Source organism: Stegostoma tigrinum, chromosome 25, assembly GCF_030684315.1.
Source record: "Stegostoma tigrinum isolate sSteTig4 chromosome 25, sSteTig4.hap1, whole genome shotgun sequence".
In the NCBI taxonomy this organism is placed as follows: domain Eukaryota; kingdom Metazoa; phylum Chordata; class Chondrichthyes; order Orectolobiformes; family Stegostomatidae; genus Stegostoma; species Stegostoma tigrinum.
The window spans coordinates 16,380,464-16,524,642 of record NC_081378.1 but is presented as its reverse complement, the minus strand read 5'-3'; the positions used below and the strand labels follow the sequence as shown (position 1 = coordinate 16,524,642).

At 41.2% G+C, this 144,179-nt stretch overlaps 4 protein-coding genes across 17 annotated transcripts in view; 3 read left to right on the top strand and 1 right to left on the bottom strand.

Moving 5' to 3' along the window:
• The window catches only part of tmem209 (transmembrane protein 209), a 22,316-nt gene extending 1,410 nt beyond the window's left edge, over nucleotides 1–20,906 (top strand). For 4 of the 6 annotated variants that reach the window (XM_048554269.2, XM_048554270.2, XM_059654514.1 and 1 more), the window contains 12 exons: nucleotides 855–986; nucleotides 1,610–1,851; nucleotides 4,261–4,465; nucleotides 7,611–7,789; nucleotides 9,023–9,094; nucleotides 10,298–10,394; nucleotides 11,217–11,342; nucleotides 12,489–12,586; nucleotides 14,431–14,545; nucleotides 15,123–15,220; nucleotides 16,539–16,612; nucleotides 18,271–20,906. In XM_048554269.2, coding sequence (XP_048410226.1) covers nucleotides 855–986; nucleotides 1,610–1,851; nucleotides 4,261–4,465; nucleotides 7,611–7,789; nucleotides 9,023–9,094; nucleotides 10,298–10,394; nucleotides 11,217–11,342; nucleotides 12,489–12,586; nucleotides 14,431–14,545; nucleotides 15,123–15,220; nucleotides 16,539–16,612; nucleotides 18,271–18,325 — 1,493 coding nt within the window. In that variant the 3' untranslated portion in view covers nucleotides 18,326–20,906. Of the gene's footprint in view, nucleotides 1–854; nucleotides 987–1,609; nucleotides 1,852–4,260; nucleotides 4,466–7,610; nucleotides 7,790–9,022; nucleotides 9,095–10,297; nucleotides 10,395–11,216; nucleotides 11,343–12,488; nucleotides 12,587–14,430; nucleotides 14,546–15,122; nucleotides 15,305–16,538; nucleotides 16,613–18,270 lie in introns of those variants that run through there. The other 2 variants (XM_059654513.1, XR_007249794.2) reach the window with 2 other exon arrangements.
• A 3,120-nt stretch (nucleotides 20,907–24,026) lies between these two features.
• cax1 (cation/H+ exchanger protein 1) lies at nucleotides 24,027–79,564 on the top strand. 6 transcript variants are annotated; one of them, XM_059654512.1, is made up of 21 exons: nucleotides 25,765–25,880; nucleotides 33,671–33,953; nucleotides 42,225–42,359; nucleotides 43,211–43,341; nucleotides 43,817–43,925; nucleotides 45,373–45,489; nucleotides 48,519–48,580; nucleotides 50,322–50,489; nucleotides 51,854–52,039; nucleotides 53,478–53,580; nucleotides 54,520–54,661; nucleotides 62,596–62,779; nucleotides 63,171–63,270; nucleotides 64,721–64,839; nucleotides 68,790–68,821; nucleotides 69,176–69,288; nucleotides 71,258–71,406; nucleotides 72,454–72,548; nucleotides 74,173–74,251; nucleotides 75,507–75,615; nucleotides 77,275–79,564. In XM_059654512.1, the coding sequence occupies exons 3-21, from the start codon at nucleotides 42,317–42,319 to the stop codon at nucleotides 77,346–77,348; spliced, it is 2,115 nt and encodes a 704-aa protein (XP_059510495.1). In that variant the 5' UTR covers nucleotides 25,765–25,880; nucleotides 33,671–33,953; nucleotides 42,225–42,316; the 3' UTR covers nucleotides 77,349–79,564. The 6 variants fall into 6 exon arrangements, with proteins under 6 accessions (XP_048410341.1, XP_048410340.1, XP_048410339.1 ...); XM_048554387.2 differs by lacking the exon at nucleotides 42,225–42,359; XM_048554384.2 differs by lacking the exons at nucleotides 25,765–25,880; nucleotides 33,671–33,953; nucleotides 42,225–42,359 and adding an exon at nucleotides 24,027–24,095.
• Nucleotides 79,565–85,647: 6,083 nt separating this feature from the next.
• klhdc10 (kelch domain containing 10) lies at nucleotides 85,648–116,463 on the bottom strand. 4 transcript variants are annotated; one of them, XM_048553825.2, is made up of 10 exons: nucleotides 116,278–116,463; nucleotides 101,563–101,655; nucleotides 98,201–98,422; nucleotides 96,961–97,115; nucleotides 93,747–93,895; nucleotides 92,541–92,625; nucleotides 91,689–91,755; nucleotides 88,778–88,825; nucleotides 86,944–87,083; nucleotides 85,648–86,391 (listed from the first exon to the last, which is right to left on the bottom strand). In XM_048553825.2, exons 1-10 carry the CDS (start codon nucleotides 116,306–116,308, stop codon nucleotides 86,182–86,184), a joined length of 1,200 nt encoding a protein of 399 aa, XP_048409782.1. In that variant the 5' UTR covers nucleotides 116,309–116,463; the 3' UTR covers nucleotides 85,648–86,181. The 4 variants fall into 4 exon arrangements, with proteins under 4 accessions (XP_048409782.1, XP_048409781.1, XP_048409784.1 ...); XM_048553824.2 differs by lacking the exon at nucleotides 116,278–116,463 and adding an exon at nucleotides 115,120–115,395; XM_048553827.2 differs by lacking the exon at nucleotides 101,563–101,655.
• zc3hc1 (zinc finger, C3HC-type containing 1) lies at nucleotides 115,598–139,657 on the top strand. Its single transcript, XM_059654511.1, is given in 12 exon segments — nucleotides 115,598–116,227; nucleotides 117,427–117,475; nucleotides 117,478–117,613; nucleotides 118,605–118,719; nucleotides 119,927–120,077; nucleotides 121,120–121,203; nucleotides 121,660–121,787; nucleotides 122,799–122,956; nucleotides 127,947–128,190; nucleotides 134,917–135,123; nucleotides 137,789–138,013; nucleotides 139,303–139,657. Coding segments are annotated over 12 exon segments (1,572 nt in total). The 5' UTR covers nucleotides 115,598–116,221; the 3' UTR covers nucleotides 139,372–139,657.
• Nucleotides 139,658–144,179: the final 4,522 nt, after the last annotated feature.

The following is a 144,179-nucleotide window of genomic DNA, read 5'->3' as shown; positions in this document are numbered from 1 at the left end:
TAGTTTTCAGAGAAAAATATCTGTAACAAATTTGAATGCAGAAGGAGGCTATGTGGCCCATTGTTTCTGTGCTGAATCTGATCAATGTGGCATTTAGTGCAGAGGGAGGCCATTTGGTGCAGGGAATGGTACCTTTGGTAAAGCTGTGCATATATTCTTATTCCCCACGATATTTAATTTTCCAGCAATTGTTTACTTCCCTCTTAAAGAGGTATTCTGAATTTTGGTTCCCCAATTATATACATGCGGATGTTCCATGTCCTTACTGCTGTGTTCATATCAACAAGTATCATCTGGTCAGAGGCTCACAAGTAAAAGTATTGCCTGTTTTCCCTTCTGAGCAGTATTTCTGCTGAAAGCAGCCAATTCCACACTGCATTGGAACTCCATTTTTGAATTTTTAAAAATGTACTTATGGGGCATTGCTGGCTGGCATTTATTGCCTACCCCTAGTTGCCCTTGTGGTTTATTAGGCCATTTCAGAGAGCAGTTCAAAATCAACCACGTTGCTGTAGGTCTGGAGTCACATGTAGGCCAGACCAGGTGATGATGGCAGGTTTCCTTTCCTGAAGCACATCAGTGAACCATCAGTCAGCAATTTCATGCTTGTCAGTAGATTCTTAATCACAATTCTATTTTATTAAATTCAAATTCCAGTATTTACCATGGCAGGATTTAAATCTGGCTGCCGAGAATATTAGCTGATTTTCTGAATTAATAGTCTAGCGATAAGTAATTGTATTTGTACTCTAGTTTTGAAAAGCTGCAGCATGAATCCCATGCATACACAACCTGGATTTAGTTTAGCCTCTTCTGTACATCTTGTGACTTCCCAATTTTTCTCTTTGATCCAGAGCTTGTGCTGGTCACCTTGTTTTGCCTGAATGCTTTATTTGATTTCTGGTGTTACTTCAGGAGTGCTGTGGTCCCAGCTAACCTTGTGATGACCCCACAGCAGCAAACCCTGCTGGGAATGATGAACCCAGGTAGGTTGGGATGCAGCTTCAGTGCGTGATTGGGGGAGAGAGAACCTGCAGTGATAGCTAGATGTCTCAAAGCACTTTGCTGTTTAAGCAAGGCAGCTGACCAAAATGGGATCTGTGTCTAGTCCTTCAGTAAACATTCTGCATTTTGGGTAGAGACCTGCAGTGCTAATTTTGGGGTGGGAGAGAGGGGGTTGGTGTTCGTCATCTTCCACGCACCCTGTACCCCTCAAGCTTTTTTTCCTCTGTACTCCTATTTGAGTCTCTTTAAGCTCATTGTTTAATCCAGTAGAAGCAGATTAGATGTGAGGATGTTGTTTCAAAGGAGGGGTAATGGGCTGAGGGCTGAGCTGATCCTCTGGCACCATCCAAATGAGCCTGCACCATGTCATCTCCCTTGCTTTTCTGCTTTTATTTCCAGCATGCTGTCAGCTGGACAAAACTATACACAACACTTGCAGTGCAACCTCATACCAAATTAAAAGTCGTCTCTGTTCTTTTATATTCTTTGTTCCACGTATTGAAGTCAAGCAGTGAAGGAATGTTAATGAAGCAAAAATGGGAGGTGAGCTGGGGCATGATGCTCAAGTAATTAACCTGTTGAAGTTGCCTCTTTCTCTCCTCAGCAATACTGACGGCACCACAGCAGAAGCCGGCTACCCCATCCACGCCCAAGAGCTCCTCACCAGGCACCGGACAGGGACAGAGTGTACTGTCTTATAGCCCTCAACGCCCACTTGGCTCCTGCCCTAAGTACAGCCCTGGCTGTATAACGGGTTTTAGCCCAAGTGGGCAGACACCTTCCCCACCAGGCAGCGGATCCTTCCCATCCTCAGTGATGTACTCAACTAGCAGCAGCTTCAATACGGTACATTTGATAGGGGTGTGGAATCTAACTATGGGCTGCAATATTAATCTTTAATTGCAATCTTCTAAGTCACTATCATTGGATTGTTACTGTTGGGGGGGAAACAGAAGCCAAACAACAAGCAGCAAATTCCTGCACTTAATATTGTGGTGATAATCAGATGACTTATTTTTGTCTCCAAAGGAGCAGATATTGATCAGGACTTTGGGAGAGCTTCCTGCTCCTCCTCTTGCAGTACTTTAGCATCTTTTATTTATCAAAGAGGGTGTAGGATTAACATTTTGTTTGAAGTTCTTGAGTGGTAATTTGAACAAGACTTCAGAATTGGAGGTAAGCATGCTGCCTTGTGAGCTGTGGTCCACAGTGAGGAGATTTTGTCTTGATGCAACCGAACTACCCTGCTCAATCCCATGTGATTTCACATTATCTGACCCAGTGAGCAGCCAGTCCCACCCAAAAGAGAGATGGAAATGAACGTGCTTTTTAAATCCCTGGTGTTTGACTATGCATGAGGTACAGTAACTGTAATAGAGTCTGTGAAAATTCTTTCCATTTTTTGGTTGTGTTGGCAGTATTCTGATAGCAGGTGAACATGATGCCCTTCTACCCTGACCTTTACTGCCATCTGTTCTCTTTAGTAATTTGCCCACTCTTTGTTTTTCCTGGTATTCCAATTCTATTAATGCTGCCATCTGCTGCTAAGTTTCCAGGTTCCCAGCATTTTCAAAGGGAGTCAGCCCTGGCTAGAATAGCCTGTATTGTCTTTGAGTTTATATCCTCAAATATCAAGAGGGTCCTAGATTTTGGAATGGGCTGATCTCCTCCAATGTGGTCTCCACATTGATGTGATCACAGAGTCTGAGTTAATGAAGAAGCATGTAACCGGGACTCCAGCTCCTGTTTGTGATCTCTTGGCCCTATCTTAAATCGGCAGATGGATTTGCTCGTGATTGTCCCATTTGAAAGTCAGACACACATTGAAGCATAAGCTGGTAATAACTGTGAAAGAGTCAGGTAATTGAGTTTAGTCTCTCAAGTCAAGCTCCTTTACTGCAGATCTGTTTCAAGTTAAATAGTATCAAGAACCACGAAATCTATCATGGGATTCCACTCAGTGAAAGTTAGCCTTGTATATTTGTCATGACTGAATTAATTTATCTGCCTATCGCAGGACAGTGTATTGGAGGGATTTTTTTTGTTGTTGTTTTGCTTTCAAATTTTGCACTGATACGACCCCTGGCAGTTTCTTGTTTATAAAGTAAAAGTGGAAAAGAGTATTTCTAATCAAAATTACTAAGAAGATTGTGACAGTTTAGATATTTTTATTTTACTTTATTTTGAAGACAGCCCAGTGTTTTTCTAGCCCTGTATAGAATCATATAGTGCAGAAGAAGCCCTTTGTGCCATCTGGTCTGTACCACCAAAGCTGCACTAAATCTACACTAATCCCACCTTCTGAGGCCAGGGCAGAAGACTTTACCTTCTGAAATTCACCTTAATATTATGGCCCCTTGTTGCTGACTCTTTGACTAAGGGAAACAACTAGTTTTGTTTCTGTGGTTCTGTGCGAAACAGGTCATTTTAATAAATGGAAATTGTTTTGAGAGGCGCAAGCGAGGGACCATGGATCTCCACTGAGCTGCACAGGTTGAAAAGAGTATGACAGGGCGAGCAGGATGGCCTTGCATTTATGTAGCACCTTGATTGTCTGTAAATCACTTTGGGATTCCGCACAATCACTGTTGTAACAGAGATTGGTAACTTGAAGGCTGTTGGAAATCTTGAATATTTGCTCCCACAAACAGCAATCTGATAATATATTAAGGGACAAATATTTGCCCCTAACTTTAGTCCCTGGTCTGTCTGTCTGTCTTTTGTGTAAGCATTTCATCAGAGAATTCGCCAGGCAGTTTATCTAGCCATTTAGTTTAACTCGTATGTTCACTTCGGAATTATTTGAACTTGCCTTTCAAAATGACTTTCAGACCTTTGTGAAAACAAACAAGTCACATTCACAAAATTGAAAACTAAAATCTATTTTACCTCTGCTTTAAAATCCAAATTGTCATATCATAAACTTTCATCAAAATGTCACCAAGAACGGAATGAGCAAAACAAACTTCTACAGGGATAAATCTTAATATGCTCAAAAGATGCAAAGATGGGCTTTTGAAAACTTAATTGTTGGATATAGGTAACGTTTTTCAGCTTTGAAATCTAAGGAAAGAATATTCAAGTAGTGCTGGTTCTTGGTTTGACATGCTCTGGATGTAAGTGGGTCAGTGGTTGTCATCAATAGGATGAAAAGTGCAAAGGACCACTGTTTAAGACAAAGATAGAGCTAGAGACAGTGGGATTTTGTTAGTTGACCTCGTGGAAACTTTAACCTTTCCTGTTTTCCCCCCACAGGGATCTCCCTTCAGTCCTGTTCAGAATACGTCTTTGTACAGTAACAACGTTGGGAATGCAGAGAGCTCCAGCCTGAGAGCTCGATATCGTTCTGCTCCTTCTGTGTACAGTGCACCTCTCATGCGAGATGAGTGCCTGACTGATATGAAATCTCTGGAGAACTTTCTTCGCTCTGAAGAGGAGAAACATGGTCGCAGTCAGCTGGGTTAGTTGAGGCTTAATCTGTTCTTAAAATTCCATATTGTGATGTAATTTAATCACACCAAACAGGGAGGGATTCAGATGAACAACCTCATGTTTACAGTTATGTCACTATTATAAGTCATTCTACTTTCACATTGATCAGTTAATAGGGCCTGTGTTCATGTTTGGCATCTGGAGCTTTGTTTTGTCAAAATTACTTTTTCACATTGGGTCTGCAGGGGAGTCCAATGATCCAATTAGTGTCTAATAATGGGATTCATGGTCATCATTGTCAATTGTTGGAAAAACCCATTTGGTTCACTAATGTCCTTTAGGGAAGGAAACTGCCATCCTCATCTGGTGTGGCCTATATGTGACTCCAGACCCACATCAGTGTGGTTAACTCTCAACTGCCCTCTGGACAATTAGGGATGGGCAATATATGATGCCTGATCAGTGATGCCCTTGTCCTGTGAATGAATAATAAAAATTTTGGAGTGGTCTCTTCTGTTCCCTGACCCTCCCTTCACTGTTGAGAGGAAGGTGTGGCAAGCTGGAAGTAAGTGGAAAGACTCATCAAAGTCTTTGTATCTTTTTAAAGTTATTTTAAAGCTGCTTAACTTCTGAATATTAGAATTTAGCAATGTGAAGTGTTTCACTTTGTTTAATTTTTTCCAGATGTCAAAGTTCTGTGACTTAAGTACAGCTTTTCCATCACTTGTAATGAGAAAATCGAATTCATTTGACATTGTTTAATTTAAAGTTCCACTTTTCAGAAATGTAGCCACAAGATTGAAAGAAATTATTGTCTTGAGTTCACTGGGTTAGTTTGAGTTTTGTAATTGTTGATATCTCTGGATTAGCAGGGCATAAGGACGTCATCTCTAAATAGTTGCTTAGTGATCTCTATTGCGGTGTATGGGCATTAGGTGAGCAAAAAAAGTTCAGGGAATCAAGAAAACCAAGGGGAGAAAGCTCTTCAGGAAAGGGAGTATAGATTTTTTTTTTAAAAAGGCAGTATCAGATGAAACGTAATTTCATGAGTGTGCTAATTCAGAATCTCGCATGTGCATAATTACTGATCTGCTACGTTATCACTGAATTCAGTGCGTACTCAAAGGCTGCACTGCGCATGTGTTGAAAAGAAGCATGCTGTTGAAATGGGATTGAGAGATGAGGGCTGGAGAGGAAAGGTGGGGTGAAAGAAAGTGGGGATGCAAAGGCAGAGTGGGGAGGAGCTGCCCCCTCTTCAACCACATTACTTCTATACAAACTAGTAACAGAAGTAGGCCATTGTTCTGCCATTCTCTATAATCCATGCCTGGTCTGATAGTAGCCTCAACTCGACATAACCGTTGACTCCTTTTTTTTAATCCAGAATCTACCTACCCCTGCCTTAACATTATTCAGTTACCTGCTGTCTGGGGAAATGAGTTCCAAAGATGCACGCCTCTGAGAAAATCTTCCTCATTTCAGCATTAAATGGGAGACTCCTGATTTTTTTTTTCTCTGCCTGCATTCCTGAATCCTTGGACTGGTTTGATTTCAGGGGTGCTCAGCTGGCTACCTTCATGCTTAATCTATGATCTATAAGATGGAGGGTGGGCAGGTACTGGAATTGGCAGTGTGTTAAGTACATTTAAATAATTAAGGGCCAATTGAGCTTGTTTACAGGTCATTCATTAAAAGTTCACCTCACCCTGATAATATTAGAAGGCAAAGTGTAGAGCTGAATGAAAACGGCAGGCCAAGCAGCATCTTAGGAGCACTAAAGCTGACGTTTCAGACCCAGAGCCTTTGTGTTTAAAGTATGGATGACACGTACATTTAGATTGGAGTAGGCTGCCTGTTTTAAACACCTGTGTGAATAAAGGTGAAAAGGATAAATCATCTGGTTCAGGGAGTGCCCCATCTATGGGCAGTAGGACCCTTCCTGCACTAAAGCCTCAGCGCCTGCTTTCCTGGGACAGCCATACTGCTGTTTAGACATCTTCCTACTCTTGATGCTCATTACCAGAGCTTTAGAGCTGCAGATTTAATCAGATTGACCAACAGCTCCTCAAAATGGGACTTCCTGCTGAGTGGTAATTTAATAGTGACAGTAGGCAATTTATCCCACCAGTAGCATGGTTGGCTGTTGGGTGGGCTTCTCAATCAGCTTCCTGCTGATTTTCCTTCCAGTGTGGGTGAGCTGTGTGCCCTGCAATCCCACAAGCAGAAATGTCATTTTGGCACTCTTTTTGTCAAATCCCTCATAAAATCATGTTTCAGATATGTTCTAATCAACCTGTTCAGATGTTATTACCTACTTTTGGAGCAAGTGGGACTTGAACCCAGGTCTCCTACCTCAGAGGTAGGGACACTATCATAGCACCACAGGAGCCCTGTGATCATCTTTCATTTCTTTTCTACACCCCATTGTCTCCAGTAGAGTTGGCCCAACCTTTTCTTATCAAATAAACCACCTTTTAATCCTGGGTGTCAGTGGAATGAACCTTCTGAGCTGCCTCTAACACATTTACACTCTTCCTTAAATACAAGGACTAAAACTGTACACTGTGCTCCAGATTGGCCTGTCCAAAATTCTGTACACCTGTACTGAAGCATGCCTTTGTTTGTATTTCATTCCTCGCAATAAAGCACAACATTCAATATGATTTGAATGTCAATTTTGCAATTAAATAATGTTGTTTTTCAGTTCTTCTGCAAAGCGATCAAGTTCACGTTTTCCCGCATGGTACTCAGTCTGCTAAGTTTTTGCACAGTGACTTAGCTTATGTAAGCACTTTCGTAGATTCTTTACGTCATCTTCTCAATTTGCCTCATACCCATCTTTGGAATGTCAGTGCTTCAATGATATATCATGGAGCATTCCCCCGTCATTCAGTAAAGTGAGAGAAAAGGAAGAACAGAGACTTATTTGAACTGGTCAACTTCGAAATGAGGCGGAACTCTGAACTTTATAAAGTTCTTTGAATTCAATATTATAATTTAAGGTTATAACATTTTCAGAAGTTGGCCTAGGCTGTGAAAGTGCAGCTGTACCTCCGCTCAAACTGGTCTGGGGTCAAATGGTCAAAGATTGAGTATGTTGGGAAATTGGATGATTTGAGCTTCCAACTCTCCATGTGTTTTAATATACTTGCACTTATTTCATGCATACACAGGAACACCAGAATGTACATCCAGTAGCAGCAGTCCCACCTCCTTTTGGAACTACAGCCGAACCACAGGTGACTATGCACAGTCACTACGCAAGTTCCAGTACCAGCTCGCCAGCCGTTCACAGGCCCCATCTGCCCACAAGGATGACACTGATCTGGGCTCCAAATTACTTGCAGAAGAGGTGTGCCTTAATTTCTAGATGTTTGCATTTAACTTTAGTCTGGCCAGATGGCAGGTCCTTATCAATAACCTTGCCATTATTCAGGAATGAATGATCTTTTTTCAGTATTGGGCTTTACTTTTTTGGCTGTAACTGATGTTGGCTTTTGTGCCAACTGTTCTGCGCTTGCAGCATGTGGTTAGTATCTCAGTGCCCTATGTTGTAAAATGTTAACTGGGGTATTTAATCAATTCAGTCACACGCATTCAGCATGCTATAAGCCTGATGTGCTTAGTCTGATTTTAGGTCAGTTATGTGGTGTGCTTCCAGAAGTGGCATTCTGTGCTGTATTCTCAGCCTTTCGACAGTAGTGATTTCTGCTTTTATGTTACATAGAAACTACAGTGAGCAGACAGGCCACGGGGCCCAACAATCCTTGTGGAGCCTTTAGGAAGAATGCTTAGAAAAGTTTTTCACCCAAGGTTCCAATTCAACTTAAATTGAAATTGACTGAAATTTAACAAGAGGGACAGTTTTCCCTTCTGTAAATAATGAGTTCGCAAATCTACTTTGCTTTTCTCTGACCAACATTCCACTGCGTAAAGGTTCATTTAAAGATCTTTGCGCTCTTTCACATTCTTTGATTTCCGTTCACGTAAAAAATGAATACACAACCCTCCTACTGACTTAATGTGTAAATGGTGGCAAGCTATCTATGGAGTAGGATATGTGCCTCAACATCTTTGACCTGTTTTAGCTCCATTTCCCTTGATACACTTGTCCACTTTTTAAAAAAAAAATCCTCCTCAGCCTTGTTCAGAATGGGAAAGAGGGTAGGCAGAAGAACGGAAGAGCACTGAGCAGAATAATCTGCCAAACGTGGGGTTTGTAACTCACCATCCAATGGATGGCTGTACAGGTGGCGGGGGGTACCCTGGTTTAGAACCCCAATTGGTGACTTTTGTCATAGGTTAAATAGGAAACAGTCTGGTGCATTTGTACCCCTGATTGCTACCCGGCAGCCCCTGTGTGAGAGTGTCATTGCTTGGGTGCTTCATGTGAATGGGGCTTGGCTGCAATGACGCTACTTTCCCCTAGTGCCTTAAAATCTGTGGCTTTGGTCAAGATTGCTTTTTAGTTCTGTACGCTACTACCACTCAACCAGGTTCAATTGTGGAGACGAAGAAGGAGTTGGAATTTGTTCTGAGGAGTGGAATTGACCATAACTTGAATGTTGTTCCTGTACCTTTATAGGTGTGGATAAGGCTGAATATGAATCGGCAGCAGTTGGACCTCCTTGATTCCTGGACAGCCAACCTGAGGAATGTAAGTGACTAGTCAAGGCGGTTTGTGATTTGCTCATTGGAAGTAATGGTCCTAGTTAGGCCTTGGCTGCCATGGATTCAAGTCAAAGGATCTAATTTGGCCAATTTTCCCTGTCTGTCTCAGCAGCTACTGTGTCCCCAACACCATGTTGAGCTGCTTCATAAAGGACTCTAGTTTGAGTGCAGTTAAATGAGTTGTTTTTTGGAGGGGTAAAGGTTCATCCCCTAACTTATAATAGTCTCCAGTGCTTATGCGTGTTGATGAGATTACTTGCTATGTATAGGTCAGTATCTTATCTGAAATGTTTAGAAATCTAAGTGAATCGCAGGCAGAATCTTTATGCTTAATTATGATGACAGCAAATGGTCAGTGTTGTTTACCCAGTGTCTATGAAAAGTGTAGGTGGTGATGGTAACTGGATCTTCAATATATGTGGAGTGTAGTCCTGACTCTTACCTCTTCAGTTAAAGGCACATCTTCTGCTTTCTGTTGTTAAGAGCAGATGGAGAAATAGGAACGTCCCAAGTTGAGTACTTTGACAATGTCTGTGAGCAGGATGTGATTCTGATGTAGGGAAGAATGTAGGACTGAGGAAGCTGTGGCCTGTCCCATGTTTATTTCAATATGCACTTCTGATTTCTGTTCCTCTAGAATACTCTTCAATTAATACACCCAAAAGCCTAATTTTTGCAGACTTTCCTTATTAACTTGGTAATATTTAGATGTTAATAAATATTTAAATGTAGACAGATTGACTTCCAGAAGTATTTTCAGGAGTACATTGATTCTAGCTAGAGTCACAGGTCTGGATATGTTTGGTATATTTGATGTGGAACTTTATTTAGCTGAATCCTGCACTCTGAATTATCAGTAGTAGTTCCTGGTGATGAAAGTTGGCTTTTTGTGTAACTGAGTATGGTGACAGGTGGAGGCCAATTTGTACGAGATGTGGGAGAGTTTATTCTGCTAGTTTGTTGCCATTGGATATTTGAGCCTCTTTCATCCTATTTCCCTGCTTTTGCTGTATATTCTGTTTATGTATATGTATATTCTGTTACCCATATGTGTATGTCATTTAAACTTTGGTGTTTTGGGTCAGATTGCTCCACATTTGATTAACACTGCAGAAATATTTTCATGACTCGCTTTTATTTGACGTAACTCAAGACTGATTGTGCTGTCTTGTATCTTCTGTCTATATAGTGGATCAATGAAACGATTTTGAATCGTTTGGTCAGTGAGATTGATGGTGTGAACATGCAACTAAGAAGATTGGGATGTCCAGAGCTGCAAGTAGGAGGTAAGCATGTTTAAGGATTTAACTACCTGATGATTTACTATCTTTAAGTGGCAAATAGTTGAATCATACAACTTGAGATCCCATGATCCTTTTCTGGTCTATTCTGAGATTGCTATGTTGGCCAGGATGGTCAGAGGGCTATGAGAACTGTCTTCAGTGACCTGTGGGGTTTGAGGAAACATGAACCTTTTGACTAGATTACTCCATGTATTTGCCAGATATGTTACTACATAGATGCCTCCATGCAGCATTACTTTTCTTTGATTATGATGGAGTGAAATAAAATGTCTGTGCTGGGGGATTTTGTTTTGGTGTTTTATCAGTACTACTTTTTCTTTCTTAATTCCCTATGTAGCAATTAAAATCAATGTTAGGACTAAAGACAGAAATTGCAGAGTTTTCCCATCAGGTCTGGCAGAATCTGTGGAAGATAAGGTAGAGTTAATCTTTCAGAAGAGGGGTTGCTGGACCTGAAACGTTAACTCTAACTCTACCTTTTCTTTGACAGATGCTGTGAGACCTGCAGAGCTTTTCCAGCAATTTTTGATTTAATTTCAGATTTCCAGCATCTGCAGTTCCTTGTGTTTTTTTGGCTGTTACGATTATAGGCAGAAAATGCCTTGCTGCTCCCTGACACACATGTAGTGTGTTGTCTGTCTATGCTCCCTGACATCCTCTATGTAGGAATTCCAGGTATGTGCTGTATCTCCTTGCTGTCAGGTTTTAGGCACTGGCACAGGAGCTTCTGGGTTTGAGAATTTTAAGTTGTATCCTAAGTAAACTCCTAATGGTTGACTAGATTATCATTTTCTCTTTCCTCAGAGACTAGCATCAGCAGTCTAAGGCAAGCAGCTCTGGTCAGAGCTCCCCAGATTCCAACTTTAAATATAGTTGTTCAGTACTTGGACATCACTTCAAACCAAGAATACCTAGTGGAGAGGATCAAAGGTGAGGATTTCCCTTTCAACTGTTTTACTCAGTTCCGTTACAGAATTGTCATCATGCAAAAGGAGGCCAGTTGTGTCTGCAGCATCTCCAGTGAGAATTATGACTTAGTGCCATTTGCTCGACTTTCCTCTATACCTTCGTCTTGATGTATATAATCATCCAGTACTGTATGAAATGTGTCGATTGGCTCAGCCCAGTGCTGCCACCAACTGCCGTCTTCATCCTAACCCACCTGCAACCGCAAACAAAACCTTTGTCATCCTCTGCTACCCAGTCCATGTGTGAACAGTTATGTTCTCTGATCACATTGGATACGTTTGCATATCATTCTAACTATATGCTGTCTTGGCCATCTTATGTGTAGCACTTGTTTTTGTCTACTCTATCCATGTCCCCATAATTGAGAGCTTCCATCAAATCGCTTGGCTGCCTTATCTCGAAGTGGAACAGTCTTAACCCCTCTAAGCCAACCCCAGCTGAAATTTCTTACCCCGGAACTATTTTTGTAAATCACTTCTGCACTCTTATGTATTCTCTACATAGTGCTTTGCCTCCTAGAACAGGACAGCGTTTCACATTTGGTCTTGCCAGTCATTTGTAACTTTTTTTTCTCCCGTTCTGTGTCCCTATTAATAAAGTCCCAGGATACGATGTACTTTATTAACTGCTGTCCACCTGTCCTGTCACCTTTAAATGATCTTTGTACGTATGCATTCAAGTCCCTCTGCTCTGCACCTATTTGAGTATTATAATCTGTATTTCATGTTATTATCAAAATGCATCCCTTCACAGTTCATTGAATTTCATTTGCCACCCAGCTACCCAGTCCCCAGACTTTGGAGGTCTAAAATGTTATCTTCACTGTTTACAATGCTTCCAAGTTTCATATCTACAAACTTTGAAATTACCCCCTGCTCATGTAGATCTAAATCATTAATGTATGTCAGGAAAGTTAAGCATTCCAATATTGACCCCTGAGGAAACTATTCCTTGGTCCTAAAAACATTCTGTCGCAGATGATTGGCGAAATGTTGTGAACGACAGGGAGTTTGAAATGACAGAAGCATCTCTAGCCATGCTACTTTCTTCATTAGTCATCTGTATTGAAGCTCAAGATCCCTATTTAACTGACTTGGTTTATTGCAGAACTTGCACATGGTGGTTGTATGAGCTCTTTCCGTTGGAATGGGGGAGGAGAGTACAAGTCTAGAAAATGGGACACAGACCTTCCCACTGATTCTGCGGTGAGTACCAAAACAAGAAGGGGGCTAGGATTTTCTTGTACATATTTGATATCTTTAGTACTGAGTTTCCCTATGTAGGTTTGTTAGTTAGCAGAACTGAGCAACTAGTGGGTGCATAAGCAAGAACTGTTACCTTTTTTGTTTGTTTTCTTTTCTCTGATGCTTAGTAAGGACTGCTCCTCTGGTGGCTGATTTAGGAAACTCACTATTTTATTGGAATTAGGAGGGCTTAGGGTTTGTAGTTGAGCTGATGGCATCTTTTAAATTACATCATCCTATTCAATGAACTATCTACTTAATGTGTGTGTGATAAGATACAAAAGTAGCAACATCTTGCATTCATAAGGCACCTTTAGTGTCTTGAGATTAGGAGGAGGACCTCTAAGGATGGATTTTCAGAATGTTTGTTTAAAAGGGAGGCAAGAGAAAATGAAGTGAAGAAACTTAGAACAGAAATTTCAAGTGAATTCGCTTGAGTTGCCAGTGATTGAGTGAAGTGATGAACAGGAGATAAGGAACAAATGGTGTGGTACGAGGTATAAAACTGGAGGAATTTGCAAGTAAAGCTGTTGATGCTTTTTTACAATGAGGTTCACTGTGCATGTTTTTCCTCCAGTTAAAATCTCACGTGGAGCCTATAGACTAGTTGTGCTGAATGGTCTGTTATCTGCTGTGTTTACTCTAAGTAGATTTCAAACTGCCATTGCTGCACAGTGGAGAGGACATGTTTCAGTTGCCACACTAAATTTTTCATATGCAAACAGATTTTTATTTCTGGGTTTAAAAAAAAAACAGGGAGCTCAGCTGAACTTGTGATACAAGACGCTCAGTCCTCAATCTCTCGCTGCTTCGTTGTCTAAACATATCTGAAGTCCAACAGAGGAACACTCAGCAGAGAACCTGCTTGGGCTATCCCCTCCGGTCCCTAGCACCGTCACAACTGGTCTCAGATATATAGATATACATGGATCTATAGTATCTCTCTAGTTTTTAACCGAACTGACCCTCGGAATGTTTGCTGCTGGGAGCATCCAGTGTTTCTCTCTTCTGGGGCTGTCAGAAGTGTGTCTCATGTGCGCTCGTCTCACACTGCAGCCAAATTTCACAGGAAGAAACGGTTTTAGTTTCACCAGCAATTTCCGATCTACCAGAATCACTGGAGTCAGAGAAGCCCAGTTTGTCCCCTAAAAGCGGAGATGATTGAGGGGTGGATTTTGCTTGCAAAATCATCCCAGATCTTGATGGAAGTTTTTTTTTTTAAAAAGGCTGTTTTCTGCATTATAGCTAGTGGACACAAGTTTAATATAATTGAAGGGGAGAAATCGTTGGGTGAGTGGGAATTTACTTTAATGAGTTGCTTTGATCAAGAGTGCACTGTCTGAAAGGAAATTTCATGCAGATTTATTAGAACCCCATAAACGTTATTTTGATAAATACTTGGAGGAATAATTTGCAAAACTGGGGAGAGAGCAGGGCAAGTGTGACAACGCAGGCATTCTTTTGAAGAAGCGCTGAAGCTCTGTTTGTAATTCTGACTGTCACAAGCACTTCCATTGGGGTTCTCTGGGCAGTAATTGGTTGCCACCCCGATTGATCTCTCCTTCTTGAATCAGGAGTTGACTTTCTCTGAACAGACCTGACTGAAAACCAAAAACCACCATCGTGTCTGTGGCTCCTCTTTTCACTGGAAATCTGAATTTATTAGAGGCAATCTTGTGTTATCTGGAGTGTCAACTTTACTATATCTGCATACAGTATGCTGCAGTCTAACTTGCACTTGTTTTCTATGCTGCATAGGGACAGTGGTGCAGCCCTTTCTCTCATTTGTTGATTTCTTCTTTCAGATTATAATGCATATGTTCTGCACTTACCTTGACTCCAGGCTGCCTCCACATCCCAAGTACCCTGATGGGAAAACTTTCACCTCCCAACATTTCATTCAGACTCCAGATAAACCAGGTACTTGCCTGCAGCTGATTTCTAGATTCTAGCAGCACTGCTAATTGAACTTCTGGGTAATAATTTTCATGTTTCCAGCTGTACTTTGCATGGCATTGTGTAGAACAGCAAAGAACTAGGCTGTTTGACAACAACATGCTGATATAATATACAGCTGGTTTATCTGTGTTTAAGTTAATAAATGTGATAGTGTGATCCCACAAGTGACAATAAGTGGAATGGTGAGTCGATTTGTTTTTGAGGGACGAATGTAAGTCAAGACATCAGGAAAAATTACTTTGATTAGCACAAATGAATCTGAATGTGTAGAAGAGATTCTGCTTCAAAGTTATGTGAAAGATGATGCCCCAAACAACCAATGTATTGCTTCCTCAGTATTGCAGCAGATGTCAACCTGATTTAGATGTTCAGACCCTGCAATGGGCCTTAACCTCAGGCACGTGCTTTTATCCCACCTTAAGCTCTGTGTAGTTAATTATTAACAATAATTTTCCCATTGTAGCTTGTGTTGTAAAAAGAAACAGCTAGCTGTACACTTGTGGCTAATTATTTTTCCGGTTGCAAATTCTCTTTGCAGATGTCACAAATGAGCATTTGTTCTGTATACATCAAAGCAACATCAATCCTCCTCACTACCAGCTGATCTACCACGGGCAGGTGTATAATTTGCCAAAGGTACCCAAAAGATTGCCTCCTGAATTGAAAAAACAACTTTACTGCTCTTGAACCCTGTCTGGGGATGCAACAAAGGAAACAAAGGTTTACATGTGTATATAGTGGCTTTCCCATCCTCCTTGTGTCGTCACCACTTCCCAATCGTGGATTTTTTTGAACTTGATAAAGCCATAGCTTTGTGTTTGTAAAGGAGGATAACACCCAGGCAGCAGTCTGATGAATGATTGGCTAATGCTGATGTGACCACCGGGAGAACTTTCTGTTCCTCTTAGCGCCACACAGACAGACTAGCCTGTTAGCAGAGTTCCCTGAGGAAGGTACAGAAGTATCAGCGTGTTTTACAAACTCCAGTCTGCTGTTACTAGACTTAAGCCTTCGTTACTTTGGTATCATGCCACTCCTGAACTGCAAACCTCCAAAGTGGATCCTTAGTTTGGTTCAGCATTGTTGGAGGAGTGAAACTGCCGTTCCTAAAGATTAAAGAGTCTTGTGTTTATACAGCACCTCTTGTGACCTTTTGGACATTCCTAAGCACTTTGTAATCACTAAAGTCATTTTAAAGTGTTGTAACAGTGGGGATGGTGATATATTAGTAACCTCACTGTACCAGTAATCCGGGGGTCCATGCTAGTGCTTTGGCACACATGTTCAAATTTCATTTGTGGCTGTTGGTGGAATCTGAATTCAGCTCATAAATTTGGAATTGAACACAAGTCTCAGTATTGGTGACAATGAAACTGTGTGTCTCTTTGCCTTTTTATTATTTAATTTCTTACTTTACAAAAATATTATTTCATTGAAAGTGGATGTCAGTGGCAAGGCTAATACTTGTTGCCCCTCCCTAATTGCTCTTTAACAGAGTGGCTGGCTAGGCTATATGTCACAAAAACCTCAACAGGTTCACTTGCGACTCTTTTGGGAAGGAAATCTGGCATCCTTGCCTCATCTGGCCTACATGTGACACTAGATCCATAGCAATGTGGTTAATTCTTAACTGCTTCTGAAATAATCTAGTGAGATATTCAGCGAAATACAAATCGGCGATGCTGGCCTTGAGTAATGCCCAGATCCTGTGAAATAATAATTTTGTAAGGTAGGAAATGTGGGTAGCAAGATTCCACAAATAGCGATGTGACAATGGCCACACAATTGTGTGTGTTGGGGGATAATTATTGGTCAGGACTTAAGGTAAAATTTCCTGTTCCTCTTGCAAATGTCCCAAGATCCATCTGTGGGTACAGTTGAAATATGTTTAATTTAAAACATATTCTATTTTAAATTTATATGTTCCAACTTGGAATGATTTTTCATTTTGCAGGACAGGAGCAACATGTTTCACACCATTCTGATGTTTTTATACATAATTAAAACAAAGGAGTCAGGAATGTTGGGGTATGTGGCAATTTCAGAATTCTCTAACTCTCTCTTCTGTTTGATCTCTCCTTAAATCGTTTAGTAATTTGGTGGATAATTGAGTTTTGAAACTGCTTTATTTTGTTGCATTTGAAAAGATGACCATTTGCAATGTATCAAAAAATAAAAATCTCCACCCCAACCTTGATTTTTCAAATGACGAGTGAAAGTTCTGACTGCCCACTGAAAGTGAGAAATGAAGACATGCCAAGCTCTCATATAAACATTGACTTAGAAGCTAGAACTTCAGTATGATCATGGCTGTATCAAAATGCCATATTCACACCTTCTCACCATACCCCTTGATGCCTTTAAAATCTAAAATTTAAACTATCTCTTGACTATACTCAGTGCCCTCCTAAATCTGATCCCAGCTGCCAGCAATTCTGTGAACAAAGACACGGAAAATGTGTGTGGCAGAGATCCTTGGATCAGTGCAAAATTTACTTTCCAGTTCCCTTCACCCACTCCAAAATGTGAGATATTTGCGCACAGAATGGTGACAGTCTGGCAATTTCTACATAGCCTAGTGAACTTTGATACTGTATTCATTCAAAGTATTTTTAAATTTCATGATTTTTACTTTTCTCAATACCTCAATGTATGTGAACTATATGTCTGAGACTTTGTCCCCTGAATTTTTTCTTCATTTCTCCCTCCTGTTTTCTTCCTCCTCCTCCTCCCACAGGCAGTCTGACTTTGTTCAGAGTTTGGAATAATATTATAAGTAAAATGGTTAAATTGAGGGCAGGTAGCCTAAACTTTTCAGGTGAGCTGAACAGTGACCGTAGATGAATGGAAGGCAGCATTGTAGCTAAACTGCTCTATGCTGACAATAATACACAGGGACTTGCCAGTCTCGGTGGTAATTCGTTATGAGTCAGGATTGTATCCCCTTCCCAGCCAAACTGTTTGCAGCACTCTGTGCACAGCTGCCTAGCTCAGATCAGTTAATGTAACACAGAAGATGCTCAAGGATTTCTTAGACTGTGTGGAATTTGATACAAAAAAGGAGCATTTACCCAGTTAGCCACCAGGTGGCATTCAGGGATGGTTAATTTGATTGGTATATCTTGCCACAGAGTGCATCTGTTCAGATAGTCATTAGTTGGAAGAATAAACAAAGTCCCCTCTCTTCTAATTGAAATGGAAGTTGATCTAGTTGTATGACCTAGCAGCTGGGAAGAACTGTAACAAAGGGTCTGGCATTCGCTTGTGTCCTTTATGCTCTGTCACCAAAAATTTCTCAACCTTTTCAGACACATCAGTCAATATGTGCATGACAAGCTCATGCCATCCACAAATTAGATGTGACCAGATCATTTTGCATTTGGTAACTGTATGGTTATGGGCGGAGTGCCAAATAGGACAACAGGACCACCTACAGGATACTATCTCTGAACACATTACTTTCTCAATTCTCTGTTGGGCTAACGTTATGCATTCCTTCATAAGGGCAACCTGTTCTGGAGTTGATTAGGGTAATGTATCCTGGAATCAATTCTTTGCCCAGGCACTGGAAAAGAATATTTTTTTAAAAATGCCCCAGCCTGAAAAATTGCTTATAAATTGTCCTTTTTGAACATATTGTGCATTAGTATGAACAATGTCTATTTAAAATTTTTTTTCTTTTACAGGAGAGTGAACCTGGGTTTGTCTGGAGTGAATGTTCTTTGGATTTTTGGAGAGTAAGGAACATTGCCAGGAGATATAACTGCAAATATTTGATTTTGTACAGAAATTGAACAGATTCAGGATTTTGGTCCCTCGTTTCACTCCTACAACCCCGCACACCACCATCTCTCTCTTTTTTGATCTTTCTTATACTGACAACTGGCAGAAATGCATGGTCCTGGACCAGAAACTTTGAAGCCAACATTACATTTTGCCCTGTGACTCTGCTGAGGATGTGTGCTCACTGCATATCTGTTTGGCTGCCATGCAGCTGCTTCAATACTGAATTAATTTTAATTTTTCAAAACTAAAGTGTTTATCTTTTCTAATATTTTGATGGAAAAGACTCCTTTTTATAGTAACCAGTGGAAGTGTGTAATTTTCATATTCTTCAAAGCCTTATGTGAAGTAGCAAAATAGTGCTGCATTCGTTATGAAAGAAAACCATCAACTCCTGTCAGCTTTGGTATTTCTGTTTGGGCAAAGGGCCTGTCATATAGAGCATCTGAGGGTAGGAGTGACAGAACTTGTGTTTTCTCTACTGCTCTATAAATGCACAGATGCATAAAACAGCTGGACTAATGGTGCCACTGCCCTGGGTCATGTCACTAATCTTATGTTTTTAGATTAATGATGTTAACACAAACCATGCTGAAACTCTTTTATTCAGATTTTTACACACTGAACAGCCTGGTTACAAGTACTGTAGGAATCATTTGAGATGATGGGACAATTTGTCAAGATGTTTCCACTTATAAATGCCTAAGAATGAAAAATAAGTGAAAACAAGAGGCTGATCAGGTTTACTAGAGTGCTGATGAGAAAAGGTAAACAGTTAATGCAAACTCAGCTCTGTAATCATTTCAAACTGTTGTGATGAATGTAATCTACTGTACTGTAAGGGTCCTATGAATTTAATGTGGGCTGCGTCTGTCTACTCCCAGTAGGTCTGAATTGCCAGTGCAGAACTTGTCCTCTCCACTTCAACGTTGTTGGTTTTGTGAGGAGTGGTTCGTCTGGTGTTGCTGAAGACTTCCTGTCAATCCCCAAAATGAAAGGTAGTTTACTCTGAAAGAAGTCTTCAAAGTGCTAGACCCACACCTCAGAATTGTGCTCTTTCCCTGCACGCTTTCTCATCCTTTGGTGATGAATGTACAACTTTGTAATACTACAGAGCAAGTTCAAATAATTCTGCATTATGATCTTCAATCAGTTCTTAGATTAAGCCATCAAAACCAGGATCACCAGTATGTTGCTGTATTTAAAGAAAGTTTGTGCCCTTCCCTCCTCTCCATGTTGAGCAGCACTTCCCTGATTAGTTGAAACATTGGAATGGCTCATAAAAGCAAAATAGTGTGGATGGTGGAGATTTGAAATAAAAGCAAACTACTGAAGAAATCTGCAAGTCCGGCATCTATGAGGAGAGAACGCGGTAAAATTTTGAATCCAATGTCTCAATGGAAAGAGGGTGGAATAGGATAGTTTTTACTGTTCTCCCAGGGACAGGAGGAATGAGTGGCAAAAATAGGAAATGCATGGGAAAAATAGTTCTGGGGTGACAGTGGACACTACAGAGATTGTGACTAAGGAGCGAATGGACCTTTTTTATATTTATCCTTGTCATGCCTGGTCTAGAAGATTCTGATGGGGCACTCAACATTACTGTGTATCTAATGGTGAAGTTGTTAAGTGTGGCTGAATAACATAATATTAGATTTGATACTGATAGCATTTGTCTTGAAGAGACTGCTGTCTTTCTTTCTTTTTCTAAAAGATGCGAAAGTGGAATTGAAATACAGGATCCATTGATTTTGGGGCACTACAGATACTGACTTTGGAATTTTATAATGTAATGGAACTATTCTGATTTCTCCCTATACTTGTAATTATTGCACTGATTTGCAATAATTTGCAGATATTCATAAGACATAGGAGTGGAAGTAAGGCCATTCGGCCCATCAAGTCCACTCTGCCATTTAAATCATGGCTCATGGGCATCTCAATTCCACTTCCCTACACTCTCCCTGTAGCCCTCGATTCCTTGTGAGATCAAGAATTTGTCAATTTCTGCCTTGAAGGCATCTAATGTCCCAGCCTCCACTGCACTCTGTGGCAATGAATTCCACAAGAAATGTTGTCTCATTTCCATTTTAAATTTACCCCCTGTAATTATAAGGCTGTGCCCGTGGGTCCTAGTCTCCCTGCCTATCGGAAACATATGTCTGTCCTCCTCTGTCTTCTCCTTCTGCATTTAATTGAGGCCTGCCCCAAACTGTGCGTGGCAAAGGACTGTGTCTTCAAATAGCAGACTGCTGTTGGAGTGGAAGAATGGAGAAGCTTCACCTCATTCACTATGGAGTGCTGCATTTAGAACACTACATTCCAGAAGCAGAATATTCTCATTCGACTCTGCCTAATCTTTGGTAAATACACTGACAGCAATTCAGCTCATGAACTTACCATGTAATAATAGATCTTGAAACAATCCTGTCATAGCTGTTACAATCAATCAGCACCCACTCAATCTTTTTCATCTCACTGTTCAGTTCATCAGGGCAAGAGTCAGATCCAATAAAGTGGAGAATGCACAATTTTAAAATATTGTCTTCATGTTTTGGCATCATTCACATCATTTTATGTTTAGGCATTGATTGTTCCAGTATTTAAGAGTAAAATGTTAATGTATTTGATTCACTGAAACCAATACTGAAATGGTGTGAAAAGTCTGAGAATTACTTGATTTTGATGAGAAACAGCGTGGGCCATAAGGTGGACTTCCTATTTTCAGGGAATCTTTTGCACATCTGTCTGAGCAACCAGTAAACGACCCTTATTCTTTTGCACTCTAAATACTATAATTATCAGCCTGTGTGACCATGTTCCAGGTTGTCGTAGGGCTTGGATGTACTACAAGCCATGGGCTGGGAACTGGGAGCGCCAGCAATACAACCAAAGTGGTACTTTTTCCCCAGGGAAAAAAAAGACGTATGGGACCTAACCTTGAACCGATGAATCTACTAGAATGGGGGTTGGAAAAAATCTGTGCTGTGAGAAATCATTAAAAGATTGAATGCTGATGACCAGTAAATTTCCTCTGTTCAAGAAGGGAAATAGGGATAATCCAGGAAACTATAGTTTGGCAAGTCTCCTGTTGGTGGTTGGAAAGAATTCTTAAGATTTATGTACATTTGGGACAGTCAACATGGCTTTGTGTGGGGAAGATCATGCCTTACTAAGTTGATTGAATTTTTTTGATGAGGTGACAAAGGTGTCCGATGAGGGCAGAGCAGCGGATGTTTTCGACGTAGATTTTAGTAGGACTTTTGACAAGGTCCATTCTGGTAGGCTAATTCAGAAGATTAAGATGAATGGGATACGCTGACTTGGCTGCTTGGCCTAAGAATTGCCTTCCGTGGGCAAGCCAGAGGGTAGTAGTGAAAGGGTGTTTTTTCTGGCTGAAGGTCTGTGACTCATGGCATTCTGCAGGGATCTGTATTAGGACCTTTGCTGTTCGTGATATATGGAATGAAAATGGAGATGGATGGATTAGTAAGTTTGCTGACGATACAAAGGTTGGAGTTTGGAGAGTGTAGAAGGATGGCAAAGGATACAACAGGCTACAGATCAGTTTCAGATATGGCAAAAAATGACAGATGGAGTTTAATCTGGCTAAGTATGAGGTGCTGCATTTTGGGAGATCAAATATTAAGGAAGGGTATACAGTTAATGATTGGACCCTGGACAGCATTGATGTGCAGAGAGATCTTGGGGTTCAAGTCTATAGTCCTTTGAAAGTTGGTTAGGGGAGTAAAGAAGGTGTATGCCATGTTTGCGTTTATTAGTCAGGGAATTGAGTATGAGAGTCAGGATCCCATGTTGTAGGTTTATGAGACTTTGGTTAGGCCTTACTTGGAGTTTGCATTCAATTCTGGTTGCCACATTACAAAAAGGATGCAGAGACTTTGGAGAGAGTGCAGAAGAGGTTTACCAGGATGCTGTCTGGATTAGAGGGTATGAGCTATCAGGAGAGGCTAGCAACACACGGGCTGTTTTCTGGAGTGGTAGAGGTTGAGGGGAGAATTGATAAAGTCTATCAAATTATGAGATGCAGAGACTGGGTTGATGGTACCAATCTTTTCCACAGAGTTGAAACGTCTATACAAGGGGTCATAAAGTGAGAGGGGGCAATTTTTTTATGCAGAGCGTGGTAGGAGTCTGGAATGCACTGCCAAGGATGGTTGTATGGGCAGGTATGTTAGAGATGTTTGTGGGATTTTTAGATAAGCACATGCATATGAAATGGAGGGATATGGGCAGGGAGAAAGGTTGGGTTTAATTTTTTTTGTCATGTTCAGTACAACACCATGGCCCAAAGAGCTCATTTCTGTGCAGTACTATTCTGTGTTCTAAAAGTGCATGAGCAGAGTGCTACTTAAAGCTGAAGTTGTCATTATCTTACCAAACTGTAGGTCTGCTCTCTTATTAGAGAGAGAGATAATTGGTGGCTGTTAGCCTCGGTCAGTGCAGGAAGTGAACCTATTGCTACTGGCATGAGGGCAGTACGGTGTCCTGCAGCAGCAGGGACCCAGATTCAATTCCATCTTTGGTGACTGTAAGGAGGTTGCACGTTCTCTATTTCTGTATGAATTTCCTCTGGATCCTCCGGTTTCCTCCCCAAGGTTAGGTGGATTGGCCAAGCTGAATTGCTGATAGTGTCCAGGGATGTGTAGGGTAGGTAGGTTAGCCATGGGAAGTATGGGGTTATGGGAATAGGGTGGCAGGGGGTTGGATTGAGGTGGGATTCTTTCTGGAGAGTTGGTATGGATTTGTGGACTGAATGGCCTGCTTCCACACTGTTGGGATTCTATGAGCACTCTGCATCGCAAACCAGCCATTCAGCCAAGCCAACCAGTTTTCAGGATAATTTTACTGTAAAATGTGGAGAACAAATAAAGTGTCAGGAGGCAAAAAGTATAGTTGAAAAGGAAAATCTTTTGAGGATGTTTCTGAAGGGGTAAATACCTCGGGAGGCAGAGATCCTCATGAGAATTTTGAGACAGGGCTGGCTGAATAGTGGATTGAGAGGGTGAGCTATGACTAGGAAGTTGAGAGACTAGGAAAGATGGCCCTGAACTTTAGAAGTATAGACAACCCAGAAGTTGATATTCTATGGGTTATTATTTGGATACAATTAAAATATTTAAAAATATTTGGTATCAATTTTGCCCCCTCTGATGGTGACTTGCTACAATCTAGAATGAACAACCTGAGAAGCATACAATAAGGCAGATTTTAATGATAATGTAAACATTTGCTCCAATGAAACTTAGAGCCAACTTATAGAATGTGCAGTCATGGAAGAATGCTGAAAACACAGGTTAATTTCGGTATGTGTATATAGTTGAAGGATGCTGAAACCGCAATCAGTGCAAAATTAAGTTGTATTGATGGACCTACGTTCTTCTGCTGCCAGCTTGTTGGATGAACAAATGGTGTATTCATTTCAACGATAACAATATCAGTTTGCATAATGAAAAATAACATTTTTACAAAGGTTTTATATAAATAAAATATTTATGATCTAATTATAATTTATTTTGTCTTAAAAACACTAAGGAAAAAGCGGTGTAGCGCTGTGAGAATACGTAAATGTGATAGGCTACTTGCTCACTGACGTTACTACTGGAATACGGCCGATGAATCTCTTGGCACTGGATTTTTGGCAAAAGGAAAACAAGAGATATGTGCCACGTAAATCACAAGCTTTATGCTGACAGCTTTCTACGAGGTTAGACACTGGCATGAGTTCATTGATGGCAAACCCTAGACTAACCGGAACTAACAAAGAGGAATTGGATACATGATAACAAAGTGTGAAGGTGGATGAACACAGTAGGCCAAGCAGCATCTCAGGAGCACAAAAGCTGACGTTTCGGACCTGGACCCTTCAAAGGAATAATTTTGTAAGGTTGTGGTCGATGATCAAGGAAGTGGAACCAATTGAATAGACCTTTCAAACAGCACGCACGATTGACCGAATAGTCCCTTTTTAAATTGTATGATTATGCAGTGCCTTGCGTGGGCAGTCTATTATAAGTGAAGACATAGGAATTTACAGTCAATAAATCACTAGAAAGAATCTGGATATTTAGGATTTTTACGAAACCTTTGTGTAGTCATTCTTTTCCGCTTACATGCAGTTTGGAATCATATCATTTACCCTCCCGAACCTGATCCAGCTGTTGTGAATTTCCATCACGTTTCTGTTTTAATTTATGATTTGCAGTTTTCCAAACTTGTTCTTTCGGTGATTGCAACAAAAAATTGCCCAATTAGTCTTGTTTAAAAACCGAAAGAACTGCGGATCCTGTAAATCAGCAACGAAAACAGGAGTTGCTGGAAAAGCTCAGCAGGTCTGGCGACATCTGTGAAGACAAAACAAATCAGAGTTAACGTTTCGGTTCCGGTGACCATTCCTCAGAACCGTATTTTAATCGTTTTTCTCCAGGCGTTTTAACAAATTTGACGCACGACAAAAAGGAACTCCCAAATGGGAATCAAACCACCTGCAACTGGGCTGAGATAATAAAATGTGAGGCTGGATGAACACAGCAGGCCCAGCAGCATCTCAGGAGCACAGCTTTTGTGCTCCTGACATGCTGCTGGGCCTGCTGTGTTCATCCAGCCTCACATTTTATTATCTTGGATTCTCCAGCATCTGCAGTTCCCATTATCACTGATACAACCGTAGGTATGTTGCAGCGCTGTAGAGGGGGCCATTCGGCCCATCGTATCCACGGGCCGACCCAAAGAAACCCAAATGCCCCTTCCTGTTCCGTCTTCTGCACACACCCTGCTTCTCCCCAAAGCTTCTGTTAAATAAATTGTTTGACTCACGATTAAGTGTTATTTGGTATTATTTTACCTACAACATATACCATCCTGCCTTAGCTGCTATCAGTTCTGAGGAAGGATCGTACAAAATGTTTTCAGCACTTAAGATGCAGATACAGCCCAGTGCTCCTGACATGCTGCTGGGTCTGCTGTGTTCATCCAGCCTCACATTTTATTATCTACGGTTGTAGTCTTTTTGACTCGCTCCGGAACAGGAGGAAGGAGGTGGAGGGACTACAACTCCCAGAAAACACCGCGGTGAACTGCAGCACCCTGAAGATTGTTTCAGAAATGGTAGGAACCGCAGATGCTGGAGAATCTGAGATAACAAGGTGTAGAGCTGGCTGAACACATCAGGCCAAGCAGCATCAGAGAAGCAGGAAGTCTGACATTTCGGGCCTAGACCCTTCTTCAGAAACGCTGCTTGGCGAACTGTATTCATCCAGCTCTTGCAACCTTGTTATCTCAGCTCCCAGAAGATACTGCGCCGAGGCGTCGGTGGTAGCACATGCGCGGTGCTTATAAAAGTGGGGGGGAGGGGCGGTGTGTGATCAGCAGGTGCTGGTGTCGGTTTCTCTTCTTTGGGACCCGCTGCAGGTCGTTATCCATCCAGCCATGTCGGAGATCGAGCAAGAGCCGGAGCTGGTCTTTCGGAGACGAAGCACCCAGGACGCATTGAGTAAGGAGCCGCGTTTAACCATCGTGTCGCCAGCTTAACTCGGTCCCTTCAGGTGGCTGCTGCCTATGTTTTGTCTGGGCGCTGACAGCTGCTCCTCACCCTCCCCATCGAAACCTGCCGGCTTCCCAGGCTGCTGTCAGAACGGCTTGTCTGTAGCTGTTTCAAAATAGTTTATCACCTCTTAATTCAGTCCTTTGGGAGCCTCTGAGATTTTAATTTTACCCGGAAAAGTGCCGTGACAAATATTTTAAAGGGAGCTGCTCGGGTGTTTGAGAGTGAGCAGCTTTTTGGCCAAAAGAAATGGGCATGTGGTTGCAAGCGGTTCTGCTGTTTTCAAAGAGCGAGCACAAGCAGAAATTGTCATCTTCTGTGCTGGAAGTTTCTGTAATTCTGTGACTGAAGTTCTTTAATAATCTGCAAACCGAAAGGACACCGTTACAGTTTTATTTTCAAAAGACAGAAGGAATAGGGTGGGCAAGATTAAAGTTGTTGTGATGTGGGGTGAACTGTCTGAAAGGATGAAAGAAACAGATTAAATAACGGCTTTCAAAGAGGAACTGGATAACTACTCAGTTTTTTTCGGGCAATTGTGCAAAGGCACACGTAGAATTAATCGGATGTCTGTCAAGTAGTTTTTCTGGTTGTATAATACAATAATAAGATCACATTGTAATTTAGTATCATATCATATCAGTGTCAGTTTGCATCCTTACACTAACTATGTTCAATACTTGTTCTTGATACAACTGTGACTGAGCTCATTATATAAAACTTAATATTTGAGATGCTACATGTAGCTTTATGAAGCAGGTTTGAATCGTTTTACTTTAAAGGTGCTACTGAAATTTAGATTTGTTTTTACTTCAGCCATATCCTCTAGTAAAGCTTGGTAGGTTTGATTGTTCTGAATTTCTAAAGAACTTGCCATATTGGATTTGAAAGATCAATTGTCTCTTTTTTTAAACCTTCGGCGTGCTGCCAGACCTGACTTTCCTGTGCATACGAGAGTAAACTATTCAGCCATTCAGTTAGATTATGGCTGATCTGACTCCATATATCTACCATTGGCCTAAATCTCTTAATGTACTTTGCTTAACTAAAATTTATCTATCTCCAGTTTAAACTGAACAGCTGATCCATCCATTCACTGCTGATTCCATTAAAATCCTGAGTGTGGAAACAACAGGCAAATAGGCCCAACAAATCCACACCAACTCTCTGAACAGCATCCTACCTAGACACTGCCCCCACCTACCCCATCCCTGTTACGCTGCATTTCCCATGGCTAATTCACCTAACCTACATACCGCTTAGTCACTGTGGGAATTTAGCATGGCCAGTCCACATAATCCACCCATTTTTGGACAATGGGAGAGAACCCATACAGATATGAGGAATGTGCAAATTCCACAATCACATGAGACTGGAAAGAACATGGGTCTCTGGTCCTATGAAGTAATGGTTCCAACCACTGAGCTGCTGTGCTGCACCTGTTTGTGGGAGAGTTCCAAACAGCTACCACCTTTGTTTTTGGAATTGTTTCTAACATCTTTCCTAAATGATCTGGCCCTAATTTTCAGATTATGCCCCCTGTTCTAAAATCCTCAAGTGGAAGTAGTGCATCTTCAGCTACCCTGTTGTCTTCTCTTCATATCTTGAAGACTTTGTAGGCTTATTTTATATCATTGCTTCTCAAACTTAACCCCTGAAATCCAGGTATCATTGTTGTAAGCCTGCACTGTCCCTTCCCCCTGGCTAATGTATCCTTCGTAGAGTGGGTGTCCATATTTGTTCATAATACTCCAAGTGGGGTCTAACTAGAATTCTGTATAACTTCTGCATCCTTGTACCCCAGTCTCTGGATATAAAGGCAGCATTACATTGACTTTCTTGATCACTTTCTCCACCTCTTTGACATTTTAAAGATAAGTGGACTTGAACCCCTTAATTTCTTTGGCCATCCACTATTTAACTTAATATCTAGAAAGTTTCTTGATCAATCTTTTTTCAGTCCAGAATGAATAATCTCATAATTACGTTGAACTTGATCTGCACTCTTTTTAGTCCATTCATTTCATCTGTCAATATCCTTTCATTTTAGTTTTATGCTATTGTCTTCACTATCTACAATGCTACCTAACTTTTGTCATTAGCAAGTTTTTGGTATGTGACTTTCATCTAAGTTGTTAATAATTCAGGGCCTAACAAAAGATTCATGTGCGATACCCAAGTTACATCCTGCCTACTTGAGTACCTACCCATTATCCCTACCTCCTGTCACCTGCCGCTTGGCCAATTTCCCAGCCTTTTCAGTAATTTGCCCTCAATTCTGTGGGTTTCTACCTCCAGAGTCTCACATGTCAGACATTATCAAATGACTTCTGGAAGGCCGTATAAACAACATCCATAGACGTTCCTATGTCACCTTTTCAAAAAAAGTTCAATAAAGCTTGTCAAGCATGACCTACCTGTTTACTACCTAGCATGTTGCTTTTATTTCAGACCCCCATCTATTGTGTTTTGCTTTTATTGAGGCGGCATGGTGGCTCTGTGGTTAGCACTGCTGTCTCAGCACTAGGGACCCAGATTCGATTCTACCCGTGGGTGACCATGTGGAGTTTGCACATTCTCCTTGTATCTGTGTGGGTTTCCTCCAGGTGCTCTGGTTTTCTCCTATAGTCCACAGATCTGCGGGTTGAGCAATTTGGCATGGCCAGTCCATATAGGTGTCCAGGTTAGGTGGATTGGTCATTGGGAATGCAGGGTTACAGGGATTGCGTGGGGTTGGTCTGGGTGGGATGCTCTTTAGAGAGTTGTTGAGGATTTAATGGGCTAAGTTCCACATACCCTAGGCATGCTGTGATTTGAGCTGTACTGCTTTGTTCACTTTAATTTAATATTTGGAAATAGAATTTTTTTATAAGCATAGCAGTTTCAGGGTGATTTTCAGTTGTTTTCAGTGCAGATCTATACCGTTTGATTCAATCTGTAATAAACAAAATGCTCATTCTTGGCTGTTTCTAGTTTCTCGGACTACCAGCATTTTGCCTTGTGCTATATATCTTGTTTCAACCGTGCATGTAGAATTCTTAAACTTGCATTGTGTGAATGGGATACCGTGCAAAGACAAATGAATCATGCACACTTTGTTCTGCTGTAATCTTACTGCTGTAATGTTATACTTTGAACCCTCCTTGCATATTAGCTAATATTCCTACTTTGTAGGCTGCATGTTTTGTAGGGCAGAAAGTTGCCTCCACTCCTTTTATCAGTTCTTGGTCCACCAACTCTTCAAATTTTAAAGGTTGCGTGGTGGCTCAGTGGTTAGTACTGCTGCTTCACAGCACCAGAGACCTGGGTTCAATTCCACTCTCGGGCGACTGTCTGTGTGGAGTTTGCACGTTTTCCCTGTGTCTGCGTGGGTTTCCTCCAGATGCTGTGGTTTGCTTCCATAGTCCAGAGATGTACAGGGTAGGTGGATTGGCCACTGTAAACTGCCCATAGTGCCTAGGGATGTTTGTTTAAGTGGGTTAGACATGGAAAATGAGGGGTCTGGGTGGGATGCTCTTCAGAGGGTTGGTGTGGACTTGTTGGGCTGAATGGCCTGTTTCCACACTGTCTGGATTCTGATATATTCAAATGCCTACTTTGCCTTGGGTCTCTGACTGCAGCCTCCTATCAGTGCTAATTGGCCTCTTGTGTATCTCTTAGTGCCTTCACCCCTCTTCGTTACCAGGCCTTCAGTTGCCTGGATCTGGAGTGCTGGAACCCCGTCCCTTTAAGCCCCTGTACCACCATTGTCTCGGTTCCTTTTGTTCCTCAGCTGACTTCTTCATTGGGGTTTCAGTCGCCTGACCTTTTTTCGTTAGCTTTGTGCAGTGCTTCATTAAAGATGTTTTGTGGAAGGAAAGGTTCAGTTGGTAGTTTGCTTATCTTGGAAATAAAGGGACAGTGTTGCTGCTTCTGAATAAACTTTGATTAGATCATGCAACTTGGAGGTGACACTTTTGCTTATAAATTGTTTTTGTGAATGGGAACAAGCAGTGAGATGTTTGTAGTTTTAGAGAGGTATTTGCCTTTAAATATAATCTTTTGTGCTTATTGAAATCTTTTTTGATCAACATAAAATAGCGTAGGTAAATTTTAGAATGAGAACTAAACACAGGAAACCATTCAGCCTGTCTGTAACCATAACGATTATAATGAACTGCCTAATAAGTACCTGATTTGAAACTAAAATTTGTATGAGGAAGTATATATTTAAGACAAAATTAATCAAAGAACATGTCTATGGCATAGTGAAAGGGTTTCAGAAACTCAGTAATTTGGGTGGTAGAGTTTGAGGACCTAATATATCAAATGAAAAGCAAAGACAGAGATTCTATTTTAGATAAATGACTTGCAGACAGATTTTCACAAGCCTGTGGAATAAGAAAGGAGGAGTCCTGAAAGTGGGATAACTCCTTCAGTGATAGGAAGAAAAGTAAATGATTTGTGTGGAGCACCACTAATTCTGGTAAAATAGTTCAAGTTTTCTTCTGTCTTGTACAGGAGTGCGTGTGGTGTGGGGAAAGTTGGAATGTCTGAAATTGCAAATTCTGTTCCTGACTTTGATTTAGATGGAACTGGCTCACTGAGGAGGGTTGTTAGATTTTTTTTTAGGCCAATTTCTTTATTTTATTTCTGAATATTGTAAATGATACTTGACAAAACTTTGAAGGTAAATACGCCTTGCGCAACACACAACAAATATACACTTTTAATTCAAAATTCTTTCAAATTGATATTTTTGTGATAATTCCATACTCCCAAATTATTTGCACTCATTTTTAATCAGATTTATTGGGAGTTGATTCTGCATTTCACATCGTATTTGATTATGCAACAGCATTTTCAAATTTGAATGGAAACTCTCCTCTGGGAGGACTTGGTGGCCTCATTTGGAAAGTGGGACTGCCTTCCTGAAGGGAAACAGTGATTTGAGATATGGATTTTTTTCTTATTTTCCAATAACACGTTCACAGGTGAACAGCTAGGGAATCTTAATACAATAACCTTGCTTTTGAATGGCACCCTCTTGCAATCTCTGTCCCATGTACTTCACAGTTAATGCTGTTCTTTTGAAATGTTGCCATAGTTACACTGTAGGAAACATGGGAACCAGTTTGCATGCATAACAAGCTCCAACCTACAGTGTTATAATAATCAGAATCTACACTGATTATTGAGGATCAGTGTTGGACTGGCATGAGGGCTAACTCAATTTGTTCAATTTTATTGCCGTCTAGAAAGATGGTACTTCTGACAGTGCGACATGGGAATGTCAGACTGAATTTTGTGCTAGAGTGCCTGGAGACAGATTTGAGTTCAGTTCTGACTGAGGCAAGAACACTAACAACTGAGCTTTGTTGCTGATCATTATGGCCAACATTTCACTTGTGTTGGTGTTAGAGAACTTTTGAGTCAGCAGCTGGGTATCTGTAAAATACTTCTCTGTTCATGAACTAGTGAGCTACAGTCACGTCATCCTTATTCCTGAATCCTGCGGATAGGATTTTAATGGAGGTTTTATATTCGTGTGAGCCACGTAATTTTAGGATTCTGTTAAGAATGACAAAAGCACTGAGTTTGTGAGGAGTAAAGAGAAATCTGTTTATGCAGCTTTCATGGGAGAGGAAATGGTAACTAAAGGAGGAGAGAAATTTCCAAGGCCTCCACCAGCAGTATGCTGTGAGGACCAAATCTCTCCTAATACTTTTGTCACACAGTAAAAGCAGCATGTCTGTGTTTAAGCCTGTTGCTGCCCAGAGTTATTCCATGTCTTAGTAATAGAACTGCACTGTACAGAAGATGTCCTTTGTTTACATTGCCAAACGTATGCTACTTACACAAGTTACATTTCTATGCATTCGGTCCATATCTGGCCCAAGTGCTTTTTTTTATTTTAAGAAGCTGTGAGGCGTCCCAGCACTGATTTCTATGGTACTCCACTGTACACAGGGCACCAGTAACACACAGCCTAGTACTAGCCTCTGTCTCCTGTGGCTAAGCTAATCTTGGATCCATGTTGCCAAATGACCCTGGATCCCAAGAGCTTACACTTTTTTTTTTGTTTCCCATTTGGGACCTTGTAAAAGGCTTTGCTAAAATCCATACTATGTCAGCTGCAGTACCCTCAACAGCACCCATGGTCACCTCCTTAAAAATTCAACCAGATTTAAGACCATAAGATATAGGAGTGGAAGTAAGGCCATTCGGCCCATTGAGTCCACTCCGACATTTAAATCATGGCTGATGGGCATTTCAACTCCACTTCCCTGTACTCTTCCCCATGGCCCTTGATTCCTTGTGAAATGAAGAATTTATCGATCTCTGCCTTGAAGGCATCTAATGTCTCAGCTTCCACTGCACTCCGTGGCAATGAATTCCACAGGCCCACCACTCTCTGGCTGAAGAAATGTCTCCTCATTTCTCTTTTAAATTTACCCCCTCGAATTTTAAGGCTGTGCCCATGGGTCCTAATCTCCCCGTCTAATGGAAACAACTTCCCAGTGTCCACCCCTTTTAAGTCATACATTAGCGAGTTTTGAGAAGATTTGTAGCTCAGGTTGAGGTTCTGGATGTGAGTTTGCTCGCTGAGCTGGAAGGTTAGTTTTCAGACGTTTCGTCACCATTCTAGGTAACATCATCAGTGAGCCTCCAACAAAGCGCTGGTGTTATGTCCCGCTTTCTATTTATCTGGTTAGGTTTCCTTGGGTTGGTGATGTCATTTAAGAACAGGAAATGACATCACCAACCCAAGGAAACCTAACCAGATAAATAGAAAGCGGGACATAACACCAGCGCTTCGTCGGAGGCTCACTGATGTTACCTAGAATGGTGACAAAACGTCTGAAAACTAACCTTCTAGCTCAGCGAGCAAACTCGCATCCAAGTCATACATTATCTTGTAAGTTTCTATTAGATCTCCCCTCAACCTTCTAAACTCCAATGAATGCAATCCCAGGATCCTTAGCCGTTCATCCTACATTAAACCTACCGTTCCAGTGATCATCCATGTGAATCTCCGCCGGACACGCTCCAGGGCCAGTATGTCCTTCCTGAAGTGTGGGGCCCAAAATTGGACAGTACTCTAAATGAGGCTTAACTAGAGCCTTATAAAGTCTCAGAAGCACATCACTGCTTTTATATTCCAACCCTCTTGAGATAAATGACAACATTACATTCGTTTTCTTAATCACAGACTCTGCCTGCAAGTTAACTTTTAGAGAATTCTGGACCAATGCTCCCAGAGCCCCTTGTACTTCTGCTTTATGAATTTTCTCGCTGTTTTGTTAGGCATGAGCTCCTTCTGACAAACCATGCTGACTCTCCCTGATCAAACCTAGCCTGTCTAATAGATTAATTTTCTCCAATAGCTTCCCTATCACTGCTAGACTCACTGGTCTGTAGTTCTGATTTATCTCTACTACTGTCTTGGAAAGTAGAACTACACTAGCTGTCCTCCAGTCCTCAGTCATCTCCCCTGTGACCATAGTTTGTTTAAAAATGTGAGTTGGGGCTCCTGTAATTTTTCCTCCTCTCTTCTCCCCCTCCCCGGGATATAAATCATCTGGACAGTGAATACATTCACTCTTTAATTCACTGAAACCTCCAGTACCTTCTTGCCACTTACAGTCCCTTGTCTTGAATTCTCTACTAGGATTCTTCCCTCGAGTGAAAAAAGGTCTTTATCTCTTTTCTTCCAAAAAAAGTGCTGAAGTAGGAATGTCTATTTTATGCCTTCCTAGGGAGAAGACACTGGGCCCAAAGACTAAGCAAAAGTTGCTGCACTACCTTCTGAACATATTAGTGACCTGCTAGATCCTTTTGGCTGAGCTGGTTGAAGGAGCGAATACTGAACCACGTGGCCTATGGTTGGTGTCTTGACTATGGAAGAAGAGCTGATCTTTAACTGTTACACAATTGAGGAAATGGAACTGATCTACAGGGTTACCAGTTGAGGCTGGAACTGCGAATATAGATTAAATTTGAATATTGGATGAATTGAGAACATTAATAGATGTTTGGAAGGTGATTACAGCAATAACCTATTTGATTTACTATTCTTTTTGAAGAAAACTGCTACCTTTATCCAGTTGGTGCATTGTGTAATTCTCACTTTGTTTGCATAAATTAAATTTTAAAAAATTAAAATTTGCATTGTAACTGCCTTTGAAGTGACTGAGCAACCTCCCTTCATTAAACTACTAAGAATAGTAAGATATTCTGAGAGTGCACTCTTCACCATGTGGACTAGGAATTTTTTTTCGGTGACTGGCCTCCATTGTTTCTTTGCTAACAACCTCTGCATGTATGCAGTTTTGTCATACTTGCTGTTTAAAAACCCTAGCATGGTTTGTATTAGCTACTGGCAGCCTTATCAATTGGAATAGTCCTTGAGAAAGGAATGACATTTGGTGTTTCTGCAGCAACAGAGACTGAGCTGGGAAGGCAAATATGAGACAGCTGAAGGGATTAGTCACTATCACATGACATTCCAACTGTTTTGAAATCCTTGACTAAGGGAAATACATTAACCACAATTTGAAGTTGATCCTTCAGCTAAACTTGTTTTAAATGTCAGTTGGTATAAACTTAATTTTTTTTTTAGTCTTTTCAAAACCCTGAATTTCAGTAACCAGGGGAATGAATAAATTCAATGGCACCCACTTTTGGTTTTTTTTGTCCTTTTTTAAAAACACCTAAACTGCAGTTGGGTGGTGGAAAATCAAGAGCTTGCAGTGGATTGTTGGTGATTGCCGACTGAGATGCTGTAATATTTAATCAATCTGTGGACATGCTTTGACACCCTGGCCCAGAGGTAGGGACACTGCCATGACTCCACAAGATCCCGTTGGGAAATGTTATGCAGTTGATTATGTAAATGAACAAGAATCGTGTTAATAAGTGAGTGTGTGTCGAACTCCCAGATGAAGATTAAACTGCTGAGGATGTTTCACGTCTCTTCCTTCCTTTGCAGATTTTTCCCTAGTGCTAGAGGACAGATGTTACTTTAATTACTATTGATACTCTGAAAACTCAACTTGCTTAAGTCACTATTCCTTTTTGTTTTATTTCATCCCCTTAAAGTGAACAGCCTGAAATGATCTGTATTACGATTTTGTTGAGTTGGTGATATGGAACAGGTTTGCTGTTGGTGGACACTAGCATTTTTTTTGTGAGATGCAGTAAACTGATATGTTGTACACAAAATTGGCTGGCTGTAAGTTTGGAAACTGGCATCACTATAAAACTGGTTCTCCCCCAAAGGCAAATTCATTAAAGAGCACCTTGAATTGTTTGACCCTAGATGTTGAAACTGTAGTAAATCCTCTGAATCAGCAAAATCACAAATCATGAACTCTACTATCTATGCTTTTTTTAAAAAAAAAGCAAAAACAAAATTCAACATCTGTGGGCACAACTCGAATGTCTGATTTTTAACCTTTTTAACCTACTTTTTTTAAACTCTGTGGCAAGTTTTATAATTCAAGGGAGCTCTTGGGAACAGAACCCTTGTGGATATGGAGGAATGAGCGTATACAGGTTTTGGACAGCAAGTGTTGTGCCTTTTGGGTACTGATTGTCCCTGTACTTTGTACTGATGATATTGAAAAACAATTTAGCAACTTTCAGGTACTTTCTGTGGAAGTTAATAATCATCAGTTGAGAGCATCTACACTGCCTTAACTTACATTTGGGGTAGGGATTTCTAGAATATTGACCCAGCTACAGTGAAGGGACAATACAATAGCCCTATATCGGCTTGACTGTAGTATGGGGAGGTTGTGTTCCCCTGTATCTGCTTTACTTGTCTCTCTAGGGATTGGAATTTGCAGATTTGGAAGGTGTTGTTGAAGGAACCTTGACAGTTGCTGAGCTGCCCCACACAATCCAATGTATGTTTAATGGTAGAGGAATTGAATGTTTGTTATTAACTGACAGCTGAAGCAGGTTACTTCCTCCTGGATGGTGTTGACTTTCACTTGAAGCTGCATTTGACTGTGCAAGTGGGGAGTTTTCTTCTAGCATGATTTGAAACTAGCTTGGGGATCTTGGGGTGAATTGCTGCAGAATTTCCACTGTGACCCACTTGTGGACTCAGTACTTCTGTGGCTGCACTAGTTGAATTTCTGGTTAATTGTAATCCCTAAGCCTAGATGTTCTGGTCTTTTGAAGCATTTGGGCAAAGGATTGCATCATTACCTGAGGAGTTGCAGTTTAAAACTGTATGCTACAAGCATTCTGACTTCTGACCTCTTTTATGATGGAAGGAAAGGCTTTAAAGCAGCTGAAGATGATTAAGCCAAGGACACTACAGTGAGTAACTCTGCAATGGTGTCTTGAGAATGAGATGCCCTGTCTTCCAATAACCATGACATAATTCCTCTTGCGTGAAGCATGATTCAAACGAGCAGAGCATTTCCCTCTGATCTTCAATGACTGCAGTTCTACTAGGCTCCATGATGCTGCACTAACTGCTGGTGATATTATTCCACCTCTGAATTCAGGTGTCTGTTTTGACATCTGGAATTAGTAGTGACACTAGGTTTCAGTTCTACAGCTAGGATGTAGTTAAGGTCCACTGCAACCAGTATGCTCAGCTGTCTCTTGCCTGTTGGTATCAGGAAAGAATACTATTTTACAGGGGTTAGAGGAGTGCCAAGAATCATTCAGCTCTGAAAACCACCTAAATATCCAATTAAACTTTTTACAGCCAGGCTTCCAGTCACCAAACAAGTTGAAAATGCCTAACAAAACTTAACTCAATTTTAAAGTGTTTGTTCACCCCTCTGAGTCTCTAATTTGGGAATTGATTATGCAGAATACTGCTGCAGACTTCTGCAATGCATAGGCAATACAACATTTATTAATTGCATTAACAGGAAGATTAGTTCCTTATCCCCAACCACGCAGTCAGTGAGCAGTAAGCCATTCAGCCCTTGGCCTTCTCCATCTATTTATGATCATGGTTGATCCTCTACCTCAAATATTCCTGCTTTCTCTCCATACGACTTGATGCCGAAGTGAATGCCGCTGGCTCACTGAGTGAAGCAGTCCTGGAATGGTTCTCCCTGACACTGACTCCTTCGCCAGGGGACTCCCCAGTATCTAGTCTTTATAGTCGCATTAGAATTGTTTTAATCGGATCCAATATTTCTGTTCCCTGTACCTTGGCATTGACCTCATTAGCATTTGAGTGCTGATTTGGTATGTCTGTCCTCTTACCCCACTTCCTGAGCCCCATAGTTGGTGAGCAGGCCTTTTTTGCCTGGCCCCCTCATATCTGGAATTTCCTCCCAAACCTCTGCCCCTTCGGGTCTTTTCACCTGCTTTAAGCCCCCACCCCCTGCAAAACCAGCCTCATTGACTCATGGCAACGTTTAAGAAAATGTTTCTTCTGTTACCCAACACAGGACTTTCCTGATTTTATAAATTCCCATTATAAGATAATTGCTTAAATGCATCAGGTAAACATCGTACCTTAAATTATACAATCACACATTTCTGACTAACTTAATCAAACCCATGTCACATTTTATACATTCCATTTTGAGGTGAAGTGAGAGTGACAGCCTTTGACTTCAAGTGTGACATCAATTCACCTAACCTGAGCATCTTTGGACTGGAGCACCCGGAGGAAACCCACGCAGACATGGGGAGAATGTGCAAACCCCACACAGACGGTTGCCTGAGGGTGGAATTGAGCCCAGGCTCCTGGTGTTGTGAGGCAGCAGTACTAACCACTGAGCCACCGTGCTCCCCAGCACATCTACAGCACAAGGACTGCATCGGTTCAAGAAGCAGATCGTCAAGTGTAAAGGAGCTAAACTGAAAAACTGGAATCAGTAGGAATTGGGGGCAACTCTTTGTCCTGGTTGGGGCCATGCTGGCACGTAGGAAATGGTCATGATTGTTGGTCAGTGATCTTAGTTCCAGGACATCTCTGTAGAAGTTTCTCTGGGTAGTGTCCTTGGCCCAACCATCTTCAGCTGCTTCATCAATGATCTTCACTCCATCGTAAATGTGGAAGTAGGGATGTTTGCATGATGTTCGGCACCATTCATGATTTCTCAGATGCCAAAACAGTCCATGTTCAAATGCAACAAGACCTGGTTTAGGCTGGCAAGTATAAAGTAAAATTCACGCCACACAAATGCCAGACTCTGATTATCACCAATAAGAGACAATCCAACCACTCCCCCTTTCTTTAAGAATTAGAATCCCTACAGTGTGGAAACAGGCCCTTCAGCCCAACAAGTCCACACTGACCCTCAGAGCATCCTGCCCAGACCCATCCCTCTCTAACCCACCTAATCTACACATCCCTGAAAACTACAGGCAATTTAGCATGACCAATCCACCTAGCCTGAGCATCTTTGGACTGGAGCACCCGGAGGAAACCCATGCAGACATGGGGAGAATGTGCAAACCCCACACACAGTCGCCTGAGGGTGGAATTGAGCCCCGGCTCCTGGTGCTGTGAGGCAGCAGTACTAACCACTGAGCCACCGTGCTCCCCAGCACGTCTACAGCACAAGGACTGCATCGGTTCAAGAAGCAGATCATCACCACCTTCTCAAGGGGTAACTGGGGATGGGCAAGAAGCACTGGGCCCAGCCAGCAATGCTCCCATTTCAAGAACGAATACATTTTTTAAAAAAAAAACTTCAAACTCTCCTACCACAGGCTAAAAAACTTTATGGAAAATGTATCTCTCTCCACTGTCAACCAGCTCGTTATTTTTAATTACCCAAGTGCCTGGCTACACCAGCCTCTCTCCGTGCAGCCAGTCTGCCTGTGCCAGGGATGTATCAAGGACAGACTGAAGCAGCCTACTGTGGGTGCTCCTACCTGTGAAAGGTTGACTCTGGTTGTCCAGCTTGCTCAAAGTTGACCATTATCTATTGCTGAAGGAAACTCACTGGGTATGCTACACAAACATTAGCTACAAGAGCGGGTCAGAGACTCGGAATACTGCAGTGAGTGACTCACCTCTTTATTCCCCAAAGCCTGTCTGTTACCCAACAAGACACATCAGGAGTGTGTTGGAACACTTGTCGCTTGCCAGGATGAGTGCAGCTCCAACAATACTCAAGATGCTCGACACCATTCAGGACAAAGCAAGCTGGTTTGATTGGCACTGCATCCACTCCTGCTCTCCCCAACACTCATTAAATGTTACTGCAACTATCAACAAGATGTACTGCAGAAATTCGCCAAAGATCCTCCAACAGCTCCTCCCAAATCCATGACTAGAAGAATATGGCAGTGGATACACGAGAACACCAAGTTCCCCTCCAAGCCACTCCCCAACATGACTTGGAAATGTATTGCAGTTCCTTTGCAGTGGTGGGTCAAAATCCTGGAATTCCCATCCTAAATGGCATTTTGGGTCAACCCAAAGCAGGGGGACTGCAATGGTTCAAGACAGCAGCTCACAAACACCTTCTCAAGGGCACCAGGAACAAGCAACATGTGCTGGCCAGCCAGTGACACCCACATCTCTCAAATGAAACTTTAAAAAACCATTCCAGTGAGTGCATTGTCTTATGTCTGAAATCCTGATCTCCCTTCAGGCTTTAATGGTATTAATGAATCTCTTGCATCCCTTTTTTTTTCAAATGGTCTCTATTTCACCCAATTTACTGAGCACCCAAAGCAAAACATCTTTTTGGATGTGTTGGACTTTAATTCTCCACATACCTTGATTCTTTGAATCAGGAATCTGTCCACAGCAGCACTTTGGTTGACTTTTTTTGGTTGGTCACTTTCCCTGAATCTGTCTGACTTGAAGTCTGAGACTGCATCCTGTAAAGTTTGTCTTCTGTATGAGTGTGTGTTTTATTGAGCTGAACCCTTGTCACCATGGCAACTAGATGAAGTGACTTGTTTCTAGACAGTTTTCATCAGTCACGTTCTCTGCCCTGCCCCCTCTTTTTTTTTCATTAATAATTCAAATGAATCCAGATCAAGTTGAGGGTTGGCTGCTCAAGTTGGCTACTTAGCAAAATTAGTAATATGCCAGACCATTTTGTTCAGAAAAGCCCAGCAGTGCTATCTGGGAGGTTTGGCTGCATGTCACCGTGTTAAACTTTAGTGTTTACAGCAAATGTGTGTTCTAACAACAGAATGTCACGAAGAAGCGCCCTTCAGTGGCCCAACATAACAACGATTTGAACAAAGTAACTTTTTATCCAGATTTTCCAGGCTGCACACTTTGAACTGATTATGGTGTGATAGACCCTGTGTAAATGTCAGTTCAGCTGATTTCAATATTTTTTTTTGTAGTCTTAAGTGGAAATCCAGTGTAGACTAGCACTACCAGTGAATGTGAAAGGTGCCCACTCTTTGTCCTTCTGGGTGGTAGGTGTCTCAGGTTTGGAAGGTACTGCTGATCGTTTTTCAATGAGTCACTACAGTGAATCTTGTAGATGGTAAACATTGCCTCCGCCTCACCGGTGGAGCAAGTGAATGTCTAACATCAGTGGGTACGAATCCAACTAGGTGACATGGTGGCTCAGTGGTTAGCACTGCTGCCTCACAGCACCAGGGACCCTGGTTCAATTGCACTTTTGGGCAATTGTCTGTGTGGCGTTTGCACATTTTCCCTGTGTCTGTGTGGGTTTCCTCGCTGTCCAAAGATGTGCAGGCTAGGTGGATTGGCCATGCTAAATTGTCTGTAGTATCTGAGGATGGGTCTGGGTGAGATACCTTAAGGGTTGGTGTGGACTTGTTGGGCCAAAGGGCCTGTTCCCATACTATGGGGATTCAGTGATAGAAGACTGGATTGTTCAGGCTCGCTTTACAAATATTGGCTGCAGTAAGTCTAGCATGGTTACGATTGAAACAAGACCACTTTACATGCGCCAGCTTACCCTTCCTGCATTGTCTGGTGCCACCATAGTGTAATATAGTATAGGAACAGACCATTGAGTCCAACTCATCTGTGCTGACCAGACGTCCCAATCTGACCTGGTCACATTTTTCCAGTGTTTGGTTTGTATCCCTCTTAAACCCTTCCTATTCATAAGCCCATCCAAATGCTTTTAAAAGTTGTCATTGTACCCACCTCCACTTCCTCTGACAGTTCATTCCATACATGCACCACCCACTGCATGGAAAAAGTTACCCCTCGGGTCCCTTTTAAATCTACCCTCTCTCTCCTTAAACCTATGCCCTCTAGTTTTGGATTCCCCACCCTAGGGAAAAATACCTTGTCCATTTACTCTATCCATGTCCCTCCTGATTTTACAAACCTCTACAAGGTCACCCCTCAGCCTCTAATGCACCAGAGAAAATAGCCTTGGCCAATTCGGCCTCTACCTGTAGCCCAAACGCGAGTCCTGGCAACATTCTTGTAAGTCTTTTCTACACCCTCGCAAGTTTAACATCCTCCCTGTAGAAAGCTGACCAACATTGTATGTAGTATTCCAAAAGTGGCCTCACCATTGTCCTGTACAGCAGCAGTACGACATCTCAACACATAGTCATGTTCTGACCAAGGAAAGTACAAACGCATCTAGCAGTAGGTATTTCCCTGTTGAGGCAATGCTCCAAATTTATTGGCAAGGTTGAATATTCAGTACTTTGTATGTGGGAATCTATGCTTGTTTTCTGCTCTTAAAAACATTGTTTTCCTCCAGTATGTTGTTCCCCCAGGGTCTACAGACACTCTAGCTGTAGTGTGGTATGGGCAACTTTATGTACTCATTTACGTGAATTTCACTTGACAGCTATAATCCTGTTCCTATGTGATTGAAGCAAGACTCTACAGCATAAACTGGCAATCTCATTGAATCTTATGGTGGAAAAGCGTACATGATGTTTGCCTAATAAAGCAAGAAATGGAGAAGTCCTTATTGAGAAAGGAAGCAATGTACATATTAAGTAGGATACTTGACAACTTTGTACCTGTGCATTTTTGTATAGAGATGAGGCTCAACAGTCTTTTCTCTGATTTATATTTATATAAGGTATGATGTCTAGTTAGCCTGCAAAACAATACTTTTCACTACCTTTACATGGGACAATAATAAATCAAATCTTCTGAGGATTAAATAACAATTGCTAAGCCAGTTCCTTTTTTTTTCACATTGCACAATTTAGGCTGTACTCAAAACTTAATTGTTAGTGTTTTGACTGAACAAAACACTATCATGAGCAGTGTACCTTTTTTAATCTTGAGGCAATTTCATGTCTGTGAGTTCTACTTGAACTCATTCATCTGAACATTTGTGGCTATAAAGGTTAATGTAGAATAATTTGTCAGCTTACTGAGGACTTTTCTTCTATTGATAGCTCATTCTCCCTCCCAAAGTCTAAGGTCAGAAGCACCTCCCTGTTCTTTGAGCCTATGGGACAGGCACTGGGGGCTACATCTGCAGACTGACATGATGGATACCCCTTCACCATTTACGCCACAGTTGTTCCCAGGTTAGTCCAGTGGCTCTCAACATTTTTACCCCCACCACGATGAAATATCTAAGTCTTAACTGGAGCAAGATTTGGGTTTTATTGTGTTTCCTCCCTGCTTGGGGCTCCCATCTTCAGTCCTAATGTGAATCAATTGGTGTGGTTTTTTAAATTATTATTGGCTTAAGTTTGGCACTTCTTTCCAAATTTGATCATTGCTCACAGTGACCTTCCCATATTATATTTGGGACTATTCAGTATTTGTTTCTATCCAACTACTCCACGTCCTTTCTGGTTCCCTAACTTAGACTGTGTGAACCTTTTTTTTTCTGCCTCCAGCCAGTAATAGCAGCAGTTGACTCCTTTTTGGATGTCAGTAGTTGTTTTGTGTTCCATCACAGACCAGTTGAATCAGCTCCCCAGATCGTAGGAGCTACCACTAAAAGGAGATTAACTAAAATGGTGTTTCTAGTGTGGTTCAAGTAAGTGTTAAAATTCCCAGAACAATTATCGTCTGTGTGGGCATCTGATTATTTTAATATCGCATCTTTCCTCACTAATATGTTCAATATAACACTGATCATGAGCTTAATTCTTTGTGTAGTTATAAGGATGCTTGGAACAGTGGTGTAGTTATTTCCAATATATCAGTATTCATTTCTAAAAAGGTTCATGTTGTTTTCATCTCCGTACAACTGAATGATTTGATAAAATTGCATGCGTCTGAACTGGTTTTAAAGTGGTACTTGTCTGTTTAAATGTTGGTTTTGCCAAACTTGCAACTGGAGATAACACCAAGTGGATAGTTTCCTTTTTAAAAGGGTTGACTATTTGCTCTTTTCCTGAACTACTTCTGTTTTGGTTTATTGCAGTGACCTGTTCAACACCAACACACAATCATTCGTGTGAAGGAACATGTCCCCACTGCTTAATGACAACCACAAAAACTACACTACTGGCAGAAAATGAAGTTGAGGCACAGAAACTGGCCAACAATTACAAGGTGAGCAGAATGTTTGTAGCATTTTATTTCTTTTTTTTGTTCCAACGTTGTTCTGTACATCTCAAGAAGGTTGAAGATGACTTTTACATATTTCAAATCAATCTGTAATGGCTAGATTCCATGTCAAACTTGATGACCTGGGCAAAATCCATTAATGCAGGATCCTGAGGTTGAAGGGATTCAAATAAGAAACCATGTTGAGTTGGGTTTTTAAAATTGAGATGCTTGGAAAGAAGACTTTTTTTAGTTCCTCAATTTGGGAATGATAATCAGCTCCATGTTGGAGGGAAGATGTAGAATGTTATATTGGGGAATGGCAATGGGGGTTGTTCTGTGTTTTGCTGTATTATGAAATGCCAATGTTTCCTTCTGTAATTGAAAGGTAGGGGCAAGAGCTTGTTGCATGAGGGCATGTTTAGTACACCATGACAGTTACTTTATTACAAACTGTCTCTTTTCCTTGCCTTTTTTGTAGTTTGGATTCAAGAAATGGAAGAGCCATGTGACACAGAGACCCTTAGAAGACCGTTCTGCGATAGTGAAGGAGCTGTATTCTGATCTAAATGTGATCAAACAATATTCCAGTAAGGCAATGCATGGAGTTTTTTCATTATTTTTCCAAATGCAGCACAGAAGAAAAAGAATACAAGTCAAAACTGAACTATTCTGGACTGCTTCTCCATTTATTCTAGTGTATTTACCTCATTTATTTAAGCAGGTTTTACTGGAGTAGGGTTGTGTTGGGGATTCAGTTGGTTTGACAGACCAGTCAGGTTCATGAGGAACTTGTCCAAACAGAGGTTGAGTAGAAAGCCTCTGAAGTTAAGAATAAGATGATCATGTTGAAATCTCTAAGTTCTTAGATTGTTGGGGTTGACATGGAGAAGTTGTGTTCTGTTCTCTCCCTCCTCCCACTTCTGTTTAGGGAGGTGGAGAACTAGGGGTCCTGGTCTTCAATAAGATGACAGTCATTTAGATATGAGAGTAGTTATTGTAATAACTTGTGTTAAAACATAGTATATAAATTTTAAGATTCTTGAGTAGATTTGTAGCTCGGGTTGTTGATGCTGTGGAGGGTTCACTCGCTGAGCTGGTTTGTTAATTTGCAGGCGTTTCATTACCCTGCTGGATAACACCGTCAGTGCAGCCTCTGATGAAATGCAGTTGTATTTTCCCACCTGGTATTTAAACTCCGGGGTCTGTTGGAATTGGTTACCTAATTTCTGGTTTAGGTCACTTGAAGATCAAGGGTCTAATTCTAATTCCCATGCTTGTCTGTTTGGTCTGAACTTAGTCTTGGTTCGCCACCAAGAAGGCCATCAATAAACATGTAGAATTAGATCCTGTATATACATACCACTGAAGAAAAACCAGAAATGAGGTAACCAATTCCAGCAGTCCCCAGAGTTTAAATAACGGGTGGGAAAACACAACAGCACTCAGAGGCTGCACTGATGATGATGTTACCTGGCAGTGTAATGAAATGCCAGCAAAGTAACGAACCAGCTTGGTGAGCAAACTAACCACGCATAAAGTTCCAAAGCATAGTACATAAAATATATTCAGTGACGCAGAGCTACATGTGCGAGCCCCACTTCTCTGCAGATTATTGTTGGGAGCATGGGCTGAGTATTGCTGACAACACACCGAACAAGCTGTCTTTTGTGCTGCAAAGGTGCTGATTCCTTCTACCACCATGCTTGGGGGCAGGGAATGCTGTCTTGAAAGTATTACGTAAGCAGATTCTGACTTTATCTAAAGCCATTGTGATGACTCTTCTTTTTAAAATGTTGCTGCAGGACCTGATGTGACCTCCCTACCTCCTGCCTTTCAGTTGTGCTGATTTGTTTTGTATAACTGATTTTCTGTGTGGTTTACTGAACAAACATTGGCCAAATGCTGGAATGTGTGTGCTTGAATTTTGTTCATATCGCCCTGCGTTCCAGTGATTGTGGAATGCACCCAAAACCACCTTATCACACTTGTATTTGTGGCCTGTTGTTGCTCATCAGAATTTCTTTCTTCTTTCAGGATCCTTGTTTACTTTTGGCAACCTGTTGTATGTGCTGTTGTTTGGTTGGTGGGTTGCCCTGCTGTACCTTATAATTGCTGTATTTATGTTCGTTACAGTTGTGGGCATACCTTATGGTAAGTTTTATCGCAAGTGAACTTCCTGTGTGAATAGATTTTAAATGTGCCTCCACTCCTGATTCTGTTTGTTACCCTGTATCACAACACCTCAATCTAATGTGTACTGTATTGACCAAGAGCTTGGCTTGAAACGTGGAGTCATACCAACAAAGTGGATTCAATTCCTGCACCAGCTGAGGTTATCTTTCTCAACCACTCACCTGGTGTGAGGTGTGGTGACCTTCAGGTTAAACCACCTCCAGGGGAGAAAGGATCCTTGTGATCTTGTAGAGCTATGGAAGTTTTATTGCCTTGACCCAATGGTATTGTTCTTGTTCACCACCTAATGCTGTATATTCTGGTGGAAATGGAAGTTTTGTTTATTTTTCAGTATATTCAAGATAGCTACCTAACTCCCAGAATTTTTTTTTCCAAGACAAAGCATCCTTTGAAACATCTGTGGTGTATAATTGATGAATCCAGCAACAGTAAAGAATTGTATGGCACGTACTCTCTGTAATTAGGCTGTTGGTGTTATGTGGAACACCGATTATAGGAGCACTAGTCAGCTCACATGAGGTGGTGGGAAGGGGAAGTGTGTGATCTTCATTATGATAGGTTTTTTAAAAAAAAATTGTACTCCAAGTCTGAGATATTTAACTTTAATCAACATTTGCCTATAAAGTACATGAAGCAGTGAAAGTTGATTGTATGGAATTCTGCTAGTAAATCCAGCTGGAGTGGTCCAAGGTATAAGACTAAATGGAAATTTAGATGTATTTGTACTCAACAGTTGCTGTGCATTTCTAAATTTGATTCCTTTTTATAGTAATTTTACAATAAGGGCACTTTCCTTTTGGTTGATGGTACTCATTTTTTTTGTACTAATACTCAGGAAGTTTAAAGTGCATCAGTTTTGTTTAAATTTATCTACAGTTTCTCCAATCCTTTTGGCTTGCCATTTGTTTAAAGATGGTCTGTAATTTTTTATTTGTTTCTGTTCCTAACTGAATGACAGTTTGGGGTAAGCACTTGGCATATCTGTTCTTTCTCTTTCCTACAGCTGGCTGGTAATTTGCGGGATTATAGAATGATTCCTAACATAGGCCATTTGCTCGAATTATCTGTGCTATCAACTCACCTAGTCCTTCTGCCTGTTTCTTGGCATTGCAATTCTTTTCAGATTAATGTTATTTTCAAACAGAACAAGTGAATTTGCCTCTACCACACATGAGGCAATGAATTCCAGATCCTAATTGCATGTTATTTTTAAACCAATTTTTAAGCATTGCCATCAGTGTTAGGACTTAATCACTTAATATTCCAGTCCCCTTCTCATTAAAACATGAATGATGTCTGGCCCATTCTGTTCTGACTAGGAATACTATACTCCTCCCAATGGCCTCTTGAGAGTTAATCCCATATTATCAGTAATGACCTATGGAGGATCTGTTTCCTTTTATTCTGCTCTTGACTTTATTTCACTGCTGCCCACTGGCACTCACTTCACATAGAATCCCTACAGTGTGGAAACGGGCCCTTTTGCCCATCAATTCTAAGTGAAGCTTAGGTGGGATGCTCTAAGGTACACATCCCTGAACACTACGAACAACTTAGCATGGCCAATCCACCTAACCTGCACATCTTTGGACTGTGGGAAGAAACTGGAGTATCTGGAGGAAACCTATACAGACAATAGGGGGAATGTGCAAACTCCACATTAGTTGCCTGAATTGAACCCGCGTCCCTGGTGCTGTGAGGCAGCAGTGTCAGGTGCTGTGCCACCCCATTTCTGCCAGGTTTTCCTTGGAAATGTGTTGCTATTCAATTAGATCACAACTAATCTGTACTCTTGACTTCATTTGTCAACCTTTGATTTCTGTCAGGCAAATTTGACCAATCCTGTTTGTTTGGAAAAGTCTAACTCTCCTCTCATATGTAGCCACTTTGAATTCCTTCTTCCCTTGGGGGAAGAAAAAAATCTTCCAGAATCCATTAGGCAAAACAAAATTCCTATTTTTATATAGAAAAATAGCTTGGATTATATTCCCAATCTCAGTTAGTTATATCTCAACCCATTCTAAGAGCATTGTATATGGTTATTCCCTCTTATCTAAGTTAGAAGGTTTAATCCTTCTGTCTGCAGCTCTGTTTAGAGATTATTATTAAATGGAGCAAAAAGGTTTTGTTCCTGTTTGGGTCCCTGGGGGACTCTCATGTTTAGTGGTTCCTTTTGTATCTTGTTTTAAATGTTTACTGCTTATATTCCTATTATGATGTTATGCTCCTCAGTCAGCTGCTCCTCTTTCATGGGTTTTCCCCTAGAATTCTTTGACCTAATTTTTAATCCATAATTGAATGTGACTTGAACTTTGTTCTGCTATATCTCCCGAATTGTAAATTGGATGTCAGTCACTCGGAAATAATACATGCACCCTCTGGCCTCCTAACTGACTTGCTAGCACCCCTTGTACTATCTTCAGATTTTAATTCAATCATGTTTAGCCTTTTTGGCAGTTAAGTATGCTTTACCAAAAGGCAAACAGATAAGTGTTATTTGGAATTCCTATATGAAGGGGAAAATTTATTTTTTCTTCCTTCCTGCAAATTTTGGTAACTTCAACCTTGGTTTCATAGTTTTTGTCTAACTCCCTACCCAAAAATCCAATTCCTGTTGTCTTAAAACCAAAAGAACTGCAGCTGCTGTAAATCAGGAAAAGTTCAGCAGGTCTGGCAGCATCTGTGTGGAGAAAGCAGGGTTAACATTTTTGGGTCAAGTGAATCTGGACCCTTCTGAGCTGCCAAGCTTTTCCAGCAATTTCTGTTCTTGCTTCTGTTGGAATGGTTGGCTTCTCAATCAATTTTAAATTGGCAAAGGGAAACTTTGATTTTTGCATTCTTGTTCTCTTGGAGATTAGAGTTTCACTCGTTTTTATTGTTTATCATCTTTCTGTGGATGTTTTTACTGCCTGTTTGGAGGGAAGGGAAAGACGGAACATTAAATTTAAAGTTTTTATTTTAAAATGAAGGTCTCATTCTTTTGACAGGGAAGCTGTGCTGCAGTCTTGCTGGTTATTACTTCTGGCCATTTGGGAAGGTGATTCAAAAGGTAAGTGCAGTAACTATTACCCTATGACTTTCGTGTCAGCACATTGGTGAATACTTGCTTGCAACATTAAAAACTTGAAATCTGTAAGGTTGGTTTCAGAGTGCAGTTGCTGACTTTTTGAGAAGGTCCTCTTTTTTTCCTGCCAGAATGTAATGAGTTGATTCTTAAAGGCATGTGGGTCAGGTGTTACGTTTATTGTTTTTGACCTCATGATGATGATGACAATGCATTTTATTCTAAATTTCACATTGGCACTCTTCTACGTCTAGAATGTAGGTACTAGATACCTGTAGATTTCTACCTGGTTAATCAAACCTGAATGGTTGAATGGCAGTCCCAAGCTAGCCCAATGCTGCTATAGCCACTTGTAGGTGATGTCTGCTTAGAGAGAGATTACCCTGTTGCTGGATGCAGAATATTCTCAACACCATCTGTAGTGTGACCACCAGGCTACCAACTGATATATTTTTATGCCCATACGTGCTATAGCTGTTCTATAACCTGCTGAACTTCACTAAATGTAAAATTAACAATATCCTTTTATTGACTATAATTGTACTGAATAAACCATGGTCTGCTGTCACACTCTAGTAAAAGAAATAAGTTTCATACAGCACTGAAATATAAGTGTGACAACATTTCTTCTAATTTTGTAGAAATAAAAGTTAAGAGTTCAAACAGTAATGCACCAACAGATGCAAGGAACCACTTCTAGCATAATGAATTACCTTGCACCTTTTTTAGATGTGGGCTGCAAGTTTAACTTCTTGGCATTTTGTTTGGTACCTTTTTTAAATTGAACTAAACTAAATCTGACGAGCCTAGCTAAGTAATCCTTCTTCTTCCTTTTAAACTCTTGGAACATTGAAGCACGTAAGTAAGGATTCTCTATTTTGATTTCAAGGCTAAATGAGATTGTAATTTGAAAGTACATCGAAGCCTCTTGCAAACTGAACTTATCCATACGAAATATGCCAGCTGTGAGCTGAATACTCATTCTTTGACTTTCATTTTCAGCACATTTTTCAAAAAATTACATTGAGTGACTGCAATAAATACAGTGAAAAAGGCAATTTAATTAGCACAGGGAGATCTGGAAAAAGGACCACTGAATATTAAACTTCAGTGGTGAGAGTACTCAACAACATGGACTTGTACCGCAGTTCAATGCAAGTTGGCAGGCATTGCAAAATTTCACATAAGTCAAAGTATAAATTAACAACTGTGCAAAATTGAAATGTTTTATAAGACTTGCATGTGTTGGAGGGGGTGAACTGATGATTCACATCCATATTTGTTGCTATCTACATAAAAGATTTGAATAACTTTCCATACAACCAGGATGTAAAGCATCAAATGTCAGTGAGTTGAAACCAAATATTGCATCAAAAACTTCTTCAAAATCCTATCAAGATTTCTTGAACGGTGTGAAAGTATTGGCTACTATGCTGTTGCCTTTTGCAGGTTGGAATAGTACCAGAGCTTTGGTGCAGTGAATTTCTTATCCTTGAACTTGTGCTTTTGCACCTGTAGCTCTTACATTCTCAGATGGTATCCATAATTTCTCAAAATAGTGAGTTCTTGTGTCATAAACAATACATGATCAGAAGTCAAACGATAGCAAACAATAAATGAGGGCTATGATACTATCAGAAGTTCTCTGCTTTGAATTTTTGTGTATCTATTGCACTTCTGCTTAAATATAGGACCTAAATGATTTCTGAATACACTGTCTTTCCAGCCATACTTGTGTCCCAGGAAAAGCAGTGTTCGGTTTTATGGTGAGGAAGTCCCTGAAGCGACTGCAGTGGAGACAACCAGCCTTCTTGGTGTTACAGAAAGGATTGGTGATGCCTCATTACACACTACCACTACCTCTACCTCTACCTCTACTGAAGTCAAGTACTGGGTATGTTAGAGATAGTAGGAACTGCCGGTGCTGGAATGAGAGATAACAACAAGGTGAAGAGCTGGATGAACACAGTAGGTCAAGCAGCATCAGAGGAGCAGGAAAGCAAGTGTTTCAGGTCTAGACCCTTCAGAAAATTAGCTGTTTAAAACTTCCTTAGCTTTTTCAATACAAGAGAACTGTCAATTTCTCTTTATTATTCTCTGGTGAGGGTGTTGCTATAGTGGGTAAGTGCTAATTCAACATAGAAAATGTAGAAATGAAATAATGGAAGAAAAAGTAAAGTTGTACAAGATACTTGAATCCTTAAGGTGGGCTATTAGGATTGGACACTGATCTGGTACTTCAAGCATGTACTTCATTCTTGATATAGAATGGAGGAAAGCTGGGCTATATTTATGACTTTCCAAAGAAGTACATTTCAGGCTGTTGTCTTTTGGAAAGTTGACAAGCTGAAGGACAGTCAGTTGCATCATAAGGTTTGGAGAAATTCTGCATTTTAGCAACTGCAGGGATTTCAAATCTCTCGTACTACATTCTCTGTCTGAATGATCAATGACTGTCTTGCTTGTCTGCAAGGCAGACTGCTTGCTGTTCTCTCCTAAATGAGCATTTTGTGTTGCTTGATATTCCTGAGGTAATGGCAGCTGTCATTCCATCTGCATCCTTCACGTGTTGTTTGAAACCTGACTCAGCTGATGCCACAGAACAAGCAGTGTTCAAATCTCTGGATGCATGTTACTGTAATTCTCACTCAAAAATGTGCTTCCTATGTTACAAAATGATAACATTGTGTTAAATTTGCAGAATATTTGTTTCAGTGACTCAGACTTCCCTTTGCTAAGTGATGCTTCAGATGTCATCCAGAGTGAAACTTAAATTGGTGGCCTTGGTCAGTAATTGAAACTCAGTGGCATTTGGGGAGTGACTAATCCCACTGTTTTTTTTTCATCTCCTGTTGATTTTAAAGTATGAATCTGATTTTTGAGCTTTCCTTGTGTGCCGCCTTTTTTCTCATGTCAAAAGTTGTTCAAATTAGCAGATCTTTCTGAAATTGGCTTTCAGAATTAAATTGGGCACCAACCTGAAATACTTGCACTCCCATTGAGAATGAGTAGAACCCTTCAAGGTATGCATTCCTGGAGGAGAAGTTAGTGAATCAGACATCAATGCAAAATACAGTGACTACTGAATAACTGAAGTAAAAACAAGAAATCAGAAATAGTCAGTTTGACAAAAGGGCAGTGACATGAAATGTTAACTTCAAGGATGCTGCCCAACTATGTTTACAACATCCTGATTGTTTTTGTTTTTGATCCAGTGTTTCCATTTTGAGAATTAACCTGTTTCAATCTACTTTCCAGCATCGTCCTAGCACGTATGTGTGGTTTCTCCTGGGGTATCCACCTCTTGTGCTTGCCCATGGTCTGGCTTCCTTCATTGCCTGGATCTTGGTTATCACCATTCCAGTAGCCAAGCTAAATGGCAGAGCTATTGCTGTTATTCTACTCATCCCTCCTGAGCAGCTGCAGATCAGACAGCAGAAGAGGGTAAGGAATATTTCTAGTAATGTGTGGTTTGTCCTGTTGAGTTGCATATGAATCTTGAACTGCAAGTTGGGAGAGACACAGACTGTTAGATGCACTCTTACACTTTGCCATACTGAAGGATTTTTTAAACCACCTGTTGGTATCCACAATAGGCTAAACGGGGAGTAAAACTTGCTTTGTGTTGAGTTTTTTTTCAAATTAATAGTTCATCCCATGCGCCATTTTTTTGGCAGTGAATGACATTTTATAGTGTGCGTCTTCTCTTTGCAAAGAGAGTAAACACTTCACTGTCATTTAAATCTTCTCTTTATAGAGAAGGCAGTTAAGGTATAACTGGGGCTAAAGTAGTCCTTTGGCTATAAAGAGTAACAGTTAAACCATACCTGGAGGTTTGTGAACAGTTCTGGGCACCACACTAGGAAGGGATATACTTGAGAATGCTGTATCAAAAAATGCATTGTATCTGTACTCCAAAGGGTTAATTGAGGGGAAAGTACACAAACTATGATTTTTGTTCTGTCCTTTCAAAACGTTAAGTGATTGGATTGGAGTTCAAAACTGGAGGGAACAGATTGGATAGATACAGGGAAACTATCGTCTTGTGAGGGAGTGTAAAACTAGACTAAAGTCTAAAAGTTAGAATTGGACTTCTTAAAATTGAGTGATCAAAGGATTGTAGGTTTTGGAACACTCTTCCGATGCTAGGTCAGTTTAGTTTTAAAGCTGGAGTTGATTAGATTTTTTAATTCAATTGTATTAAGGGATGTTGGGAAAAGATAGGTATACAAAATTAGGTCATCGATTATTTCTGACTCCATTAACTACAGATTATGGGATGCAGGCCTTACTACTGTCCCGAGGTTAGTCGTCTGCTAGCTTTGTGACATGGTTGATTTCATTGTAAACTAACATTGTGGTATTATTTATTCAGTGTGTTACCAAGCTGTCTGTTTAACCAGATATGGCACAGGATTTGCAAATCACTCAGTCAGTTTGTATTTTTATTTGTGAACCTTGAGCCTTGCAGAAACCACCCAGGATTTCCACTGATCCTGGCAATAATCTTTTTGAGCAGTTGATGAGATTCTAGTGCTGCATGAGAATCTTGTTTTTGCTTGAATCTACCAAGAAGTTGCACCAATGGTATATGTATCCTCTTTCCATGCCTGTACTATTAGCAGAAATGATATGTTTCTGGCTGGGAATGTTAGATTTGAGAAATGACTGTCTGACATTGATAAAACTTCAACTCTTCCATCAAGATTTTTTTTTAAAAAGTTGGATGTAGTTCTCTAAAATTAGACATTTTAAAAGCAGAATGAATGGAGACATTACATTTGCCCAAGAAATAGGGCTTGCATTTACTAAAATGTTAATGTCTTGTGTAAGAATTTATGCAAACTAATTTTGCTGCTTCTGTCTCACATCATACCCCCAGACTGAAGTTCCACTGGAGGGAGAAGTGGTCCTCTGTTGTTACCATGCTATGAATTTCTACTATTACAAATATACTGTGGTTGGCATTAATGTATTTGCTGTGAGTATCCTTTGGTTCAGTGCAGGCAACTATAACTAAAAATAGCAGGCAGAGTTGTCATCGCCTCTTGTTACACCACACTTTTTTTAAAATTATTTACTGACACTTCCAACCTCCAGTTGAATTATCCTGTTCCTAGCTCTTTTTTTATTTTGTATTCTTGTTCCCCAAAGATTTTGGACTCTTATCCACCTGAGATGTTTTCAAATGGCTTGTGACCCAGCTTTAAGGGGGCAAAGGAAGCCCAAATTAATTCTTCTGGAAATATGTCTGCTAATTAGAAGTTTAAAAATCAATGCTATATATGAAACCACTGCCTTTCTACTAAATAGTGATCTACAAATGCACAAAGTCTGAGTCTGTATTGGTGTACGTTGAGTAGAAGTTGCTGACTTGCCATGAGTGAAGTTGAGTTGCTACTGTTGAGCTATTTTGATTTTTTTAAAAAGACCTTGTGTACACAGTATCCTTCAAAAGTATTTGCCAAATAAACATTTATTACCATTGTTTTCTGCTTTAGCTGTTTGATTAAATCAATGATTAGTGTTTAATCTTGATTGAGAAATGCACAGAATGGTTAAAATCTACATGCTTGCCTTGTGAGCTCAATACTCATGTGACTAATGAAAAGCCATAGAAAGTACAACTAACCATATCTGCAACTTGTTTCCAAGCAAATGTAAAACAGTGAGAAGTCCCCACCCCTGCCTTTTCTGGTCATCACAACTGAACATTTAAACCTAAACATTTTCCATCTTCATCCTCTAGTTAATGCTATAATACTTACAATGTTTTAGAGCCTTGTATCTTGTGACTGGTGGAAGGCAAGATGTAGGTAGGAAGAGGAGGAACATTTGGTCAGTGCTACATCCTTCTACAGTCACTTTTTTTATTGCTGGCTTGGGTTTCCTTGTTACAATTATTTCTTTAACTGATTCTTCAGATCTGCTACCTCTAGTAATAGTTGCTCTGGTGTTGGGCTACGGAGATACAGAGAATCGCTATGCCAGTTCATTCGTGAAATTTGCACTATCTGTCATAGCCATAGTTCCTTTGTCCCATTACATTGGAATGGCAATTGCCAGGTAAGCTGAACTTTGTTTTACATGCAGAACTGTTCTGGTGGGTCACTTGGTTTTATCCACGTTTCTTAACTGATTTTATCCACAGGAGTCTTTTCCCACCCAACTTCATGTAACCAAATCAGTACATTTTATTTCACTCATAGACTTGTCTAACTTGGTTTTTTTTTTACATGCCTCATGCTGATTATCCCATCTGCATCTTGTGAATAAATTTCACTTTCTGGGTCTTGACATAACTTCAAAGAGCCATCATGGATTGTGTAATTAGATTTGCTAACAGGCATTTCTGAAAATTCCTTGCTTCAGACCTGGTACTCATGGACATGAGATGACTTAAGATTCGGGTGTTCTGATCAGCACACTTGCTGTAGGAATGCATAGTGGATCCTTCAACTTTTTTTTTTAAATACAGGTAACCCACATTCTGATCAGTTATCCCTGCTGAAAAGAATTTGAATAAGGTTAGGATCAATTTGTTTTATTGCGATGCCCTCTGTGACTGGTTACAACTTGGGCCACTTAGTAGGGATATGCTGGTGCCATGTCTTTTGAGGAAAGACCTGGACATGCTGTGCTGTTCTTGCTAGAGTTTGGAAGTGTTAAGTGCTTTGATTTGAGAAGATCTTCAAATAGCTTTGACATGGATGTGGAAATGATGTTTACTCTTGTGGGTCAGTCCAGAATTTGGATTTGGCCTTTCCCAAACTGAGAGATTTTTCTTTGAGCACTCTTCTGAGCCTCTACCTTTTAAAGGATGTTGAAATGTGGGAGTTGTAAATATCTAATGCAAAGGTGAATAGATTCGTGATCAGGGTGGACAGGAAGATGAAGTTGGAATATAAGCACTTCAGCCATGACCTTTATTGAAGGATGGAGCAGGTTTGAAGGACTTCCGGGTTTACTCCGCCTGTTAGTTAATTCTTTATCCTCAACAGACCTCCATATTGATTGCAAATGTCGCCATGCAATTTGGAATAACTTGGAAATTGTTTAAAGTATTTGAGTTCAGCTTTTTTAAATGTAAATAGTGAATAACTCTGATTCCAGCACTCGTTTTCAGCAGTTACTTGGATTGCAAATGTTTTTGTTAACCCCTACAGTCAGTTTTGTTGTCAGCTTGCTGTCCATTTACTAAATCTCCATGTTTTTGGCCATCCTTTTGGTCCTGCATCTGCTCAGTGGTAACATGTCATAGGCCTTATGAAAACTATTATTATTGTACCAATAGTAACTGTGCCAATACTAGTAATACAAGGTGTAGAGCTGGACGAACACAGCAGGCCAACCAGCATCAAAGGAGCATTTCTGAAGAAGGGTCTGGGCTCAAAACATCAGGCTTCCTGCTGCTCTGATGTTGCTTGGCCTGCTGTGTTCATCCAGCTCTACACCTTGTTATCTCAGATTCTCCAGCATCTGCTGTTCCTCCTATCTCTTACTATTATGCTCATCTACCTTTTTCTAACTTTCAATAGAATTGTTGAGCATGACTTGCTGTTTTGGGAATCTGTGGTAGCTTTTATTTTCAGTTTTTGGATTTTTATGATCTGTTTTAGGATTCCATAAATCTCTTCCACTAGTGACATTGTCCAGCAACCTATAATTTAATTAACACGTTCTATCACTTGAAAATGAAGAAATCTCACTAGCTGTTTACCAGACATTTTTTCTAATTATTTTTATAATCCCTCGATCCTTTTCAATCTGAAATGTCCGTCTCATCTAATGTCATAGATAACAGTGTGGAGCTGGATGAACGCAGCAGGCCAAGCAGCATCTCTAATGTCATGTCTGCCCTGTTGGAAAGTTCTAAAATAAAGTAATTTTGGTATTTGTGCCACCTTGGTGAATTTCTGCAGTGCATGTTATTGATGGCACTCATGGTGATGTGTTGATGGTAGATAGTGTGCTAATCAAACATACTGCTTTTGTCAATGCTGTTAAGCCTTTTTGTGTGTCATTGGAGCTGAATTCATTCAGGCAAGCAGGGAGTGTTGCATCATACTCTTGATATGAGGCTGGTAGAAAGTGGATAGTCACTAGGGAGATAAGTACTATTACTTATCACAGAAATTCTAGTCTTTAACCTGCTTTTGTATGGCACAAACATTTTACTTGCCATTTTATCAGCTTGGAGATGATTGGGCCTTCATGCTTGAGGCTGCTGAATGTGTCAGTGTCTCAGGAGCATGAATAGCAATGAACATGTGTGCACTTGTGAGCATCCCCAATTCTGGATGGATGATAGGTCATTGGAAGCAGTTGAAGATGGTTGGGCCTAGAACAGTGACTTTCTTGAGAGCAAGTTCTTTATTCTTTCCTCATTCACTGGATGAGGGAATTGCTGGTTAGCCAGCATTTATTACCCATGTCTGATTGCCTTCTGGGCAATTAGGAGTAAATCACATTACTGTGGGTTTGGAGTAATATGTAGGCCAGACCAGGTAAGAATGGCAGCTTCCTTCCCTAAAGGACACTATTGAATCAGATGGGTTTTTCTGACAATTGATAATGGATTCATGGTTATCTTTAGATTCTTAATTCCAGTTACTTTTAGTGAATTCAAATTCCACCATCTGCTGTGACGAGATTTGCACCCAGGTCCCCAGAATGTTATCTGGGTCTCTGGATTAACAGTCCAGTTAATACCGTCTTTGAAGAGGTAACAAGTATGTTAGACCAGGGGAAACCCAATAGATGTTATCTATCTAGACTTCCAAAAGGCCTTTGATATGGTGCCTCACGGGAGGCTGCTGAGTAAGGTGAGGGCCCATGGTGTTCGAGGTGAGCTACTGGCTTGGATTGAGGATTGGCTGTCTGTCAGAAGGCAAGAGAGTTGGGATAAAAGGCTCTTTCGGAATGGCAACCAGTGACGAGTGGTGTCCTGCAGGGTTCAGTGTTGGGGCCGCAGCTGTTCACCTTTGTATATTAATGATCTGGATGAAGGGACTGGGGGCATTCTGGTGACGTTTGCCGATGATACAAAGATAGGTTGTCAGGCAGGTAGTACTGAGGAGGTAGGGAAGCTGCAGAAAGATTTAGACAGTTTAGGAGAGTGAATTTCAGCCATTTCCTGAACCAATGTGAGTAAATGTGAGGTTTTGCACTTTTGGGGAAAAAATAATACGGGCATGGACTATTTTCTAAATGGTGAGAAAATTCGCAAAGCAGAAGTACAAAGGGATCTGGGAGTGTTGGTGCAGGAGTCTCTAAAGGTTAACTTGCAGGTAGAGTCCGTGATTAAGAAAGCGAATGTAATGTTGTCGTTTACCTCGAGGGTTGGAATATAAAAGCAGCTATGTGCTTCTGAGGCTTTATAAAGCTCTAGTTAGGCCCCATTTAGAATACTGTGTCCAATTTTGGGCCCCACACCTCAGGAAGGACATACCAGCCGTGGAGCATGTCCAGCGGAGATTCTCACGGATGATCCCTGGAATGGTAGGTTTAACGTATGATGAGCGGCTAAGGATCCTGGGATTGTACTCATTAGAGTTGAGAAGGTTGAGGGGAGATCTAATAGAAACTTACAAGATAATGTATGGCTTAGAAGGGGTGGACGCTAGGAAGTTGTTTCCGTTAGGCAGGGAAACTAGGACCCGAGGGCGCAGCCTTAAAATTACAAGAGGGTAAATTTAAAACTGAAATGAGATGACATTTCTTCAGCCAGAGTAGTGAGCTTGTGGAATTCATTGCCGTGGAGGCCGGGATGTTGGATGCCTTCAAGGCAGAGATCGACAAATTCTTGATCTCAGAAGGAATCGAGGGCTACGTGGAGAGTGCAGGTATGTGGAGTTGACATACCCATCAGCCATGATTTAAATGTCGGAGTGGACTTGATGGGCCGAATGGCCTTACTTCCACTTGTATGTCTTATGAGGCCATCACCTCCCCATCCTCCCTTCTCCTATATACAGTTGTCATGGCAGGATCTCTTATGCCTAAGATGTCCCATCTCTGATCTGCCTCTGCTCTCCTTCCCACTCCTTCATCCAAATTTCCAGGATTCAGCTAAATGCACACCTGGTATGTTCACATACAAAAGAAACTATTGATACGTGTGTCCCTGCTCCCCCACCCAAAAATAACGTATTGATGATAGAGATAATGGGGACTGCAGATGCTGGAGAATCCAAGATCCGTGTGGGGCTGGATGAACACAGCAGGCCAAGCTGTGTTGTTGGGTAATCCCCTAAGCATGCAAATAACCCCAGTGCATGCACTTATAAGCAGCATTTTGTCTTTTTCTTTTGAGGGATGTACCTTCTTTCTCATCAGATGCCTTCTTTGGAAATTTTTATTGGTTCAACTCATTGAACCTAAAATACTTTAGCAATGTAACAAACACAATTTCCCCTCCATGCTATTAAGCATTCAGTATGGTTTTAGGATTATTAATACCACATTTTAATTTCTCTTTGCCTACTGAATTTTCTTTATCTTGTTTGCCTTTTTCATATTCCTTTTTTGTCTGTTCATGTCGAATGTTTTGTAACTAGTTTTCCTTGTTTTTAATTTTGTAAAGTGCTGTCTAACCACAATTTTCATGTTAATTGTTCTATTTCCATTTTTTTTTTAAATGGTTAGCACTGCAGCCTCACACAGCGCCAGGGACCCAGGTTCAATTCCACCCTCGGGCAACTGTCTGTGGTGTTTGCACATTCTCCCCATGTCTGTGTGGGGTTTCCTCCCACAGTCCAAAGATGTGCAGGCTAGGTGGATTGGCCATGCTAAATTGCCCGTAGTGTTCAGGGGTGTGTGGGTTATAGGGGGACTGGTCTGGGTGGGATGCTCCAAGGGGCGGTGTGGACTTGTTGGGCCGAAGGGCCTGTTTCGACACTGTAGGGAATCTAATGCTCTCAATTTAATTCTCCTAGTTCATTCCTGCCTTTGAATCAACCACCTAATTTGGGTCTTTACCTTGCTTTGTGGTCTTTATCTTGAACCCAATGTTGTAATTGCTATTTCCAAATACAAAAATGAAGTAGAGGAGTTGAAAATGGTAACAATCTTCCCCAGCAGCTGATGGGTTTTTAAATTGTGATATATTTAGTTTGAAAATTTGAAGAATATCTAATTGAAGAATGAGGTGCTGCTCCTTGAGCTTTTGCAGATTTGTTTTAGAATAATATAGGAGGCAAATGCTTGAATGGAATGAACAATTGAGTGCTGCACAACAATAGATATGAGAACACTTATTAGTTTTTAATATACATTTGTACACTACCTTAATCTGCAGAGGTAAACATGTTTCTTCCTCTGAGTTACCAATAAGTTTATTTTCCCCTTGAGAATGCGTTGTGCCATTGCTACTTCCTTTTTTGTTTTAATAGTATCTTTCAATGTTTATCCAGTCAAAAGCAAAACCTTCTCTTGCCCTCAGCCGTGAAGGATAAATACTGATGCAATTTATATATTCCAGAGAATGTAAAGTGGCTTTTTCTGATTCTGAAATGTTGCTTGTTGCTCACCTTTTATAGGTTGGAGGCAGGAAGTCTTTTTGTTTTTGGTAATCTGGTTTAAGATATGTCTATTTGGTTTCTCTCTGTCCAGTCATGTGGTGTAAGTGGTTTCCTCTTTGATCTGAAATTTTAATCTGTTGTAAAGCTCACTGGTTTCAGTGTTTTAAACCGCATGTGCAAGTAGAATGCACAATTGGGGCTGACTTCCATTTTGTTACATTTGATTAATGTAATGCCCTAAATGTAGGGTTCCTAAGATTCTCCCCATTCCATTCCCCTTCTTCAATTCCATGGATCCATTAACAGCACATTTTTCTTGCTTTAACACAAAAATTAGGGCATTAAGATTTTATCTTGGTGTCACTTGCACCCTGTGTCTTTTTGAGAAGTTTGTGCTCACTTCAAGAATAGTGTCCACCTAAGATGAGCACTTTGGATTTTGAGCTGAACAATGAAAATGCCTTTCCATAAATAAGTTGTGCGAAATGAAATCATCACTTGTGGTGATGTGGGAGAAGTAGCGATGCTTTCATCAGCACTTAGACCTGTCAGCTTTGCCTCCCATAGCATAAAATCTTGTTGCAGTACAGGTAAGAGGTTCCTTGACGTATTGAGCCAGTGCCAACTCCCTTTTTGAAGTCCCGCTCCCCAAATCTCCTCTTGTATGGCTGCAATTTTCAAGTATACATCTAATTTCACTTTAAAGCTGCTATTAGAATTTGTATTGCTCCCTCTGGCATTACAATGCTATGATCAGGTGTAAAACTGTGTAAACTGCAGATTCCCACTCCTGTGCTAGGGCAGTGTTGACATCCCTAAATTGACTCCAACACAACTGCTTGGAATGTATACCCACCAGTTCGCTGTTCTTTCTTTCTCTTACCCCCCCCCACACAAAACTCGCACTCATGCTCACTGTTACGCTCTCAATTTCTGTTCTGCTTAGTTGTGTAATTGTTGTTTTTTGTGAAAAGTCAAGCAATGACATTTCCAAAATACCATAAATGGAAACAGGTGGTAGGTCCATATTGCACCTGCTCCAATATTTCAGTCTCCTCATGGCTGATCTGATTGTGTCCTTACTCCATGTTGCTGTCTGCCTCCATTTATCCCTTGACTCCCTCTTACCAATCTGACTCAACCTGGACGCTAGTCCTGATTCCAGATTTCAGTGTTTCCTGGGCAAAAGAACTCCAAAGATTAACAATCCTCAGAAGAAATCTTTCCTCATCTGTCTCTTAAATGCAACACCTGTTCAGCAATAAAATGTGCCTCTCCATGAAAGGAAACATTCTGTCAGCAACTACTAGATCAGATCCCCTCTAATCTTATTGAATAAGATTGACTCCTGTTCTGAAGTGTGTAAACGCACCCCTTCCTCCATATACTAATGACTCTGACTCTGTTTTGGGAATCAACCTAATAAGCCTGCTCTGAACTACCTCCATGGAAGAAAATCACTTTTTTAAGGAGACTAAATGTGTGCTGTAATCTAGGGGTGGTCTCACCAGTGCCTCAGTACAGTTGTAGCAAGCCTCCCTTACTTTTAAACATCTTTTTCGCAAGAAGGGCTCACATTCCATTTGCCTTTCTAATTATTTACTGTACTAGCATGCTGACTTTGATCTACTGGTAAGGGTTTCCTTGTACACCTGTTCAGTAGCTTTCTGTCTCTGTTTAAATGTTATGCTGCTTTTTTCTATTCTTCCTGCCAAAGTGGACAATTTTGTATGATCCTGTACTAAGTATTCAAAAAGTCAATTTTTTTTTTTGTTCACTCATTTAGCCGATCTAATTATCCCCTTACAGACGGTATTCTCCTTTTTTAAACTCGGTTTCTTATCTCTCTTCACATGAAATCTGGCTACAATACAGTCACTTCATAAGTTATAACATAGTGCGGAACCCTCAAATACTTAAATCTGAGTTCTGTGATATTTCTCATTGCAATTTGCCAATCTTAAGTGATCCCTTTATCCTGACTTTGTTTCCTATTTCTTAAGTGGACAGAGAATTGGCAACCAACTCCAATATTATGAGCTCTTGTGACACAACCTTTCTGAGACACTTAATGATTTCGTTTTTGGAGAAATACAAATATGCTAGATCTATTGTTTTCTTTTCTATCTGCTTTTTATGCCCTTGAAGCTATAATTTCCAAATATAATCATCTTTTCATGAAACCATGTTGACTCTTGATTTATGACTTTCTAAATGTTCTACCACTACTTTGTAACAAATGGTTTCTACTGTTTTTGCTCAAAATCTTGGCTTTCACTCCTAGCTATATCATGTCTCTTTGGTGTACCCCAAAAACCCATATGCAAACAAACACTAAATCACTTGTTTTTTGGTAATTTTGTATACAGTAACTAGTTACTGTATATAAGTTGGCTGAAAGAGTTTTGGTCCTCTTTCTGTTCAAAATCCTCTGGCATGTGTACCAATATTTTTAAAAAGTAATTCTTCTGTCTTCAGTATTTCAGCTCAGAGTAACTTTGCTGTAGGTGCAGTGGTGAATGCTTCATTTGGTTCAATCACTGAGTTGACCTTCTACATAACTGCCCTGATTAAAGGCAGCCATAAGGGAAACAAATGCTATGAAGAAGTCGTGAAAAGTGCTCTGACTGGTACCTTGCTGGGATGTGTCCTCTTTATCCCGGTAAGTTGGCATTTTGACAGCACATTCTTCATGAGCCAGAACGTGTCTCTTGCTGAAAACTTAGTTTATTGTCATGTCTGAAGGACAGTACTTGCAAAAGCATAACGCTTCCTCTGTAGTGCATAGGAGTTTTAGCATGTCTTTTTGTTTGTTCCCAAGACTATAGTGGGACTTGATCCTGGAACCCTGAGACTTTACGGGAGGATATTGACACTGTACTTGAAGTACATGTGGACCATGGACTGAATGATTCTTCACCAAACAGTGGGGAGAATCTTGTGCATCTGCCCAGTTTAAAAATAAATTCCAGAAACGAATGCGTTGTCATTCCATGTAATTCTTGTGCAGTTTATAGCTCATCAGTTTCTGATCTTGATGTTTTGTTCACTAGGGTATATCCATGGTGATTGGAGGATGCAAGCATCAGGAGCAGAGGTTCAATAGTCGGTCAGCTGGTATTAGTTCAGCATTGCTGTTCATATCAGTGGGAGGTAGGTAATGAGGTACAAATGCCAAATGCTTCATATAAAATTTCCAGAGGATAAATGCTGCAAGGGTTTCACTCTGCTCAACAATGCATTTCTGAAGTGACACTTTTCAACATTCAGATCCCAATCAGTCACTCCACAGCCATGTCTAGATAATGGATATAGATCATACCTATTTTCACTTGTGCTATTTGTTTTTTTGCTGCATGCATTCAGATTCAGAGCCTTTTGTCTTCATTCTGTGGCTTTCAGTTTGTAGCCTTCTAGTCTTTTGGTTTAAAACTCCCTTGACTTCTGCCATTAATTGCTTTTTAGAACATGGCTCCTGCATCAATGCTTTACACCTGCACCAAGACTCCCACCCCACTTGCCCCAACTGATGCCGGAACCCCATGAACCAAAGTCCACTTCTACTGCACCAGTCTTTCAGCCATGCATTCATTCCCCTCTCCTGTTTGCATTTGGGTCAGGTAATAATCTGAACTTCTGCTTAATTGAATGCATACCTTTTTCTTACTGAAAGTGGAGAACCTATTTCATTGCCCTGTCTTCTGTTTGGTATGTGCATGGGCCACAATTAGTGCCTCCTCCCCTCCCACTGCAAGCCCTTCTCTAGTGCTGAACAGATGTCCTGGGTGGGCAACATATGCACCTGGACTCTTGTTCTTTGCAGGCAATCAATCTCACCATACTATTGCTTCCTACCACTACATTCACTTCATTTGTTTTGCCCTCTTAAATGCATTCCTGTATGTCAGTACTTTGATTACTTTGTTTATTAACTGATCAGTCTCTCTTTAATCTGAGCAAGCTGAAAACAGGTCAAACCTGTTGCACAATTTTTAAGGCTCAACTCTCTTGTCCCTTGGGTTCCTTACATTAAACTCTTGCTGTATTTGCCTGTCCTTAAACATTAATCAAATCAGAAGATCCTATACTAGGGGATGTGATGGCCTCCTGGTACAAAATGTGTAAGTAATTTTCCCCTCCCTATTGTGTCGTACCTTCTGTAGCTCAGTGCCCCAGTCAATTACACTGAGCTGGTAGCACTTGAATGTGTGTTTTTTCAGGATCACATCGGTGCCCAGGAACCCCTGTGTTCCAGCTGTGATGAATCACTTTTTTTCCCTGCCATCCTTGATGTGTATTAATTCATTACTCAATAAAATCAGAAATAACCCTTGTAAGTTTTCCACAAACTCCTGTACTGTTTTAAACCTCCAATAGAATAAACTCTAGCTGCTTTTTGAACATTCTCTCTCCAGTTAGCAAGCTTTGCCAGTAGAGCAGCAACAACCAATTTCTGCAGGGTAGAGATGTTAGAGAAAGCAAAGGAGCACCTACATCTCCATGTCACTTTAAATCTCTCACTTACAAATCTGTGCTGCTGTTCAATGCCTAACCCAACAGATTTTCACAGTTGTAGATCAGCCTTGTTCCTTTTTTCTTGTAGGTGTGTTTGCACCAACGCTCTTTTCCAAAGCCTATGGAAGCCTAATATGTCAAGGTTGTACTAACTTAACACAGAATGGATCTGGTCCCTTCGAGTGCAGTGACTGTCACTTCAGTGGGGTATGGATTAACTTTCTCTTTCACAAGCTTCACTCAAAACCCATTCTATTTCATGCAAATGAACTCTGTTGTACAAACGGTCAGGAATCCAAGTGGCCTGGCCCAGTTGGAGGTTATGATTTGAGGTGCAGTATTAGCCAGTGTCTGCTGCTCCTGATCTTTGATCTATTGCCTGTGCTGGTTGGACAGTGCCTCAGCCTAGCTGTCTACGTTGTGATGACCAACCACTTGGATCAGGTACTGAAGGAAATAATTGTTCTACTCCACCTGCTGTGATGCCCAGTGCCAGGAGTCAGCAGTCACCCCTTGGATGGGCAGAACAATGGTGACAGCGAGGGACAATCAATGGTAATTTTGTTTTAAAGGGTCTACGTACTACTTAGTCCATTTACCTAGAGAAGGAACACCACCTTAAAGGTGATTTTCAGGCTACCTTAAACTTTCTGAAATGACAAGTTCAGTTTTGGACTCACCGCCCCAAGGAAAAGATGTTGGCTGTTCACCCTGTTGATGCCCTCATGGTTTTTATAAGCCTGTATAAGATCATGCCTAAGCCTCCGTTGCTCCAAGGAAAATAGCCCAGCCTATTCGGCTTCTTCCCTATAGCTCAAATCCTCCAAACACGGCAATGTTTTTTCTGAAGCTTTTCAAGTTTCACAACATCACTCCTATAGAAGGGAGATCAGAATTGCTAAATTGCAGAAATGATCCTCACTTGTCTGTGTTACTAGTTTGGGTGCAGTAAATATTGATCCTGCGCACAGACTATTGAAATACAGCTTTCCATAGCTTATTTTCCCAGATTTGGACATGGGTGTCACTGGCTGGGCCAACATTTCTTATCCATCCACAGCTACCCCTGAGAAGGTGATGGTGAGCTGTTGCCTTGACCTGCTGCAGTTCATGTGCTGTGAGTACACCTGCAATACCATTTATTCAGGGAATTCCTGGATTTTGACGCAGTGATAATGAGGTAACAGCCACATATTTCCAAGTCAGCATGGTGAGTCATTTGGAGGGTGAATTGCAGGTGGCGATCCAGGTATCTGCTGCCCCTGTCCTTATAGACAGTAGTGGTCGTGGGTTTTGGAAAGTGCTGTCGTAGGACTGTGGGTGAATTTCTGCAGTGCATTTTGTAGATAATGCTTAGACACCGCACCTTGCATTAATGGTAAAGAGTGGATGTGGTGCCAGTCAAATAGGTTGCTTTGTTCTGGATGTGTCAACTGCTTGTGCTCATCCAGGCAACTGGGGAGTATTCCATCTTGCTTCCAATTTTGTCTTTTTGGTCAAGCTTTAGGGAGTGAGGAAATGAGTTAATCACCATAGGATTCTGAGCCTCTGATCTGCTCTTGTGGCAGTGTTTTCTATGGCTGTGGCTTTGTGGTGATCTGTCCATGATATGCACAAGCTATTTTAAGTCAGTACTTTAAGTTTATTAATGTCCCAATGGAATAAGAGATATAACTATAGGAAACAACAGCATCTTCCATGCTCTGAGTCAATTTGTTTTAAAAGTTGTGGTAGAAATGGAAGAAAAATAAGATTGCATTTTTAAAACTATAAGCACTTTTTCATGACCTTTGTCCCAAACTACTTTACTTCAAAAAGTATAAACTTAGTTCTGGAAATACAATAGCTAATCTTTTATGCAAGAAGAATGGTGATAAAATGTCCAGATGATGAATTGTTACGATGTTAAGGTGGCAACAGGAAGGTCTCCTTTTTTAAACCTAAAATTTTCATTTGAGATGCTTCACCCAGCACTGGGTCTTTCACATCGAGAGGGGCAGATGGGATTTTTTTGTCTTTTAACATTTCATCCCAAAGATCTTTCTCATTCATGTGACATGGGTGGCATGGCCTGCAGCTATTGGCTATCAGTTATCCTTGACAACATCCTAATGCAGTGCTTCCTCAGTACTGTTGTGGAATAAATTTACAAGTTCTCAGCACTCGGGTTGAATTTAAGCTCTGAGCTGCATGGTTGCACGGTGATTTGTACTGCTGCCTTAGCACCAGGGATCTGGGTTTAATTCCAGCCTTGGGTGACTGTGGAAACTCAACACAAGCAGACGTTCTCCCTGTGTCTGCATGGCCTTCCTCTAGGTGCTCCAGTTTCCTCCCACAGTCCAAAGATATGCAGGATAGGTGAATTGGCCATGCTAAACTTCCTGTGGTGTAATAGCAATAAGGTGCATCTCGGTGGATGCTCTTTGGAGGGTTGACACAGACTCAAAGGGCTGAATGGCTCCTCTGTCCACTGGAGGGATTCTGTGAAACTTCTGACTCCCAAGCAGGAATGGAGCCGCAGCTGACGACTTGCTTTGAGATCCAAGACTACATATACAGTTCCTTTTTTATCTCTACCACTTTTGGATACAAAAGAAACTACTCCATGTGAAATATAAAATTTGGTTTACTACCAAAATGTCTTAATTATTTAAGTTGTGTAATTAAGAGGTATTGATACAGCTTGCCTCCAAGACCTTGCTTCCAGTTCCCCTTTATTTTATTTTTATTTGAATATTTTACATTTTGTTTGAGAAGTATATGTTATCTTCCTTCTCATTGGCCATTTCTTACAGGGGCAGCACGGTGGCTCAGTGGTTAGCACTGCAGCCTCACAGCACCAGGGACCCGGGTCGATTCCAGCCTCGGGCGACTGTCTGTGCGGAGTTTGCACATTCTCCCTGTGTGTGCGTGGGTTTCCTCCGGGTGCTCCGGTTTCCTCCCACAGCCCAAAGATGTGCAGGCTAGGTGGATCAGCCATGCTAAATTGCCCGTAGTGTTCAGGGGTGTGTGGGTTATAGGGGGATGTCTGGGTGGGATGCTTCAAGGGGTGGTGTGGACTTGTTGGGCTGAAGGGCCTGTTTCCACACTGTAGGGAATCTAATCTTAAAACAAAAAATTGAGAAAAGCAAAGTCAGGATGAGTCATAGCCATAGAGATATACAGCATGGAAACAGACCTTTCAGTCCAACTTGTCCATGCCGACCAGATACCCTAAATAAATCTAGTCCCGTTTGCCAGCATTTGACCCATATCTCTCTCAACTCTTCCTGTTCATTTATAACCATCCAGATGCCTTTTCAAATGTTGTAACTTTACCAGCCTCCACCACTTCCTCTGGCAGCTCGTTCCATACAAGCACCACCCTCTGGAAAAAGTTGCTCCTTGGGTTCATTTTATATCTTTCCCCTCTCTCTCTCTCTCTCTCTCTCTCCTTTTTAAACCTATGCCCTCTAGTTTTGGTCTCCCCAACCTGGGGACAAGACTTTGTCTATTTAACTTATCCTCATGATTTTATAAACCTCCTATAAGGTCACCCCTCAGCCTGTGGTCCAGGGAAAATAGCCGTAGCCTATTCAGCCTCACCCCATGGCTCAAACTGTCCAACCCTGGCAACAGCTTTGAATCTTTTCTGAACCCTCTTCTAGTTTCACAACACTACCCTCCCTGTAGGAGGGAGACCAGAATTGCCTGCATTACTCCAAAAGTGGCTGAATAAATGCCCTGTACAGCCGCAATGTGACCTTCCAACTCCTCTAGTCAATGCACTGACCAGTAAAGGCAAGCATATCAGATGCTGCCTTCACTATCCTGTCTACCTGGGACCCTACTTTCAAGGAACTATGAATTCCAAGGTCTCTGTTCAGCAACGCTCTCCAGGACCTTACCATTTAAGTGTGAGTCCTGCCCTGATTTGCCTTTCCAAAATGTAGTACCTCATAACTATAGAAGCATTGGGCAAAGTGCCAAGTAGTTCTGATGGTGGGGCTAGGATTCTGCTGTTATATTCCGGTGCTGCAAGAACCTATCATAGGTGAATTGAGTCTGTTCTTTGGTTCCTGTTTCAATATAGCTTCATTAATGTGGAACTGAAAGTCTTGCATCCATGCTGATTTAATATTGTTTTTCCACCTCCTGTTTATTCCCCTCCCTTTCAGCTGCAGAATGCCTTGTTTCACAGTCATGTCCAGTAAGTACATGTTTTTAGTAGCATTTTTGGGGTCCTGTTCATTCCTGTCTGGTACAGCTGGGTGGTGGGAGGAACCATGTGCTGAATGCATCACTCTGTACGCAGACTTGATTGTTTGCAAATGGAAATTGAGGAAATGCAGAAATTAAATGAATTAACTTGCTCACACAGCATTTAATCTCCTTTACTGCAGTCTTTTACAACAGGAAAGTGACAATGGTGGGATTTACTACATGCCTGCCTGCCTGTTTGCCTGATTTCTTTTCTTTTGTCTGTTTTGTAAAACTTGTCACCAAAGCATGTAACATCATACATCCTCTAACTCCGTACAATATTGTCATATCCCTCTTGCAGGCCCCTTATCTACACAGTGTCAATACTTCTGCCTGCATCATATGTGATCGGTCTTGTCTTTGCACTGAAGACACACAACCACATCTATGATATTCACATTAGTGACCGTCATGGTAAGTAAAGCTTCTCCCAACCTCTGTTACTTGCTTATCTCTTTAAAGTAACCTGTTTACAACGTGAAGAGCATCCTTATGCAACAACATTACCAACCAGCCCGGACCTTGATCGCGGCAGGTCATTAAACGTGTAGATTGTAACAGTTCTCTGCCCCCGCAGTGGACTCTTGAGATTGGGAAAGTGCCATCTTCAAAATGTCCCACAAGCACTTAAATTCAGAAACAGCAGAAGACACAAAAATTCTCAAATGCAAATTCATTGCAAGTTATCATTCAAATAGCTCAATCTGCAATTTTAAAAATCTTGGACTCTCCTACAATGACTTTTACATATATTACCACACGTTCAAACTTTCTCTCTATTCCTTGAGTGAGTTCTGGAACTCTCTTCCAAAGAGCACTGGGTGTCCCAGCATTACAAAATCGTAGCAGCTCCAGAAGACCGTGTTGTCACCACCTTCAAGTCAATTAGGATTGAGTCATGAATGCAGACCTGGGCAAGTGAAGCCCATAATCGCATGAAAAAATAATTTTTAAATGTGACAAGAGTTCTGCCTCGGTCACCCTACCGAGCAATGAGTTTGGGATCGTACCACCTTTTTATAGCTCAAATACTTTCCCGTGGAATACCTTCTAAGTCACTGTGTCCCCAGATTATGAACCTCCTTAGCCCAAGGCAGTAGGATGTTCAATCTGCACTATCCAGATTCTTCATTTATACAGTTAATTACGTTTCCCTTTTGGTGGCATCTGTTCCCAAAAATAAAAACCGCTTTTCCAATATTTCTACATAAATAGAACTGTCAAGGCCAAACCAGGCCTTCATTCTCTGTGCTCTCACTATCTATCAAGTGCAGTCATTTTCCTACCATTCAGTGACCCAAACTGCATGTAGCATTTCAGGTATGACCTATTGTCTATTTGTATACTGTTCCATTCTCTTACTGCTCTGATATAGTATTGTTAGAATATTTTGTGCCTCTGTTAAGGGACCAGTATCCTGTATGCCTCCAATAATTTTTTAAACTGATTTAACTATTTCCTGACACAGGTAATCCAAAGCCAACGCTCTCACGCTGTCTCATCCCCATCCCCAATTCTAGAGTAATTTCCCACAAAATAAGTTGATCCCTGGGCCAGCTTCGCCATTCCCTGTTACCAGAGTTACCTATTTAATAATAGAATTAAAAAGACAGGTCAGGTGAGCAAGTCTGCTCCAAACTAGTCGAAGATTAGTGTGACAGGTAGCAGGTTAATGGCCAATTTGTATACCCCCCTGCATGACAAATCAGTACTTCAAATCTGATAACTTGCAGTATCCAGAAACCCACTATGCAGAAGTGGCTCTTGGATGTGGATGTTTTGCGGCAGAAGTAGAATTGTAAGTTTCCTGGTTCAAATGTAGGTTCATCAGCTCCCTTGTATCTTGAACTGAAATTAAGAATTCCATTATAAATGCTGATTTTTTTTTTCAGTAGCAGGCTCAGACAATCTTGTTTACAGTTTAGTCCCAATTGTGCAGTCTGATTTCCTTTGTTTCCAACAGAGCCCTAAGAACCCCTACAACCGTTGAATGTCATCTTGCAAATACCAAGAGGAATGATTGTTTAATGTCTCTAGTTAATTTTAAAGAGCTTGATTTCTATGGTCTAACTTGAGTTAAGTGCATCTTGCATGATTGTTCAGTATTTATATTCTTTGCATGTTCAAAGGGATCCAGATGAATTCTACCACTTACCTGATCATTTTTCCCAAGGTATGGAAACCTGACTAGGCAGAATCTGAATCCAGCCAGACTAGATATCTGTTGAGGTTCATTCTTCACGTTGTTATAATAGGATGGACAAAAAGACGCTATTTGGGCCTTTGTGCAGAAACAGGATTTTTGATTTGTATTGAAGCAAGTGGGATAAATTGGATAACCATGGATGTTTTCAGATGTTGACTAAATTTGTCTCCTCTCCAGTTTCAGGACACAGCCACAATGTTGTCATTCACTGGTCACGATGGAGAGCTGTGGTACTGCTCATTGTAGCCACTGTTTTCATGTCTGCCTGTGCAGAATTGGTGTCTGAGCACATTAACCCCTTGCTGTCTAACTCTGCAATCTCCTCAGTAAGTCACTGTGCATTACTGTTTCCATGTTCTATTCAGTGAGTAGCTAGCATCATAGTTTTGTTTTTTCCTCATCTCTTAATGGACCTTATTGAAAGGATGAGGTGAGAGCTAGTTGAGCCATGTGCAGCAGGAAGCCCCAGGTTGTCTCTGTCACTGTTCTGCCAGTTCTGAGGAAAGGTCACCAGACCTGCAACGTTAAATCTGATTTATTTTCTTCACAATGCTGCCAGACCTGCTGAACTTTGCCAGCAACTTCTGTTTTGGTTCTATCATTACTGCAGTAAATTGACTTGACATAAACAATATTTCGGCATTGTCTTATGGTTTCAGTGTGCATTTCTTAATGAAAGGGCTGTTGTTTGACTAGCCCACCACACCTGTTAGATATCTAAATTAGTGTTTTTAGTCACATTCTCCTTAGTCCTATGCAAATCTTTCACATTTCCTATTTAATTCCCACGATGAAAGTTACTTGAATCTGCTTTCACCATCTTTTCAGGCAGCACAGTGAAGTTAGGATTCTAGAACTTGTATGACAGTCACAGTTTGAAGCAACTTGAAATTTCATAACTTCTCATACTATTCAAAATTAAAACATTTGTGCCTTTGCTTGGGTTTTGTGTATCTCATTTATATTCAAAGGCACCTACTGTTCCAGAAGAGAATTCTAAAGAGGAGGAATTCTGTAATCTTTGTTGGAGAGGCACAAGGGGAAAAGGGGCCAGTAGTAATCTGGAGGACTAGTAAATGGATAATGAGACGAGGGAAAAGTTCAGGTGAGGATGTGCCTGAACTTGGAATTAGCTGTGTTATTGAATCCCTTCTCTGGGAGTGGCCAAATAGGTGGTTTTATAAACAAACTGAAATTTAAGGAAAAATCGTCCATTCCCTCCAAGTTAAATTAGAATGGGGTAGAATCTGAGATCATATGAAGGAAAGTGAGTTTTGGAATTGTCTTCACAATGTACGTTTTTTTTCTTTGCAACTTTTTTGGGAGGAAAAGGTTGGAATTAACATTGGACTTTTTTGTTTTAATAAAAACAGTACTTCCTTGGTGTAACTGTCTTAGCAATGGTCCCTGAACTTCCTGAGATTGTAAATGGAATCCAGTTTGCACTGCAGAACAATATCAGCCTCAGGTATGTTGTGTTCATCTTGTCTTCTGACTTTTGTGGTCTGGCCTCCCTGTCATGTGCTCATCTATTGAGGACACTGTGAGAGGTGATGGAAGATGTGTTAGGGGGTGTTGGTGAGCAGGAATTTTCTTTTTCCTTGCTTTGAACTCAACTCCTACTTTACTAAACCAGTGGGACAGTGATTCCTGACCAATTGTAGGCTAGTTAGATGTTAAAGTGGCAAACAATCTGGGAATGGGCTTCCATCCAATGTGCAGCTTTTCCTGCAAAGTATAAGACTGTTGCAAACTGTTTTTAGCCATTGAGTTTTTTCTTCAAAAATTTTGACCAATTATTACAATCCAAACCAGCCTCTAATCTGTCACTTCAATCATAGAATCCCTACAGTTTTGAAGCAGGCCATTTGGCCCATCAAGTCCATACTCTGAAGAACATCCCACCCCATCCCTGTAACTCTGCATTTCCCATGGCTATTCCACCCAACCTGGTACATCCCAGGACACTGGATAATTTTTAGCACAGCCAATCCAGCTAACCTGCACGTATTTGGACAATGGGAGGAAACCAGAGCACCTGGAAGAAACCCATGCAGACACTGGGAGAACGTCCACACAGCCACCTCAGGATGGAATTGAACCTGGGTCCTTGGTGCTGTGAGGCAGCAGTGCTAATCACCAATCTACTGTGCTGCCACACATTAGTTAGTCTGCTATCTAATGCTTTATTGTCATGACAGCATTTAAAATGTAGTCCAAAATAATACTTGCCATATCACAAGTAAAACTAATTTACAGTCAATCATTTTTTTAAAAAAAGTGCTGCCTGTATCATTCATAAAAACTGGGATGAAGGGATTTCCTAGGATTCATGAAAAGAGAACAATGCTGTTGGAAGCAAGTGACTTGGAGGGGGAGGGAAGACATGACATGACGTGATTCAGTAAAACAGTTACCCCCTTGTGACACAGATAATGGGAACTGCAAATGCTGGAGACTCTGAGATTTTAAAAAGTGTGAAGCTGGATGAACACAGCAGGCCAAGCAGCATCTCAGGAGCACAAAAGCTGATGTTTCGGGCCTAGACCCTTCAATCAGAGACGGGTATGGGGAGATGGTTCTGAAATAAATAAGGAGAGAGGGGGGGAGGTTGATAGCAGTTTCAAGGCTGCAGAGATTACAAGAGTTGCAGTGGGGGAGAGATCCCCTGAGGTTGGTCTGGAAGGAGGAGGATAAGTTGTATTCATCCAGCTCCACACTGTTATCTTGGATTCTCCAGCATCTGCAGTTCCCATTATCACTGATCACAATTTTAACTTCACTGTGAAGCCTCTTCCAGGGATGCCTAACCTGAAGAAGTTACCCTCCTCCCTCCGTCCAACCTCAGGGGATCTCTGTACCACTGCAACTCTGTTATAATCTCTTGGGCCTTGAAACTGCTATCCACCTCCCCCTCTCTCCCTATTTATTTCAGAACCCTCTCCCCATCCCCCTGTTCTGATGAAGGGTCTAGGCCCAAAACGTCAGCTTTTATGCTCCTAAAATGCTGCTTGGCCTGCTGTACTCATCCAGCTCCACACTGTTACCCCTTGTGACAGTTTGGGTTCATCTATCTTGATCTGTTTCCTCAGCCTGGAAGTTGGAAGTTCTATCGCTGTGCAAGTGTGTATGCTACAAATCCCAGTCTTGGTACTTTTCTCAGTCATTTATGTAAGTATTTAACTCCAAGTGTAATATATAAGAATGGAGATGGGAGAAAATCCAGATTTGGTGGAAGTATGTAGAATTAAAGGAAGGGAGTAAGGGACAAGGCTTTGCATACCAGAATGTTATTTTTTATATTGCAGATGTGAGTTGGAAATTTGTGAGAAGGGATGTGGTCTGGGAAAGAGTAGGATTAAAATCTGATGACTTTGACAAGGATGATAATACTGAGGGACAGCACTTGAATTGTCTCCTGAATTGAAGCATTGGAAGTTAATGTTTAGAATTAGAGGAAGAAGCAGAGAGAGCAAGAGAAAGCAAAGAACTCAAATGTGTCTTGATAGCTTGACCTAATGGCTTCTACCCTAGAATCTTGGATGCATTGGTTGGAGCCTTTTCAAAATTTCCCCAAATTCTGGAAACATTCCAGTGGGCTGGGAAACTTTGAATGTTACATTATCAATGAAGACAAAGCAGGAAGCTGTAAGCCAGTTAGTCTAAAGTCTGCCATAACAGCAAATATTATTATCTTGCCATTTACCACGTAAATGGTATTGGGTACAGGATGTTTAGAAATCTGAATGCAATTGGACAGAGACAACATGGATTTGTGAAAGGAAATGTTTGACAAGTTGCATATTAGTTAGGCAGTTATAACAAGTAATTGGGAAGGCAAATTGAATGTTTGCCTATATTGCAAGAGTGCAGTTATAAAAGGAAAATCTTGCTATTACTGTACAGGGCATCAAGACAACTAGAATATTGTGGACAGTCTTGTCCTCCTTTCTCCGGATTGGGGAAAGGAAGGGAATATATGTGTATTGGAGGTAGTTTGGAGAATATTCACTAGACTGATACGTTGGGAGGAAGGGATTGTTTTAGAAGGGAGCAGAATTTGAGCAATTTTGGCCTATGCTCATCACTGGAGAAGAGAAGGATGAGAGGTGATTTTATAGAAATAGATTTGGCCATTGATAGGATGAATACTAAGAGGATGTTCTTTGTAGGGAATCTGGAACTTAAATGGGACATCCCTAATTTGTAAAACATACAAGAAATTTCTCGGACTTCGGTATTTTCAAAGCTGATTTAGACATTTAATCTGAGGGAGTTTGGGGTTTCAGATTGAGGTAGGAAGTGGGGGAGGGAATCTTTTAGTCGCATGGACATATTTAAAAGACTGCGTTTTCTTTTAAAATTGTACCAAGAAAATAGTCTTAAGAGCCCATATACTGATGCTGCTATCTCTTTTTTTGTTTAGCCTGTAGGATTTAGTTTGCTCTTCAGTGATCTCCACCTTTGGGCATCAATATTCAGCGTTATCTTGATGAACTATATCTTTATGGATGGAAAGTGTGACTATTTCCAGGGTAGGTTGATTTTCTTGACCTGCAGAGTTAAGATGTGATTCTCGTCTTGCTGAATCTGTAAAGGGTGCAATTACATAATGGGAACAATGGTATTAACTGAATCAATTTGCACATCTTTCCAGGTACTGCAGTCAGATGTTTGCTTAATATTAGTCTCACGTTTTACTTTGTCCTGTGATGGTCTCAAAGAACAAAGGGCTGTGGAAGTTCTTATTTGCAGCCCGATTTAGTAGTTGAGATGTGCTGTCTGTCCCGTTAGTGAGCAAGCGTACAAGTGTTTGGACAGCTTTGGACTACACTTTTTCAGGACCTCTCAGCATTTTGTGCACCATTTTAAGTGGTGTATGCATGTTTTGGCAGGCAATTAGTGTGTCATACGATGCTACTGTTTTCTTGGTAATGCTGGGTGAAGGAAATCCACTGCGCGTACTGAACACCCCACCCCCCGGCCCGCTCTTCAACATGGCACTCATGGATCTCTGCACTGACCGGAGAGGAGATTTTAAGCCCGAGCTCAACTGAAAAGGTGTCTATGTGCCCTAAGGGGTGGGACTAACACTTCCAATAAATGATTTCAGCTTTCGCTTGTCTCTAAAGATTAATAACTAGGCTTGAACTACAGTTGCCTGTTCTGAACAACTTTGATGTTGAAGTTTAACTTGGCATCCTGCAATCCACAATAATGTGACTTGGACGCCGGCAGTATGTAATGCGTAGACACCCTTGTTTTTAAATCATTGCCTGGCCTTGAAGTTATTTGATGAAGGCCTTGCAGATTGTTGATCTAGTTCCTAATGAACACAGTTCCACATCACAAAGTTTGACCAGAGGCTATCGAACAACTAAAGAAATGTCACTTGTACTTGGGTGTTCTACACTTGGGCCAAAGCTATTCAACCTGCACCCTATTTGACAATACTTGCCTAATGGTAAGTTTGTGGAATTGAAAGTATTGAGTTACCCCTCCATCTGTGGGGTCCCAGGTTTGAATCATTGCACTTTTTTAAAAACTAAGCTAAAATTAAACTAGATTTTTGATCTTTTGTTAATGGCATGTGGGTGTCACTAGCTGGGTCAGTATTTCTCATTCCTAACCCCTGAGAGGGTAGTTAAGAGTCAACAACATTGTGATGGGTCTGAAGTTACATGTAGGCCAGACCAGGTAAGGATAGCAGATTTCCTTCACTAAAGGACCATGTCTGTGTGACAATCTTTGATAAGGGTTACATACACTTCATCAGACCAACTTTTTATTCAGTTTAAATTTCAGCATCTGCCATGGTGAGATTTAAATCAACATGCCCAGAATGATAGCCTGGTGTTCTGAAATAATTGTCTAGTGACGCTATTGCCATGCTAGTGCCTCTCTTTCAATCCATAGCCAATTGATGTACTTAAAATTCATGTGAAATCTGAGGTAGGACTTGTGCTTTTTTAGGCATGAGTTCCTCAGCAATGCTGAAGCCAAACCAAGTTTGCATAGCATTTCCAGCACGCAAACTGACCATTCAACCTCAACTAGTTTGCCTAGTGTCAGATGCTTCATACTTACTGAAGGTGTAAAGTGCAGATAATCTCCCATTCTGCAGCAACTCATCCTTTTTGTCTTGAGTTGGGAATTTATTATCCTTAATCTTTGATATTTATTTGTCTCCACAGGCACAGCATTGGTGGTAGTCTATCTCATCATTATGTCCATGTACTTCTTTGCTCCATCTCCAAGTGGGTGCTGAAATTGAATCACTGAACTCTTCCCATAAGTTTGAACAACTCCTAGGATTGCCATTGCAGCCAGTAAGCCTTCGGACTCTTCCAAGAGCTGGAGCTGTTGCTGTTTTGTGAGTTAGCTCTTCAATGCTGGTGTTTTGGTGGCTGACTGACACACAATTTCAAGATCCACTGTCTTACTGTTGCTGAGTTCTTCTACCATGGACCCAACGTTTCTCCAGTCTGTCCCCTTGTTTCCACCGTTCTACGTCTTGGGAGGATCGAGTTTGTTGGAAGAAATCTTTCTTTTGGAAGAGATTCTGTAAGCCAATCCTCCCTTTTGAATCACTGCTAACTTGCATATTACAAGAACAATTTCCTTTTCCTGAAGATGACAGTTTGTGATTCTATTAACAGCTGTAGCTCATTTTTTGATCTAAATATGGTTTGTTTTGGAAGGACTGAACTTGTACCACAGACTCTGGTTTAAAAGTACTTGAGGAAGCTGTGACTTTTGTGCTATCCTAGCTTATGAGGTGTATGGTGTTGGAAGCACTAAAGGCGAATGTATTTATAAAGTGAAAATGTTTAAAATAAAATTTGTATCTCCATTTAAAACCTGCAGCTTGACCTCGGTGCCAAAGAGTTTCCCAAAACTTGGCTGTCTTTAGTATCTGTTAAGTCCTGTAACAAGACTGTTAATAGTTCACACAGTCCTTGGGTTGGCAATGGACAAGAGGCTGGAATAATTTGCCAAGCATCCTGCTCTTTATATTTTCCAATACTATTGCAGATCTGGCCATGTAGTTAGCAAATTTGCACCATTTCTTTTGGAGATTTTCTTCTCTTCCTCTACCCAATGTAGTTTCCAGATAAGGATTTGATTATCACTTGGGAATATTCCCTTATCAAATACATTCCAAAGATGGAATAGACAGATGTTGGTCTCTAGAAATTGAGACCTATGTAGAATGAATGGGAAAATGTGGGCTCTGTGGGTGCTGTGACATGACTACAGTGAGACAATGTACCACTGACTTCTCTGGGACAATTGGGGATGGGTAATGTTGACTCTCTGGGGAGTAGACATCCTAAGCTGATTCTTTTTTTTAAAAAAGAAACAAGAGCTGAGGCCCAAAATGTGCCTTTATTTTGCATTGAATGGTGGAAAACATGTGTTCTTGGAACTCGTAATCTAGTATGTTGAATTGGCAGAGTGCCCATGTGCTTTAAAGTCAAAGTCACATTTTAAAATCTGCTGAGATTGGACAGCTATGAAAAAAATCACTATTTTTCAGTAGTGATATTCGGATGAAGGTATTGAGGGGAAAATGATCTCTAAGTTTGCATTTGTGTTTGGGCCCAAGATGATTGAAGTTACAATTAGTAAGTAGATCTGTTGGAATGTTCAGTCATAGATAACATTTTTACAAGAAACTGGACTAAAAGATTGAGATGAATATCATCTGTGTTTGGTCATGATTTGAACTATCATTTTTCTATGTATAATCACTAGGAAAATTATTGCAACATGAAGCTGTTTATTCTCATGCAAGTGATTAGTTAAGCCTCAGTTCAAATACTGTCACATTTGACATCCATGGTATGTGATGGCTTTAGAAAGGAATGAAAAAAAATTTCAAAACATCAATTATGTTGGATTGCTAATTTTGGAAAAGCAGCTTCCAATGGTTTAAAGATCTCAATCATTAATGGATGTTTATGAATATCCATTTTCTAACTGGATTGAAGTAAGCCTGGGTAATTCTTGCAAAGTATGAAAGGATGTAACTAAGTGGTTTCTCAGGTACTCACGGAACTTCTGGAATACGCAGGACTGTGAACAACAAAAAATTCAAGTCTCCTGAAGAAATTAAGTGACAATCAGCATTAGACAGGATTGATGAACTTGTACTATCGATCAAGGTTTCTGATTTCCTGGTTAGTTTTATTATGAGAGTTGAGGAATTTTCCAGGTTAACTTTTTCCCAGTTAAGAGGCAAATGTGGAGTGTCCATGTGCTCATGCACAAGGCCATACAATGCCAGGAGATGGGTGAGGAGAGCCACTAGTTCTCTTTCTGCCAATTACTTTTACAGCTTGTAATTTTTAAATGTAGTCTCCTCAATCTCCTGGCAGCAGTGGATACTCTTGTATTAATCCTAATGCCCAACTGACAATTTCAGAAATTTGATTGTGGTGTATAATCATGATGAGATAAATATCAGTCTGAATACTTAAAGGTTGTTGAACTCCTTTTCAATACATCTGCTTTTTGGAGTTATTATTTTTTAAATAAAACTGTGTAGTTGGAGTGTTAGAACACTTAAGTGGTCCAATCTCCTTCACTAGGTGTTTGAATTAAACAGGCCACATTATCTCCAGTTTGGATGTTGATGCTTTTCTTTCTAAATTTCAAAGTAGTTTTGTTTTTAAAAAGGAGGCACACCAAGTAGGTCGATAACAATGTGGAGCTGCATGAACACAGCAGGCCAAGCAGCATCTCAGGAGCACAAAAGCTGACGTTTCAGGCAGAGACCCTTCATCAGAGAGGGGGATGGGGTGAGGGTTCTGGAATAAATAGGGAGAGAGGGGGAGGTGGACCTGAAGATGGAGAGAAAAGAAGATAGGTAGGGAGGGGATAGGTCAGTCCAGGGAAGACTGACAGGTCAGGGAGGTGGGATGAGGTAGTAGGTAGGAAATGGAGATGTGGCTTGAGGTAGGAGGAGGGGATGGGTGAGAGGAAGAACAGGTTAGGGAAGCAGAGACAGGCTGGGCTGGTTTTGGGATGCAGGGGGGGGGGGGGGGGGGGGAGGAGAAGAGAGGAGAGAGAGAGAGAAAGGAGGGGAGATGCCTGCCTCTTTGTAGGTTACGTGGAACAGTCCTTCTTCTGCACCTACACAGGCCCTAAACCCCACCTCTTCCTCCATTACATTCGATGACTGTATCGGCACCACCTCTTCCTCCCCAGAGGAGCTCAAACAGTTCATCCATTTCACCAACACCTTCCCCAACCTCAGGTTCACCTGGGACATCTCCAACACATCCTCACCTTCCTGGACACCTCAGTCTTCATCTTGGGTAATCAGCTAGAAACTGATGTCCATTTCAAGCCCACTGACTCTCACAGCTACCTAGAATACACCTCCTCCACCCACCCTCCTGCAAAAGTTCCATCACCTATTCCCAATTCCTCCACCTCCGCTGCATCTGCTCCCAGGATGAGGCATTCCACTCCTGCACATCCCAGAAGTCCACGTTCTTCAAGGACCACCACCCCCCCCCCCCCCGCAGTGACCGTGTCTCCTGCATTTCCTGCAACACATCCCTCACACCCTGCCCCAAGAGGATCCCCCTCGTTCCCACATACCACCCCACCAACCTCCGGATACAACGCATCATCCTCTGACACTTCTGCCATCTACAGTCTGACCCCACCACCCAAGACACCTTTTTTCCATCCCCACTCTTGTCTGCCTTGCGGAGAGACCACACTCTGACTCCCTTGTCCGCTCCACACTCGCTCCCCCCAACCAACGCCCGGCACCTTCCCCTGCAACCGCAGGAAGTGCTACACTTGCCCCCACACTTCCTCCCTCACCCCCATCCCAGGCGCCAAGATGACTTTTTCCATATTAAGCAGAGGTTCACCTGCACATCTGCCAATGTGGTATACTGTATCCATTGCACCCGGTGTGGCTCCCTCTACATTGGGGAAACCAAGCGGAGGCTTGGGGACCACTTTTACAGAACACCTCTGCTTGGTTTGCAATAAACAACTGCACGTCCCAGTCACAAACCATCTTAACTCCCCCTCCCATTCCTCAGATGACATGTCCATCCTCGGCCTCCTGCAGTGCCACAATGATGCCACCTGAAGTTTGCAAGAACAGCAACTCCTCCTCCTCCTATTCCACTTGGGAACCCTGCAGCTCAAAAGGTATCATGTGGACTTCACAAGTTTCAAAATCTCTCCTTCCCCCAGTGCATCCCAAAACCAGCCCAGTTCATCCCCTCCCCCTACTGCATCCCAAAACCAGCCCAGCCTGTCTCCGCTTCCCTAACCTGTTCTTCCCCTCACCCATCCCCCCCACCTCCATTTTCCTACCTACGATCGATCCTGCCTCCTTGACCTGTCCATCTACCCTGGACTGACCTATCCCCTCCCTACCTCTCCACCTATACTGTCCTCTCCACCTATCATTTCTCTCCATCTTCAGTCCACCTCTTCTCCCCCACCCCACCCCCTCCCTATTTATTCTAGTTCCCTCTCCCCATCCCCCTCTCTGAAGGGTCTAGGCCCAAAACATCAGCTCTTGTGCTCCTGAGATGCTGCTTGGCCTGCTGTGTTCATCCAGCTCCACACTTACTTTGTTATCTTGGATTCTCCAGCATCTGCAGTTCCCATTATCACTCACACACTAAGTAGGTAGTCCACTTTTTTCATTAGCATAGTCCTTAAGTCACGAGTGGAGGGTTGCCCGAAGATGGGAATGCAGAGTTGAGGGTTGCAGCTATCCTGTTTAAGTCTGTCAACTTCTGTCTGAAAATTCATTAATTGCTTCTTCACCCAACTTCTTACCTTTTTTAAACACTCACCAGGGCAGGGGGGTGGGGGGAAGGAAGGGAAGAGAGAGAGAGAGAGAGAGAGAGAGAGAGAGAGAGAGAGGGGAGTGCTTGATTTTAATCCCCCATCTGCCATGCTTTTTGACTAAATGAGGATGATTACAAGTTGGTGAATATGGGTGTAGGTCTGGTAGAAAGATGACCATTGTTAGATGACTGATTATGAATCTAATACCCTACATACTACTCTCTCCCAACAATTCAAATTTAATAAATCTTCATGGGGCATATGATGGCTATAGTCATTGGCTGTTCAGGAAACACTTAAATTATTCAGGCTTATTAGTACTTTAAATGGTTCTTAGTGCACTCAATCACCTCATCTTTGAAGTAGTAAATGAGGAAAGCCAAGATGAATATTATACCCTGCATCTCCCACTACTATGGAAGTACAGGAAGTGTCAACAACTTATGCAAGCTCCAGTTTTCTTTTACCTCCACAGCCTAGGTTGGGACTTTATCACCACACTAGAAACAGCAACTGTGCTGTAAGTGTTTCTGTCCCTACATTGTGAAAATGATACAACTGCAAAAGCTATTTTTTTAGACTGTGTGCAATGTCACCATTTGTGCTGGTTCTGGCTCTGATTTTGAGCAAACTAGGACTTGGAACAAGCTGGCTTTTATTTTGAAAACAGGGCCTGCTGTTAATAGTTTAAAGTTTACTTTAGTACTAATAATATTCACAATTTTTAAGATAGGAATGACTATTACTTATCCTAATGATGAGTCTTGGACAGCCTTTTTTCAAAAGCTTCCATACATTCGTTCTTAGAATAGACTTAAGCCACCTTTAACGAAATTAGTCATGTCTGCTTCTTGAGCCCTTGTTAAACTCCTCCCACAGTTGATCAATATCAAGAAGTAAGACTCATTGCACAGAAGTGCTTTTCTGACCTACAATTTAAAGAGGGTTTAAATATTGATTCCTTGCTAGTGATTGTGTCATGTTAGACTCCTGATGTGGAGGTGCAAGTTTTGGATTTGGTGGTGTGACTTTTGGCCTTATCCACCATCTCCATTGCTGCACCTTCCCTATTATCAAAGTTGCTGGTTCAAGGATATGGGAGTAGCAGCAATTTGAACCTGTTAGAGCATCATCTATGCTTGTTTTGATTGTTTCAATACTAATCTTGCCCCAAACTTTACAACATAAACACTAACCTACCTGAAGTATCACTTTCTGGGCCAAAAGACTGCTGCCTCCTTTTTGTACCCTAATTAATAGTCAGAACTAACTTGCTTATTGAGAAAACAATAGCCTAGAGTGCTTATGAACAGACACTGATTTGAAAGGTGACTTAATTGTTCAATATATACAATTCATATTAATGGAAACTTAGCTACATTAATCACAAACCCAGCTTTGGTGACAAATTTAGGAAATCACTTCATTTCTTTTTAGAATAGTTATCAAAGGGAGCACTTGCTACCCCAGTAGTGTGGTGCTGATTAAAGAACTCATTTAGCATTAACTTATTTGTCAACCTGAGAACCTCAGTCAGACAGGGCGGAAGGAAGAGACTAGTCTTCTGCTTAACTGTCACTTAAGATGCACTACCCCATCTATTCCCCAAAAGGAAACTGTACATGACAAAACTCCAGGCTTTACCCACAACAACTATGAACACAAAGCCTCAATAAAATGCATTGTCTGTTCATTCACTACATCTTTCTGATCCCATTCCAGTATGTAAATCAGTGTCATATTCAGGCATACAAGAAGTAAAAATGGATAATGCTTACCTTTAGCATAGCTAGAAGGTATTGAGTGGCATTCCTGCTCCTGCCTACAAGTGTCAAACTAGGCATAATACCACAAAACCATTATAGATGCTACTAGCTGGATTGTAGATACTAAGCACTTTGAAATTGGTCATAAACTTCATGATAAATTCAGATTCATCCATGCTTTTATTAACAATTTTACAAAAGATGCAGGGACAAAGAAACTCTTGCAGTGATTTAAAAGTCAAACCAGGACATGGGGTTTAAAAAATAAAGAAAAAGGACTGACCAACTTTTCCTTCAACCCATCATTTTTTTTTATATACAATGGGTGTCTTGAGTAAAGCCTTAGTTTTGCAAATCATCAGCTTAACTCTTTTTAACAAGAGTTTGCAATTCTGAAGATTCAATTCAAAAAGGGCCTCTGTTGAAAAATGACTCTTTTACAAAAGCAAGTTTAAATCCTAATCACCAGTCACTTAGAAAACTACAGGCTTAAACAGTTTTGGCATACATTAGGAACCAGCACTGTGCAAGCCCATTCAACTTCTATCATGGCAACTAATGAGGTGGTCAGCTGTGTAATATGTACCCTACTGTATTAAATATAATTTTCATTGACAGCTGCTAATTGATTTGATAAGCTGCAAACTTCAATAACCCAGTTGCTCTCAAAACATAATTGCTATGCTATACATTGCTGCTACTACTGTTGCCACTTGGCCAACTGATTGAAGTGAAATGGTTTCAAGAGTTGAACTTAATTGCTGAGGGCTTATCCAGAGTAAGTTGCTGAAAGACAGGAACAGCCTGGTTAAAATGGAAGTGAATGAGCAGATTTCCAGAACAAGTTGATAATTTCAATTTGAGTCTTCACACAATAGGGTTGACAATTACACACCCTCAGGGAGAGGGGAGAAATGACACTGCCTCACAAAAAGTGAGCAAAGGCTACACTCTGAATTGAGAGAAAGGGAGACAGGACAATTTACCTGAGCAGGGTACAGGATGAGGTGGCTTGAGCAGGATGCAGCTATGTGGGGAAGTAGGGGTAGTGTAGAAGAGATTCACAAGATCTATTCCCTATCTTCTTGGCCTTGGGTTCTAAAGGAACAGGATCAGATTTCTGTACCCAAACCTCAACCCTACTCCAAAAATTCCCCCACAAGTAGTGAACCATTGGTTAAGTACCTATTCTAACTTTTTTGGCGGGGGGTGGTATGGCCAGTGTGGGGGGAAAAGCACTAACGTGAGGGAGAGGGAGGGGGCCCCAGAAACTACCAGGGGTTTTTAAATCACAACAACTGGAGTTCTTCCTTGCAGCTGCATAAAAAAAAAGAATAAAACATCAATGAGCTGCTCCCCTCTTGTAGTCAGGGGAAGGGAGCTTGGGTGGAAAGTAACTTTATTGCTCATGTTCACTGTCTGAAAAGCCACAAAAATCTTTGCCCATAATGTTTGGAACACCTACAGCAATGGCTACAGATTACCTGTTCAACTGACCTGCTGACACTAGCCAAAGCCCCATTATAATTACTGACGGGTTAGCTAGAGCCTGTGAGTGGAGGGCTGCACAAGCCAAAGCAGTAAGTTGAATGCAACATGAAGTGTTCTTTCCCTTTTATGAACACATGAACAATTATAGCTTTATAAAAAAAAACACAACAGTAAATTGAATCCAAATCAGCATGGCTCAAAGATAAACACGATCAGGATGGACTCACTGCATGTGCAAAAAGTACTCAGTGATTAAAACACTATCTTAAGGCAATCACTTGTTTTTGGCTCTCGATACAACAAAGATTTAAGTGGGCTGGGATGGTGAGGCAAAACAAACAACAACCAAAACAAAAAAAAGGGAAAAAATGTTTCGAATCTGAAACAGAAAAAATACTGGATATGCACTGCAAGTCTGTCAGAAATTTGAAAAAGATTTTAAAGGCGGGGGGCGGGGGGGGGGGGGGGGGGGGGAGGAAGAAAGAGAGGAAAAAAAGGCAATTGTTTCCCATGAGATCATCAGTCTTGCCAAAATCTACGATTCATGGAATGCAGCTTGTGGGAGGGGGAAGAAACTACCTTTTTAATATTGAATTAACTTGGGACTTTAAAAACTGACCAAAAAACCATTAAGACATGAGGGTGTTGGGAGCTAATAAGACAAAGTCTGGAAACAGCCCGACCTGTATCTCTCAACTGGAACTACTCCAGTGTCAGGGCAAGCCCACAGAGGGCACAAGTTTTTAAAATTTAAAAAAAAAATCACAAAGTAGGCTCTACTTGTCTTTGAGAGGTGGTGGGTGGTGTGGGGGTCAGTCCATGACACAATGCTAGCAAAAGGACAGGAGGTCTTTTCAAAACAAAAAGTAACCAAGACATTGAACACTTATGGCAGATAAGGCCTTGGGGAGTATTCTTCCCAGCAGCTTCCTCCAACACTGCCCATCATCCATATTGCAGAATCCATGTCTGTTTATGTCTCTCTTTCTACCTCCTTCACTCTGGCAGTCACTTCAATCTCTCCACCAGTCCTTGTGTGAGTCCAAGATTGAGTAGCTGTGTAGTGGAGAACTGTGTTAAGTGTGGGAGACTCTTCAGCAGCCTCTCCCAACAAAGTTCAAAGAGGCTGGGCACCACCAGCCAGATTTTGTAGAGTGAATCAGTCCGTTTGTTCTCATGGATGTTAACTACTCCACCATGTACATACATGCAGCCAGCCTGTAAAACATACATGCACAATGCACAGTTAATAAGGACCCTCAGCTTGTGCAGAACTGCCACTACAGGGACAATTGTGCATGGCCAAATCTAGCATTTCAGTGCAGCTATCCATTCAGTACCTGTGTTGTGTTGGGAGAGACCTAAATGCTCCGAGGGGAAATATACTGAATTCTGGGAAATGCCTTTCAATTAGGAAAGCAGAACAGACAGGATTGATACCAAGGTAACATAGTCCTAAGCATCAAATTAAACATCTGGTCAGAAATGAATGAATCTCACCATCACTGCTTTCTGCTCTCTATAGGTAGGTGGCCAAAGTGAGAAGCAGTAACAAAGAGGTAGTAGGTTGAAAAACAGAGCATTCTCTTGAATTTTCCTTGTATAAAGCCTGCGCCAGGATTAATGAGCCTGAATTATTCATAACTTCAAATGGAAAAGATTCGCAATATTCTGTGAACAACTGCTATTCCTGGCTAACAACTTGGGTTCAGCAGTGGCTAAATGTAGTTTACAAATAAGCATGGAAAAACATTATTCTGAGCTACTCACCGGGGTTACAGCTGCACAGTGGAAGTAGGCAGGCTCTGGCATTTCTGCAGGCAACTTTGTCCATTGCAAAGTCTGTAAATTGAGCTTCCAGAGGTCCCCAAGTATTATCTCACCGTTATATCCACCACACACATAAACATCTACCAAAAAATAATATGATTTATTGTCATTTTCAGTAAACATACAATCGATGTCTATCTGCGCTTTTAATATAAAGTCCATTGACGCACTTCACAGGATCATCACTAAATAGAATAAGTGACTGAGCCATGAGGAGATATTAGGATGTGACCAAATGTTTGGTCATAGAGATATGTTTAAAGAGTGGCTTAAAAGAATGGAGGGATTGCAAAGAGGTGTATGAAGCCTATTTCAGAGTTTGTGGACCAGGCAACTGAAGACATAGTCACAAACGGCAGTGCTTACATTTCAGGATGCAGTTTAGTTCATTGGATGCTCAATTTACATATTTTCCAAAAGATCCAGAAATTCAGACGAGGGAATATCTGAAGGCAGTAGGCATGGAAAGGCGATGGGGAGATTTAAAAACAGGGATGTAAATTTTATAATCCAGACCTTATTTGACCAGTAGCCAAAGTCAGTCAGCAAGCATTGAAGCGATTGGGGTGAGAACTGGGAAAGAGTTAAGAGTTAAACAACAAACAAGAGAGATGTGGTTGACCTCAAAATCTAGGAAAGGCAAAACATGAGAGAAGTGTAAAGATTGAGTTGGAATAGTCAAGTCTAGAGGTTACAAAGGCAAAAATGAGTGTTCCAATAAGTGATGAGCTGAGACAGGGATGATTGGACAATGTTAGAAGTGGAAACAGGCAGAATCTCATTTGTCTCGTCAATAAGATGAAGTTCAATTTGAAGTCAAGTGTGACACCAAAGTTGCAGACAAAGTGACTTAATCTCTGACTGTTCCTAGGGAGAGGGATGGAGTGGATAGTTGCAAAGTGGAAGTTTGAATGACTAAAAATGTGTTTATCCCTTACTGGATGACTTCCACATTCTCAGGATGAGATTTAATTCAATACTCGTGTAATGTAGAAGACATGACAGCTAACCTATGCAAGCAAGTTGCCACAAACAGCAGTATTACAGTGACCAAATCATCAATTTTAGTGATATTTACTGAGGGATGAATACTGGCTACAGCTACATAATCTAGGGAAGTCCCCTGATATTCTTCAAATAGTGAACGTCAAGATGACATCGCAGAGCATTTGGACAGTACACTAATATGGCAGTGAGGCACAGAATATCTGGAATAGCAAATTCAGCCTAAAAAGCTGAACAGCCTACATCTGTTCCTTTGTTCCACGACAATTTAAATCCACCATTGACATGGGTCTTGGTTTAATAACTCATTGCAAAGATGGCACCTCAGGCAGTGCAACAGACTTTTATTCTCAAACCTAGATTTCCACATTCAAGTGTTCAGAAGTTCCCCACTAACCCACCTGACTCAGGTGACAATACTATCCTGAGTCATAAGACAGAAGGAAGGAAAGAGCAATAAAACATTTAATTCAAAAGAAACAAAAGATTTAGGTGACTCGTTTATCAAAAAAACCCTTCTGGTGGTACAGTAAAATCTGAACGGTGACAACATTGCTCAAAGTTGGATCACTTTATTTTTCATTTTTAGACTTAAATCTGTACAAAGGAAAACACCTGAACATCAGGGTTTCCCTGTAGAGAAGAAACTTTTTTTAAAAAAAATAAATAGATATGCAAAACAGGACACAATGTCAGGTACAAGATTTGGAACTGAGCTGTATACAGTTCGATGTCCAGCTAAATGTTGTTGCCAACAGCATTTTCTTACCATGCCCAATTTGTACACAGCTATGACACCTTCTGGCTGCAGGAAAACCTACAAGAAAACACAAACCTATTAAAAATATGCTTACAGAAAGATCTAAACTGTGGAGGATGACTGGGTAAGAAATAAGCATTTATTGAACTCACGAATGGAAAAGACATATTATTTCTAACAATAAATAAAAGCAAGATACTGTGGATACAGTGGCAACCAGTGACTGGTGGTGTCCCGCAGGGTTCAGTGCTGGGGCCACAACTGTTCACCTCGTATATTAATGATTTGGATGAAGGGACTGGGGGGCATTCTGGTGATGTTTGCCGATGATACGAAGATAGGTGGGCAGGCAGGTAGTACTGAGGGGGTGGGGAAGCTGCAGAAAGATTTAGACAGTTTAGGAGAGTGGTCCAGGAAATGGCTGATGAAATTCAATGTGAGTAAATGTGAGGTTTTGCACTTTTGGAAAAAATAATACAGGCATGGACTATTTTCTGAATGGTGAGAAAATTCGCAAAGCAGAAGTACAAAGGAATCTGGGAGTGTTGGTGCAGGATTCTCTAAAGGTTAACTTGCAGGTAGAGTCCGTGATTAAGAAAGTGAATGTAATGTTGTCGTTTATCTCGAGGGTTGGAATATAAAAGCAGCGATGTGCTTCTGAGGCTTTATAAAGCTCTAGTTAGGCCCCATTTAGAATACGGTGTCCAATTTTGGGCCCCACACCTCAGGAAGGACATACTAGCCGTGGAGCGTGTCTAACGGAGATTCACGTGGATGATCCCTGGAATGGTAGGTTTAACGTATGATGAACGGCTAAGGATCCTGGGATTGTACTCAGTTTAGAAGGTTGAGGGGAGATCTAATAGAAACTTACAAGATAATGTATGGTTTAGAAGGGGTGGACACTAGGAAGTTGTTTCCATTGTGGGGGGGGGGGGGGGGGGGGTGAGATTAGGACCCGTGGGCACAGCCTTAAAAATTACAGGGGGGAAATTTAAAACTGAAATGAGACAACAACATTTCTTCAGGCAGAGTGGTTGGCTTGTGAAATTCATTGCCACGGAGTGCAGTGGAGGCCAGGACGTTGGATACCTTCGAGGCAGAGATCGACAAATTCTTGATCTCGGAAGGAATCAAGGGCTACGGGGAGAGTGTAGGGAAGTGGAGTTGAAATGCCCATCAGCCATGATTTAAATGTCAGAGTGGACTTGATGGGCCGAATGACCTTACTTCCACTCCTGTGTGTTATGGTCCTATGATACTAGAGATAGGTCTTTAACACTAATAAACACTGTCTGGCAGCATATGTAGAGCGAGTTAACATTTCAAATCAAATACGACTTCATTAGAACCGACAGCATGGAAAAGTGATAGTTTTCACACTGTTGAACAAGTGGGAAGCAGCAACTAGAATGTGAGGTGAGGGTGTTAGAGTCATACAGCACAGAAACAGACCCTTCAGTCAAACCAGTCCATGCCAACCATAATCCCAAACTAAACTGTCCCACCTGCATGTGCTTGGCCCATATCTCTCCAAACATTTCATATTCATGTACTTATCCAAATGTCTTTTAAACACTAACTGTACCTGCATCCACCACTTCCTCTGGAAGTTCATTCCACACACTGTATAACAAAGTTGCCTCATATCTTTTTTAAAACGTCTCTACTCTCACCTTTAAAATATGTCACCTAGTTTTGAACTCCACCACCCTAGAGAAAAGACACCTGCCATTCACCTTATCTATACACATCTGATTTGGAAACTTCTATAAGTCACTCTTCAACCTCCTATACTTCAGTTAAAAAAAGTCCCATCATATCCAACCTCTCCCCATAACTCAAGCACTCCATTCCTAATAACATCCCAGAAAATCTCTTCTGAACTCTCTCCAGCTTAATAATATCCTTCCTATAACAGGGCAACAAGAACGGGACAGAGTACTTACAATCCTGAGTACCGTTATCTCAGGAAGGATGTGAAAGCTTTCTAAAAAAGAACACAAAAAAAGAGAATGTTTCTCTGTATGATTGGAAACAAAATTTGTCCTCCTTAGACCACAGAAGGTTCAGCAGAGATTTGATAGAGGCATTCAAAATCATGACAGGTTTAGACAAAGGATACAGAGAAACTGTTGCTATGAAGAGAGAGACCAGGAACCCGATTTAAAAGCATTTAGCTTTTTTTTGCCAATGAGATTTCATTTTAGAAAACCAATAAATGGTTATAATCTAAGTTCCACAGTCTGAAAGGGTAATAAATACAGATTTAAATCATGATTTTCAAAGATAAAATTGGATAAACAGCTGAAAAGAGAAAGTTTGCAGTTACACATGGAACAGATAGGTGAGTAGAATGAGCTAAATTGCTCTTGCTCAGAACAGACAGATACTTGATGGGCCTAGTGCCCTCCCACCATGCTGTAATCATTCTATTTTAAGTCTTCTTAGGTTCAGCAGTTTGCAAGTTCATGTAGGAGAGCTATCACTGATGAGATGGCTGATGGTGTCCAGCATGTGTTAGAACAACACTCAAATCAAGGCAGTGGAGGAACACAGCAGGCCAGGCAGCATCAGAGGAACAGGAAAGTTAATGTTTCAGGTCTGAAGGGTCCCAACCAGAAACGTCAACTTTCCTGCTCCTGATGCTGCCTGGCCTGCTGTGTTCCTCCAGCTCCACGTGTCTCTTTCCGACTCCAGCACTGACCGTTCTTACTATCTCAAATCATAGAGGAGTTGATTAGAGTTGAAAGGAGCAGGGGGGAAAAAAAAGGGTGGAATAGAATGGAAACAGGAGGATAAGGATATAAGGGGGGAAAAAATGTGGCAACAGACTTTTGAAAATCTTTGAAATGCAAAGGGTTCAATTATCCTCTTTGCTTTTCCTAAAATGTATCCAAGCAATATATTCTCAACTTGCCTGTTCTGTCCTGTGGTTTTGTTTGCATTTCCTCCCATGTATTAGTCTCCAGGTTATAGGCATGTATCTGAAAATGAAACAAGTCTTGAATTTACATCTTCGTAAATGGAAAAAGGACATGAAAATTAAGGTTATAGAACATCATACTATGAAATAGGCTTAACTTTCAGAACCTCAAGAGAAAGACATTCAACCTGACTTGTCCCCACAATGTCACAGCCAAGCATCTAACAAAGCTTTGAATCATCTAATATCCAAAGTTACTTACCTTTTATTGTTAAAGTAAGGGATGAAATTAATCAAAGTTAGTTATTAGTTTAAATTACCCAATGGAGTGGATTACCTTTATTTATATTTGGGATGATTTTGTTCACTTCTCTACATTCCTCTCCATGCTCAATTTAATTCATTCATGATGCAATTACATTGTTCATTCTTTCTCACAACTTGTAAAATATTTTACACGTTTATAGAACATTTTAGAAATTTAATTTGAATGTTCTTAAAGTTAAACCCTATATCCACAATGCTATACACATAGGAAGCAATATTGATCCAACTGATGACCTATGTAGCAGTTTATTCTAGAGACACCCCCACCCTCAGCAGTCCACCTTGAACCTGATGAATGGAATTTTCCACTTAGCCCCTCCTTCCAGCCCGGTGTATGTTCCCTTCTGCATCATTAGTCCCCACACCCAAACTGACATCGCTCATGAAGTTTGACACTGGATAGAGTCCATCTAACACCCTCTAAAATCCTTTTTATTTCATCTACAATGTTATGACGTAACACTGTATAAATCTGTTATAACCTCCTATGTGTTTCAGGATCAAGTGATCTCTCCCTACCTTATCCAGTGGATACGTCGTCCATGATGTTCCCCCTCCTAATATGTATATCCTTTGCCCATCATGAGCGATTTCATGTCGGTACCTGAAAACACAAAGTAGCCTCAAATATTCTTACTCAGCTATTTTTCAAACCCAGACCACCCACTGTTCCTTGAAGTTGTGCAGTCAAGACCAATAAGTCCATTACAGCAGTCCTCAAAACACAAAGACCTGAATGCAAGCTCCAATGCTCCTCCAACCAGCCTCCTGCCTCAGCTCAAAAATCTTCCACCCCACCCAGAATCTTCACAAATTCTAGTACTTTGGAATTCTCTAGATCAAAATGATTCTCCACACACCCACCAATGAGAATTGCCAGGAAATTTGAAGTCAAGGCCTCCATACACACTTATCTTACATGTCCTCCTCTTCCTCCACCTCACTTGTGTTTCCATATACACAAAGTGCTCCTCTGATAGAGCTTCTCCTTTTCTACCACTTCCTTAGCTTTAGTACTGGCCACCACTTCCTCAGATCCTTCATTCCTGCCCATTTCTCCCCAATTCTTCCCTTTGTTCTCAGAATTTCCTCAACTTCTCAAAATGTAGACAAAGTCCATAGGTCATGTCTCTCAGCACAACTTTATTAAGCTAATTTAGCAAACATTTATACCCATTAGCTTTCTTGTATAGTCTCATTGAGGGTGGTGTCAATCATCCTTAGGTTTACAGTTCTACATGGCCCTTGTATCTTGATCTAGAAGCTATTAATCATCCCAGCAAGAGCTAAGTTCTATTGTATAATATGTCCCAGTGAATGGGTTATTCCACTTTAGAGACCATCCTAATGGAGTGCTGAAAGAATGCTTCACTGCAAATGTATGTCATTGTCATTTCTCACTCCTCCTCTTCCATCAACATGTGAAAACCCATTGTACACTCAAAACAGAGCTCAAAGAATCCAAAGTCTGCTGGGATGGTATATGCAATTCAACACAGGTAAGGACTAAGGCACAACCCTTCCTGCTGTGTGATTTAGTCTCTTGATGGATACAGTTGTTAACACTGCCCAAACCAGATTGCTAATTTTTATTAAAAAGGGCAATTAGGCAAAAAAATTTGTTGCATTCAAAAGCTGCAAAGAATCTGAAGTCACAGCCAACACAATGAGAAGCCCGCTGATATTGTTTGATAAAGAGCTGACCCATTATCAGCTGTGGCTCACCTTTCTTCAGGTAAATCACTGGGAGGGTTATTTGGTTTTAGTTGTATCCATTCCCGAGCTGTAAGATCTAAGCGGTGCAAATCCGTATTGTAAACATAACCAGTCGTCCCACCAAATATATAAAGGTATCCATTTATGATCACCATCGCCTGGAACGGTCAAAAGCAAAGATACACTCTTGAAGCGCTAAGACAAAAGATGGGAAAACATTGTCCAAAGTGCAGCTCATGTCCGACATGTGATTTTTGAGTGCTGACTTTGCAGTCCAAGATTACATCACTATTTTGAATTCCCCAGTCTGTGCTGTTTGAATAGCATAAGACTGGAGGTTTAGAGGGCCATTTTGTTTTTTTTAAAGCAATATTGCTTCCACTAGTGGATAACCCCAAATTCAGCACACCAAGCGGTCTTACTGACTGAGGAAAAATGTGAATGTTGTTAAGTTTTAGATATGGGCTCCCTCAAGATTCTATGGATATTGACATAGAGCATTATATAATGCAGGGGCTAGATTGATTTGTTAGTTTGAACATGGTTCTAGGGCACAACTTGTTAACAATTATGAACACTAATTTAATCTGTTGACTAACTGTACTTCATTTCTTTTCAGATTCTGTAATACACAATGTTTCAATTGTGTGGCTTTCTAGCAACAGTTAGGAAAACATCTCGTTTAGCCAATGATTGGACACCACTTGACAAAAAGTGGCAAGCCTCCCCTTTGCTTAATAAAAGCAAGAGTTACCCTCCTCAGCAAATTGCTACAATTCAAGATGATATTTACAGCAGGTGAAAACTGCTCAAATATTGTAAACAAACAGTCAACATTTTACCGCACTGATGTACAATAACAGGTACAGTTGTGAGATCAGATATTAGTGGGAGTTGGAATTGGAGATTCGGTTCAGGTTCAAATGAAGCAGGATTGAAGAGTGGGTGAATACTTGGACAGGGGCACAAAAGTTCAATGTTTATTTGAATGTCATTCATTACATCTTTATTTTAAGATTTCCGTTACAAAATCCTAAAATAAAACAGTCCACACACAGTGAAGTGACTATGTACGTAGGTCCATTTACAATTATGACTTCCCACCAGTAACAGGTTCTACAGCAATGCAATATGGAAGCTTGCATAGGTACAATTTTTGTTTACTACATGGCTTTTGAAACTACCAAAGTTTCATGTTTTGACTTCTCCTTGAAGTATCCATCCTGTGATATCCTGCCTCAGTCAATTACCACCTTTTGGACCTCAGACTGAAACATTAGCTGATTTTGTTAGATGGGTTTTGCAATCAACACTTGAGCCAGCTTTCACCGCTACCCAGAAACACCGACTTTCAGCAAGGTTCCAAGATAGAAGGTGGATGCATGAACCTTGATCAACTTTACCCACTTCTGCCATCCTTTATAACTAAAAGAAATTAAGGAAGATTGTAGATCCTTTCCAATTACTGTGATATGGTATCAAACTGGAAGTTGGGGCTTGAAGCAGCAGCACAGGAATGTGTGGAAAGATGCAAGCTTTAAAGTTATGTTTTGCCAGTCTTAACTGGAGTGTTAAGAATTGGCTTACTTGTTAATTACAGGTGCTACTGTAATGTTGTAATACTTTAATGAGAACAGAAGGGTAAGATTGGAGTTCTGCTGTGCAGAACACAAGTCATTGTAATAACAAGCTGTAGAGCTGGATGAACACAGCAGGCCAGGCAACATCAGAGGAGCAGGAAAGCTGAAGTTTCAGGTCTGGACCCTTCTTCAGAAATGTTACAAGTAGTTGTAACATAGGAAAGCAAGAACAAATCATGCTTCCAACTGCTTCATCACTGTCAAGATATATTTCACAGTGCCAAACCATTTGTCAGACTCAAACCAAGACTGAGTAATATATAGAGTATTTATAATGGAGGGCAACAAAACCAATATTCAAAATTGAAAGTTAAAGTAACTTTAAAAAAAGTACATATCCCTAATGGAATAAAAACATTTAGGAAACATGGATCAAAGTTATGTTATTGAAGAACTTTTAAGAAATTATAGAAAATACACAGCAATATGGAACTGAGGGAATGGATGAGAGGGGCAGTGGCAAGCATGACAGCACAGAGAAAAAGAAACAAACAATTCAAAACAAACTCAAGAAGGATTTTGCCACTGTCTTATAAGCAGTGATGATAAAAACATTCAGCTCATCACTCACTGACTTTGATTCAAATCACTTCTTTGATCCACGTACAGTTTTCCTACACACCAGCTCCCTAGCAAAGTGGAATCTGGTTTAGGTCCAGCTGGAAATACTTTCATTGAAATAACCAACCCTACCATTAATTAAAAGAATCATTTTTAAAATGCTGACAACACAAACTGTTCAAAGCCGAATCATCATACTGCATCACATGTTTCAAGGTAATAAAGTTTCATCCTTGGTCTGTGACACATTATGGAACTCAAGTAGGGCACAGTAATGGGTCTTAGTGTTACAGGCAGGCCACTTGCTCGAATATGCTTACGTGGACAGGAAAGGGATCCCAAGCAGTGCTTTTTACTGTCAAATCACCTCACTACCTAGACTTGTAATTACACTGTATTTTGTGGGCAAGAGAATATAGGCTGCTTCATAAGGAACCAACCCAGAGCTTAACAATGCAGCTGAACCATCCAGACCAGGTTGGTGTGATGTTTGATTCCCAATTTTGTAAATAAAGATAACTAATCTCAATTAGGCTGCAATTCAAGTTCTACTAGTATAGAGTCAGAGCTGTACAGCACCAAAACAGATTCCAGTCCAACTTGTCCGTGCTGACCAGATCTCCCAAATTACTCTGAAATTCCAGTGAAATCTTGGCAGTGTAATCAATATTGGGTGGGAAAAGTATTGGGTGCAGTTGATAAATTGCTGAGATACAGCAGGGCTGATATCTATCCCAGATTCTAGCACTGAACTAATATCTTCAGATAAGGAAAAAAAGTTAGGGAAAAAAATTGAACGAGGAAAAAAGGGAAAAACGCTCAATGTTACACCTCTTCTTAGGGATGGCATTAGCCACGATGGTGGGGGGGGTAGAAGAGGAGACAGGCAGAGAGAATGCATGGGCTTTTGGGGTGCTGCAATAGTGTTGAAAGGTCAACGGAGGGAAGAAGCAAAAAAGTATCACTGTTTCATGCTGAGTTGTTCCCTCCCATTCGATTCAGAGAGCCAGAGTCTCACTGACCTGCCCATATATGCGGTTCGGTTTCTTCCCTCGACAGTTGAGTAGTGCCCATCGCTTATAGTTAATGTTGCACACATGGACATCATTCCCACTGCTCTCACCGAAAGGCACACCAGTGCCTCCAAATACCAGCAAGTTATTACCATGTAAAACAACTGAAAGGAAAAAGGAAAGATTTTTGTTTGGTCAGCATTGCTGTACTAAATTGCAACATTGAAGCCACGAATAAACCTGTACACAACTTCACAGAACAAAAGATTCCATTAATTGGCAACAGTAAGAAATGTTACAATTGCAGAGTGTTGTCAGCACGACCTACACTTGAAACTAGACTATCACAAAAGTAATTATCTTCTAGGGAAAGGAGACTTGCGTGTACTATGCAATTTTGATAACTCAGTTATACCAAGCGTCCGGGTTCTATCTCAGCCTCTTGCATATGTGCCACTGTAAACTCTTGTCCCAATACACCAGACAGAAAAAAAAAAGGTGTTGGCTTGTGTGCAAACACAATTCCCCTTGGCCTTGTATCCAACATTCTCTATCTGCATGTTAAAAAATGGCATCTCACTACAAAAACTGCCAGTGGTATGTAACTCTTCCACTCCACCAATTCTCTTGTTCAATATTTCTCTCAATAGTTCTTATTTGTCTCCAATCCTGCTGTTTGCACACATTACACAATAATTGTGCGTTTAGATATAATGCTGATTTATTTAGCTCAACCCCTGGCAGAGAAACAAAACGAGGAGGGGGGAAATATTGCTTTAAAAAAAATAAAAAAGGCCAGCTTTTTACTTAAATTGGTCATGTAATTCCTAAGATACTAAAACTTCAAACTAACTGGGACAGAAAGTAAAGAGTGCCTTGTCTTCAGAACATAGGGCTTAGTTGCCCTCTGCATAGTTCCCAGGAGAGCCTGTGTTTGCAGAGCAAGGGGTGAGGGAAGAAGATGGAGTGAAGGCTATTTTAATCAGTTGGTTCCTACATTCCAGATGTGTGAAACTAATGGACAATGAAGTGTCAACATACTGAGTGCAGGGACAGGGATATTATAAGCCCAACACACTTTTTCAAGCAGATTTCAAGCTTCAAAGTAGCTCCAACAGATGGACCCCAAAATGTTTCACTCTTCTGACCATCATACGCTACAGAAACTCTTGAATGACAATGCTAGCAAAGAAAAAAAGCTTTATTTGGTAGTAACTGAAAATGCAATGAGAAGTGGCATAACATATACCTGACATAGATGCAAGTTCCCTGGGCATGAACCCCTCTGTACCCACTTGTTGCCAGGTGCCAGAGGCAAAATGGTATCGCCAGAGTTCACGGAAAAGTGGATAGTCTTCATTACCCGGTCCTCCTGACTCCTCGTAGTCAGGGTTATAACCTCCAAACACATAAAGGCTTGAATTATCAGCAACACAACGATGTCCACTTCGAGCAGGTGGAGAAGAGAAGCCTGGAAAGGAAAGTGGAAGAAGATTAGCCAGCTGCAGTTACCATGTTACAAAAAAATCAGAAGCATGAGAGGATAAAAAATTATTTCTAAAGTATGATATCAGAAATGCAGGAATCAGGAAAGGATAAACAGACTACATCTCTTTTCTCTTGAAAGACGGAGGGGAGTCAGATATATATAAAAAAATCACAAAGCTTCTGATAGTAAATGGTGTCCACTTGTGAAAGGAAGAAAAGAAAACTAGAGGTCATCTACATAGGACAGTCATCAAAAACTTAAATAGGGATCTGAAGAAACCCCTTTATGCACAGAGTGTGGCGAGAACATGAAACTTGGTCCTAGAGCAAGTAATTGAAGTGAACAGTGTTTAAGGAAATGTGGACAAACATATGATGGAGGGTTAGGATTATATTGTTAGAATTAGATGTTGAAGGATAGGAGGTGGATTGGTTGGACCAACAGCTGGGAAATTTCAGTGGCATTGACCCATTTGACATATTTGAAATGGGTAGTCAGACATTAAGGCAAGTGAAAAACCCTCCAACATCACTTTGCAGGTACTGATTTGTGAAAACTTTCACCTTTATTTTGAATGACTTCTGTTCAATCAGAAGTGGCTCATTTTTTTTGCAGCAGTTGACTACAATTTTCATTAAAAGTAGAAATGCAAAGTGTGGGTGCATATGCTAGACTACGTAAATCACTTACACCCCTAGGGAATGTCTTACAAAATGCAACCTCCTAGCTTGGGACTGTCGCAATTACAGGGATAACCCTGGGAACACCAGCTTTGAAAAAAAAAACAGATCAGTGATCTATAGTGCAAGATAGTATTACATAAGCCTTGACTATTATGATACAGTAGCAACAATACTGTTTATGCCAATAGCAAACAAATATGAACAGCAACACAAAAGCATCTAATGATCACAAAGCATAGCTGTAACTTATTACAAAGGAACTAAATAGAACTTTGGACTTTGCTTGTTGGCCACAGGACAGTATGTGCACCCTTAGGTTTGAATGTACCACCTCTCATTTCCAGTTAACTATTTTGTACATTGATCAATTGTCATAAAGTAAGTTAGAAAAAAAAGTGCAGGAAAAGCCAGGAAAAATGGACATAGTATGCCACAGAGGTTTTAAAACTAGATCGTAAAAAGGACTGAGAAGTTGAACAAACTGATGTGAACTAATCTCATGCAGGGGTATAACAGTCCGAAACTTTAAGGTTGATGCTTGCTAACCAACTGAATATTTCAGGACTTCCTGAATCAACAACATTTTACCCGTTTTTCTAGTTGATAGATTAATCTGAGTGGAACAGTGCTAGGCATACTGCGATTAGCTTCAACTTCCTTCACTGATTGGAATAGTTACAGCACAGAGGGAGGCTATTCAGTCTGTCATGCGTGCACTGGATGTCTGCAAAAGCAACTCACCTAGTCCCATTGTGCAATCTTTTCCTCAAAACCCTGCAAATCTCTCGATCATTATCCAATTCTCTTGTAAAGACAACGATCAAATCCACCTCTGCTGCACTCCAGAAGTATATTCCGGATCTTAATAACTAGATGCACGTGAAGGTCTCCTCATATTATCTCTGGTTCTTTTGAAAATCACTTTGAATCAGTGCCCTTATACTTAACCTTTTAACCAATAGGATTAGTTTCTCTATCTACTCTACCCAAACCTCTCAAGGATTATCAAATCTCCCGTCCATTTCCTCTTCTCCAAGAACAACAACAGCCTTTCCCAAACAAGAGCACTGCCTTCACTTTACATTTCATTTCCATCTTCTTTTCTTGATGTTTGTTCTCTCCATCCTACCCAGAAATTATAACTCTGGGATTGAGAATGGCTCTCTAAGAGGTACTTTATCCAGGTGACCATTTATCTGTCGAGGTACCATAATGGATCGTATCCTCGACCAATACTTACACAATGCAAACACATAGTAGGGAAAGACTGCATGGGGACTAAAAGATGGAGCACTAAATGCTAATCTGGGGATTTAGAAGCTGATTTCATGCTCCTGATGCCACCCTGACTGAGATCATCAATTACCAGTGAATGAAAATTAGGCTATCCTGATTGGCACTGTTCAGCTGACTAAAAACAGTGATTGAGGGAATCCTTACCATCAGAAAGCAATGATGCTCATTTGGTCTGGTACACAATTAGTGCTGAGTTTCCCATTAAATATCAACATAAGTCCGACTAGTTTCACTACAGAAGCTTTGCTCTTTAACTACACATCTTTCCCAAACAACAGGCATCGATAAGTTCACTCCAGCAAACCATCAGATCATCAAAAAAAAAGTTGAAACATTCAAATCACTAGACAACATGTTTAAAATCAAAGAAGCAAGGAGCAAAAAGAGAAGAGAAGTCAGGTAGACTTACATGCCATAAAAGTTGTGAAAACAGCCTGAAAGAATGAGTATTGAAGTAGCTTATAAAATGACCCATGGGTCAATGAGATGAGTTTCTGGAGAACATAGAAAACTGTAGAATCTGGTGGAGTTGTGATATGAACATTTTGGATTTAATAACTTCAGTTTTCCCCTCCAAACAGCAATTTTTCAATGAGAGATTTTATGTGAGAGATGAGAACTTGTGTTTTTTCAGGGCTGATTAGGAATGACTGTTGGTTACAGACTCATAGGGCAATGGTTGTAATTTGGATGTCAATCTTAGACTGCGCAGCACCCTCAAAACAAAAAAAGCAACTTTGGACTGGAAACTGTACTCTTTAAAAAGGTAGCAGCGAAAGAGGTTCATTATTAATTACCAAACTGTTTCCAACTACAATTCAGTTTTGTTACTACACCATTACAGGGTCAATTACACCAAACCCTTTATCAAATTCTAGAAAGCACTGTCTAAATGGTAATGGCAAGCATTGATAAGTTTATAGAGTGCTGACTGGCAAGGTTGGATCTCATCAGGAAGCAGAATCAAACGATTTCACTTGCATTTAAATCCATTATGCAGGGTGTTTACTCATGGGTGAAAAAAAAGTGTTGCAAAACTTTTCAGGAGCAAGAGATAAGTATAAAAAGGAAGAGAAAGAAAAAGTGGATTGACAGAAGATAAAGTCTCAGAAACTACAAATCAAGATCTGTCAGTCCACCCACCTGTCTTTAAAAACCTGTAAGGGATCCTGAGACTGGGGCAGGGTTGGGCGAAGAGTCTCCTAACGGGAAACCATCTGACCTTCTTCTTAGAGCCTGTCACCACAATTACCAGCAATGAGTCAGTCATGAACAGCAACTCAAACAAAATGGGGTCAAATCACACAAAGATAAAAAAGAGGAACCTTGGGCTATACTTTCCTTCAGCCATGAAGGGGGCGAAGAACCCCCAATTTAAACTCAAAACAGACTTTACTCCTGTCCAAAAGCAAAAAATAAACATACCACACTATTCCTTTCTGTCAGTCTACACACATTTTTATAGAGCAAATAAAAGATAAACTATTTCCCGTGTTGGTAGCAGCAGTAACCACAGAACACAGGTTTAGTGATTGACCAAAAGAACCATAGGAGATATGAGGGAATAAAACTTAGGCAGTAAGCTGTTGCAATCTGGAATGTACTAAAAAAAATGATTATAGAAGCAGATTCAATAATTTGAAATATATTTGGTTAAATGTTTCATGGGGAAAAAATTGCAAGGTTAAGTCAAGAGCAAGAGTGGGTGGACTATATGGATAGCCTGACCAAAGAGGTACCACAAGTATAATGGACTAAACGGTGTCTTTTTGAACTGCAGGAAACTACGATCTGTTACACGAAATTAAGACAGACAAATCGGGACAAATCACTGCTGTTGGAAATTGGAAAAAAAAAAATACACAGACCACAACGTCAGGTGTGTGGCCTGAAGAGATTTTTTCCTGCACTGCTGAAATGTTCTGTTTACACAACATGATAGGATACTTGCTGTTGGTCAACTGAAACAAAAAATGAAAGAAAATAAGGACTGTTGTTAAATCATTAGGCATAAATTCAGGCAGTATTCATTCAGTTATACCATCTCAAAACAAGAAACATAAATTTCTTAGCGAATCTATCCACACATTTGTTCATTGAATGGGTTGGTTAGAAAACATTTGAACAAAGACATTACGACACACCTCTGGAGCAGATGGGACTTGAATCTGGGCCTCCTGGCTCAGAAGTATGGATGCTACCACTGTTCCACAAATGTTCTTATCATTTACACAGATTCTAATTGACATAATGAAATTCACATGAGCTTTGTAATCTTTCACTAATCATTTTTAAAATTCATTTTACAAACATGCATTTTTGAAAGCATTGCAGAAACAGTAGAATGCTGCTTACAAATACTCAAAACATGGATAATGTATTGGCAAACAAGGCTCCAGCAAAAACAGGATCTATTGGAATTGAATACATTAGATTCGATCAAAGTGGATAATTTTCTTCAAGGTTAGTGGGGAGTGCTGCTTTTGCCACGAGCCACAGTGGCAACATTGATCTTAAGTACCCGCAAGCCCCAAAATAAGCACTGGCGTTTCAGCACGGACAAAGCCCTTTTCCTTTTGGACAAAAGAAGTTAATATTACCTTTCCTCCCCCCATCACCCCCTCCATGCTTGCTATACCAAGTGGTAGATTCCAAGTGTGTGCCAAGCCACCAAGTGTTGAACCAACTGCAGTGCCCACTGAAGCGATACACAATTTTACATGCATGTACTTCAAGTGGGAGTCACTGAACAGTGATCAGGAACGTAAATGTTCTCCTAACTGACAGGACGACTAACCATGATGCAGTGACTGGTGCTACATAGCTCACTTGAGTTGTTTTAAAACCATTTTTGGCATGAGCTAAGAGCTGAAGGTGACCTTTTGCACTGTGAGCAGCAGCATTTTTTTTAAGAAAAGAGAACAAACTGAAGTTTGTTTAATGAGCTTAGGCCTGTAAAATAACTGTAGGTTGAGTTTTGTTCAAAGTACTCAAACATTTCAACTTGAGACAGCCATTATTCTCAAATAGATAGCAAGTGTTTGAATGTTAACAGCCACCTGTCTAACAAAGCAAGTGTTGGAAAAAAAAACAGAAACCAAACTTCAAACTAGGTATGGCCTGTGTCTTAAGGAGGATTGTGGTTGTCAAAGCTACAGAGTTTTGATTATTCCCTAGTCATCCTCCCATTATCAACTTATAACAGATTCTATTATCCAACCTTCAGGTAAGAATTAAATGGATATTTCCTCGGAGCCTACAGGATTGGTGCATTGATCAATGTCTTCAGAAACAAAGCAAGATACAATCCCATTGTGGAAACAGCTTAAGAAAACTGGCCAGTTACATCTCATTTTCCTTTTGTTTTATCTCTTAACGGTCTGTCTTTATAGCAGGGGGCTAGATTCAAAAAGGCTGGGTTTATATCATAGACATTAATTAAGATTAATCGCTGCTTAAATTTTGCCCTGCTAAACATTAACAAATTGCTAATTATTTTGGTTAAGCTTGTATTGGTTATCCAAGAAACCAGGTTAGGAGACACGGGGTAACTTTGAGGGTTACTGAATATTTTAATTTCACTGTGCTGCAAATACACGTGAGGCTGAATTGATTTGGCTGCCTGTTTCCAGGTCTTAACACTGTCAACCAATACTAGGGACTGACATCTCAGTGTCAGGGTCAGCACTGTTGGAGATGATGTCTTTCAGATTAGACTTGAAACAAATGCCCATCAAACCTCTCAGGTGGACGTGAAAGGTTCTATGGCACAATTCAAGGAGCAGAGGAGTTCTCAGCATCTCGGCAAACACTTATCCTTAATTTTTTTTTTAAAAATCCATTGTTACATTTGTTTGCAGGGCCATGCTGTTTTTAAGTTAGCTGCTTCATTTCCTGCATTACAATAGCAACTACACTTTAAAAGTGACTAATTGACACTAAACATTTTGGAAGGCATGAAGAATGCAAAAGAATTACATAAAATTTATTTTTTTTTGAAAGAAACAGGGACCAGCACAGCATCATAGGATCATTCACATAAACATCTTCACGATAGCAGTCTTGCATCTTCCATTCGATAGTTTTTGACCATCAGACCAGATGTGGAGGAGAGGCTCAGCAAAATAATTCTGGGCTGGAGTGAAAGGAACAGGGTGGTCATTATGGGAGACTTTAACTTCCCCAACATTGACTGGAGTGTTATAACTCCAGTAGGTCAGATGGATCAGTTTTTGTCTAATGTGTGCAGGAGAGTTTCCTGACTCAGTATCTTGAAGGGCTGGCAAGAGGGAAGGCCACACTGGATCTGGTACTTGGTAATGAACCAGGCCAGGTGTTTGATTTAGTGGTAGGTGAGCACTTTGGAGAGAGCGACCATAATCCAGTTATGTTTACTTTAGTGATGGAAAGGGATAGGAACATGCCACAGAGCAAGAGTTATAGATGGGGGAAGGGAAATTATAATGTGATTAGGCAAGACTTAGGAGGCATGGAATGGGATAGCAAAATGCAGGGGATGGGGACAATTGATACGTGGAGCTGATTTAAGGAACAGACATTGCGTGTCCTTGACAGGTATGTCCCTGTCAGGCAGGTAGGAAGCGATAAGGTAAGGGAACCGTGGTTTACTATAGAAATTGTATCTCACGTTAAGCGGAAGAGGGAGGCTTATGTGACATTGAGACGAGATGGTTCAGATGAGGCAATGGAGAATTACAGATTAGCTAGGAAGGATTTAAAGAGAGTGTTAAGAAGAGCAAGGAGAGGACATGAGCAGACATTAGCAGGTAGAATAAAGGAGAACCCTAAAGCTTTTTATAGGTATGTGAGGAATAAGAGGATGACTGGGGTAGGAATAGGGCCAGTCAAAGACAGAAGTGGGCAGTTGTGTGTGGACCCTGTGGAGATCGGAGAGGTGCTAAATGAATGTTTCTCATCTGTTTTCACTCAGGAAAAGGAGAATATTGTAGAGGAGACTGAGTTATGGGCTATTAGAATTGAGATTAGTAAGGAGGTGTTATCAATTCTAGAAGGTGTGAAGGTAGATAAACCCCCTGGGCCGCGTGGGATTTTTTCTGAGGATTCTCTGGGAAGCTAAGGAGGAGATAACGCAGTCTTTGGCCTTGATCTTCAAGTCCTCATTGTCTACAGGTTTAGCACCAGAGGACTGGAGGATTGCAGATGTTGTGCCCTTGTTCAAGAAGGGCAGTAGAGATGACCCAGGTAATTATAGACCGGTGAGCCTTATGTATGTTATAGAAAAAGTTTTGGAAAGGATAAGAGATAAGATTTATAAATCAATCATCTAGCCAGCACAATTTGATTGGAGATAGTCAACATGGATTCATCAAGGGCAGGTCGTGTCTCTCAAACCGAGTTTTTTTTGAGAAGGTGACCAAGCATGTGGATGAGGGTAGGGCAGTTGACATGGTGTACATAGACTTAAGTAAAGCCTTTGATAAGGTTCCACACGGTAGGCTATTGGAGGCATGGGATTGAGGGAGATTTAGCAGTTTGGATTAGAAACTGGCTTTCTGCAAGAAGGCAACGAGTGGTGGTTGATGGAAAATATTCAGCCTGGAGTCCAGTTACTAGTGGTATGCCTCAAGGACCTGTTTTGGGACCACTGCTGTTTGTCATTTATAAAAATGACTTGGACGCAGGCATAGGTGGATGGGTTAGTAAGTTTGCAGATGACACTAAAGTTGGTGGAGTGGTGGACAGTGTGGAAGAATGTTGCAGGTTGCAGGGAGACTTGGATAAACTGCAGAATTGGGCTGAAAGGTGACAAATGGAGTTCAATGCAGATAAATGTGAGGTGATTCACTTTGGGAAGAATAGGAAGGCAGAATACCGGATCAATGGAAAGATTCTTGGTAGTGTAGATGTGCAGAGAGATCTTAGCGGCCATGTACGTAGATCCCTGAAAGTTGCCACCCAGGTTGATAGTGCTGTTAAGGCGGCTTACGGTGTGTTAGGTTTTATTAGTAGAGAGATTGAGTTCCAGAGCCGTGATGTCACGCTGCAACTGTACAAAACGCTACTGCAACCTCACTTGGAATACTGCGTACAGTTCTGGTCGCCCCATTACAGGAAGGAGTGGAAGCATTGGAAGAGGTGCAAAGGAGATTTACCAGGATGTTGCCTGGTCTGAAGCAAAGGTCTTATGAAGAAAGGCTGAGGGACTTGTTCTCATTGGAGAGAAGACTAAGAGGAGATTTAATAGAGACATACAAGATGATCAGAGGATTAGGTAGGGTGGACAGTGAGAGTCTTTTTCCTTGGATGATGACGTCAGCTTGTATGAGGGGGCATAGCTGCAAATTGAGGGGTGAGAGATTTAAGACAGATGTCAGAGGCAGGTTCTTTACTCAGAGTGGTAAGAGCATGGAATGCACTGCCTGCCAATATAGTTAACTCAACCACATTAGGGGCATTTAAAATAGTGCTTGAATAAACACACGGATGATGATGGGATAGTGTAGGGAAATGGGCTAAGATTAGTTCACAGGTCAGCACAACATTGAGGGCCAAAGGGCCTGTTCTGCGCTGTATTGTTCTACGTACCAGCTGAAGGGCTGAGCAAGATTTACCTTCTTAGCTCCCACTGCCACATTAAGAAACAATTAATGAAACGAGAAAGTTTCTCCCAAGAACGCACTTGCCAAACACCATGTAATTCACAAATCTGGTGTTGTGTAAAGGTCTGAGATAGCAAGTGATTTCAAGGGCTTTTTAAAATAAATGCTTAAAACCCCAACAATTACAAACAGAAGCTCTTCTCATAATCTCTTTTGTGTTTAGCATAACTACTTTATGGAATGAATAATACAGCTAGACATTCATCAAGCCACGGTGCTATCAATTTCCTTTGCCCTTATCCATCAGCAGAAACCAAAGCTTTTTAACCACTGACGGTTAACACACTCTCTTCCCCCAGCATGTAAACTATGCTGATCAGAAGCAAGACGGGTAGTCTATTCTTGGACCAAAATCATAAGCAGACAAAAAAAACAGAATTGAATGGAAAGGTCATAACTGTTTTTCCTTCTTATCCCATAAAAAGGGTTTCAGAGGACAAAACTCAATAGACTACATCAATTCTCTGGGGGATGTTTACTTCTTTCCACTTGTCCCTAATGTATAGCATGTCAAAGAGCAGACAAACCAGTCTTGGTGAACACCCTACTTGCATGGTTTTGCTGGGTTATTGTCAAAGGCAATTAAGAGCATGGACCTGGAGTCATATATAGGCTAAAGCAACAACAGTAGATTCCCTTCCTGAAGGGATTAGTGGACTATAATAATAGTCATTTTGCTGAAACTAGTTTTCTTTCATTTCTAAGTTATTAAAAATCAAATTAAAATTTCTAATTAGGACTTGATTTCACAATTTCTTTTCTGCCTTTCCAGATTGTTTGCCCAAGGTTTGACTTAAGTCCAATACCATAACCAATATACTCGTATAACCCTACACAAATGTGAAAGGGGTACATCTAAAATTGCTATCCGTTAACGGAAAGCCTTTCCAAAAACTGACATTTCCTCTTAACAATATCTTTCAATAAAACTGAACCTCCCCCAACTACGAACTACAATCCTAGAAATGAAGCACAGTGGCATGATATCTGGACTGGACTGTAAGCACTAGTTTGTAGATCACACATAACCCATAAAGACACCTTGCAAGCAGTTACAGTACTACTCTGGTGAAAACCCTGAAGACGAAAATTAAATTTTCAGAAACAAGTGTGAAGTATTGATGGAGTGGCTGTAGCAGAACTGGATTTCACTACAGTGGAGGTGAATGCAGTTACTGGGTATGCATTTTATGTTATGAAGAGTTAATCTAATGTCACTGGAATTTTGTTTTTAAAATTAAGAAACCGGTGTCAAAAGGACCATTGTACTGGAAGACTGACACCTACTTCACTTGAGTTACTGGGGATCTGACAGGAGGTTGGAAACTGGACAGCACACTTCAGAACATATCTGATCTGTAAGAGTCCACTTAACAACCAAATTATGAGGATGTTGACAACTCTTGGAATGGCCATCTGTTGGGTGTGGCTAGTGCAGCATGTTTGCTCAAGCTTTCAACTCACTTCTACAAATGCCTGCTTACACTTTGGTGTTCTGACTTCATCCAGTGGATCATGACCATTTTGGGAAATGCTTTGGACCTTTGCCATACCATAAATTAATTTCAGCAGACCAGTTTCCTTGAAATACTTTGATTTGAAACCAGAAGGAACTTGACACCAGCATTTTAAGTTTCTCTTAAAAGACAAGGTGAAGTCACCAATAATCTTACCAGACCACAGGGCTGCTCTGTCAGAGAGAAACGATTGGTGGTGGTTTAACCTGAGGGTCACCAGGTGAGTCCATCATGGTAACCTCAGCCAGTACTGGAATTGAACCCACCCTGGTGGCATCACTCTGCATTGCAAACCAGCAGTCCAGTTAACCGAGCTAACAGACCCCTGTATTTTCTTACCAGGGCAGAAAAGAGATTGAGAAACAAGATTTTGCCAGAGTCAGACATTTTTTTTAAAAAAAAAGTGAACCTGCACATCAATTCATCCCAGAAGATCAGGCTGAAGACACCCGATATTTCACAGCTTGGCTACAACACTGCCCCCATCTGGCAGTATAGACAATTGCCAGGCATGCCTTGTACACCGAAAGCAGGACAAATCCAACACAGTCAATTACCATCCGATCAATAAAGTGACAAAGGGTTTGTCAACAGTGCTAACGAATAATGTCCTCGACCAACCATCTTCAATTCCTTCATCAACAACCTTCTCTCCATAAAGTATGAAGTGAGCATGTTCGCCAATGACAGCAATGTTCCATAACATTTGTAACTCCTCAGATACAGATGCAGCCCATGTCTAAATGGAGCAAGACTGAACAACATCTAGGCTTGGGTTCAAAAGCAGGAAATAACATCTGCACCACACAAATGCCAGGCAATTTTCATCTTCAATAAAGAGACAAGCTAACAGTCATCCCTCGACATTCAGTGGCATTATTTACACCAAATTCTCCCAGTAACATCCTTGGGGTTACAGTTGACCAGAAACTGAACTGGATTAGCCTTACAAGTACAGTGGCTACAGGAGCAGGCCAAAAGCTAGGAATCCTGCAGTGAGAAACTCCCTTTGTAACACCACAAAGCTTGTCCAAAAGGCATAAGTCAGGAGCATGATAGAGCACTCTCCTGGATGATGCAGCTCCAACACTCAAGAAGCTTGACACCATCCAACACAAAGCAAAGCAGTCTGTTTGACTGTCACCACATTCACTACCAACACTCAGTAGCAACAGTGTATACTATCTACAAGATGCATAGCAGAAATTCACCAAAGCTCCTTAGATGGTACCTTCCAAATCCATAAGCATTTCCATCTAGAACAATGAGGGTAGCAGATACTCCAACACTAGCACCCATAATCAGACTGATTCCTGGGATGGCAGTTCTGACATATTAAGACAGATTGGATCGGTTAGGACGACAGTCACTGACATCTACAAGAATACAGGGGTAATGCACAGGAAGCTCTATCAGGACTAGACAGGTAAAAGTAGGAAGGATCTTCATGATGACTGGGAAGTCCAGAATCAAAGATCATACCCTGAAGATATGGGGTAGGTCCTCGAGGAGGAAGAGGAGGAGGAAGAATTTTTTCATTAAGGGAGAGGTAAGCCTGTGAAATTCTGCGCCACAGGACAATTCAAAAGGATACGGGGAGAAAGCAGGAACAGATTTCCAAGGAACTGTCACCGGACCCAAAACGTTAACTGATTTTTTTCTTCACAGATACTGCTAGACCTGAGCTTTTCCAGCAACTCCTGTTTTTGAAAATGTTTGAGTTGAACGATCAGCCACGATCATATTGGATGACAGAGCAGGTTTTAAGGGCTGAATGGCTTACACCTACTTTCTGTGTTTCGGTATTACTACCATGCCATCATCGTCATGACTTGCAAATATACACTGATTCCTTCACTATCAGTGGGTCAAACTCCTCAAGCTCCCTCCCTAATAGCACAGGGGTGTACTCAACACACACAGATTGCAACAAGTCAAGAAGGCAGCTTGTCACCACTTTCAGAAGGATATGTCAGGTTGGGTAATAAATGCTAGCCTAGCCAGTGATGCCCACCCCATGGGTGATGAGTGAATTAAAAAAGGCACAGACTGTATCTGTAGATAAACCAAGGAAAAAAAAAAAGTCAAAAATCTGATCATACAGGGATATCAGTTTGGACTTGTGTTGCAGAGACAGGTGATCAAACACCACCATCTCAACTGAGGAATGTATATTCAATTAAGTAATTCTGCAACAAATAAAATTAGTATTAGTAACATTTATCATGAAATGACTATGTTGTCATTAAAATGCATGTTTTACTGATGCTCTTTAGGAAAGAGATTAGGTAAGGACAAAACAATCTAGCCTATGTGAGTCCAGCCCCACAGCAATGTAGCTGTATCTTAACTTCTTTCTGAAACAGCCTCACTAGTCTATTATTTTAATTCAAGGTGACAGTTCATCAACTCCTTCTCAAATGCAATTAACACTGAGCTTGCCATTAATGCCCACATTTATTAAATGAATAGAAAAAAAAGCAAAATGCTTTATCACAATTGAATCTTAAGGCTTGACAGGATCATGATTAGAGGGAATAGGTTATATACTTGAGGTAAAGGAATTGAAGAAACAATTTTACTGTGTTCTGCCACATCTACATAACTCCAAGACTGCTGCACTCCTGCAACTACAATCTCTTGTAAATCTCTACTTTTAATTGCTCTGCAATTGGCAGAGGATCCAGCAAGTTGAAAGTATCTAAGATCTGAAATTTCTTCACTGAACCGCTGAGTATCTTGACCTCTATGTCCTCCTTTAAGATGAGCAATGAAACTTCTCTTCGAGCAAGCTTTTGGTCAGCTTTCTTACCATCTCAGTATGTTGTTATAAAACACCTGCTGTGGAAAGTGTAGCACCATTAATGTAGTGAAATGCTGCAAAGGAAATAACCTTAGTTGATTCAGGAAAGGGACAAAAAAAGTAAAGGAAGTAGTCTCAAAAGAAAAGCTTGAATCAACATAAGCCTGCATAAGAAACTGAGTGATGGTTAGGAAGTAGCAGTTGCTCAGTGCAACAAGAAAGAAAAAAAAAATGAGCGGAGGACTATAGGTTTGCTGTTGAATCCATTACTGTTTATATACTAGGGTGGACGCACTCAACGAAAAGGCAGAATGTGACCTATTTTGATGCATAAAAGCAGCTGACAGTGAGTTAATATGGTAAAAGTGCAAACAGGGGCATGTAAGAAAGAAAACAGAATGAAAGAGATCCCTTTTGTGCAACTGTTAAAATGATTTAAGAGTTGTCACATGTTTCACTGCTGAATTCAGAAAGATACATATAATGCTAAATCTCCTAGGGCATCCTGGACAAAGTATGTTCTGCAAAACACATTCAAAAGAACAGTAGCATGGAAAATTTTGTCATTCATTAGCCATATGTGAATTCACTATTGTTTAATAACATTCATTAGCATCTGTAGCTTGGTTACAGAAATTACATGAACACTGGTTACTTTACACATAAGTCAATTAAGAGCATGCAGACATTGTGGCTATAACATTTTTTTATTGTTGGAGTGTCTACAATAATGTTCCAAATGGCAACAATTTCTTTATTCTGATGTCTTCCAATATGACTCAAGTAAGTTTACGTAGCATGTGACAGACAAGATAGGAAATACAACATATTGGGGTGACCTTTTAGAAGTCTGTAAAATCACGAGGCATCAGTAAGGTAGACACCCCTCGGCTTTTTCCCATGGTAGGGGAGTCTAAAACTAGAGGGCCTAATTTTAAAATGAAAGGCGAGAGATACAAAAGTATCTGGATGGGTAGATTCCCCCCTCCGGCAATGAGGGTGGTCAATGTCAGAAATAGGCTGACAGAGGTAGAGGTGGTGTCAAGTGCAATTTAAGAAATGTTTGGACAGGTACATGGATGGGAAAGGTGTGGAGGGATATGGGCCAAACACGGACAAATTGGACTAGTCCAACGGTGAAAACGGTGCAGCATGGACAAGTTAGGCCGAAGGACCTACTCCATGCTGTAAACCTCTGACTTTATATGGAAGATTTAAATAGATACTTGCAAATGTCTTGTACAATTGCCTATAGTCTAAGAGTTTTCACTTATAACAAAAGCACATTATCAACAAATAGACTGAAGTGTTACAGGAAATAGGACAGCATGCCAAGATCACTACTTGTAACATTACCGACTTGCACAAGGTCTATGTATAACTAAGTGTTTAGTAATATATTTCACGTATGTACCCTTTATCATCTAAGTTGATAAGCAGAGGGGTTCAAATCTATATAGGGTATTGAAATAGTAAATAGGGGAATCTATTATCACTGGCAGGCCAATCAGCAACCAGAATGTACTATTTAATAAAATTGGCAGAAGAGTTAAGAATGAGATTTTTTTTCCCCCCCAACAATACAGCCCTTGTGATTTGGACTACGTTTCCTGAAAGGACAGTGGAAGCAGATTCAATAGTAACTTTTGACATAGAATTGAACATACATTTTAAAAAAAAGGGGAATTTTCAAGTCAATGATAAAAAAGCCAAGGGTTGGAACAAAATAGATCTAAACTGTCAGAAGCAGTAAAACAAAAAAGAAAGGGCCAAAGACCCATTATGTGCTGTAGGATTCCAGGAGTCCAAGTTTCATATTCCCATTAGCTGGAGGTACACAGCGGGCCAGGTAGCATCAGAGAAGCAGGCAAGTTGACATTTCAGATTGGGACCCTTCTTCAGAAAACCAAAAAATCAACTTTCTTGCTCCTCTGATGCTCCCTGGCTTGCTGTGTTCCTCTAACAACACCACATCAGTTTACATTCTAAGTTCTTCTTCTTATTTTCAAATCATTTCATGGTTTAACTTAGTGATTTTTCTCCTGCCTCTGCAACACGCAACACTAAACACTCAACCCTCACTTCCACTGTTGATTGTTCAGCCACCACATATTCACGTCTTGATGACCCAAATCTGCCAGTTAAATCTCCACTTAAACTTCAGATTTCCTCAGGGACTTCTCAATATTTTCCCCTTTTTCCACTGTATGCTCAAGTGGTAATTGTAACCCCCTCTACTGTATATATTTTTTTCCACTACCCAAGAAACATAAGACATACCCGTCAAGTGGCGCTTTCATAATTCTGATTATCCTACTTACAACTTCACAAAGCCCAAAAATAAGATCAAGAGGAAATCTTACAACCCTTTGAACCTGGCTCACCATTCACTAAGATCTTCTGTCGCAATTCTTCTTTCATGCTTGCTCACTATATACCTCAATTCAGGCGTCAAAAATCTCCTTACTGCAGTTTTGAATATATTCAGTGATGCAGCTCCACAACCTTCTGAGGTAGAGATTCACAACTCTGAGTGAAGAAATTTCTCATCTTAGTTATAAATAGCCAACCTCTTATTCTCAAACAGCCACTCCTTGTTTTGGCCAGGTATTACGACAGTCATGGTCAGCACCGTCAAACTCTTGCAGAACCTTATGTTTCAATGAGCTGATTTCTAAATTCCAAAGAATATAGGTCCAATTGACTCACCATCTCTTCATTAGAAAGTTCCCTAATAATTGACTAAACCTGTATTCTTGAAATCAGCCTAGCATTCTCTGTACTGCCACCAACAAAACAATCCTTCCTTGGCTAAAGTGACCAAATTGTACCCAGCACTCCAGTTACAATCTTATCAAAGTCTTATTTAATTACAGCAATATGTCTGCAATTGCTATCATTTTCAACATGACATTTACCAAAATAATGGTGGTTATTGACTGTCCAGTTGCATTCCACTTCTTAATGAACATCTGGAATCTATAAACAAGTTAGCTATTTATAGCCGACTTAAATGCAAGAAGTTTACTATAAAAGAATCTTACCACAAGGACATTCTAAATGGTTAGATTTACAGGCATCAACTGAACTTTTATAACATATAGTCTGCCCTAGTATCTAGATGACACGAAGTGGAGAAGGCACAAATTCTGACTTGACAGTTACAGCCATTTGCACGTGTTGAGACTCGATTTGCATGAACGCTTTTAACGTACCACTAGCTAAGGAGAATGCAATGACCGTCAAGTATGCCAAGCGGTTTGTAGTTGCAACCGGAACCAATTCTGACCACGACTAGTTTACAACAAATCATATTTAGACTTATGAAGTGGACAACGATTAAGTAGCTATTGGTAAATAACTTCATATCTCCGCAGTGGTTGCTGCTAGATGCAGCATCTACTCGAAGGAAAGCAAATATTGGCGAGGAAGCAGACTTGTTGTAGTTACTTATACGTGACCAGGTATCATTCTACTGAGATAGTAGGAACTGCCGATGCTGGAGAATCTGAGCTAACAAGCTGGATAAACACAGCAGCAAAGGAGCAGGAAAGTCTCGACCCGAAACGTCAGCTACTGATATTGTCTGGAAACAACTGTATAATACAGAGAACTTTACGACTTCACTATGTGATTCCTGAAGTGTTGTATTGTCCAAGTGGTCCTATGTAAGAACCTCTCGGTCTACAAATGGCCCATTATTAGATAACGGGGTGGGGGAATTGCTTTCGACACTGACCTGGCGGCCCAGCCTGCGGCCTCCCGGTTATTTTCACGAACTGACTGAGAAGCGGCGGCTCCGACATCCCCACACAGCGGCCGGACCCGGCAGTGGCCGCCGAGCGACCCGACACCCGGGGGAAATAAACCCCCCCACCTCTACTCCCGCCCACCCGCCTCAGAATTAAATTAAAATTAAGCCGGTGGTGCCCTGGCGCTGATCAGACTCAGACTCAGCCACCGCCGCCTCACAGACAAACTCCGGCTCACATCCCTCTCTCCATCACCGCCCCCCGCCGACCTTGCACAACATAAACAGGCCGCCACCGCAGCCAATCACCAACTTACTCTTCACCAGCCCGCCCAATCGTCGCCCACCTTATTGTGAGGTGGGCTTATTAAGTGACAACCAATCGAGCTCCAAGTTAGCTCACTTCAAGGATCCGACCGCCCTCCCCCCTTAACGGAGAGGTGATGTAAGCGAGCGCCGATGTAATCGTTCACTTTGTCCTTGGAGCAAACGATTCGCGTCTTGGACCATCTCCTGTGGCTTCGCACGGATGGGCATTTTGAGGGTTACGGTTAGGCACCTGTAAAGAAATAACTTGCATCTAGACAGCTCCCTTTCGTGGCCTCAGGACAACCCCAAAGCGCTTCACAGCCAATGAAGTGCCTTCAAAGTGTTGCCACTGTTGTAATCCACGGAAACGTCAGCAAAATGTCACAAACAGCAATGAGATCAATGATATTTATAGTGATATTAATTGAGGGATAAAGATTGGTGAAGGCTGTTCTTCAACATAGTGACTTAATTGACACCGTTTACTCCCATCTTAGACGGCAGACGAGATTTTGGATTAACATCTAAACCAATCGGAGCATTTTCGACGTTAGAGCACGCCCTCCGTATAGTACAGAGCTATTAGTCTATATTGTGTGATTTTGCTGGTGCAAAGACAGGGGCTACAGCTGACGTTTGAGTACTTGACAGGAATGATGACCAGGAGGGGAACAGCTGCTTCTCTGTGCTTGGAAGGAAAACTTGTATTGCTGCCTCTTGAAGAGTTTCAATAGACCCTCACTGCCTAGATTCACACATTCATAATAGCCAGGTCATTGAGATGCTCGTAAGATTGCGAAGTCAATTCAATGTATTTCTGTAAATTTCATTACATACCTCTAACTGATCCATCCCGATCACTGGACATCAAAGAAATCAATCTTTATAACCATCATCTTTTCACATCAATAGCATGATTCCTGACTGCAGCGCATTTTTTCTATCTACTTTTTAAATGCATAATTACTTAAAATGCTCAAAGAAAATGAACAAGAAATGTTATTTTTACAATGCTCTCATAATTGTCTTACTCACAGCAATGCTGCGTGCTCAGCAGGTTGCGCACAGCTGGGAACTATGATAGCAGTTTTGGCTCAGGGGTAGTCCTCTTGTTTCTGAGTCAGAACTCTGTTGGTTCAAGTCCCAGTGGGAAGGACGATAAAAATAACTCAAATAATACCTCTAATGCGTTACTGCGTGGAGCAGGTGCTGCTAATTTTGAAGTATCGGATGTGTCGTATTTCGGATGAGAGACCCACACTCCCTCTTCGGTTATGTGGAAGATCCTGTATTATTTTGTAAAAGACTAGGGAGTAATACCGTCCTGGCAATTTTGCTCCCATAATCCATTTCACAGATATAGATTATTCAGCGCACTCTCCCCTTGCCAATATTGTAGTTTATTGACGGTTACTGCGCTTCTTAAATTACTACACTCACGTAACACCGTTGGATGCAAACGTTTTGGAACATCTCGTTGCTATGAAATCTACTTCGTTCAATTTTTATAGATCCCTTGGCAACTGAATGTAGGCGGCAGTTGATCCCTTGAGAAAGACTTAATCATGGAGACGCCTTCACCGGAAAGGCAGAGAAAAAGAAACAAAATAGATAATGGGCTAAGAATTCTGCATCAAATTGGCGAATGAGGAATTCAATAACCCTATCGCCATACGGTTACTTTTTAAGAGTAATTAAAACATTAATTTGGCATTAGGCAGTTATTGTAGTCAAAATATGTAATTTGATGTCTCTCGTTGCTTTAGAAAATCTTCAAATTCATTGGTATCGATTTTTAATTTGCTGACAAGTTCACAGCTCTGATGAAGGGTCTAGGCCCGAAACGTCAGCTTTTGTGCTCCTGAGATGCTGCTTGGCCTGCTGTGTTCATCCAGCCTCACATTTTATTATCTTGGAATTCTCCAGCATCTGCAGTTCCCATTATCTCTGATACCATTTTAACCACACTTTGTTATCTTCATTTAGCTGTGGTTAAGGTTTGTGCTCCGGAACATTTGTACAATGCACGTTGTAGCCGTGGGACATTGAAACCTGCCGGGTCAAAGATGGCAGTTCCCGGTGGCAGTGGCGATTTTACATCGCCCAACAGCAAAAGTGTGGCCGAGACTCCACAAAAAGTGCGGCAGCTGCTGTCAGACAGCATTGCCGAGATGTAAGTCCTCAGGTTCGATTCAGTTTTGATTCTTTCGCAGGAGTTGTAGCGCGGAAACCGCCCCCTCTCAGATATGGAGCCTGAATGACTGAGAACATCATGGGGCCCGGTCTTATTTACCTATCGTGCTGGATTTCTTTTGAGGGGATTGAGTTTCACAAAAATTATTAAGGATAATAATCGTCTTTCTAATAGTTACTAAAGTCTTCCAGAGTGGTGGAGTCAGATTTCCAATCCCACCCCAGATGCAACCGGTTCGCCTCTAGTTTAAACGTTTAAAATTCAAGACCCAGTCCAGAGATTTGTGCACGTAATGCTTGTAATTCTGGACATAATCCAGCATTGTAATCATTCAGTGTTAGTTTAACAGTACTGTCTGATGTCCGGTTTTCCTCTGCTTTGTTCTCTTGGCCAGCAAGGAGAACTCTGCCTTTTTTTTAAACAAAATAAGGCTGTAGGATCTTTTATGCTCACATGAACCAGACACGGCCTTTTGTTTAAGGCAGAGTTGCCAGAAGGGGCGTCACGAGCTACAAGGCAGGATGGCCGCCATTGACAAGAGTTGTAAAAGCTGCTTTCGCAAACTAACGTACAGCCCTTCTCCCTGATCCTGCTCTCTCTGGTCTCATTGACGAGTCACAACAATTTCAAGCGTTGAAATGGGTGACAGTGGGATGAAAATTGAAATCGTTGACTTAAAGGTACCTCTAAAAGATATCACCTTCGGAGGTGCAGAGCTTTCTTAGTACTGCACTGCAGCGTCAGCTGGTTTTCCATGTTTAAGTCTTAAGAGTGGGACATTAATCCTCAATATACTGACAAGAATGTCACTCACGAAGACAAAGTTGATAACTTACCTTATCTTGACCACAGAAAATAAACAAAAGTTATTGTTATTGCTGAGATGAAATGGCCAGCAATGGAGCTTTTCAATGAAACTTGAACAACAGTGTGTTGGTAACTGATTATTTAATATCTTTTGTTTTAATAGTGATCAGATCAGCTCTAACCCCGAATCACCTAATGACAATGATTTACCCAGATCACCAGTATCCTGTGATTCTGCTAATAAAGAAGCTTTCTTTTCACGAGTTGAAACTTTCACAATATCCTTCACTGTTGTCACCAAATCAAAGTCGTGAGCAAACAGAATCTCTGTGCTAAGTATTATGGAGTGCGAACACTTGATTGTTCTATTATATTATAGAGTCCATCTTTCTATGTTTGTAATGTGCTGGTGGTTATTATTGCCTGTGAGAGTTCTCTGTTGTTGAATTCACACCTGGATGTCGCAAGACTGTAGAGCTGAGATCTGATTCATTGGTTGTGGGATCATATAGTTCTGTTGATCACTTGTTGTTTATGCTGTTTGGCATTCAAGTAATCGTGTATTGTAGCTTTACCAGGTAGACATCTAATTTTTAGGTGCACCTGCTGCTGGTCCTGGCATGCCCTCCTGCACTCTGCAATTTCAACCCCAGTTCAGTGAAATGATAGAATGGGGGATATGCCAGGTCGTGAAGGTGCAGATTGTGGAGTACAATTCTGTTGCTGCTGATGGCCCACAGAATGTCACGGATGCCCAATGCCCAGAAAACAAAGCAACCAGGGGAAACCCATGCAGCCAGGGGAAGAATGTCTCTATAGTGTTTGCACAATTACCCGAGATGAGATCAAACCCGAGTCCCTGGCACTGTGAGACAGCAGTTTGAGCCGATGGATGTATTGGACAAGAAATGTATTTATGCAGTGTTAATGTTTTGACCTAAATGTGATATGTGTCTTGAGCCCTTGGTTCAGCGGAGTGGAGGAGGCTTGTTCGAAGCCTAAACATGCAATAGACCAGTTACAGTAAATACCTGTTTCTACACTGTTAATCCTAATCATTGGTTTTGGAAGGAGTGCAGCATAAATTAATAAAAATTATAACTAGACTTTGAGAGTAAAATTAAGAGGGAGATTATACAAATTTGAGATTAAATTCCATGGAATTTAGCTGCTTAACGGGTGATTTGCTCAAAGGTTTCAAGATATTAAGGAGAACCAATAGGATGTTAGATAAAAGAAGAAAGCATTTCTGTGCTTGGAAGATCCAGGACTGGGATCATAGCCTACAATGTCATAACCATGCCTTTCAGGTGTGAGTTGGGAAACAGTGCTTCAAGGGGGAAGGAATGCCATGTGCTTCTCCCATTCTGTATATATTTGAGGCCATTTATTCAAAGAGAAACAGGGAAAAACACGTCTTATACAGGAAATGTCCTGCAGATGTTGAATGAGTGGTCTCTGAGTGTTTTCCTTTGACAAAGATACTCATTCAACTGGGCTGGGATGCCATTTGAACTCTCCCCTTTGCAGTGTGCGAAATATGGTTGGACCAACATAGAGTGTGACATGCTGAAGTGTTGCAGTTGTCAGGCATTCCTGTGCACTACTCTGCATCCAACCTTGGACGCCAGTAGATGTAAGTTTTATTTTACGTTTCTTTAACTCAATTTGTTCCTTCCTTCACACCTCATCCTGGCTTATGTCTATCTTGAAGACTTCTAACTCTGTTGTTTAAAGCCCGAGCCAAGTGCAGATTAGGGAATACTTGGATCAGATTTCCTTGTCAATGCATTGTAAACTGTTGTCTTACAAGTCCTCTTTCCAAATTACATAGAGTTCACAAAACAGAAACAACTGGTTCATGCTCCACACTAGCTCTCCTTGCAATCTGTCAGCATAAAGTCCTATTCCTTTCTGTCTCACATGTTTATCTAGCTTCCTGTTACGTTCATTAATGCTATCACCTGAACCAGTCCTGGTGATAGCATGTTCCACATTCCAACACCTCTCTGTGTGATGAAATTTCTTCTGAATTTCTTTAATATTTATGACTCAGTTCTGGAATCCTCTGTAATTGAAAACAATTCTATCTTGTTACACTACTTCATAATCTTAAAGACCCTTTCTTGACAAAAGCACTTAAAATACTAGGGTATAGTAGGTTGTAGACCAAGTGCAGATAAATGGCTAGTATAGTTTGGTGTCTGTTGCTCGGTTGAAGGGCCAGTTTCTTTGCTGTATGACTCTATAACGCTCTCTGAAAAGATCCCTGGCCTGTTACATCTTTCTTGGCAAGAATGATCTCTTAGGGCTGATACAAAGCCTTAAGTACTTTTGCCACTTCCTCTATGTTTAAGCACTGTGCATAATACATTTTTTTGCCTCTCTCCTAACATCCCTCATTCCTTACTGTCTCTAAGAAGAGATCCATTTTGAGCCCATTTGCACTGTCCCACATCCATGTCCTGCCTTGGTAATTTATTTCATCTTTCTGCTATTTTTTGAGTAGCAGAGTTCTTACGACCTGGATTTCACGCTATCACTCTGAGAATCTGGCATTTGAACCTTCCTAATAGCCCTGTGATTGGTTTGCCTTCATTGGGTTGAAGCTGTTGAGGGGATTTATTTCCTTTTTCTTAAAATCTGATACATTTGTGTGTTTATGAATTTATCTTCAGATAAAGAGAGGGTTGCTACACTGCAAGAAGGATTGAAAACAGCACATGAGAAGTTCTGCTTTTGGCCTGACAACCCCTGTCCAGGTGAGATGGGAATAAATGTATCCAATTTTTTTTAAGGTTACTCGAGGTGTAATTGAGGCTTTATCTGCAACCCATCATTTTCTTTTTTGTTTCATTAATTATTAACACCTTATCATTGAAATGTCTGTGGTTGTTTAATGGAGATTGGGAATGGTGTGGGTTTGGGAGCGGTGCTTATTATGTGGTTGAACTCCAAGTAAGAGAAAGTCACAAACAAAAAAATGCTCTTAAAATATTCTTTTAGTTGTTCCTTGTTTTTCCCACAAAACTCTCTGGAAGCAGATCAATCCATACTTTTCGTCGTACCCTCTCCACTCTGCCAGCATATGTGCATGCTCGTGTGAACGATAAGTAACATGGGACATGATTCTGGCTATTCTGCTGTAATGCCAACTGGAACAGGACAGAGTTTGTCCGTATAGATGATTCATTTGTGCCTTGCCTTGCACCTGGCAGATCGATTCTGGGCATTACCTTTGAATGAACCAGCAGCCCTTCTGCTTGGGGTGACAGAGCGGTTCAAGAGTCTTTGTTCACTGGACTTGCAGTTACCTGCCGTCAAACATGACGATCTCAAAGAAATGGTAAGACCTATAAATTGGCTCTACTTCCTGACTTTTGGCTGGGTTACAGTATCACGGGTATCCGGTTTCCCTTGACAGAGATGGCTTCTCCTAGACCTGTCCAACACTATAATGATTAAAATACAGTACAGCATACGTCTCATTGGAAGCTGAAGGTGACTGAAATGTTTGTCTAAATGTTTGGAAGAATTATGTTTCTTAAATGGCCCCAAATACATACACAATAGGAGAAGCACATGGCAATCCTTCCCCCTTGAAGAACTGTTTCCCAACTCACACCTGAAAGGCATGGTTATGACATTGTAGGCTGTGTTCCCATGTCGGATCGAAAGCAGGGATAAGGAACATATTCCAAGTAAAATCGAAATTCCCTTTGAAGCCTTTTAAATAATAAAGTTATGTTTGTTTTTCATTAAGAGGAAATGGACAAAAGTAAAATAATACACAAACCTGGCATATTGCAATTATGTGAGGGCAGTAGTTTGAGTCTGATAAGGCAGAATTTAGCTGTTGGGCAAGATGTAGAATGGAGCTGATGAGATACCCAATAGTTCTTAGGTCCTGGGAAAAGAAGAGGCAGGAATAGGAGAGACTGTGATAAGCCTTATTTTGACACAGAAAGTACAGAGATGATGAAATTTTTAGTGTGAAAAGAATAAAGCTTCTCTCCCTTGACAGTCACAGGACTCTGCACCAGCACATTCAGGAGGAATGGGCAGGTGGATAGTGCTTGCTGTTCTTGCTATAGCTTTTGCCATGAAGTTTCCTAAACTTCCTCATTTTATTCAGTGAAATCCCTGTGTACGGATCCCAGTTTACTAGTTTTCTGTTTTACATTTCTCTGTTATTGAGCCAGCCATTGTCTATCTGTGATCCTTTCCTAACCCTGGATTAGACTATGTGAGTTGTAAATCCATTGATTGTGTGGCTAACACATGGTTACTGATACTGATTAAGTGCTTTTCATTAAGTAAGTGAATCCATGACTTTTTGTTTTTGTCTTTTGAACAGACCATCACAGAGGAAACTATCAGTTCAATATTGCAGTTGGTTGAAGATGAACTGATGTGTGGCACTCTGTCTGAAAGTCCTGGGCTAAAGAGCAGTACAGATGTCCTTTCCGTCCATCTTTCTGCCTGTATCCTTGCACTGTCTGGCTGGGCTGCTGGGTGAGAATCCAAAGTAAATTAGCAATTTTCCACATTATCACGAACATACTGCATAAATCTTCCCCTGCCTCTTTCACCATGTTCCTGTTCTGAGAGTACTGGCTCATACAGCAGTACAGTTTCATGTGTATTTGGCCTTGTACTCACAGGGTCATTTGTTAGCTGGAGGGTTATGAAACTGTTGACCATGGTTGGGGGTGGGGGGGGGGGGGGTCGCGGGTGGGCAGTGGAGTGCCGCTTCAAAACCAAACCTCATCTTTCTTTCCCCTAACCCTTGCACAGGCAAGGAATAAAATGAATGATCAGTTCTCTCCTTATTCCCCTTGCACTTTCAAACCTCTTCTCTCTTGCCCCCAACACTGCCCCATAAGACATTGGTGCCTGCTGGGATGCAATTCTTTCACCTGCTTTAATCAGTATACTTCATGACTCCAACTAGACAAAGGTGTGCTGTTTGTTTGCATCTTGGAGAATAACAAATCCTGACTATCACCTGTACAGTTTCTCCTGCACTGAGGGTGGCAGGGGTGCAAAATTCACTCTTTGTGGGGTTCTTCAATGTCTCTCTCATGAATGGCTAAGCAGCACCACTATTAATTGGAGTGGCCAAGTCTTGAAGGATATAGCTGCTGGACTAAAGCTGTAGCAGCTGACGAAGGAACCAACAAGAAGAAAATTATCTACTTGACCTCATATTTACCAGTGTCATGGGTGCAGCTGTCCATGACAGAATCAGAGGGAGCCACCACTGCCTAGTTCTGTGGTTATGAAGTCCGTATTCTCATTGAGGATGCCTTCGATTGAGTTTAATGGCACTATCACTGTGCAAAAAATGGAATCGGCTTTGAACAGATATAGCAACTCAAAACTTCGCATGCGTGAAATGCTACGGACCATCAGTTTTGTAGGCTCACCTCATGTTGAATTTGTATGTATTGACTGCTGTGGAGGGAGTTATTGAAAATCAGACTTCTGATGTCTAATGTACACTTGTGGATAGCCCATGAATCCCAGGGTCCTCCACAAGTCACAACAATGCCATGACTTTGGAAGTAAATTTGGTACTCAGCCCTGCAATTGCTGCACCTCCGGGCAAATTGTGAAATTTGTGATCATTGGTGCAGGTTCAGGAAAGGAGAAGCAACCAGGACCTTCAGTCAGGAGCTGGAGTCAAAAGCTGTACAAACTAGATTGGGGAGTGCTGTAGAGCTGTCAGTTTTCTCAACAGTGACCAGGAGGATCAAGAATGATATACAGGAAGCAGATAGTCATTCTAGAAGGAAGTAATATATGACACAAGTGGCAAATTAGCTTTCTCTTTTGTATTCTAAAATTCTACTTTCTTGATGAGGTGAGTTTATAAAATGTTCAAAAGAAAAGTAAATGAGTCTTTAAGCTTGTTAAGAAACAAATCCTGTGCACATTTCAAAAGGAGTGGCTTTCCAAGATCGTAGGGCCTGAAAGGACATCTTTAACACAGAAACAACGTATGAAGAAGTGAGATTTCCTGCAATTATGAGACAGCTGAAAGCAAACGTGGAATTTTACAAGTGCTTACCGAAATACTAGGAGATCGTGAGGAGGACGGAGCATACAGTATGTTGAGAGTTTTCTTGGATTGTGTCATACTTGCAGTAAAGATGAATACATCCATTCTTTCAGTGCAAGATATTAATGATCGTGTGGTGAAGACATATCAATTACTCAGAGCTGCGCAACAAGAATTGTGCCTTTGAATTTGTGGAGTGTACTGGCTTCATCGTATGGAGACAATTTCTGGATGAATTAGGAAAATTTCATTTTCATATGTTGGCAGTGGCCAAAAACAACAGCCATTTCAACCCAAAAATATGTTGATTTTGTACATTGTTTGACCAGCATCTGATATAGGCTTATAAGACTGCCTTTTGGAGGAATTCTGAAACTGACCACTTGTGCTAGTATCTCCATTGTGATAGTAATTGTGCAATTTTATGTTAATGGTGCCATGATTTACACAAGACGGTGATGTCTACGTCAGATGGAGCTTTGTTACCTTCAGGAAGAAAAATGGAGCAGTGCCATTGTTGCAATGTGAAATCAGAACGTTTGTTGAAACTGCATGGCATTGCTGGCAGAAGATCTGGGAACAGATGATGCTTGGTGTAAATGAGTGCACTAATGCAAAGTCACGATATCTTGGTCAAGTACTGCATAGAGCAAGTGAGCAAGTGCAACAATCCAATATACACACGTTGCGTGAAGATGTTGACAGAGTCACAGTATTGCGTTGCACTGACTGCCCTGCATGATGTTCTATATGAACTGTCATTACTCTGCAAATTGTTGCCGAGAAGATGTTTAACAGTAGTTGGAGCCATGCAATTTGTAAAGGTCAAGATCAATAACCTTAAGACTCAGCTATAGGTGAACCTGTTTATTGGAGTGATGAATTTCAGATTATACTGCCTGCTCTCAACAGTGCCATAATCCTTCAATTTACTCAATTTGTATGTGACCATCTGGAAAGCAGATTTGCAGAAGAGGAATTACTGGAATGGCATGTATTTGATCAGGCTGCAATCACTAAGACAACCAATTATGAATTTGAAAAGACAGCCTTGTGTGACTGAAAGCAAATATTCCATTTTTTTAATTAAACAATGATGAAAGTGTGGCTACAATGGTTTGTGAACAACTCTCCGATTTCAGATTTATAGTTGTGAGAAAAGTCAAGATGGGTTACGTTCAGCCATTCAGTGATTTGGTGGAGAATGCCCTAAAAGCAATCAGTTTCAAGAAACATCCATTCTTTTGGACATTTGTGCAACATTTCAGGCATCAAGTGCTGACTGTGAGCATGGATTTAGCCTTGTGTAAATCCAAAAGTAGATTGCTTGGACAACTTAAAAACTTGTTGAAAACTTGCAAATTAAATTGTACATTTTATCTGGACAAAATATCGCTCTGGGTGCAGTATACAATCATTGGGCAACAAATATAGGCACAAAAAGCTGTCAAGAAAGAAATGAATACATTACCAGCGACCGCTTTTAGTCACATTCTAAATGTAGTCAACACTAAACGGGTCCCCAGACTTCTGAGCTGAACAAACAATTGTTTATTTTAGTGGGCAAAATACCTGGTACCTATAAAATAATATAAATGCACACTTTTATGGTTCATAAACAAACTGTAATTAAAAAATTGCAATATGACTTCCACTAAAGGATGCAATGTGCTGCTCATACTACTCCAAGTCCTGCACATTAAAAGGAAAAATCAGAGAGAATACTGGCCATCCGCAACAGCAGAATTGTATTCAAGTACAGCCTGTTAATTTGCAACCCCCTCATATCATTACTGGTAAATGAAGACGTAAAGACAGGAGCAGCACCAGAAATACCTTAGAATGAGTTGACAGCCTCAAAGAGCTCGGAAAGGACAACTTGCATGTCAAAACATAGAGCAGCATGCAACAGACAAGGCTAAGTAATCCCATAACCAACAACAGATCTAAACTCAACCATTTCTCATCCAGTCACAAATGATGGTGAACAATTTAAAATAAATGATAGGATGGGGAAGTTCCACAAATGTGTCTTTTTTAAATTATTGGAGCGGAACCCAGCGCATTCGTGGAAATGATGAAGACTGAAGTGTTTGCACCTATCTTCAAAATTGCTTAATGGATGAGTCATTCCATGTGATATCATGAAACAGCTGAAGACACTGCATATTGTAAAGGCATTGGGCACTGACAACGTTCCAGTAGTACTGAAGGTGTGTGCTCCAGAACTAGCCATACTACTAATCAAGCTGTTCACCGGTATAGCTTCAACAATGGCATTACCCAATAATTGTCCAAACATGTCCTATCCACCAAAAGCAGGACAAATCCAATGCAGCATTAATGCCTTATCGGTCAAATTCCAATCAAAGTGGTGGAAGGGGTCATTGACAGTGCTGTCAAGCGGCATTTATGAGGGAATGACCTGCTTACTGGATGGGTTCTGCAAGGGCCATTCAGCTTCTAGCCTCATTACAGCCTTGGTGTAAGTATAGATCTGACCTCCAGAGGTGAGGTGAAAATAACTGCCCCTGAAATGAAGATAACATTCAATTGAATATAACCTCAAGGGGCCCTAGAAAAATTTGAGTAAATGGGAATCTGGGAAGGGTTGGGGGATCTTTGTGATGCTTGGAGTGTTACCTAGCACGAAGGAAGGAGATTATGTTGTTGGAGAGCAGTCACCTCAGCCCCAGGTCATCACTGCAGGAGTTCCTCTGGAATGTCTTGGGCCCAACCATCCTCAGCAATTTCATCAATGGTCTTCCCACCAGAAGTGGGGATGTTCTCTGATTCAATAACATTAAGGACATTTAACAATTCTTCAGACATTGAAGCAGTGCATATTTGTATGCAGTGAAACCTGGAAAATATCCAGGCTTGGACTTAGAAGTAGCAAGTAACATTTGCACTGCACAAATGCTAGGCATTGACCAGCACCAACAATAGAGAAACTAACCATCACCCTTTGATGTTCAATTCCATTACCATTGTCGAATCCCTACACTCAACATCCTGGGGGTTACCATGAGCTGAAAGGGAACTAGAACAGTTATCTAATTCCCATAGCTACAACAGCAGGACAGAGCTTGGGAGCTCCGCAGTGAGTAACTTACCTGTCTCTGACTCGGTGCTTGTCCACCAACTACAAGGCATAAATCAGGAGTGTGATGGAAAATTCTGCATTTACCTGGATAAGAGCAGCTCCAACAGCACTCAAGTAGTTTAATATCATAAAGGACAAAGCAGCCCACTTCAGTGGCACCTCATCCACTGCATTTAATATTCAATCCCATCACCACAGCGGCAGAGCGTATATCATCTACAAGACGGCGCATCATCAAACTGAGCAACTCGGTAGGGAAGATGGGAGTGGGGTGGAAATGGGCTCCTTTCCACTGCACTTGTATAATTCTTTTTTTTTCCCCCCACTATGAATAGTTCTTCGTCTGAATTTCTCCACCTGCCAGTAATCACCTGTTCCTACTGCATGAGGAAGGTGGGACTGTGGAGCTTTCAGCAGATTGATGGTGTTTGCCCAGCCAGTGAGCCTGAGATGCCCGTCTGCAGTACCTCCCCACTTGAAAACAAGCCAGAAAGGTCAACACCACCTCCTCCTGCAATGTCTCCCCACAGGATGATCACTCGAAGTCAAGATGCTGCCCAGTCTCAGAGCAGCGAGCAGGTGCATTGATCTTCCTCTGCCTCTTAGACTTAATTTCTTTATGTTTTTCTCAGTTTACTACTCTTATAACATTAACTGGTCATCACCACACTGCTGGCACAGACTAGATGCCAGATTTGCCTGCACAATGTCTGCCACATACTGAAAGTCATTGAGGCTCATGTACTTTGAAATAGTATCACACTGATGTGACATAAGGTGTGTGACTTCTATATGGTTTATAATTTACTTTAGAGTTTTGATTTTGAACTAGTAGCCCGTAGATATTGGTTTGTGTGTTTGAAGGACTTTCACAATTAACTTGTCAGTATTTCTGGAGCAATGTTTTCTTTCAAAAACCAGTATGAGAGATAGAGTGAAATGGTATCAGTGATAATGGGAACTGCAGATGCTGGAGAATCCAAGATAATAAAATGTGAGGCTGGATGAACACAGCAGGCCCAGCAGCATCTCAGGAGCACAAAAGCTGTCGTTTCGGGCCTAGACCCTTCATCAGAGACGGGGATGGGGTGAGGGTTCTGGAATAAATAGGGAGAGAGGGGGAGGCGGACCGAAGATGGAGAGAAAAGAAGATAGGTGGGGAGGTAGGGAGGGGATAGGACAGCCCAGGGAAGACGGACAGGTCAAGGAGGTGGGATGAGGTTAGTAGGTAGGAAATGGAGGTGCGGCTTGGGGTGGGAGGAAGGGATGGATGAGAGGAAGAACAGGTTAGGGAGGCGGAGACTGGTTGGACTGGTTTTGGGATGCAGTGGGTGGAGGGGAAGAGCTGGGCTGGTTGTGTGGTGCAGTGGGGGGAGGGGACGAACTGGGCTGGTTTTGGGATGCGGTGGGGGAAGGGGAGATTTTGAAGCTGGTGAAGTACACATTGATACCATTGGGCTGCAGGGTTCCCAAGCGGAATATGAGTTGCTGTTCCTGCAACCTTCGGGTGGCATCATTGTGGCACTGCAGGAGGCCCATGATGGACATGTCTTCTAAAGAATGGGAGGGGGAGTGGAAATGGTTTGCGACTGGGAGGTGCAGTTGTTTATTGCGAACTGAGCGGAGGTGTTCTGCAAAGCGGTCCCCAAGCCTCCGCTTGGTTTCCCCAATGTAGAGGAAGCCACACCGGGTACAGTGGATGCAGTATACCACATTGGCAGATGTGCAGGTGAACCTCTGCTTAATGTGGAAAGTCATCTTGGGGCCTGGGATAGGGATGAGGGAGGAGGTGTGGGGGCAGGTGTAGCATTTCCTGCGGTTGCAGGGGAAGGTGCCGGGTGTGGTGGGGTTGGAGGGCAATGTGCTTTCCGGAGAGACCACTCTCTCCGTGACTCCCTTGTTCGCTCCACACTGCCCTCTAACCCCACCTATCTTCTTTTCTCTCCCTCTTCGGTCCGCCTCCCCCTCTCTCCCTATTTATTCCAGAACCCTCACCCCATCCCCCTCTCTGATGAAGGGTCTAGGCCCGAAATGTCAGCTTTTGTGCTCCTGAGATGCTGCTGGGCCTGCTGTGTTCATCCAGCCTCACATTTTATTATCTGAGAGATAGAGTGAATATGTGTTCCTGGAGTGAAAATGGGGATTTGTTTGCATGGTGAGAGTATTCGTAAACATTGAAAGGCATTAGCTCAGTTTTGGTTCAGTAGAATGAGGAATTTATTTTTGTATTTGTTTAGGAGAAAACCAATAGATTAGAAAGCTTTAGGTAGCTCTTCACAGAAGTCCTGGTGGAAGTTAGATGTAACAAACCATTTCTCCTGAAGAAAGGCCATAGTTCCCAAGTTAGGAAATAGATTACCTCGAGCGATGTTCCAAACTAGTATGGTTTGCTTTTGGACTGTAAAGGGGTTATTTGACAATGGGAAAGTGTGTCAAGGAAAAGGCTATCAACCTGTCACACCAGGAAGTTGAAGAAACAGTTAAATCAAACTTGTGGGTATCATTAATCAAATTTATAGATGTGATAGAGAAGCGAACACTTTTTTTGAGCACTATAAAATGATGTGGTTAGGATGGATGGAATTGCATTTTTACTGGTTCAAAATCTTTTAAATTATGTTATGTATTCAACTCAGTTTATTCAATTTTATTTTAATGCATTTTGTGTAACAAACTTCCATTATATTGTTAAAACCAAACTGTGAAAGATCACCTCAATAAATAAAAACAAAATAGTCATGTTATTGTCCGACATTTCAGGCTGGAACCTGACTAGTCCAGTTATAACATCAGTTGAGATTGTAAAATGTGATCTTTATGACTTGGTGTTTTTGTGCATCATTCAATTTCCATTCTATCCATGGACAGCAAATAGTTTTCCCTGACACAGATTTTATTCAATTCACCAGCTTTAATTGCTTATATTCAGGCAGCATTTAATATTGTAGTGTCTCAAAGCTTCGCATGCAACCAGTTATGTCATGTAGGTAAGCACAACAACTAATCTATGACTGTTTCACATACAGCAATGAAATGAATGACCAACTAATCTATTTCTGTAGTGCACAAGTGCACGTCCATACATGCATAACTGCTGATGGATGTATAAATATTCTGTGTGCACACCAACACAACACAAATATAAACCTGCAAACATGAATGTAGGACAATTACATGACTTGACTCACTGTTCTATCATCTTGTCTCTAAACTGTAAGAGATTCCCCAGGAAAGGGTGGCACGGTGGCTCAGTGGTTAGCACTGCTACCTTTCAGTGACCAGGACCTGGGTTTAATTCCAGCCTCAGGTGACTGTGTGGAGTTTGCACATTCTCCCCGTATCTGGATGGGTTTCTCCTAGGTTCTCTGGTTTCATCCCACAGTCCAAAGATGTGCATGCTAGGTGGATTAACCATAGTAAATACGGGGTTATGGGATAGGGTAGGGGTCTGGGTGGGACGCTCTTTGATGGGTCAAATAGCTTCTTTCCCCCTGTAGGGGTTCCATAATTCTAACTTACTTTTCTAATCTAATCGACTTCAGAGATGTTATCATACACCTCTGAAGCAGGTGGGACTTGAACCCAAGTCTCTTGATCCTGGACCCACTGCACTACCCTTTCTATGATTCTAAAGGCAAAATAGGCAAATTCAAACACTTGGTTCTGATGTTGCATAAATTTGAGCTTATGACCCTGATCCTCCGTCTTATTTAATTGAAATAAGCTATTTTTACAAACACAATATAGTCCCTTCAGTTTGTAAACCTCGATCCAGTCTTCCCTAAGCCTCCACTTCTCTGGAGTATTCGAGCCAGTCCTTTGACCCTCCCATGTCTACTAGGTATTTTAAAGTAGATATTAATCTGTAGCCATCCACTCTACCCTGTCCATAGTCTCATTATCAATTGTTATGTGAATAGACAAAAACTGAGTACAGGATTTTAATTGAGATCTTACAATGATAACATACAAGTATAAAAATGTATTCTTTGTCTTGTGATTGATTGTGCTATAAGTGCACCCTACCAACTGGCTATTTCTTCAAAGCATTTTTGGTGGACTTTTAAACTTATACAATATGACATCTTTTTCTTCTTTTCCATAATGTGTCTATTTATGTAGGGGAGGTGATGGCCTACTGGTATTATCACTAGACCATTAATCCAGAGATTCAGTTAATGTGATGGAGAGCTGGGTTCGAATCCCTGCATGGCAGATGGTGGAATTTAAATTCAATAAAAACTGGAATCTGTAATTACATGCACCATGAAATCATTGTCAATTGGCATGAAGTAAAAACATCTGGTTCACTGTTGTCCCTTAGGGAAGGAAACTACCATCCTTTACTGCGTACAGCTTTGATCTCCTTACTTGAGAAAGGATGCACTGGCACTGGAGGGGATGCAGAGGTTCACTAGGTTGATTCCAGAGTTGAGAGGTTTGGTTTATGAGAAGAGATTGAGTAGACTGGGACTATACTGACTTGAATTCAGAAGAATGAGGGGGGATCTTGTCAGAACATAAAATTATCAAGGGAATAAATAAAACAGAAGCAGGGAAGTTGTTTATACTGGCAGGTGAAACTTGAACTAAGGTGCATGGCCTCAAAGTAAGAGGGGAGCTTTTGTGGGACTGAGTTGATGAGGAACTTCTTCACCCCAAAGGTTGTGAATCTGCAGAATTCCCTGCCCTGTCAAGCAGTAGAGGCTACCTCGTTGATGATTTTTAAGGCAAAAATACATATATATTTTTGAACATTAAAGGAACTAAGAGTTATGGTGAGTAGGTGGGTAAGTAGAGCCGAATCCATGAAAAGATCTGCCATGATCTGACTGAATGGTGGAGCAGGCTCGATGGGCCGGATGGTCTACTCCTGCTCCTAATTCTTTAGCACTTATGTGTTTACCCGGTCTGGCCAGTAATGTGTCATAGACCTGTATAACATGGAAACAGACCCTACGGTCCAACTTGTCTGTACCAACTAGATATCCTGAATTAATATAGTCCTATTTGCCAGCATTTGGCCCATATCTATCTCAGCCCTTTCTATTCATGTACCCATCCAGATGCCTTTTAAGTGTTGTAATTGTACCAGCCTGCATCACTTTCTTTGGCAGCTCGTTCCATACACATATCACACTGTGCATGAAAAAGTTGGGTCCGTTTTAGATTTTTCCCCACTTGACTGTCGCTCTCCCTACCTTGGGAGAATGACCTTCGCTATTCAACCTATCCATTACCCTCATGATTTCATAAACCTCTACAAGGTCATGCCTCAGCCCCAACCTATTCAGCCTCTCCCTGTAGCTCAAACCCTCCAACCCTGGCAACATTTTTGTAAATCTTTTCTGCACCCTTTCAAGTTGAGCAATATCTTTCCTGTAGCAGGCAGACCGGAATTGAACGCAATATGTCAAAAATGGCCTAACCAATGTCAGGGCAACAAGACCTCCCAACTCCTATACTCGAATATTCTAACCAATAGTGGCAACTGTTACCAAATACCTTCTTCACTACCCTGTCTACCTGCAATTCCACCTTCAAGGAACTATGAACCTGTTCCCAAAGGCCTCTTTATTAGGCAACACTCCCTGGGACACTACCATTGAGTATATAAGTCCTGCCCTGATTTGTCTTTCCAAAATGCAGCGCCTCACATTTATCTAAATTAAACTCCATCAGCCCAACAACCCATCTGATCAAGGTCTCATTGGTACTCTGAGATAATCTTCATCACTGTCCACTTCACCAACAATTTTGATGTCATCTGTGAACATATTAACCATTCCTCCTGTGTTCACATCCAAATCATTTACATAAATGACAAAAATCAGTGGACCCAGCACCAATCCTCGCAGCACACCACTGGTCACAACCTCTGGTCCGAAAAACAAATCTCCACCGCCACCATCTGTCTCCTACCTCAAAGTAAATTTTGTATCCGATTGGCTGGTCCCCCCAGATTCCATGTGATGTAACCTTGCTAACCAGTCTGTCATGTAGAATCTTGTCGAAGACCTTGCTGAAGTCCATTTAGACAATGTTCACTGCACTATCTTCATCAATCTTCTTTGTCACGTCTTCAAAACTCTCAATCAAGTTAGTGAGACACCATTTCCCAAGCACAAGGCCACATTAACTATCCCTAATCATTCTTGCCTTTCCAAATTAATGTAACTGCTGTCCCTCAGAATCTCTTAACAACTTAGTCACCACGTCAGACTCACCGGTCTTTTCCTTACCACCTTTCTTAAATAGTGGCACCACATTAGCCACCCTCTTTTCTTCCAGCACCTCACCCTTGGCTATCAGTGATACAAATATCTCAGCAAGGGGCCCAGCAATCACTTCCCTACTTTGCCTAGAGTTCTAGAGTACACCTGATCAGGTCCCAGGGATTTATCCACCTGGATGCACTTTAAGACGTTCAACACCATTTTCTCTGTAATATGGACACTTTTGAAGATATCACCGTTTATTTCTCCAAGTTCTGTAGCTTTCCTATCCTTCTCCTCAATAAATATTGACATAAAATACTCATTTAATATTTTGCCCATCTCTTGCCCTTCCACACTTAGACAGCCTTACCGATCTTTAAGGGGCCCTGTTCTCTCCCTCGTTACTCTTTTGCCCTTAATGTATTTGTAGGACTTCCTTGAATTCTCCTGAACCCTATTTGCCGAAGTTACCTCATGTCCCCTTTTCACCCTCCTGATTTCCTTCTTGAATATGCTCCTACTGCTCTTGCACTCCTTGAGGGATTCACTCAGGCTCAACTGTCTATACCTGCCATTTGACTCCTTTTTTTTTTCTTGACCACAGCCTCTATTTCTTTAGTTATCCAGCATTCCTTGCACCTACCACTCTTGCCCTTTATACCAACAGGAACATGCTGACTCTGGACTCTCGTTGTTTCATTTTTGAGGGCTTCTCACTTTCCAACCATCTCTTTACCTGTGAATAACCTCTTCCAATCAGTTTTTGGAAGTTCTTGCCTAATACCATCAAAATTGGCTGGCTGACTCTCGAGTGCCCTCTGGGCGATTAGGGGTGGGTATTGAATGCTGCCTATCCAGTGATGCCCACATCCTGTGAATGAGTAATAATTAACAAATGTTCAGTGTTCACCCCACCCTCTTGAATGATACTGCACTTTGCTTAATTAAAAGTCACCTGTCCAGTCTAATCTGGTAATTTAGGTTTGCTTGCGGTATTCAAGCTTTGTCACACAGACACACGCTCATGATAGGTTTGAATCCTTCCTAAGTTAGATGACTTTACTGAAACTATTTTTACTTTACTTAGCACGAAACCAGCCCTTCGCCCATTGGGGCTCGCACACGGAGTCGAGATGTCCACAGTCCTACTCAAGTTGATCGAGGCGAGTCAGATTCTATTAGTTTACATTTGCGGAACAAGCGACCAGTGACCCGTAGCATGGGACAGGGGGACATGCCTTCCAGCCCTCAGCGGAAGCCTAAGAGAATGCGTTTGTCCTCAACTGCTAGCTCAGTAAGTAATGAACACACCATGGGGAAAACTGCAGAACAATATTGTGAAACTGAAATTTTAAACTGACGATCCAATACCACTCCGATCAACTGTGCAGTACTTGTGCGATATCAGAAACAACTTCATGCAACAGTCCCAGTGCAGAGTTCAAAGATTAACCAATTGTGTGTCTGCAACTTTCATTGGTGCCTTCAATTGCCTAGACCCCTATGAGCTGCAAAGTCCTCATGAAATATTTTGGCCTCTAGCTCTCTGCTCATTTACAACTGTTCTTGAATGAATGTGTAGGCGTCATTGGCTGAGTCAAAATTCTCAGGTGCCTTCCTTGCCACCTTGGTAGTTTATGAAACAAGGGCTTGGGTCCAGTTGGCCCTTCACAGTGCTGTTAGTGTGCTTCTGTCTATGTTGCCAAATACAAGCATCAGGCAGGGGCATGAAGATCCAACGTGATTACTTTCCATATTTGGAAGTTACAGAATATGGCCTTGAACTCTCAACTTTGAATTGCTGTGCCTCTCGCCTCCTACTGAGCTAGGTGCCATCAAGTCTATGTAGTATTCTTCTAACAAGGCCAGTTCACAGGAGGTGGAAACGTTGATTTGTTCTGAAGCAATGAAGCTGTCAGTACCTGGCTAGGTAGTTCCAGGCCTGTCTGGTTTTGGTGGGAAATTGATTGTCCAAGGTTAGGCTGCATGAATACTGTCTGTTCTGGGCCAGTTTTTGCAAAATTACAGAATCCAACTTGGTTTAAACTGGCTTCCATATTGAGTTTTTAATCCATGCTCATGGAAAAAGAAAATCAATATTTCTGCCAAAGCCCTGGAATTCATGGCTCACCTATCCACAGGTTTAGTGTTGTATTTTGTTTGATGCTTTTCTGAAGTGCTTTGAGACTTCTTATTGTGCTAAAGGTGCTGCATAAATGCAAATTCTTTTGAGTTCATCCTTCTACAATCTTGGTTGACATTGCACTATCACAGTGCCATCTGTCAGTTGAGACATTGGACAGGTGCCTTCTGCCTGTTCCCATAAAACTGTTAGGATTTGAATCACGTTTTCAGGATGTACCAAAGCCATTCATTGCCAGTGACTGACTTCATCCCCCTGCCGAAGCCATGTATTGAGCAAATGGAAATTGTTTCAGAAGTTTTCCAATCAACCTGTTCAGGGATGTTATTACGCCCCTTTGGAGCAGGTGGAACTTTGAGCCAGGGAGGCCCAGGTTCGAGGCAGGGATACTACTACTGTGCCACGAAAGCTCCTGAAATAGTTTCATTCTGTACTGATCAATATAAATACAGCAGTGGAAAACCAGACATGTTTAAATTTGATGAGCAGTTCACAATTCTGCAAGTGTTCCTGGATTTTTCCTAGCAAGTAGGCGACTGTCGTTAGGAGCCCTGTTGTGGTGCAGTGGTAGTGTCTCTACCCCTGAACTGAGAGGCCCAGTTCAAGTCCCACCTGCTCTAGTGTGTGTGTGTCTGTGTGTGTGTGTGTCTGTGTGTGTGTGTGTCTGTGTGTGTCTGTCTGTGTGTGTCTGTGTGTGTGTGAGTCTGTGTGTGAGTCTGTGTGTGTGTCTGTGTGTGTGTCTGTGTGTGTGTCTGTGTGTGTGTCTGTGTGTGTGTCTGTGTGTGTCTGTGTGTGTGTCTGTGTGTGTCTGTGTGTGTGTGTGTGTGTCTCTGTGTGTGTGTGTGTCTGTGTGTGTGTGTCTGTGTGTGTGTGTCTGTGTGTGCAATAACATCTCTGAACAGGTCAATTAGGAAAAAAGGTCAACTGTTGTTGCTGGAGCTTGGTCCCTGGTTTGTGCTGAGTTATTTGATCTCACCTGAGGCAACAGTGAAGAGGTTTTGATTGGCCTTAGTACTGTGAATTATGGGTGGAAGGGATGTGGCAGAGAGGTTAAAATTGGACAAAGGTGCTGCTTTTGATGCCCACCCCTTTGTGCCTAACATTTGTCATTAAAATAAACAGTATTTAAAAGCATACATACTGAGAGAATATTTCCTTCAGTGAGGAAATTAGAAACCAAGTATAATCTTAAACTCAGCTCCAGGTTGTTCAGGATAGTGTTTTTCATTACGCTGTATTGGGAATCTAGAAGTCTGTTTCCTCAAAAAGCTGTGGTTGCTGGTAGACAGCTGGAGCTTTCAGGAATCAGGCTCAGACTTTTGTTGGCTAGGGATATCAAAGAGCAAAGCCAGGAAACAGTACATGTCAGACTTTTCTTCCCGTTTGTTGGGGTCAGAATCCTAGAATGCCCTTCCAAGCGGGACGCTGGAGTGTACCCACACCAGATGGATTGCGGGGCAGCAGTTCAAGAAGGTGGCTGTCCGCCACCTTCGAGGGTACTTAAAAACAGGCAACAGTTGCTGGCCTTGACAGCGTAGCTCACATCCCATGAATGAAATCAGCAGTAAAGTTCTAATTGACTGGTGGAGAGGCCAAATAGCCATTTCCTGTTTCTGCCCACTGAGTAGAGTCACTCAAGGAGAGTAAACATTTGAGTTGCACTGGAGGGCAGCTGATATCTTGAAACTGTACACTATCTATCTTCGGAAAAGATTGGCAGAAATAAGTGATTGAAAAGCCAGATTGGGTAATTCTGATATTTTGGAAGTGGTGTCTTCAGAATGGTTTTGTTCAGCTGCATTATTTTGTCTAATAGGATAGTACTCGGGGATACTTTAACCCTGTCTCCCAGCACAGGGACTGGTGTCCATGGGTTAGGAAGACGCTGGAACTAGAAGAAAAACCAAATGACCCGGAGCCAGAGGAGCAGACCCCAGTGCCTGGCTTAGCTGAGAAGACGGAACTAGGATGGAAGGAGTCTCTTCGGGTGCTCTTGTCACTGAACACTGCCCGGACCCCAAACGAGTGCTCAGACAGTGTTGTAAGTAGTGAGCTTTAACAAGTCAACTTCTCCCTCTGGTTGATTCGCATTCCCCCTTTCCCAAGGAGGTGGATACTGTGTAGAATACAGTTCCAGAGTTGCACTTTTTCCATTCCTGCCTTGGCTCACTGACTTCAAGAGCCTGGACAACTACGAGACAATTCAAATGCCATATTAATTCTAGCTAGGGAGTACAGGTGGCATGGTGACTCAGTGGTTAAAACAGCTGCCTCAGTACAAGGGATCCAGGTTCGATTTCACCCTTGGGTGACTGTCCATGTGGAGTTTGCACGTTCTCCCAGTGTCTGCGTGGGTTTCCTTTGGGTGTGCCGATTTCCTCCCACAGTCTAAAGATTTGCAGGTTATCGGATTGGCTATGCTAAAAGTTGTCCACAGTGTACAGGCTGGGTGGATTGGCCTTGAGAAATGCAGGGTTACAAGGATAGGGTGGGAGGTAGGTCTGGGTGGGCTAGCTCTTTGGAGGGTTGGTGGACTCGATGGGCTGAATGGCCTGCTTCCACATTGTAGGGTTTCTGTGAATTTCTATGAATGAATTCTGATGCCTGGCTATGCGACCATAGAAGGCATCTACACAATGAATGAGGTTGGGAGAGAAAAATATGTTTTAAACTGAAGCTCCTGAAATTTTGTGCCAAGCAGCCAGTACCACGCCAGCCTCAGGTCAATTATATAGACAGCCTGTACAATTGGAGTTTTTTTTTAAATTCTTTGAAAATTTCAGATCGGACACTAAGGATCCAGAAAATTCTCGAATACAGGCTGCATTTAACCAGAATGCTGCAAATTGCAGGAGGAAAAATGCTGATCCGGTTATTTTATTTGGTCTCTTTTGCTGTCCTAGGAGACTTCAGAATTTTTTCTGTTGTCATTTTGATTAGCAATCAGACAAAACTTTTTTGTGCCCCATGTTTGCCCCTCAGGCTGCGATGATTTAAATTGGTTCTCCATCAAGCCAAAAGTTTTACCGCAATGGATGCATGGTATGTAGGGCTGGGTCTTGCACTTTCTGAAGTTCAAAACTTCAGAAATTCCACAGGCAGACATCCCAGCAAGCACAGCCACTGACGAAAAGAAGAAGTACGCTCCACCCTTCTCCAGCTATCTGCTCCTTTCACAGTGAGCAGTAAAAGATATGCTATAAAACTCTGTGCTCTCCCATCACGTAATTATTGATTTATAGGCAGTGTGCTTGAGAGTAATAGTGAAACGCTGTATATCCTGTTTATGATCACGTTGAACACAGCATGTACATGATCCTTTGTTGTCAGTCTCTTTCAGAAAAGTCCAACAAGGTGTTCCGAATATTCCGACAGTGGCAGGTCCCATGTTCCTCATAAAGTTGTTTGTTGAATGGGACGAAGAAGCACTTGGTACTGAATTAAGTGATTACGATAGGAGATGGATTTTGAACTTCATCGTAACAGATTTTTTTCCATATGTTTTGCTACTTCATTTGAAAAACACAAAAGCATGGAGCTGGTCTGTGTTAAGCCCATCCCATACCAGGTAGAAGCCATCAGGATGGTTCTACCATTACGATCTTATCTCACTTCACAGATGTATTTAACATGTTAAAATATCGCAACGGCTTTGAACAAATGTGAATAAAATGTTTTGATAGTTTCTGCTTTTTTGACTTTTTGTTTTGACCTCCTGGCTGTTTTTATTGTCTTAGTAAATGCTTAATTCTGCTTCTGTCGTACTGAAATGTTTTTGTGGTATCTCATTGGAGGGAGGGGTATGGTACTGTCAGTGTCTGGTTGGAGAAATGAGGAGGAAGCCATTCAGCTCCTTCTGTCAGCCCGGAGTCTGTTCTACCATTCAGCAAGAAGTGGGGTGTTGATAGCTCAAGGAGTTTACAGACTCAGGCCATGATTGCTAAGAGCTGATGTGTGAAGGAGCGGGTAGGCAACATGCAACAGGCCTGAGTGGGAATATTGAGAAGTGTGTGCTGACACATGACTGGGGAGGACAGGATGCTTTGAGATAACTGCAGGATAAAAACAAAGACTTCAAATTTGCAGTGCTGCAGCCAGTGTTATTCAATGAGAAGAGGTGAGGAGTGAGCAGCTGCAAATGCAGAGAGGGATGTAGGCAATGAATTCATAAGGATAGCATTGAAAAGTTTTTGGTGAAATATTAAAGATATTGAGGTTGTCAGGGTTCCTGAAAATAAATCCAAGCCCAAATACCTGTTTTAAGGCATGAATAACAAAAAATTGAATGCTACTAAAAGTTAATTTCCCAATTAAAATTCTGTTATTATAGTTTGTAATGTTCTCTGTGCCCTGATGATGCAAGGCAGAAGGCATATCGATGGATCCTCACTTTGGAGCAACTGACAAACAAGGCTCGAGAATGGAGGTTGACAGCTAGATAGACCTTCTGCCATCTTTCCCTGGCAATTGTCCCACTAGGCTAGGATTGTATACTTTGTGTATTGTTCATGTTGGAAGGTCATTGAAGGGATTCTGCAAGAAATGAAGCCTGGAAAAGGTTGGAGACCCAATTTGATGAGATTGCAACAGTTTCATGAAACAAGAAATGTACTTATCATTAACAACAGTGGCCACATATGTCATAAGATGAAACTGAAGAAGGAGGCCAGTCCATCCATGGGGTTTCTGCAAGTTCTTTGGTAGAATTATCCATTTCTGCTTTCTCCCCCCAACTCCCTCTAAACATTTTTCCTTTTAAGTACGTAAGCAATTGTCGTTTGAATGTTAGTAGTAAGTCTCCTTCCATTACTGTTTCAGACAGTGCATTCAAGATCATCATAATTTTCTGCGCACAAAGCATTTTCCTTGTGTTTTCTCTGGTTATTTTGCCAATTAAGTCTGCATCTTTTGGTTATCAGCACTTACCCCACCCTAAGCCATTTCTCTTTATTTACCACAATCTATCATAGTTTTGAACGCTTTGATTAAAACACCTCTTGATATTTTCCACTCTGATTTTAATAATCCTATTGCCTCCGCTTTTCCATCATCCATCAAATCTAATGAAATTTAACAGTTGCGTGAACAACTGATACCGGGTTGGAATTCCAGAGCTTCAGAACTCCTCTTTGAGAAGGAGGTTTCTTCTGCTCCAAGCAGTTGCTGCTCTGTACTCCCCTCCTGTGGTGCAAACTTCATACAGCATCAAATTGAACCAGAACCAGATGAAACAATTTGAAACCAAGACAAACAACACAAATTTGTAACAGAAAACCTGAGTCTATTGACAGAAATAGTTCAAGTTGGAAGGTTCAACTTGGGTTCATAGACTGTTTTTACAATGTCCTTTGAACCACTCGTGATTCATTGGAGTGTTTCAGTGTTGAGGATTGGTTGCACAATCAAGTCACGAGAGAGCCCTCAATGCCATAATAGGAGCCACAACTCCTGCTGCCCTCCTCACATATCCTTTATTTGTAGAGGACTCCAGAGTTGTATGCTGATGTCAAACAAAAGTTATCACTTGGACAGTTTACCCTTCTCCAATCCCTTCCTCCTTAGACATCTCACAATATACACACTCAAGGCATAAGCAGGTTTCTAAATAGGGTGGTGCCTGAATTGGTGAATAATTGTGCTGTAGTTGAAAACATCCATTGAGAGAAAGGAGATACTCATGACCTTCTCACCTTAACTGCTCCCCCAAGATCTGCCTGATGTGCCTAGGTGTGGACTATTTATAACACTGGTAGTGGCATAAGATACATTTAAGAGGCAACTAGGTGTGGGGATTGGAGTTTAGACTTTAGGCAAAATCAAGTAACAGCCTATACAGGTGTGAAATCAGAGATACCATGAGACAGAGAATAAAATAATAAGTGGAATGTTATTCCAGTGATGTAATCAGTTATGTATGTAACTCTACAATGTGAATTGTTGAAAACATGAGGAAAATAAAAAGTTGCCTCATGACTTTATCAGCTCATTAAAGATACTTATTTTTACAGATTTAATAATGTGAAGATTCAAAATGTGAAATCAAAATATTATTAAAATAACAGTGTTTTATTTTGTAGGGGTATGTGATTTAGGACAGAGAACAGGAGAAACCTCTCCACAATAAGGAGTTTCAAGCCTTTAGAATGTCCAGTGGTTGAGGCAGAAATTATCAATATTTGTACTTCAATAGATGAGGAGAAAAGGGTCAAGGGTTAGGGAACTGTCAGGTAAACTTGTTTAGAGCTATTTGACCATGTGGAGAACAAACACTGACATTAACTGGTTGAGATGAATGAATTGTATCTGTGCTTAGATGTCCATACATTTCTATTCATAAATAAAAAGGATTGCAGAAATCAAGCCAATAAACTAAAAAACAGAAACAAATGAATTCAAGATAACAAATGTGTAGAGCTGGATGAACACAGCAGGCCAAGTATGATGTTATCTCAGATTCTCCAGCATCTGCGGTTCCTACTATCTCTGAATTCATATCCCTTGAATTCGATCTCATGTTCTGATTTTTCATTCATTCCACAAATGAACACCAGGGAAGGAGGTCAAAATGAATCTGTTGTTCTGCGTATTTGTATCAATTAATTCTTTAAAGTCTTGACTAAGTATACAGTCTATTTTTGGTCTCTTGGAGTCAAATTCCACTCCATAACTGCAAATAAGGTAATAAGCCATTACCAATCTTCTGCAATAATTAAGGTGATGGAAGGTGTCATCAACAGTGCTAAGAGGCACCTGCTCAGCAATAACCCACTCTGATGCCCAGGTTGGGTTCAGCCAGGACTACTCAGCTCCTGACCTCTTCATGGCCTTGGCAAACATGGACAAAAGAGCTGAATTCCAGAGGAGAACTGAAAGTGACACCTTTGACATTGAGGGTCTGTTAGGTAGAGTGTGGCATTAAGGAGCCCTAGAAAAAAAAGTGGAATCAGTGGGTATTGGGGGCATCCGTCCACAGGTTGGCATCATATCGAGCAAATAGGAAGGTGGTTGTGGTAAATGGAGATCAGTTGTCTCAGCTTAAGGACATCTCTGCAGGAGTTCCCTAGGGTAGTGTCCTAGGCCCAACCATTTTCAGCTGCTTCCCTCCATCATAAGGTCAGAAATGGGGATGTTCACCGATGATTGCATAATGTTCAGCACCTTTTGCGACTCCTTGGATATTGAAGCAGTCCATGTTCTAATGCAACGACACCCGATCAGTTTTTAAGCTTGGCTGGCAAGTAACATTCGTGCCATGCAAATGCCAGGCAATGATCATCTCATCTCCAATAAGGAAAGATCAAACCACCACCTCATGACATTTCATTGTGTTACCAACACCGAATTCCTCATTTCAACATCCTGGGGGTTATCATTGACCAGAAACTCAACTGGTATCACCACGAACACAGCAGGCCAGAAGCTAGCAATACTGTGTTGAATAACTCACCTCCTGACACCCCAAATCCTCTCCACCATCTACAAGGCACGTATCAGGAGCGTGATGGAATACTCCACACCTGCCTGGATGGGTGCAGTTCCAACAACAATCAAGAGGCTTGAATTGGGGTGGCACAGTGGCTCAGTGGTTAGCTGCCTCCCAGCACCAGGGACGCGGTTCGATTCCACCCTTGGGTGACTGTGTGGAGTTTGCACAATCTCCCCGTGTCTGCGTGGTTTTCCTCCAGGTACTCCGGTTTCCTCCCACAGTCCAAAGATGTGAGAGTTGGGTGGATTGGCCATGCTGAATTGCCCATAGTGTTCAGGGAGGTGTAGCATAGGGGGAATGGGTCTGGATGGAATGCTCCAAAGGTTGGTGTGGACTTGTTGGGCCGAAGGGCCTGTTTCCACACTGTAGGGATTCTATTCTTTTCTATCATCTAGGATAACACAGCCCACTTGGTTAGCACCACATTACTCCCTCTACCACCAAAACTCAGTAGCAACAGTATATACTATCTTTGAGATGCACTGCAGAAATTCACCAATGATGCTTAGACAGCACTTTCCAATCTCACGACTACTTCCATGTAGAAGGACAAGGGCAGCAGGTTCATCAGAAACTCTACCACCCACATGTTCCCCTCCAAGACATTCACCATCCTGACTTGGAAATGTATCATTATTCTTTCATTGTTCCTGGGTCAAAATCCTGGAATTCCCTCCCTTAAGGGCATTGTGAGTCAACCTATAGCATTATGGACTGCAGT

Excerpts from the sequence above, each read along its gene's own strand:
- cax1 (XM_048554382.2), top strand. The coding sequence starts at position 25,817 with ATGTCGGAGATCGAGCAAGAGCCGGAGCTGGTCTTTCGGAGACGAAGC. Across the intron at positions 45,490-48,518 it reads AGTTGTGGGCATACCTTATG|GGAAGCTGTGCTGCAGTCTT; the intron begins GTAAGTTTTATC and ends TTCTTTTGACAG. Across the intron at positions 71,407-72,453 it reads CTAACTCTGCAATCTCCTCA|TACTTCCTTGGTGTAACTGT; the intron begins GTAAGTCACTGT and ends TAATAAAAACAG.
- klhdc10 (XM_048553824.2), bottom strand. The coding sequence starts at position 115,186 with ATGTCGGAGCCGCCGCTTCTCAGTCAGTTCGTGAAAATAACCGGGAGG. Across the intron at positions 101,656-115,119 it reads GCCGCAGGCTGGGCCGCCAG|GCTCTAAGAAGAAGGTCAGA; the intron begins GTCAGTGTCGAA and ends TTGTGGTGACAG. Across the intron at positions 86,392-86,943 it reads ACTGTGCAGCTGTAACCCCG|GCTGGCTGCATGTATGTACA; the intron begins GTGAGTAGCTCA and ends TATGTTTTACAG.